Source organism: Chlorocebus sabaeus, chromosome 22, assembly GCF_047675955.1.
Source record: "Chlorocebus sabaeus isolate Y175 chromosome 22, mChlSab1.0.hap1, whole genome shotgun sequence".
In the NCBI taxonomy this organism is placed as follows: Eukaryota; Metazoa; Chordata; class Mammalia; order Primates; family Cercopithecidae; genus Chlorocebus; species Chlorocebus sabaeus.
In genome coordinates, this window is record NC_132925.1 from 93,534,347 (window position 1) to 93,678,525 (window position 144,179).

Sequence of the window (144,179 nt, forward strand, 5' to 3'; positions counted from 1 at the left end):
TGTGTTTCTATGTACTAGCAATGAACGTGTAGACATCCCAATTTAAAACATACAACCTCTCTGCAGTTGTAGAGGGCAGACAAAATTCTAAACCATAAAGGTAATTAAAAAGTCAATTCCAGTAATGTATTAAGCAGAGAACATTCACAAGAATATTGGTCCTACATTTTTGTCTGGTAAAGACTGGCTGAGAAAATTTGCTAATTGTGACCACTTTTTTCTTTTTTGATAAAAAATCATTCTTGCAGTGTATTTTTAACAGAGATTTTCAAGATACTTAGACTTTAGATATAACTATAATTACTATGAAATATCACTTTAAGTATCAAAAAGTCTGATTTGCTAAATTGGTTCTGTTACTTTATAATTTATTGTCCTTGGTAATAAAATTTAAATTGGTTTTTCTGATTTCTGAAGGTATAGACACTTGCAAAGAAAAGGGCATTATGATTTCTTTATTAGCTATAAGATATAAATAAGCAATGCATGTAGATTTCTTATCTTAAAATATTGCTTATGATTGAGTATTGTCATCTTACCTCAAGATGTTTTGTTATGTGAAACAATGACTCCCCTTTTTGTTTAATCTATTAATTTTGGTTGGCTTTTCTGACAATTGTGTCCAGAATCATCCTGATTCAAGTTTACTCCAGATGAAATTAATGATGAATTAATTGAAAAAAGACTTTAAAATTACTGTATTTTGTTATTCTGGAGAAACAAATGAAGGAATTACTTAACACTAAAATAGAGCAATGATTACAAAATAATATGGGAAGAAACGAAATGAAAAGAAGTAGTATATGAAAAAGAACAAATCAAAAGTAGTAAAATCTTAGAAATTAAGATTATTGTCATTAAAATGGAAAATAATGCTCTCCAAACTATATACAAAGAAAATCCATGAATTGGAAATTAATACGGAGAAACTCACCCAGGACATACTCAAAAGAGCAAAGATATTTTATGTGAGAGAACTAATAAGAGACTAGAGAATAGATTGAGAGACTGACATTTGTGTGGTGTTTCAAAAAATGAGAGAGAAGGGTATCAGTGAAAACTAACATCTGAAAAATTAATAGCTAATAATTATTCTAGAATTGGAGAAGGACATGAATGCTCTATTCAACATATGCTTAGACATAGTATTGTGAAATTGTAGCACATCAATGATGTAGAGAATCCCTTGAAAGACGTCATTGAGAAGATTGGCTTTATGCCAGATGACAAGGTATTTAAGGAAAATGATTATCAACATGGAGTTTTACACCTTGCTAAATTGTTATTCAAGAGTGAAGACAAATGAAAGACATCTTAAGACATACAAGGATTAAAGGATTTTACTGTTTACAGGCACTCATTAAAAGAGCTATTTTTAAAATGTTCTTCCACAAGAAGAAAAGTGAACCTAGAAGAAAATCATGGCATACAAGAAATGGTTGTAAGGACAGAAACTGATAAAAATAGATTGATAAATTTAACTGTTGATGGAAAAAAACTTACGTTGTTGTTTAGAAATGTAAACGAAAACCACCTAAACAAAATCCTCTAACCCTCAGGGTAGCAGTGACTAGATAGTAGGGAGGTAATGCTCAATTAGCAAAGTGTGCAAAAATTTATGTTGTGTTGAGAAGAAAAATAGAAATATTGAAAAACTCTAGAATCTGTTAGAAAAATCTGTAATTAAATATGGATGTTCTTTAAAAAAAGAAAAATAAGAGTAATTTGAAAGAGAATTGACTACACGGTATAACTTCCAGGAGGAAAAGCAGACTAAAGACAAAGAAAGAGATTTGAGAAAGGAAAAAGTTGGTTAACAGAAAACAAAATAGATTAGCTAAAGTGAGTCTGATTATATCCGTAATCACAAAAAGGTAAAAAAGTAATGGATTAACATAATTTGTTAAGGACATAGATTTTCAGACACTGCTTATACAAGAACTCCTATAACAAAAGCACATAGGAAGACTGAAAATAAAGGGAGAAGTATTCTAGAAAAAAAATTCACCAAAATCATGCTAAAGAGTAACATCAAATAGAATTTAAGGCTAAAGATTTAATTTGAGAAAGAGAAAAACTACATAACATTAAAGAAACAATCCGCCAAGAAGGTAATTTTCATTTTGTTAATATAATAATAAGAAGAAATATACAATTCACAACATTACAAAATATTAAATACTGACTTTTCACAAATTTTACATATTTTCCAATTTTTACATGAGAAATGAGGTTGCTCCCACGGACATAAGCCTTTATCATATTTTATACTTGAAATTGCTAAGCACATTTCAAATCAAAATTTTTCCTGTCAATAATTTCAAATTTATGATAATCGTGATCAATGAGAAGCTTTATTCAAATAAGTAGGTGACAAACATGAAAGCAAAATGTTTAGAATCATTCAAAAGCTTGCAATAGTTGAAATTATATATGAAGGATCTAATAGTTATCTTTCATTAGAAAATATAATGTTGAAGTATCTTGAAATTTGAAATACAGACAAATATCAAAGGTATCAAACGTTTTACATGTAGAATTTTTAACATGATGCAATGCTACTTCACAAATCATGCATATATTGTTAGAACTGTCACCTTGCAAATGGTCTGGGTGCCACTAAAAGGGCACATCAGCCACAAATGGAGGGAAGTGACCAAAATATGTAACACAGAGACAGGGCGCTGCTGCCAGGAGCTACATCTTCCAGGAGCCCTGACTGAGCCTCCCTGGCCCCCAACTGTACTGGAGACCTGGGCTGTGCTCCAGGTTCCTGGACACCTGGAACATGAACAAACTCCTCCTGCAATTTGGCAGACCCCTTGTTCTGGATTGGCAGCCAAGGACTCAGTAGCTGACTGGTGATGTGGATATCATCCCTGGGCTTAGCACATATCATAGAGCAGCAAAGGCTGAATAAGTCTCTTGTGCCTGCCACCTGGGGTGAGCTTCCTGAGCCAGGGCTGCCCTCTGAGGAACCCCAGATTATGACGCTTATGATAAGGCACTGCCCAGCTGTCCTACGGCTGAAGAAATCAATACGCCACAACATACCCATGGCCTATTCATGGCCTGCCAGCTCAGATGTTATGAAATAGAGAAGACACAGAACTTACAGAAAAGCTGACCATGTGCACATTTGTACTAGAGTTATTAGCAAGTTTGCAAGTAACTGTATCATAAAGACCACACTTTCTGACCACAGTTTATTAAATTAAAAATCATCTTCATACAGATTGCAAAAAGCAAAGGAACATGTGTTTGGAAGCTAGAAATAAGTTTCTGGCCAGGTGTGGTGGCTAATTCCAGCATTTTGGGAGGGCGAGGCAAGCAGATGATTTGAGGTCAGGAGCTCAAGACCAGCCTGGGCAACACAGTGAAACCCCATCTCTACTGAAAATACAAAAATTGGCCAGGTGTGGTGGTGAGTGCCTGTATTTCCAGCTACTCCTGAGGCTGAGGCAGGAGAATCACTTGAACTTGGGAGGCAGAGGTTGCAGTGAGCCAAGATCACACTACTGCACTCCAACCTGGGCGACAGAGTGAGACTCCGTCTCAAAAAAAATAAAATAATAAGTAAATTTCTAAAGGACTTACGAGTTAAAATGAAAGCAGAACAAAAGTTACAAAATATTTAAAACTAAATGAAAATGAAAACATGGATCCATAGTTTGCCATCTACTCTTCTGAAATCTAAGATTCTGAAAACTGAAACTTCTTCTCATAACTCAGTGAGTAGCCTAATCTGAGACTATTCAGTCTTAATTAACTCATCTTTAACAAGAGTGATGAAAAGAAACAAGAAAATGTACAAAGAAGTAATATTAAAACAACAACAAAAGACAGCTAAATAAGACAGAGGGTAGGCATCAGGAGAGAACAGAGGGAGTAACTTTATGCCAATTCATTTGGAAATTTGGATGAAATGAATAACTTTCTAGCAGTTTATACATTTCCAAAATCAACTCATGAGAAATAGAAAAACTGAATAAACTTTTAAAGAAATCAAATTATCTCAGTTTCCTCTCTTTCCCAGCAGATTTCCAGAAAAGGAAATATAAATAACCAATAAACATGAAAATAAGTTCAACTTTCATCATAATCAATAAAATGTAGATTGAACCTGTGTTGGGCTCACATATCCCATACATCTGATTAGTAAAAATTAAAATATGTGATCAAGCCAAATATTGGAGAGAACGTGACAAAAGTTACCATCTCCCACAATGTGGGTAGAAATTTAAATTGTAAACCCATTTGTAAGAAATTTGGTGTATCTAGAAAATGTAGAGATGCCCTGATCAGCGCTTCCATTTTTAGGTATACATCTGGCCTAGAGAAATTTTTATACGTGGGCACAAAGAAACAGCAAGGGGGCTGGGCTCGGTCACTCATGCTTGTAATCCCAGCACTTTGGGAGGCCGAGGTGGGTGGATCAGCGGAGGTCAGAAGTTCAAGACCAGGCTGGCCAATATAGTGAAACCCTGTCTCTACTAAAAATACAAAAATTGGCCAGGCGTGATGGCACACGCCTGTAATCCCAGCTACTTGGGAGGCTGAGGTGGGGAGAATCGCTTGAACCCAAGAGGAGGTTGCAGTGAGCCGAGATCTTGCCATTGTACTCTAGCCTGGGCAACAAGAGTGAAACTTCGTCTCCAAAAAAAAAAAAAGAAGAAGAAGAAAGAAAGACAGAGAGAGAGAGAGAAAAGGAAAGAAAGAAAGAAAGAAAGAAGGAAAGAAAGAAAGAAAGAAAGAAAGAAAGAAAGAAAGAAAGAAAGAAAGAAAGAAAGAAAGAAAGAAAGAAAGAGAAAGAAAGAGAGAAAGAAAGAGAAAGGAAGGAAGGAAGAAAGAAAGAAGAAAGGAGGAAAGGAAGGAAGGAAGGAAAAAAAGAAAGGAAAGGAAGGAAGGAAGGAAGGAAGGAAGGAAGGAAGAAAGAAAGAAAGAAAGAAAGAAAGAAAGAGAGAAAGAAAGAGAAAGGAAGGAAGGAAGAAAGAAAGAAGAAAGGAGGAAAGGAAGGAAGGAAGGAAAAAAGAAAGGAAAGGAAGGAAGGAAGGAAGGAAGGAAGGAAGGAAAGAAAGAAAGAAAGAAAGAAAGAAAGAAAGAAAGAAAGAAAGAAAGAAAGAAAGAAGGAAAGAAAGAAAGAAAGAGAAGAAATAGCAAGGGAGTCAGGGTGTGACTGGAGGAGAGGAAGTGAGGGGGAGTGTGGTGGGACCCAAGGCAGAGCAGGGGGTTGGGAGCCAGGTCATGTAGGGTCTAGCAGGTCATGGGAAAGGCTTTTCCCTTTACTGGGGACCAGCTGGGGAGCTAGTAGAGGGCTCTGGGTAATGGAGGGATGGATGTTTTAACAGAATCTCTGGCTGCTGCACTGAGCATAGCCTGTTACAGGAAGGGCAGAGGAGGGAAGCAAACCCCACCTGCGATGGTGGCTTGGATGAGGACAGTAGCAGTCACGGTGGGGTTAAGTGGTCAGGTCGTAGACGTGGCCCCAGGCCACACTACTGATGCTAAGCACATGGGTGGCACCAGACTCACTGCCACAAACAGCCTAGTTGCAAAGGTTCCAAATTTCCAAACAGCAAACAAGTCATCTCCTCTAGTTTGTACTTATCGGAAACCAGCTTCTCCTTTTCAGGCAAGTACTTCTTTCCTGTTCCTTGTTGGAGAGAGTAGGCCACTGCTATTTCTGTTTCTGTAATTTTGAGTGTTTGGGAACAGTTTCTAAAAGTAAAGGGTGCTTGACCGATCCTAGGCACAGCAAGCATGGAGGTGTCATGCAAGGCAGTAGGAAAGCAGACCCAGAACCAGATCCGCAAAATCCCTAAGGATCCTGAAAAAAAAAAAGCATTTTCAGAAACAAACAATGACATTAAACAAAACAGTAATAATTTGAGTTTGAATCTGGCTCCAGAAAAAAGGGACTATCCTATAATCAGTGCTTCTTCATAAGAGGGAATCTGTTCCCTCCTGTCATTCTGTGAAAGGGAGATTCTCATTTTGCTCTGTCTAGGCACAAAGCCATTGACTCCAAAGGGTTGGTTGGATATCCTGAGTTTGGAAGTTTGTGAAGAAAATAAGAAAATCGGTTGAAAAGACTCAAAGTCCATTCTTTGAAATGTACAGGTTGCCAACAGTTAATTTGAACATACATCTATCAAAGAACAAATATCAAAAGGCAAGCCAGCTAGGTGATTCTGTCATTTATAACCTGAGCCTATTGCTGGCCTTTGAAGATTAGGAACGTTCACCACCCCACCCCATCGGGCTGGTCTGAGCATGGATTGATGAGCAGAGCACCAGATGGATTTCAGTCTGCACCTGTCCCACTGGCAAGAGTGGCATGCTTGTTTAGGGCAACCTGCACAACCATCCATGCCCACCCCTCCTAATCCACATCTTGGTAAAACTTGTAGCTAAGACCAAAGAAAGATCTCTTCGTTTTGGTTCAGTCTGGTTCCTCTTTTTTAATCCTTGTAATATTCATGTTTTTTTGTCATCTGTCGTCCTCTTTTTGCATCCCACACAGGCCATGCTAATCCACCCCGACACAGGCTAGACTTGCCACTTCCTTTTATTAAGGCTGACACACTGACTGCCAAGTGTATCTCTCTTTTGGCAGTTTTACAAAGTTCAGAATTTAAAGTAGGTGATTTTCACAACTCTCTGTGCAATGTTCTAGCTATTTTTCCCTTGTTGGATACTTCACAGATCTACTTCGATATAAGAACTTATGAGCTGTCTTTTTCTTTTGTTATTGTCTCTACAAGATGTCTCCTTCTTCTCCTCTCTTTCCCTTTCTTGTTAAAGCTTTGGACGTTCTAATTTTGAGGTGGCAGTGGGTTTAGGCTTACCTGACTTGTGGTGAATGAAAAAGCTCTTAATAATCATAATGATGGAATTTAAGGCTTGACCATGGATGTTGGGGATTGATAATTTGGTTTGGGATTCCACAAAATGACACTGTAGATGCAAATTTTAAGCTGCCTAACTCCACTGGCCAGGGCTGCATTGCTCTTAATTTTCTATGCAGGTCTTGTATGACTCCGTTTGAATCTACTTTCTCAGTTACTTTTCTCTTTGACCTAGACAAGTTCCATTTTTAAGTCATGACTGCTTGAAGCTAGGAGGCCTGAGATTCTGTCCCTTCTCTGTCAATGAATGAGACACTGGTTCTGGCATGCTATCCCTCAGGACCTTGGTTTCCCCAAAAGTAAAGAGGGAAGATTAGGCTCTATGCCAGCTCTAACAGCCTGCGTAATTGGGGAAGTTGTCTCTTATTATGTGCACTGTGCACTGAGGAAAGAAAAGAAGGGGAGCCATCACCCTGGATGTGTCTTCCTCTGATGTCTCGTTTGCCTGTTTCATTATGACTCTAAGGAAATGGAGTGAAAGATGGATGAGGCTACAGAAATGATGTGTCTCTCTCATCTAAAGGTTTTTTCTTTTTTCTTTTTCTTTTTACCTCTTTCTGTGCCCTCCCTGGCAGTGGTTCTCTAACTTGTCTTTGTTAAAGCAAGGATTGACAAGGCCACCAAGAGAGTTTCTGGTTCAGTAACTCTGGGGTGGGTTGGGGGCCAAGGCTGCACTTCTGATATCATGTGGCTGAGACTGCTGGTCTGGGGATCACACTTTGAGAACCACTGTTCTACGGAACTAGTCTCAAAGCCAGTGACTTCTGAATTCCACAGTCTCAACTTGACCTCTTTCCCCAGCACCTGACTGGCTGGTGTTCCTAGCATAGGAGACCCCATTGAATAAGCACCTCTTTCATCCGTGTGGTCTGGGCAAGAGCATCTGTACACAGACTAAGTGTCTCAGCCTCTAAACCACATTAAGCGGCCCAGGTATAGGCACCGAACTCCAACTGGGCCAACGAGTAGCTTCCATGGTGACCTGGTGTACAGACTAAGAGATTTCAGCCTCTCAGGCTGGTAACCCTCTATGGTAGAAACCCTCGACTGGTAGAAGTAAGACATAAAGAAAGCTTATTCGCAGCCACAGGAAGAGAGAGGCAGAGGTTAAAAGAGAAATTGAGATGAGAGAAGAAGGAGATCCTTGTTGCCCCAGTCTCCCATCTCTGTCAGCTGCCCATTTTTGAGGCCCTGCTGCACCTGTCTTTGTATTCCATGAAGAACCCCTGTACCCTTAAAATAAATTCTTCTGCTGGCTTAACAAAGAAGCTTTCAACTTTTCATGTGCTCAACTCCCTTCATTAGAATACACTGCTGGATGCTGCACCCAGAATTTCTGATTCAGCAGGTCTGGGTTGGGGCCTGAGATTCTGCATTCCTAGCAGGCTGGCAGATAATGGGATGCTGCTGATCAGGGATCTGACTTTGAGAGCCACTGACTGCAGAAGTAGCCTTAACATTTCTGCTTGTATAATAAAAACTAGAGTGTCAACAAAGCCTCCTGCTCCTCTAAGAGTTCATGTAGTAGTTTAATATTTCAACTATTCAGTCCCCACAAGCACCCCTGGGGCAGAGGGGGGCGTTGCAATCCCTGATTTACAGATTAGAAAACCATGGCTGTGAGAGGTTAAGTTACCTGCTGACATCCCTCTCTCAGAGAGGGCAGAGCTGCAATTTGAGCACAGCACTGTATGACTTGGAAGCTCCTGTCCTTAACTTGTGCTCTGTTTCACTTCCCAGTGTGGCCGAACTGGATCTGTGTTGCCATCTGGACATGGCCCATGCTGAGCCCTCTACACTTTTGCTTAGGCTGGTCTGGCCTGGAGTGCTCTGTGCCGTGGGCTCTGCCCAGCCATCCTTCAAAGGCCTGTCAAAGTCTTCCTCCCATGTGGAGCAGCTCCAGATTTCCTACTCTCTCTCCACTTCCTATCAAACCATTTATAACGTCTGCCTCCTTTGAGTGGCCATCACACTTTTTATTTGTCTTGCTGTCTCTTGTCTTGTCTTGGAGTCCTGTGTTTTCCCAGTTGCATGCACTAGACTGTGAGATTCTAGAAAGTGGGGACTGATCTTACTCATGTTTGGATCACCCACTCCCTCCACTCCCAGCACCTGGCTCAGTGCCTCAAACACACCCAGCACTTAGCAGATGCCAGTGAGGTTGACCTGGAAAAAGAGAGTGGTTTGTTCTTTGGTGCAGGCTGTGGCTTAGGGAGATCACCCTGCTAGATGCTTATCAGGAGAGCTCTAGGGCTGTGGGAGGAAGGGGAGGGAGGAGTGGATGTAAGAAAAGAGAGGGGGAGGCCAGGCAGTCTCAAAACCTCAGCCAACTCCACAGGGCACTCTGGGGCTAGGATGGGCCTGCAGAATTATGCAGAGATGAGGCAATGGATGAGGGCTGCCCTTGCCCCTGGAAAGCCTGACTTTGGGCAAGGTGACTCTTTTCAGCTAACATGATTCCCAAAGAAGGTTGAGAGCTTGGAGTATGTGAGCAGAACTCCAAGCACTGGGAGGATGAGCCCTTCAGTGCCAAAGGGGAGTCTAGGGATGCCACATAACGACTGCTGCATCCCTTTAAATGACCATCTTCATCCATTTGCCCCTGGTGCTCCCCTTCTGCTGCCTGTTTTCTGCACCTTATACTCAACCCAGGGATTTAGGATGGCCTCTCTGGTGTGGCAGATTACCCAAAACCCATTTCTCCTCCTTTCTCTGACCATGATTGTACTCAAGACAGCCTCCTTTCCATCTAGGGGTGGCCATGTGACACAGTCCTGGCCAATGAGACCTAAGTGGAAGTCTGCTGAGGATTCCTGGGAAATTTTCCCTTCCTGATATTGTTGTTGCCCCTTCCTCCTCCTAGTTTTTTTCTTCCTGCTTGGAATGCCATCTGGAGCCCATGTGGCAGCCACAGCATGAAAGCCTCATTTCAAAGAGATGGATGCAGCAGCTGGGGTATGTATGTGAGTTAGCAAGGCCATATTCAGTTGAGTTTCTGTGGTTGGGGTTCTGCTTTATATGGGCATGGTGGGGGGAAATGGGGTGCTGTGACACTCTCAGATGCAATATCTAGAATATCCCCCACCTCTGTTGCTATGGCTATTGGGGCATTGTTCCTATATACCTGGTTATCTAGAAGCTGGAACTGTCAGTCTTAGATTATAGGTCTTGGATTTGGGGAGTTGATGAAGAGTTTTGGAGAGTAAGGAAGGGGCACTATAGAGTGGGTGTGGAGAAGGCAAGCCAGCAAGAAATAAGCATAAGAAGAGGGAATGATTAGGTCAAATCACTGCTGTCCAATAATGGTCACTTCCCACCAATTCCCAGTGTCACGCACACACCCAAGTCTTCCATGGGCCTTACTCAGGACTAGCGAGGGGGCATGGGAGAGATTAGGCTCTGAATCTTGCATTCCTTACTGATAAGCTGTGTGAGCTTGGGCAAGGCAGTTAGCCTGTCTGAGTTTTCATTTGAAAAAAGATGCAATGTGGCATACAAATAAGAGCTATGCCATGAAAAACATTGAAAATAAATAGATGAGAAATGGAAGAAAACAAGTGGACACCAGATCCAGGCCACCAGGGGTGTGCTCCAAGGTTCAGAATTGCTGGATGCCTTACAACAACGTGGCTGTCAGCTGTCCAGCAACCAGTGCGAAGAGCAGAACACATCTATGTTCTGATTCTTTTTTATGTTGTTTTTTATTTGTTTGTTTCAAGGCAGAGTCTTGCTCTTGCCAGGCTAGAGTGCAGTGATGTGATCTCAGCTCACTGCAACCTCTGCCTCCCAGGTTCAAACGATTCTCCTGCCTCAGCCTCCCAAGTAGCTGGGACTATAGGCATGCGCCACAATGCCCAGCTAATTTTTGTATGTTTAGTAGAGGCAGGGTTTCACCATGTTGGCCAGGATAGTCTTAATCTCTTGGCCTCGTGATCTGTCTGCCTTGGCCTCCCAAAATGCAAGTGTGAGCTCCGTGCCCTGCCATACGTTCTGATTCTTAGGACTCACAAGATCAGGCAAGGTGGTTCCCCAGTAGATTCATGGCCATTCTTGGTACTGGATTCGAGGAGAAAAATGTCTCAAAGAAAATGGGTTTTCTTTGAGAAGACACAGAAGCGATGAAGCCTGTCCTGAAGTCTTTTACACCTTGAAAAAAGTGCTTAAATAAGCTTGGAGTCCCGCACTGGTGTATTAAAGGCTCTGCAAGTCTCACAGCTTCCAGAGCTTCTGGAGCACAGAAGACCATCTTTGACTTCTTCTTCCTTTTGTCCTGTTTTTCTGTAGTAGCCATTAACTAGTGTGTCCTGGAGAACAGCATGGCAACTACCGGTGCAATGTAATGAGCGTCCTTAGGAAGATCCATGGAGTAAAGACAGCTTCAACGGGCAATTTTATTTTATTTTTTATTTATTTTTTGAGACGGAGTCTCTGTTGCCCAGGCTGGAGTGCAGGGGTGAATCTCCACCTCCTGGGTTCAAGCAATTCTCCTGCCTCAGCCTCCCAAGTAGCTGGGATTACAGGCACCTGCCACCACACCTGGCTAGTTTTTGTATTTCTAATGGAGACGGGATTTCACCGTGTTGACCAGGCTGATCTCAAACTCCTGACCTCAGGTGATCCACCCACCTCAGCCTCCCAGAGTGCTGGGATTACAGGAGTGAGCCACTGAGCCCGGCCTCAACGGGCAATTTTAAAATAGAGCACTCCTCATCAGGGGTCGGTGGTGACAAGCTGAGTCACAGTCCAGTAAGCAGTGTTTCAAGTGGGGAGGGGAAGCCGAGGAGTGTCTCGTTCGTGTCGGCATTCAATCTCTCTTTCTGCACTCAGAGAGCAGTTCCTCGCTAAGGGACGAAGGCCATTCTTAGCACATGAGCTATTCCTTTCTTTCCTGATTACAGGAGTTGAAATTTCCCTTTCATGGTTTCCTGAAAGCAAAAGTAACATCCCTGGACACCTTGCTGGAGAGGCAGTGTGTTACTTGTAAGCAAACACATACTCCCGCAGTAGAAAGGTCACGAGTAAAGGAAAGAAAGGCCCTGTGTGTTGGCCCAGGCTCAACTTGTCCATGAAGCTTTCTGTAGTAGCCCCAATTTCCGCCCCTTCTCTGTTGTTTGCACACTGCCTCAGCCTCCACTTCAGGCAGTCTCTTCACTCTGCCTTATTGCTTACACCAGCATTTCTCAAACTTTAACCTGCCTATAAATCATCTGGGAGTCTTGCTAAAAATGCAGATTCTGATCAGTAGCTCTGGGGAGGGACTTGAGATTCGGCCTTTCTGATAAGCTCCCAGAGGGTGTGCGTGCGGTTAGTCCATGAACTTCACTGTGAGTAAGGAAGCCTTACATCAAACCAGTTAGCACTGCTGTTCATTGCCTCCAATTGTTTCGTGTCCTCTGTGCACACCATAATGCTTAACTCAATGCTGTGTCCATGGACGCTGGTTCTAAGTGTTTGGTGGGCACCATGGAAGCTATCAGAAAATCACAAAAACTAAACTGATTCTTCAGTTTCAGGAATTGGAGCTAGGATCATGGACAATTAGAGAGAAGAAAACCTCTCTGCCCCTCTCGCAGCCCCAGGATGTCTCAGTTTCAATTCCTGTGTTGAAATCCCCTTCTCCTCACCTGTTCTTTCACCTTTTTGTCTTGGCTTCTGTAGAAGGATTGAAACTAACAACCTTTGAGTTTAAGTACTTAAAGTAATTTCCTTCTTGCAGTTTTTGAGTTATCTACATGATTCATCTCCCCCTTTGCTTTTTGAGGGTCTGCAACTCCCTGCCCCAGCAAGCCCCCAAGCCCACTCACTCCTGGGATGCGTCACAGTTGCTTTGTCAGTTCCCTGGGACTCCCCCTTGCTCTGTGATATCAGCCTTCTTTTTGGAATAGAGAAGCCGTGGATGCCTGCCCCATCCACATCGCACTAACCCCTTCTCTGTTGTTTGCACACTGCCTCAACTGGGGCTCCTGTGTGCCATGCTTTCTGCAGAAGAGCCACACAGCCTCAAGGTCATGGAGGCTGTGAACATGGGTGGGACCAAGACGCAGCTCAGAAACGGGTGGGTGCTTATTATTCCATTGCTACTCGCCACCTCATCCAAGGTCACTGAGCAACGTCTAAAGTGTCATAACTGACACATATGAATCAATGGGTGACAGGAGAAAGTGGGGACTATGCTGGGCCAGGGGCAGGGCAAATGGTTGGATAGCCAAATTGCATCTGAAGGAGTAGCTGCCACATGGAGAATCCTACACAGGGGCCAGTGGTGTGTCCTGACCCAGGTTTCTGGTTCCATCTCGTAACAGCTTTATCCACTGGGTGGGGCCTGGAAGAAAAAGTACAGATACCATCGAAATCTGTGTCCAAAATCCAGGTGATCTGTCCTTTTGGGCCACAATGCAGAGTGAGAGTCTAAAGAAACCTGAGGACATCCATCCAAGATGAGGGGAGAGGGCCTTCCACAGCTAGGCAGGATTTCAGGGCCCCCTATTGGGCCAGAGATTTAAGGATGCCAGAGTTTCTTTTCCCTCCACAACAAAGATAGCCTGACAATGTATAAAACTAACATTTGATGGCCTGTTGTTGTAGGGTGTAGAGGGGCTTGAAAGAAAGTACATATGCTTTCTTCTTCATATTATTATTTTTTAAAGTGTGCTGAAAGCAGAGTTGCAATCTGATTGTTTAATCTAGCACAACTTGCTTTGCTAGAAGTAACCTTTTTGAGGGAAACCCGCTATCTGTGGTATGAAATCTAGTTCCTGATCTCATCAAGGTGTGACTTTCAACATGTCTCTATTGGGTTGTCTGTCTTTTTCTTCCAACTTTGCAAGAACTCTATATATTGTAGATATCAATACTTTATTGGTCATCTTAGTTGCAAGTTTTTCTTTTGCAAAAATATTTTTGAATTGGCTTTGCTGTGACCTATTTTGTTCTACAAAAGTTGAACAATTTATATGCTCAAATATGTTTACCTTTTTACATAGCTTCTGGATTTCTGAGTCCACTATTGCTGAAATAGGGAAAGACTATTAGTTCTCGTATGGTCCAGAAGGGTTTTTTTTTTTTTTTTCCCCCAGATAGACTTGGCTTTTCTAGGTATATGAGCATGCAATGTTTTACCAATATTTTTCCTTCTTGTTCTTATTGCATTTGTTAGACCCTCTAAGACATTAAATTTCAATGGTGATAGCAGGAATCTATGTATTAATCTATGTATGTAATTAAGTTCAGGAATTTCTGAACTTAATTGGCTTAGTTTTAATGTTTTACCATTTGAGGTGATTTTTTTGACCATTTTTAATAACAGACTTCATCACAAAAAAATCCTCCTATTTAGAATTATTATTGGGAATAATTGCTGGATTTTATAAAGTAATTTTTCAGTATCTATTAATGTGATCATTTGGAGTTTTATTCTACAGTTTGTTGATAGAATGCATTGAGAGAGTGGACTTCCTAAGCTGAACCACGTTTCCATGTTTGGGTAACATCACTTAACCATAGTGTATATATTTTGATATATTGGTGAATTTCATTCACCAGTGTTTTAACTATTATTTGTGGACTTACATGAGATTGAGAAATAGTTGCCCTTTTTCATTCTATCTCTAAAATAGTCTGGCTTCATAAAATTGAATGGGAAGTTGTCCATCTTTTACCGTGAGCTGGAATAATTTAAATATGATAAAAATTATCTGTTCTTTAAAGGGTAAGTAGAACTTAGCTGTGCAAATAGTTGGTTCTGGTACCCTTTTAAAAAGTATATGTTAGTTTACCTTTTTAATTTTTCTATGTTAATTGTCCTATTTGTATATTCTACTTCTTTTTGGGTTTTGATAATTTACATTTTTCTGGGAGATTGCTCATTTCCTTGAGGTTCCCAGTGTGTCGCCACAGAGTCGTATTTAGAATTCGTCTATGCTTTCCTTATCCTTTCCATTTTTCTGTGTCTCCTCTCTCATCCTGAATATATTGACAGTTTGCAGAAAGAAAATGCTAATGGCTAACAAACATACAAACATTCTCAAGCACAGTAACTACATTAAAAACAAAATATCACTTTAGGCCCATCATATTAAATGTATTTGGAAGATGGAAATGTCTGCATAATAAACTGGCCAGTGAAGTAGGGAGAATTGAGAGGTTTTCTCATACACTGCCTGTGAAAAAGTGAAGTAAATTATCACAATTGTTTCAGAAAATAATCTAGCAGCCTCTCTTTAATTTAAGATACATCCAACCAATCGAGCTCCCGGGAATCTATACCATGGAAATAAAAGTACCATGAGTGGTGTATAAGAATGTTTAAGTGGTGGGGGGAAGCCCCAGAAAGTGATTAATTTAAAATACTTGAAGGGATCAATAAATGTTGGCTCATCCACACCCTAGAATATTATCATGCCACTAAAAAGAAAAAATTAGAACTACACCACCTGATTTGGAAGAATTTCTGCATGGTCTCATAGGATTAAAAGGTAATATGCAAAGAACTGTGTATTACGTATCATAAACAACAGGCAAAAAAGCTCCATGGGTGTGTGTACTAGCTCAGAGAACATGGCCGTTGTGAGACGTGGGGGCACTCGAGTTGGGAGGAGGGCTTTGGAGAGGCTGGTAGGAAGAAACAAAAAACTGTACTAAAAAGAAAAGGATACTCTCACATATGAAGCATAATATGATCCCATAAATGTAAAATTATGCATAAGAATTTGCATTTTTGCATAAAGAAATTAGGGAAAAATGGAGAGTTAAGTATTATGTATTGAATGAAGTGATGTCCATGATTTATAATAAAGTGAAAAATTAGCAAGTTAAAGAGAAATAAGTACCATATGACAATATATCAGTGGAAGAAAACAAAAATAGCTCTGTATGTGTGAATATGTTTGTATTTCTTTTTGTTTAAGCAAGGAAAAAGGGAGAAGGAACGCTAATGCTTCTATACATCTTTTTATATTAAGTTATCCCTTGCGACAACATACATGCATTTTTTTTTCTAATCTGAAAACCATCAAAAAAAGGAAGGTTAGAGGATGAGGAAGCAATACAAAATTAAAAATAGAAGGAGAAGCCAGATGCAGTGGCTCACACCTGTAATCCCAGCACTATGATAGGAAGCTGAGGCAGACTAATCATGAGGTCAGGAGTTCAAGAACAGCCTGGCCAACATGGTAAAAGCCCGTCTCTACTAAAAATACAGAAAATTAGCTGGGCATAGTGGTGGGTGCTCGTAATCTCAGCTACTTGGGAAGCTGAGGCAGAAGAATTGCTTGAACCAGGGAGGCGGAGGTTACAGTGAGCTGGGATGGCACCACTGCACTCCAACCGCAAACGATAGAGTGAGACTCCATCTCAAAATAAATAAATAAATAAATAAATAAATAAATAAATAAATAATAAAATAAAAGTAGAAAGTAAAACTAATCAGAACTTTAAAAAGCATTTTTAATCATAAATGCTTCTGGTCTTTTTTTTCTATAAAAGCTTTTCAAGTCAGATTACATAGCATGGGCCAGCCCCATGGCTAGGGAGCAGCAGTGTGGGTGCCAGGGACAACGTCATCATCAATTGCTGCTCCTGGAAATGAATTACTGAGTCCAAGGTCATGCAAGTCTATGCTCTCCCAGTGATATCAATTTCTATTGGATTTTCATTGTGAGCCAACATTTATAATCTTCAGCCTATGAACCAAATGTCAAATTTAACCATAATCAACACAACTCATACACAATAATTAAAGAAGTAAAAAGAAAAGAAGTACAGGGTGAAACAGTAGTATTTATTTCTGCAACTGATATTTAAGGCCCCTCCTCCACTACTCATTTTATGTTCCCCTTTCTTTTGGCCACCACTTCTCTAGGTGGAGTCTGTTGAGATGGCCCAATCCGTCATTCCTTAGCCATCTGAGGCATTCATAGACCTGTCTGTATAGGACTGTGGCAGTTTCTGTTAATTTCTACTTTTGGGTATACTTGTACAAGGAACAAATAAAATATTCCCCTAGATTTCACCACCCATATTATATATACTCTTTCAGGATCTCTCTCTTTCTCTCCTTCTGCCTCCCTCCATCTCTGTCTCTCTCTCTTTCTCTGTTTGCAACTTCTTTGGTTATGTAAGAAAATGATGGGGCCAGGTGGCATTCTCAGTTTCCAATTAGGGAGAACTTTTTGGGTCCACGTATAGAAGTATTCTCACTTGGTCACAAAAACTTTGGACCAGAAGAGCGTAGAGATGTGAAGGCAGGGTGGAACATGTGTGATGGGTTAGCAGGTGAAGGCATGGGGCACACCAGCCCCTCTGCTCTCCACACCCATCTCTGCCTCATGGCTCCCCAACTCGTGCACTCTGGCTCTGGTTGAAAGCCTAGGTCATCTCAACCTTTCACCATCTTGTCTCAACTAGTAACTTTGCTAAATGTTTATATAATTTTTTGAAAGTCCATTGACTTTTCGGGCACAGTAAGAAAATTAAAAACATTACACCAATGCATCTTTAGTTTTTTTTAATAAGACTTCCTGTAATACCCATAGTTCTTGAATTAGCCACACAGATGTTGCTCTCTTTTTTTCTGTTTTGACTTCTTATGAGTCACAAGAGGTAAAATAGCATATACATTTTTGAAAAGTACCCAATATGAAAATAGTTTATATAGGGATTCAGTGCCATTCAAAAACAAGGCTGAGGTAATATGATGTAGGAAAAATAGATAGTTAAAAGAATCTAATTTTGGCCTCAGCATTGACCTTAGCCATTGCAAGCCAAAAAGCCAGATGCCTGTATCAATTTCATTTTTTAGATTCTTGAACTTCTGTATCATCAGTGGGCATGTGATTGTATAGGACACTATCTTATCAATGTATGTAACACAAGCACAGGTTTTTATTTGTTTGGTTTTTTGTTTGTTTTTGAGACAAGGTCTCACTCCTGTTGCCCAGGCTGGAGAGCAGTGGCATGATCATGGCTCACCGCAGCCTCAACTTCCCAGGCTCAGCTGATCCTCTTACCTCAGCCTCCCAAGTAGCTGGGACTAAAGGCACATGCCATCGTGCCTGGCTAATTCGTTGTAATTTTAGAAGAGACAGCGTTTGCTGTGTTGTCCAGGCTGGTCTCGAACTCCTGGACTCAAGAAATCCCCTGGCCTTGGCCTCCCAAAGTGCTGGGATCCAAATACAAGTAAGCATTCATATGACTTACAGTGAAGAGTCTCCTTACATGCTTTATATGTTGATATTCCATCAACCAATTGAAATGTGAATATACATTGAGAATTGCAAGAGTAAAATGCTGCGAAAACTAATGGCAATATAAGCTGTCAATTTTTGTGTACAAAAAATGAGATTTTCAAGTGATAAGCAGAAAAATAGATTGGCAGTTAAAACAAATAGTAAGAGAAAGTGTGTGCTATTTAGGTGCTACAGAGAGCACATCGTGCCAGGCATGGACCAAGAGATGTTTACAAACATGTAGATAACAATAACAAGTAGAATAGAGAAAAATAATTGATTATAGATATAGATTAAATTACATTATAATTTTAATCTTTGTTGTTTGACCCCGATCTTGGTTCACTGCAAGCTCCGCCTCCTGGTTTCACGTCATTCTCCTGCCTCAGCCTCCCGAGTAGCTGGTACTACAGACACCCGCCACCACACCAGGCTAATTTTTTTTTTTTTTTTTTTTTTTTTGGTATTTTTAGTAGAGACGGGGTTTCACCATGTTAGCCAGGATGGTCTCAATCTCCGGATCTCATCATTCGCCCGCCTAGGCCTCCCAAAGTGCTGGGATTACAGGCGTGAGCCACCGCGTCCTGCTAAATTAAAATAACCTTTAACGATTGTGACTAATTTTTAGTTTATTTAATTCAACTTCAGCTAGTCATCTTTTCAGAAAATTTTCTATTTGAGAATTCTTCCTATCATATGCTGATGAATTAAAAGCAGATTGTCAAGATTTCACCTCAAAATTTTCCAAAAAGACTCCAGACGAACATATAGAAATATCCATGATAAACAATCTTTGATCCAGACGTACAAAGGAACATAAGTTATAAAGAAAAAAAGGAAGTGTTGAGAAAAAGGAGAGCCTCAGAACATATTTTATCTCATGAATCAAACTTTGAAACATGCTACTTCATATGAATATTTTACAAAGACATAAGCCTCGCTTTCAAAGCACTATTGAAAATACAAAGGTTAAAATGTAAATGAAAACTTTGTCACAGTGATTGCTAGAGGGTGCCACCCATCCTCAGAAGTTGAAGGATTTTGTTATCCCAGCACTTTGTGAGGCTGAGGCAGGCCCATCTCTTGAGCCCAGGAGTTTGAGACCAGCCTGGAAAATATGACAAAACCCCTTCTCTACAAAAAATACAAAGATTAGCCAGGTGTGGTGGCGTGCACCTGTAGTCCCAGCCAGTTGGGAGGCTGGGGTGGAAGGATCGCTTGAGCCCAGAAGGTCGAGGCTGCAGCGAAACATGATTACAGTACTGTACTCCAGCCTGGGTGACAAAGTGAGAAGACCCTGTCTCAAGGAAAAAACAAAGAAGATGAAGAATTTTGAGATTTGTCCAGACTATGATTTCTAGCTAGAGATCCTAGAAAACATTTGCCTGCTGTGCATTCCGCTGTACACAGAAGGATTACAGACAACAATACTAAGTGTGCTGGTGTGGTGTCTGATGCCCCTTATATTTAGACATTCAGAGACAACCAGACAGACATCAAACCAAATGATGCAAGTGCCCTTTTACCTTTTTGCTTACAACCAGCAATTCTGCTGCATTATGCAGGGTTGTAGTTACTTTCTGAAAACACAACTGAAAGGTGTGAACAAAACATTGCATGCTCATGATTCCAAAATCACTCATAGCTTCACCATGTGCTTCCTGTTGTCACTGACAACTACAGAATACATACTTTTATATTTTTTAGTATATAAATGTATATACACACACACATATATATATATTTGAGACAGAGTCTTGCTTTTTCACCCAGGTTGGAGTGCAGTGGCACAATCTCAGCTCACTGCAACTTCTGCCTTGTGGGTTCAAGCGATTCTCCTGCCTCAGCCTCCCGAGTAGCTGTGACTACAGGTGTGCACCACCACGCCTGGCTGATTTTTGTATTTTTAGTAGAGATGGGGTTTCATGATGTTGGCCAGGCTCATCTCAAACTCCTGACTTCAGGGGATCGACCCACCCCAGCCTCCCAAAGTACTGAGATTACAGGCATGAACCACCACGCCGGACCTATATATTTATCTTTTTAAGTTCAACAGCATAGTGGGATAATGCTGAATTCTACCATGCTTTGGCTTTACTTGGTTGTGAAGAGGTGTCCGGGTCTTGTACAAAAACAACACAGTGAATGAAGGAAGAAATACTTATTGAATGGAAAATCAGCGAAGGAAAATATTGTATAATTGTCAGTGACAATGGGAAGCACACGGTGAAGCTATGAGTGATTTAGGAATCATGAGCATGCAGTGTTTTGTTCACACATTTCAGTTGTGTTTTCAGAAAGTAACTGCAACATGGCATCATGTAGCAGAATTGCTGGTTGTAAGGGCACTAGCAGCATTTGTTTTTTAGCCAAAGGTAAACTATATGAGATACACAAAATAGTGGACCTGGCTTGATGCACATTCATCCAAAATGTTCCAGTGGCATAGGAAGCATGACGCTTTGGAACAGCCATTTGATCAAAAGAAAGTGTAATCATAAACTTCACAGGTAACAGTACTGGCATTATAGAACTTGCTAACAACCAAGAGTTGCTTGTGGAAAAATAACTCATTTACGGGAACCAGCTGAAGAAGTCATCTTGAGAGTGCAAATATTTCCGACGTGATACTGCTCTCAAGATCCTCCACCTCCAGAAGTGTGTGTGCAGTGGAAGCCAAGATGCAGATGGAACCTGAGATTATTTTTTTAAAAGTATCTAATGCCAATCCATTGCTCCATGGCACGTTATTAGATTCAAGGTTTAATTACAAACTCTTCTCAAGTACTTCTATGGAATCCCATGGAAAAATATTAGAAATTTAAAAATAAAAGTCATGACAATATTCACAAGCCTTTGTCTTAGTTTGGGTTTCCCAGAAGGTGGAGACTGAGATTGAGACAGTAGAGGTGAGGGACAGGGGAGTAAAGCAGGAAAGGAGAAAGGGCCAGAATGAGGATGCACATGGCCCCGACCAGGGGAGCTGCTTGCTAGGCCTCTCAGGACTGCCTCATGAGCTGTGAGATGCTTCTTAGGATTATGCACCTGGGGGGCAAAAGAGATACCTTTCCCCATCAGCTCTGGTCACCCGTTGGTCAAAGCTTTGCCCCACTAGGCATGAGGTCCCCTGCACTTGGAGCTTGCACATGTGTGGGTGCTGAGTGTCAGTGGAGGAGCCCTGAGACAGGGGTGAGAGGCATGGCCCAGGCCCAGGCCAGCTACATCCTGCTGCAGTTGTGCGAGGCTGACTGGAGCCCACAGCACAAGGGCCCAAGAGGACTGGAAGTGTTGCCTGAGAGGTGTCCAAATAGACAGCTTCTGAACATACTCAGAAGACTTCTTTAAGCAGTGCACAAACAATGAAATTGTATTATCATTCATGATGGTATCTTTAATTCCAGGAGTTGAAGAGGAGAGACGCCTTTACCTTAGTTGATTACCCAGAGAGATAAAGAAAGGAAAGCTGAAAATCTCGGTGACATCAGCATGAGCACTCCCTCATACTGGCACAGTAAACACCAAACCCTGCCCTTCTACAGACCTCATTTGGAGGCCACTGACTTGTAGCTTACACTTGCCACGTAGTGACCACAGGAGCATGCTGGAATGCTGACAGTGCAGAGAAGTGGTTGTTTCCTCACCTAGATATCAAACTTTAAAAATCAGAGCAGTCAATTTTAACAATATAGTTGCAATTATGATTACATTTTAAAATACAATTTCAGATTGTTCTTAAATCCTAACATTTTTTTCTATGATGGTGACAGTTTTGGCCTCAGTGTGGCCAGGTACTGATTTTTAGTTAACATTGGACCATTCAACATTTCCCAAAATGTGTAGTTGGTTGGCCTCTAGTTTAGTATAGTTCTAATGATCTGATAATATTCTAGCATCTGTAACGGGCAGTGTTTGCTCTGTGTTTGGTTACTAAGCAGTGAATGGCCAAGTTTGTGTTTATCTCTTTCAATTGTCAGTGTCTGGTACACAGTAAGAAATTGTGTTTATAATTTAATCATACTCTTCTATTCTTATTTTATTTTATTTTATTTTTGCTCTTACTTCTTCATCTAATAAAGTTTTTAAAAGTTATCAAGTTACAGGCCAGTTGAGGTGGCTCATGCCTTGTAGTCCCAGCACTTTAGGAGGCCAAAGCAGGTGGATTACATGAGTCCTAGAGTTTGAGACCAGCCTGGGCAACATGGCAAAACCCTGTCTCTCAAAAAATACAAAAATTAGCCAGACATGGTGGTATGCACCTATAGTCCCAGCTACTTGGGAGTCTGAAGCAGTAGAATTGCTTGAGCCTGGGAGGTTGAGGCTACAGTGAGCCACGATCATGTCACTGCACTCCAGCCTGAGTGACAGAGTGAGACCCCGTCCAAAAAGAAAAAATTATCAAGATGTAATAGTGCATAGTTAAGAAATTAGAAATAGCATTTCCTGCCCCATCCCCTCCCCACCCCTGCCCACTCCTCTGAGGCAACCACTTTCAACTCTGTTGGCTGTTCCTCTGGTGCTGCCCTAAGTGTTAAATAACATGCTTATATTGATTGCTACCTCATAATATATCAATTTTAGACAGAATTTATTGATTTCCTGTTCTTGTAGGTGAGGATTTAGCTTACACTTCCTTCCCCTCCCTACATCCTCTCAATATGGTTTTTTGACAGTTTCTGGTTAAATGACTAGTCAGTGTTCACGTTATTATGACCACATAAGTATTATTCACTGTTGAGCTAATGTTTTATATTCTTGGAGTTAATAGTGGTTTCTTTTGAGTTTTTCCATCTGCTTACTTTTTAAAAATACTGATCACCAATTTCCAAAATGCTCACATTTGATCTGTCATGGGGCCAACAATAATTTTTTAAAATGTTCAAAACCTACAAATTTCATAGCCTTTCTCAAGACCAGACTGGACAGGCTTCTGTGGACATACTGCAGACTCCTTTGCCACTGTCTTGTGTTGAACTCATTTCTAAGATCCTAGGATCTCCTCTTTCTTGGTTACCTCTTCATTTTGCTAAAGCATATATTTTGTCTCTTCCTGAGAATGGGTAAATTGAAAGTAAATTGTAAAATCCTTCTGTGTCTAAAAATGTCCATATTCAAGCCTCACTGTATCTCATACGTTGGCTTTGTAGATATTTCTGGGCTGAACATAACATTTTCTCAAAACTGTGATGCTGTTGCTCCATAGTCTTGTATCAGCCAATGTTGTCATTGAGAATCTGATGTCAAGTCCATTTCTATTCCTTTCTGTTACCTGTTTTTCCCCTTCTTAAAAGCTCTCAATATATTTATCCCTGTTATTCTGAAAGCTCATAATGATGTGCTCAGAAAAGGGTCTGTGTCCATTTATCATGGTGGGTAGTTGGTACCCCCTTCATTTCACAGACCTGTGTACTTACATTCTGGGACTTTTTCTTGAATCACAACAGCAACAAAAACAGCAACAACAACAACTACTACTACTGCTACTACAACTATTACTGCTGCTGCTACGACTACTACTAGGTATTCTACTTTGTGATGACGCCCTTTTTTGCTATTCTTGAACTCCTTAAGTCAAATTTTGCATACAAGCCTGGACAGGAGCATGGCAGCAGCCCCTTGGAGGGTGAAGAAATGCTACATCCCTTTCAGCAACAAAAGAAGTCCTGGGTTATTACTGGACTCCAGGGGACTCAGAGTTTGACTATGAAACACCAGCATACCATGACACTCAGGTTGTTTATTATGAACTGACTGCCATCTGACCTACTTTGCCACAGAGAGACCCAATAACACTACATCATAAAGGGGAAGTGGGATTATATAGGACGTAATCCACATAGGTTCAAAAGGCAGCATGGGCAGGTTGTTCATGCCTATCCCATCCCTAGTCCCAACAACTGCCTTCCTCTCCCTTCACTTGGACCTGTGGCCTCCCAGGAATTTGGCTGCAGTGATCTGTCTGAGGATGAAAACACTCATGCCTGTCTTATAGATAGAGGACTCTGCACTTTGCTTGCACCAGCCTGAGGTAGATTGTGTTAGACTCAGCCCTTCAGGGGTAGCCCTAAAGGACAGGTGGAGAAGACACTTCCCAGATGGCAGAATTTAATGTGTTTATCATAGTGTCCTCTTTGCTTAGAAGAAAAGATTGCCAAGGGTCAGAATCTACACATATTTCTAGGAAGTGTTTATTATACATGGTCAGATGTTAGGGAAGACAGAAGGAGCTAAATGGAAAATTGTTGTCAAGAAGATTTGGAGGAGTATGTCAATGGATTTCTTAGAAGGAGTCCCAAGCCTAAAAATATTCGTATCTCATGTGAATTCTCATCAAAAGGCCCCCTAGGATGGAAGAAACTGATAATAGCACATGCTGGGTCACCTTTCCTTTCGCAGCCAGATGATTTCTCAGAGGCTCATGAACAGCGTAAACAGTGGCACAGGGAAGGAGACCAGGTGTGGACTCTAATGCATGAACTTCCACACATTGAGGCTATCTGCTTTCACTGGACCTCACCTCTTGCCTGAAGTTGGAGACTGATATTTTCTCCAGCTTTATCTTTCACTCCTGTCAGCCGTGTGTTTTATCAAGACATTGAAGGTTTTTGTTACGCATTTCCCAGGTCCTCTCAGCACAATATTAACCATGTGGACCAAAGTGAAGTCGTGTTGGGTGGTGCAATCACGAGGTCCCTGCAGATTACAGGGAAGCAAATCACCTGAAAGTAGCGTCACCCCAGAAAGGATGGCAGCATGTACTCTGCTCTTGACAGCTGGAAACAAACTTCTTCTTCGGGTGCCTCTCTGTACCAAAAGGGAGAAAAATGTATTTTCCTGATCTGAAGTTAGCAAACTCCATTGTGTAGGTGCCTGTGTTTGAAACTAGTTTCACTGGAATGCAGCCATACCCATGCATTCACATGCTGTCTATGGCTGCTTTCTTGCTACAACTTCAGAGTTAAGTAGTTGTGACAGAGACCAGCTGGCTTGAAAGCCTAAAATACTTACTCTCTGGCCCTTTAGGAAAAAGTTTGCCAGCCCCTATTCTAGACTTGTATCTACATGCCAAATACCATGACTGTAATGATTTGCCTTACCAAGGGAACCAAACTTGGAAGACAACACACACAGTGAAAGTCACCATCCGATTTAGTTGCAACATTCCATGGCTATTCCCTAAGACCCATCAATTTATTTTATTTTATTATTTAAAAATATTTTTACAGGCAAAACTGGAGCATTAAAAGGAGGTATGACAGGAATCAACATATCTGTGCCTTTCTTATCTGTGATGAGACACTGATCTGCTATTTTCTTCATAGGATAGAGCATTGTTTTTGATTTTCTGCTTTGTATGGGCAGGGGGCCTTCAGTGGCTTCGACTTGGGTCTTCCTCTATTATAGCCATTCTTTCCTGTCTGAAAGCCATAATGGTGATTCCACTCTTTTTTTTATTTTTTATTTTTTGAGACAGAGTGTTGCTCTGTCACCCAGGCTGGAGTGCAGTGGCACGACCTTGGCTCACTGCAACCTCCGCCTCCCAGGTTCAAGCGATTCTTCTGCCTCAGCCTCCCGGGTAGCTGGGACTACCGGCCTGCGCCATCATGCCTGGATAACTTTTGTATTTATTTATTTGTTTATTTATTTTTTAGTAGAGACGGGGTATCACCATATTGGCCAGGCTGGTCTCGAACTCCTGACCTTATGATCCGCCTGCTTCGGCCTCCCAAAATGTTGAGATTACAGGCGTGAGCCACTGCGCCCGGCCTACTAAGTACGTTCATTCTAACACCGCACTGGAGACTAGTGAAAATCACAAGGTGGGTTCTGGGCCAAATTCTGCCTACAATGATGCAAAGCCACATCAAAACTCTATCACCTAGCATTTTGGGAGGCCAAGCAGGTAGTTTGCTTGAGTCCAGGAGTTTGAGGGCAGCCTGGGCAACATGGCAAAACCCCATCTCTACAAAAAATGCAGAAATTAGCCAGGCATGGTAGCATGTGCCTGTAGTCCCAGCTACTCAAGAGGCTGAGGTGGGAGGATCGCCTGACCCTGGGGAGGCCAAGATCACACCACCGCACTCGATCCTGGGTGACAAAGTGAGACCCTATCTCAAAGGGGCGGGGGAAACACCTCTATCTCCTGGCCCTCATGGGTGCCTACTCTGAGGCTGACAGAGTGATTTCCTGGGTCTTTGGAATTATTGTAACTTAAAATTTGCAATCAATAATACCAAAGGCTGTGGGTGTTTCTTTTTCCCAGTGCGTATTATTCCAGGAAAATTGGTTACAGGTTCATTTAGGAAAGCCTAGGTGTTAGAGTATCATGTGTGACATATTGCAGAGCTCTTTTTTTAAGGTGTGGTTTTCTTCTCATTTAAGAGGCCCTCATTTTATGAAGTGACTCACTTCTGAGGATTTGGCGAGAGGTCACATTTTCTCACTACAACTCAAGACAGATCTGTTTTTTGCCAGACCTGACATTTTCTTGACTTAATTCTTCAGATCTCCATAATGAATAAACATAGTCAGAGGATTCCGGATGTCAGATCACTCCCTGAGCTGTTATCACCATCCTTTTTCTGTTGGCTTTTATAATGGCCACATCTACATTGTTTCTTGCAGGTAAAAATTCCGCACTTAACATACTCCCTACCCACCCGAGGCCAAAGATTGCATTTCAATTACAGCCCCTCCCACTATCATTCCTAATGAGCTTCCCTCTCCAATCTTATCTTTATGACAAGAAAAAGAGTGTCAGTGGCAGACTGACATTATACTTGATGGAAGTATAATGTTCCTGTCTTCCTCTAGGTGATTCCTAGGGATCTCTGGCCTTTCACACTCATCTAGGATGGACCAGCATTTGGACCAGGTTTGTGTTAGACCAATCAACAACTCTTAGGACCTTAACCATTGAGTGCAATATTTTTGATGAGTGTACATGTCAATTAATTCAGCCCAATCCAAATTTCTATTCTGCAATATTTATTAAGCACTCTTAAAAGCCAAACTCAGTTTTTCAATAATGTTCATTGACCACTTTCTGTAATTCTTTATGGAATTTTTTTCCCCTACCCTGATTCTGCATTTTACCCTCTGGGCCAGGTTGAATTCAAATCCTGTTTATTAGGTGAGCAACAATGAAGAACGAACTGTTACCTTTCTCATGCTAAGGGAAAACAGCTTCCTTAGAAAGAGAGGTAGAGATGACAGTGTGCCAGAGGGGATGGAGGAACAGTGTTCCCCAGGTCCTGTGCATCCTCCCAGATATCCCCATTCCCACCAATCCTCAGTCTATCTTATCAATGCCTTAACATTCATACAGGCTTTTTAGCAAATTTGCAAATACAACTCCTATTATAATTAAGACACTTCATGCTCTGAATTAATTTCCAACAGCCTTAACCTGGCAGCTGCAAGTAAAAAGAGACTTTTTTTTTTTTTCCCCCCAATATGGTCTCAGGAAGGCTCTAAGTTTCACTCTAACTTGAAAATGAAAGTTTCAGCATTTGAATGGTCTTGCTTTAAGTTTCTCAGTGCCTTCAGAAGCAGCCATCCAACCTTCTAGTTCTGTTCTTCTTCATCCTCTTTAGATTGGTGGATAGCATCACCTTCCTGCCAACTCCCCACCCTCATCCCACCAGGCTTTATCCTCAATAGGCACATGGTCTGAGGTGATAACTTGACTAGTTGTTTAGCTACTCTATCACATGGGTGCTATTTTCCCCTCTTGGAGTTGGAGGGGAGTCTTACTTCCTGCAAACTAATTTAAACACTCATCACCTCCTTGGAAGGCTGATGTCTGCAACCTGCTTTTTAGTACACATTTCCATATCAGTTAACCTTTTTGATTTATAAACAATCCCAGCTTCAGCCAAGAATAACTTTATGGACAGGGTTTGGATGGCTCACAGAATGGAAGAAAGAAGGACCTTTAGCCCTCAGAGAGGACAGGAGCTCCTCAGAGAGGACAGGAACCTCAGCCCTGGAAGTTCATGTAGCCTTTCTTTTTTTCTTTCTTTCTTTCTTTTCTTTTCTTTTCTTTTCTTTTTTTTTTTTTTTGAGATAGAGTCTTGCTCAGTCCCCAGGCTGGAGTGTAATGGCGCCATCTTGGCTCACTGCAACCTCTGCCTCCTGGGTTCAAGCAATTTTCCTGCCTAAGCCTACTAATTAGCTAGGATTACAGGTACCCACCACCATGCCAGGCTAATTTTTGTATTTTTTAGTAGAGATGGAGGTTCACCATGTTAGTCAGGCTAGTCTTAACTGCTGACCTCAGGTAATCCACCGGCCTTGGTCTCCCAAAGTGCTGCAATTACAGATGTGAGCCACCGCCTCTGGCCCACGTAGCGTTTCTTTTTTCTTTTTCTCTTTTCTTTTTTTTTTTTGAGATGAAGTTTCACTCTTGTTGCCCAGGCTGGAGTGCAATGGTGAGATCTCAACTCACCACAACCTCCGACTCCTGGGTTCAAGCGATTCTCCTGCCTAAGCCTCCCAAGTAGCTGTGATTACAGGCATGCACCACCACACCAGCTAATTTTGTATTTTTAGTAGAGATGGGGTTTATCCATGTTGGTTAGGCTGATCTCAAACTCCTGACCTCAGGTGATCTGCCCGCCTTGGCCTCCCAAAGTGCTGGGAATACAGTCTTGTGCCACTGCACCTGGTCCCATGTAGCCTTTCTTGTTTTTTTTTTTTTTTTTTTTTAGTTATACTTTAAGTTCTAGGATACATGTGCACAACATGCACATCTGTTACATATGTATACATGTGCCATGTTGGTGTGCTGCACCCATTAACTCGTCATTTACATTAGGTATATCTCCTAATGCTATCCCTCCCCTCTTCCCCCTCCCCACAATAGGCCCCGATGTGTGATGTTCCCCTTCCTGTGTCCAAGTGATCTCATTGTTCAATTCCCACCTATGAGTGAGAACATGCGGTGTTCGGTTTTCTGTTCTTGTGATAGTTTGCTGAGAATGATGGTTTCCAGCTGCATCCATGTCCCTACAAAGGACACAAACTCATCCTTTTTTATGGCTGCATAGTATTCCATGGTGTATATGTGCCACATTTTCTTAATCCAGTCTGTCACTGATGGACATTTGGGTTGATTCCAAGTCTTTGCTATTGTGAAAAGTGCTGCAATAAACATACGTGTGCATGTGTCTTTATAGCAACATGATTTATAATCCTTTGGGTGTATACCCAGTAATGGGATGGCTGGGTCAAATGGTATTTCTAGTTCTAGATCCTTGAGGAATCGCCACACTGTTTTCCACAATGGTTGAACTGGTTTACAGTCCCACCAACAGTGTAAAAGTGTTCCTATTTCTCCCATGTAGCCTTTCTTTAAACATAGGATCAATCAGTCCCACCCATCTCTGTGTGTCTTCATTTGAGTTTTCAAATCCAATTGGCCTAGCTTAGGTCAGGCTACCATCAATTCCCTCTTGGATCGAATAAGAGAAGGGGCTGTGGGAGGAGCCTGGTGGTGGCCACTGCAGGGATCAGTGCAAGCCAGGCAAACTCCCCAGCCTGTGTCTATATTAGCATCACTCCCTGCCGCTGATAGGTTTCAAAGTCTTGGCATTTAAGGTTCTTAGTTCTGGCATCAAAGTCCCCTTGCTTCCATAACTCTCTCCCACCTGCCCAATTTATCTGTTCTAAACATTCTTTGTTTGTTCCCAACTCTGCCTTTGCTTAGCCCTCTGCCACGGCTCTCCTCAGGGGTGTCGCTTCCTGTCTTTTAAGACCCAATCTGGTCTCTCCTCCTACAGGAAGTCTTCCCTGAACACTCAATTGACATTTACTAAAAATTTTTTAATGACCAGTTTCTTTTCCTGTGCTGTATGTGGTCTCCTTGTGTCACTCAGAGTCCCAGCAGCAAACAACTGACACACGAACTGGGCAATTTGAGGACACTTTAATAAAGGGGCTATTTACATAGGGACTAGCAGGGTAAAGTGAGAATACCATCCCATGAGGTGAGTAATAGCAGGGATTTATTACCAGCCCAGGGTCTGAAGGGGAAAAGGGTGGGAGGAGGTGCGCTCCATACATGAGATCAATTGGGGTTTGAACAGCATCTGGACTGAACAACATAGGATGAGGAAGATGTCGGCCTCTCCATCCATTCTCACTTGTCCCAGGTCAGAGGAGTTGCTGTTCTGATCGTCAGATTTCAGAACATGGACTGGGCCACATTTACGAGTGGTTGGGGTCTCTGTGTTAAAAGGTCCCACACAAGCACTAGCAAGTCTACTGGTTTCCCCTCCAGGCAGTGGTGGGTTGAACCAGGCTGTGGCTCACAGGCGCAGGTGCTGCTCTCTTGCTTTTCTTTGTTCTCTTATATTCACATGTGTTTTTAGCGTGCCCACTGCTGTGGGCTTGGCCATGGTCTTCCGGAATATAATTTGAATTTTGGTTTAATGGGATGTAGGGGAATAGGTAGACCTTGAGCCACATGCAGCTTTACCAAAGCCCTCCATCCAAAGGAGCTAGGAATTCTCCCAGATAATGACAAGGTGTACCCTGTTTCCTATCTTCTGTTGCTTTCTTCCTGTGGTCACAGCCTTGCACAATTCCTGGGGATACAGACGGCACCCCCCACACATTTTGCAACACAGTTGGACAATATCAGATTTAGGCATTCCTGAGTTTCTTGCTGTAATATCAAACCTCACCTCCCTCTAGCCCTCGGGCACACCCTCTGCTGACTGAAGAACTGTGCAGAGCTAGCTCCTCTCTGCCACCGGCCAACACCCCCTGGTGTTCAGGTTCCCCCACTGCAACTGTCTGGGACGCCGATGCCAGCAAGTGAAGGACTCATCTGAGGTGGGGCTCATCTGACCAGGACCTGGAACTGAGCCAGGGAGAAGGTTGTCCTGTCTGAAGAAATTGAGAGGGCTTCCTCAGTGAAAGAAAGTCTTGACTTCAAGGGGCGGCTCTTCTCATGGGCACTGGACAGCGCCCAGTGGACTAGTTCTTGCTTAGCTAGGAGAGGTTAACCTTGAAGTAGGCAAAATTCAAGTATACAGGATTTTAAAGGCATCATTAGGTATTTTCATATTCAAGCCCATATCTATATCTGTGTTTATATCCATTTCTAAATCTACATCTATATATGTATTTTTTATTGAGACAGGGTTTTGCTCTATCACCCAGGATGTAGTGCAGTAGTGGGATCTCAGCTCACTGCACTCCTAGTCTCAAGTGATCCTCTTGTCTCAGTCTCCCTAGTAGCTGGGACTATAGCCATGCACCCCTACACCCAGCTAATTTTTGTTTATTTTTTTGAGACCTAGATCTTGCCATGTTGCCCAGGCTGCTCTCAGCCTCCTAAAGTGTTGGGCTTACAGGCATGAGCCACCACACCTGGCCTATGTACCTTTAATATCAAAGCCTTTTTAAGTTCTGGGATACATGTGTAGAACGTGCAGGTTTGTTACATAGGTATACACGTGCCATGGTGGTTTGCTGCACCCATTAACCCGTATTAGGTATTTCTCCTAACACTATCCCTCCCCTAGGCCCCCCGCCCCCAACGGGCCCCAGTGTGTGATGTTCCCCTCCCTGTGTCCATATGTTCTCATTGTTCCGCTCCCATTTATCAGTGAGAACATGTAGTGTTTGGTTTTCTGTTCTTGTGTTAGTTTGCTGAGAGTGATGGTTTCCAGCTTCATCCATGTCCCTGCAAAGGATATTAACTCATCCGTTTTTATGACTGCACAGTATTCCATGGTGTATTTATGTGCCACATTTTCTTTATCCAGTCTATGATTGATGGGCATTTGAGTTGATTCCAAGTCTTTGCTGTTGTGAACAGTGCTGCAATAAACATACGTGTGCATGTGTCTTTATAATAGAATGATTTATAATCTTTTGGGTATATACCCAGAAATGGGATTGTTGGGTTAAATAGTATTTCTGGTTCTAGATCCTTGAGGAATCGCCACACTGGCTTCCACAATGGTTCAACTAATTTACACTCCCACCAACAGCGTAAAAGCATTCCTATTTCTCCACATCCTCTCCAGCATCTGTTGTTTTATGACTTTTTAATGATCATCATTCTAACTGGCATGAGATGGTATCTCATTGTTGTTTTGATTTGCATTTCTCTAATGACCAGTGATGATGAGCTTTTCTTTATATGTTTGTTGGCAGCATAAACTTCTTCTTTTGAGAAGTGTCTGTTCGTATCCTTCCCCTACTTTTTGATGGGATTATTTCTTTTTTTCTTGTAAATTATTAAAGTTCCTTGTAGATTCTGGATATTAGCCCTTTGTCAGATGGATAGATTGCAAAAATTTTCTCCCATTCTCTAGGTTGCCTGTTCACTCTAATGATAGTTTCTTTTTCTCTACAAAAGCTCTTTAGTTTAATAGATCCCATTTGTTTATTTTGGCTTTTGTTGCCATTGCTTTTGGTGTTTTAGTCATGAAGGCTTTGCCCATGCCTATGTTCTGAATGGTGTTGCCTAGGTTTTCTTCCAGGGTTTTTATGGTTTTAGCTCTTATATTTATGTCTTTAATCCATCTTGAGTTAATTTTTGTATAAGGTGTAAGGAAGGGGTCCAGTTTTAGTTTTCTGCATATGGCTAGCCAGTTTTCCCAACACCATTTATTAAATAGGGAATACTTTCCCCATTGCTTGTTCTTGTCAGGTTTGTCAAAGATCAGGTGGTTGTAGATGTGTGGCATTACTTCTGAAGCCTCTGTTCTGTTCCATTGGTCTATATATGTGTTTTGGTACCAGTACCATGCTGTTTTGGTTACTGTAGCCTTGTAGTATAGTTTGAATTCAGGTGGCATGATGCCTCCAGCCTCCATCCTTCTTTTTGCTTAGGATTGTGTTGGCTATAGAGGCTCTTTTTTGGTTCCAGATGAAATTCAAAGTAGGTTTTTCTAATTCTGTAAAGAAAGTCAGTGGTAGCTTGATGGGGATAGCATTGAATCTATAAATTACTTTGGGCAGTATGGCCGTTTTCACAATATTGATTCTTCCTATCCATGAGCATGGAATGTTTTTCCGTTTGTGTCCTCTCTTATTTCCTTGAACAGTGGTTTGTAGTTCTCCTTGAAGAGGTCCTTCACATCCCTTGTAAGTTGTATTCCTAGGTATTTTATTCTCTTTGTAGTAATTTTGAATGGGAGTTCACTCATGATTTGGCTCTCTGTTTGTCTATTATTGGTATATAGTCTATTACTGGTGTATAGGAATGCTTGTGATTTTTGCACATTGATTTTATATCCTAAGACTTTGCTTAAATTGCTTATCAGCTTAAGGAGATTTTGGGCTGAGACGATGGGGTCTAAATAGACAATCATGTCATCTGCAAACAGAGACAATTTGACTTTCTCTCTTCCTATTTGAGTATCCTTTATTTCTTTCTCTTGCCTGATTGCCTTGGCCAGAACTTCCAACACTATGTTGAATAGGAGCGGTGAGAGAGGGCATCCTTGTCTTGTGCCAGCTTTCAAAGGGAATGCTTCCAACTTTTGCCTGTTCAATATATTGACTGTAGGTTTGTCATAAATAGCTGTTATTATTTTGGGACATTCCATCAATACCTAGTTTATTGAGAGTTTTTAGCATGAAGGGTGTTGAATTTTATTGAAAGTCTTTTCTGCATCTATCGAGAGAATCATGTGGTTTTTGTCATTGGTTCTGTTTATGTGATGGATTACGTTTAATGATTTGTGTATGTTGAACCAGCCTTGCATCTCAGGGATGAAGCCGACTTGATCATGATGGATAAGCTTTTTGATGTGATACTGGATTCGGTTTGCCAGTATTTTATTGAGGATTCTTGCATCTATATTCATCAGAGATATTGCCTGAAATTTTCTTTTTTTGGTGTGTCTCTGCCAGGTTTTGGTATCAGAATGATGCTGGCTTCATAAAATGAGTTAGGGAGAATTCTCTCTTTTTCTATTGATTGGAATAGTTTCAGAAGGAATGGTGCCAGCTCCTCTTTGTACTTCTGGTAGAATTCGGCTGTGAATCCATCTGGTCCTGGGTTTTTCTTGGTTGGTAGGCTATTAATTACTTCCTCAATTTCAGAACTTGTTATTGGTCTATTCAGGGATTCAACTTCTTCCTGGTTCAGTGTTGGTAGGATGTATGTGCCCAGGAATTTATCCATTTCTTCTAGATTTTCTAGTTTATTTGTGTAGAGGCATTTACTGTATTCTCTAATGGTAGTTTGTATTTCTGTGGGATCAGTGGTCATCTCCCCTTTTTATTGTGTCTATTTGACACAATAAAAGACACAATGTTTATTGTGTCTATTTGATTCTTCTCTCTTTTTTTATTTATTAGTCTGGCTAGTGGTCTATTTTGTTGATCTTTTCAAAAAACCAGTGCCTGGATTCATTGATTTTTTTGAAGTGTTTTTCTTTTCTTTTTTTTAAAAATATTATTATTATACTTTAAGTTCTAGGGTACATGTGCATAACATGCAGGTTTGTTACATATGTATATTGTGCAATGTTGGTGTGCTGCACCATCAACTCGTCAGCACCCATCAACTCGTCATTTACATCAGGTATAACTCCCAGTGCAATCCCTCCCCCCTCCCCCCTCCCCATGATAGGCCCTGGTGTTTGATGTTCACCTTCCCGAGTCGAGGTGATCTCATTGTTCAGTTCCCACCTATGAGTGAGAACATGTGGTGTTTGGTTTTCTGTTCTTGCGATAGTTTGCCGAGAATGACGGTTTCCAGCTGTATCCATGTCCCTACAAAGGACACAAACTCATCCTTTTTTATGGCTGCATAGTATTCCATGGTGTATATGTGCCACATTTTCTTAATCCAGTCTGTCACTGATGGACATTTGGGTTGATTCCAAATCTTTGCTATTGTGAATAGTGCCGCAATAAACATACGTGTGCATGTGTCTTTATAGCAGCATGATTTATAATCCTTTGGGTACATACCCAGTAACGGGATGGCTGGGTCATATGGTACTTCTAGTTCTAGATCCTTGAGGAATCGCCATACTGTTTTCCATAATGGTTGAACTAGTTTACAGCCCCACCAACAGTGTAAAAGTGTTCCTATTTCTCCACATCCTCTCCAGCACCTGTTGTTTCCTGACATTTTAATGATTGCCATTCTAACTGGTGCGAGATGGTATCTCATTGTGGTTTTGATTTGCATTTCTCTGATGGCCAGTGATGATGAGCATTTTTTCATGTGTCTGTTGGCTGTATGAATGTCTTCTTTTGAGAACTGTCTGTTCATATCCTTTGCCCACTTTTTGATGGGGTTGTTTGTTTTTTTTCTTGTAAATTTGTTTGAGTTCTTTGTAGGTTCTGGATATTAGCCCTTTGTCAGATGAGTAGATTGCAAACATTTTCTCCCATTCTGTAGGTTGCCTGTTCACTCTGATGGTAGTTTCTTTTGCTGTGCAGAAGCTCTTTAGTTTAATTAGATCCCATCTGTCAATTTTGGCTTTTGTTGCCATTGCTTCTGGTGTTTTAGACATTTAAGTTTCTAATCCATCTTGAATTAATTTTTGTATAAGGAGTAACGAAAGGATCCAGTTTCAGCTTTCTACTTATGGCTAGCCAATTTTCCCAGCACCATTTATTAAATAGGGAATCCTTTCCCCATTTCTTGTTTCTCTCAGGTTTGTCAAAGATCAGATGGCTGTAGATGTGTGGTATTATTTCTGAGGGCTCTGTTCTGTTCCATTGGTCTATATCTCTGTTTTGGTACCAGTACCATGCTGTTTTGGTTACTGTAGCCTTGTAGTATAGTTTGAAGTCAGGTAGTGTGATGCCTCCAGCTTTGTTCTTTTGACTTAGGATTGTCTTGGCAATGTGGTCTCTTTTTTGGTTCCATATGAACTTTAAAGCAGTTTTTCCAATTCTGTGAAGAAACTCATTGGTAGCTTGATGGGGATGGCATTGAATCTATAAATTACCTTGGGCAGTATGGCCATTTTCACCATATTGATTCTTCCTATCCATGAACATGGAATGTTCTTCCATTTGTTTGTGTCCTCTTTTATTTCACTGAGCAGTGGTTTGTAGTTCTCCTTGAAGAGGTCCTTTACATCCCTTGTAAGTTGGATTCCTAGGTATTTTATTCTCTTTGAAGCAATTGTGAATGGAAGTTCATTCATGATTTGGCTCTTTGTTTGTCTGTTACTGGTGTATAAGAATACTTGTGATTTTTGCACATTAATTTTGTATCCTGAGACTTTGCTGAAGTTTCTTATCAGCTTAAGGAGATTTTGGGCTGAGACAATGGAGTTTTCTAAATATACAATCATGTCATCTGCAAACAGGGACAATTTGACTTCTTCTTTTCCTAAATGAATACCCTTTATTTCTTTCTCTTGCCTGATTGCGCTAGCCAGAACTTCCAACACTATGTCGAATAAGAGTGGTGAGAGAGGGCATCCCTGTCTTGTGCCAGTTTTCAAAGGGAATTTTTCCAGTTTTTGCCCATTCAGTATGATATTGGCTGTGGGTTTGTCATAAATAGCTCTTACTATTTTGAGATACATTCCATCAATACCAAATTTATTGAGCGTTTTTAGCATGAAGGGCTGTTGAATTTCGTCAAAGGCCTTTTCTGCATCTATTGAGATAATCATGTGGTTTTTGTCTTTGGTTCTGTTTATATGCTGGATTACATTTATTGATTTGCATATGTTGAACCAGCCTTGCATCCCAGGGATGAAGCCCACTTGATCATGGTGGATAAGCTTTTTGATGTGCTGCTGAATCCAGTTTGCCAATATTTTATTGAGGATTTTTGCATCAATGTTCACCAGAGATATTGGTCTAAAATTCTCTTTTTTTGTTGTGTCTCTGCCAGGCTTTGGTATCAGGATGATGTTGGCCTCATAAAATGAGTTAGGGAGGATTCCCTCTTTTTCTATTGATTGGAATAGTTTCAGAAGGAATGGTACTAGCTCCTCCTTATACCTCTAGTAGAATTCAGCTGTGAATCCATCTGGTCCTGGACTTTTTTTGGTTGGTAGGCTATTAATTATTGCCTCAATTTCAGAGCCTGCTATTGGTCTATTCAGGAATTCAACTTATTCCTGGTTTAGTCTTGGGAGAGTGTAAGTGTCCAGGAAATTATCCATTTCTTCTGGATTTTCTAGTTTATTTGCGTAGAGGTGTTTATAGTATTCTCTCATGGTACTTTGTATTTCTGTGGGGTCGGTGGTGATATCGCCTTTATCATTTTTTATTGCATCTATTTGATTCTTCTCTCTTTTCTTCTTTATTAATCTTGCTAGCGGTCTATCAATTTTGTTGATCTTTTCAAAAAACCAACTCCTGGATTCACTGATTTTTTGGAGGGTTTTTTGTGTCTCTATCTCCTTCAGTTCTGCTCTGATCTTAGTTATTTCTTGCCTTCTGCTAGCTTTTGAATGTGTTTGCTCTTGCTTCTCTAGTTCTTTTAACTGTGACATTAGAGTGTCAATTTGAGATCTTTCTAGCTTTCTCTTGTGGGCATTTAGTGCTATAAATTTCCCTCTACACACTGCTTTAAATGTGTCCCAGAGATTCTGGTATGTTGTATCTTTGTTCTCATTGGTTTCAAAGAACATCTTTCTTTCTGCCTTCATTTTGTTATGTACCCAGTGGTCATTCAGGAGCAGGTTGTTCAGTTTCCATGTAGTTGAGTGGTCTTGAGTGAGTTTCTTAATCCTGAGTTCTAGTTTGATTGCACTGTGGTCTGAGAGACAGTTTGTTATAATTTCTGTTCTTGTACATTTGCTGAGGAGTGCTTTACTTCCAATTATGTGGTCAATTTTGGAATACGTGTGATGTAGTGCTGAGTAGAATGTATATTCTGTTGATTGGGGTGGAGAGTTCTGTAGATGTCTATTAGGTCTGCTTGCTGCAGAGATGAGTTCAATTCCTGGATATCCTTGTTAACTTTCTGTCTCGTTGATCTGTCTAATGTTGACAGTGGGGTGTTGAAGTCTCCCATTATTATTGTATGGGAGTCTAAGTCTCTTTGTAAGTCTCTAAGGACTTGCTTTATGAATCTGGGTGCTCCTGTATTGGGTGCATATATATTTAGGATAGTTAGCTCTTCCTGTTGAATTGATCCCTTTACCATTATGTAATGGGCTTCTTTGTCTCTTTTGATCTTTGATGGTTTAAAGTCTGTTTTATCAGAGACTAGTATTGCAACCCCTGCTTTCTTTTGTTCTCCATTTGCTTGGTAGATCTTCCTCCATCCCTTTATTTTGAGCCTATGTATGTCTCTGCATGTGAGATGGGTCTCCTGAATACAGCAGACTGATGGGTCTTGACTCTTTATCCAGTTTGCCAGTCTGTGTCTTTTAATTGGAGCATTTAGTCCATTTACATTTAAGGTTAATATTGTTATGTGTGAACTTGATCCTGCCATTATGATATTAACTGGTTATTTTGCTCATTAGTTGATGCAGTTTCTTCCCAGCCTCGATGGTCTTTACATTTTGGCATGTTTTTGCCTGGCTGGTACCGGTTGTTCCTTTCCATGTTTAGTGCTTCCTTCAAGGTCTCTTGTAAGGCAGGCCTGGTAGTGACAAAATCTCTAAGCATTTGCTTATCTGTAAAGGATTTTATTTCTCCTTCACTTATGAAGCTTAGTTTGGCTGGATATGAAATTCTGGGTTTAAAATTCTTTTCTTTAAGAATGTTGAATATTGGCCCCCACTCTCTTCTGGCTTATAGTTTCTGCTGAGAGATCTGCTGTTAGTCTGATGGGCTTCCCTTTGTGGGTAACCCGACCTTTCTCTCTGGCTGCCCTTAAGATTTTTTCCTTCATTTCAACTTTGGTGAATCTGGCAATTATGTGTCTTGGAGTTGCTCTTCTCGAGGAGTATCTTTGTGGTGTTCTCTGTATTTCCTGGATTTGAATGTTGGTCTGCCCTACGAGGTTGGGGAAGTTCTCCTGGATGATATCCTGAAGAGTGTTTTCCCACTTGGTTCCATTTTCCCCCTCACTTTCAGGCACCCCAATCAGACGTAGATTTGGTCTTTTTACATAATCCCATACTTCTTGCAGGCTTTGTTCATTTCTTTTTCTTCTGTTTTCTTTAGATTTCTCTGCTTGCTTCATTTCATTCATTTGATCCTCAATTGCTGATACTCTTTCTTCCAGTTGATCGAGTCGGTTACTGAAGCTTGTGCATTTGTCACGTATTTCTCGTGTCATGGTTTTCATCTCTGTCAGTTCGCTTATGGCCTTCTCTGCATTAATTATTCTAGTTATCAATTCTTCCACTCTTTTTTCAAGATTTTTAGTTTCTTTGCTCTGGGTATGTAATTCCTCCTTTAGCTCTGAGAAGTTTGATGGACTGAAGCCTTCTTCTCTCATCTCGTCAAAGTCATTCTCTGTCAAGCTTTGATCCGTTGCTGGCAATGAGCTGTGTTCCTTTGCAGGGGGCGATGCACTCTTATTTTTTGAATTTCCAGCTTTTCTGCCCTGCTTTTTCCCCATCTTTGTGGTTTTATCTGCCTCTGGTCTTTGATGATGGTGATGTACTGATGGGGTTTTGGTGTGGGTGTCCTTCCTGTTTGTTAGTTTTCCTTCTAACAGTCAGGACCCTCAGCTGTAGGTCTGTTGGAGATTGCTTGAGGTCCACTCCAGACCCTGTTTGCCTGGGTATCAGCAGCAGAGGCTGCAGAAGATAGAATATTTCTGAACAGCGAGTGTACCTGTCTGATTCTTGCTTTGGAAGCTTCCTCTCAGGGGTGTACTCCACCGTGTGAGGTGTGGGGTGTCAGTCTGTCCCTAGTAGGGGATGTCTCCCAGTTAGGCTACTCAGGGGTCAGGGACCCACTTGAGCAGGCAGTCTGTCCATTCTCAGATCTCAGCCTCCGTGTTGGGAGATCCACTGCTCTCCTCAAGGCTGTCAGACAGAGTCGTTTGCATCTGCACAGGTTTCAGCTGCTTTTTGTTGTTTTTGTTGTTGTTGTTTAGCTGTGCCCTGTCCCCAGAGGTGGAGGGTACAGAGACAGACAGGACTCCTTGAGCTGCTGTGAGCTCCACCCAGTTCGAGCTTCCCAGCTGCTTTGTTTACCTACTTAAGCCTCAGCAATGGCGGGTGCCCCACCCCTAGTCTGGCTACTGCCTTGCCGGTAGATCGCAGACTGCTGTGCTAGCAATGAGGGAGGCTCTGTGGGCGTGGGACCCTCCTGGCCAGGTGTGGGATATAATCTCCTGGTGTGCCCGTTTGCTAAGATCCTTGGTAAAGTGCAGTATTGGGGGTGGGAGTTACCCGATTTTCCAGGTGTTATGTGTCTTAGCTCCCCTGGCTAGGAAATGGGATTCCCTTCCCCCTTGTGCTTCCCAGGTGAGGCAATGCCTCACCCTGCTTCAGCTCTTGCTGGATGGGCTGCAGCAGCTGACCAGCACCAATTGTCCCGCACTCCCTAGTGAGATGAACCCAGTACCTCAGTTGAAAATGCAGAAATCACCTGTCTTCTGTGTCGCTCGCGCTGGGAGTTGGAGACTGGAGCTGTTCCTATTTGGCCATCTTGCTCTGCCCCCCAAAACTTCTCAACTTCTTAACCTTGAAGTGTTTCTCATGTCTCTTTGTCCATTTAAGACCTGCGGTTCTGTCCTGTTAATTTATGTAGGCCTATGTGGACCTCAGAGAGCTGAAACTTGAGGGCTTGGATTTGACAGCACTATACTGAACTGACAGAATTCATGGGATGTAAACTTTACTTTTGTGCCTCACTATCTCTTTAAACCGAATTAGAGGCTGAAGTTCGTCTATACTTGAATTCCTGAATGAAAATTCTGGCAGTCCCATGGCTTTCGTCATTATGCTTAGGCACAAAAAAGTCCCAGGATCATTTGAGGTCACAAAAGGACAATTTCAATTCAAAAATTAAAAAGTTGATCCCCATATAATAATCAAAACTCCATTTGATTTGACACTTAAATCTTCCCTGCTTTCCCAGCTCACCCAGCTGGCTGAGGAATAACCACTTGTGGGAGAGAGGAGCAGGGCAAAACCCTGTCTATCTTTCTCTCTGTCCTGCATTTTGACCCCTCCCCAGCTTGCTAAGCATGGATTCTCACCCTCTCACTGTGTGGGAGCTGGGAAGGGAAAAAGTGTTGGTGTTAGGAAAGCTTTTGTTTGACTGGTCCTGCCATAAGATGATGTCGCCCTTTCTGGCGCTGGTGGATGTTTACAAGTTAATCATTTCTCTCATGGGCTGCTTCGGTAGAGTCATTGGCGTCATTCCTCGAAATATTCAAGATAACTCCTGTGAGTTTTTAAAAAATGCGTTTTCTGACTGGGCGCGGTGGCTCATGCCTGTAATCCCAGCACTTTGGGAGGCCGAGGTGGGCGGATCACGAGGTCAGGAGATCAAGACCATCCTGGCTAACACTGTGAAATCCCATCTCTACTAAAAGATACCAAAAATTAGCCGGGCATGGTGGCGGGTGCCTGTAGTCCCAGCTACTCTGGAGGTTGAGGTGGGAGAATGGCAATGAGCCCGGGAGGCGGAGCTTGTAGTGAGGCGAGATTGTGCCACTGCACTCCAGCCTGGGTGGCAGAGCCAGACTTTGTCTAAACAAAAAAGGAAAAGCATTTTCCCTGGCTGTCAACCTCCCATCATCCCGTCGTTTTGGCAGGCCACTGCATACACATATGCTGTTGGGGTCCATTGGGCAGGACTGGAAATCCTCCAGTCAGCTCTCTGATATCTGGCCCATGAGAAGAATTCCACATTCTTGGCCAAAATCATCTCTAGAAGTACAGATCCCTCCCAAAGTAATGGCAGTTCTCCTCCACCCCACCCCTGGTGCAACTGGTTGGCCTCTTCCTTGTCTCCAGATTTCCTGGGTGTGAGTCAGATGCTCATGCATGGTGCTTCTTTAACTCTGGTGACTCCTACTGAGCTCTCAGGTGGTGCCACTGGCATCACTCTCACCAGGCTTAAGGTGAGAAGAAGGCACCCCTGAATACCAGTAGCCCTCTACAAAGAACCTTTCAAATACCTCCTTAATTTCATCAATCAATCCAATCCCTTTGTCCCCCTTATAAGCGAGTCTCAAGAGTTGTGAAATCTGTTTTTACAATTCCTTTGGAAATTACCTTATAGTCTACTTTGGGATACAGCATCTAAGGAATACTACTGCCTCAATAAAAACTTCCAATATGACATCTTGGTGCATACTGTTAGTGTTTTGCATTAGGGAGAAGCATTTGACTAATACACAATTGAACCCTATTTCGTTTGCTTTGTATTGCATCCAGACTCAAGGAAAAACTAACCTGGGGACTTAAGTGGCTTGACCACTTCACACCCCAGGTTCTCCCCCTGACAACCCGTTCTTTCTCCTCCTCTCCTCCTCATGGCTGAGGACAGCCAAGTCCTGTGGATTATCAGGAGTCAGGAAACTTCTTCTGTAAAGGACAAAACAGTAAATATTTTAGGATTTGTGGGCTATACAGTCTCTGTTGCAACTATTCAACTCTCATAGTAGTGCAAAAGCAGCCACAGACAATGCATAAAAAAATGAGCCTGGCTGTGTTCCAGTGACACTCTATTTACAAACAGGCAGTGGGCCAGGTTTGTCCTGCAGGTCCTTGTCCAGGCCCTGGATTAGGTCAGAGACTAGCAAAAGAAGAATGGTGACCCTAACTACACTGGGGATTTACCTGGGAAGAAGTGGACAAAAACCTCAGTAAAGTTTTTTTTTTACAGTCCATGGGCTACAAAGGACCAGAAACTGCTTTGTTCAGGAGGTGTGAAGCCTTTAGAATTTTAGCTCTGGAATCTGGAGAACATCTCAGGAACTCAAGCTGGAAAGGACCATCTTCTGAAACAGCATATTATGCTGAACAAAAGGAGGAGGAGTAAAGCAACCAGGGAAGAAAACAGAGAGGCACAATAAAGGGCATCGGTCATTGCCCAATGTCACGCTAGGCATCACCACAGCAGGCATCTGTGGGCCACTTTTGTGCCATGGTGCCTTCCAACAAACTGATCCACCTGCCTGGATGCTACTCTCACTCCCACCCTCTGCTTCATGAAAAAAACTGTTCTAACACTAGTTCAAATGCGTAGTAAATGCTTTATCTCTCAAGCCTTAACCAAACATGCCCAGCTGTCTTCCAACATCCAGCATCTACATCTTGTTGCCCCAGGAATGTTCTCCAAAGCTGGGAAGGCCTCCTGCCCTAGCAAGGCCAGCAGGAAGGGCTGGGGATTAACATTCCCCAGGAGCAATCCTCGGCCAATGACTGGCGGGAGTGGATTGTAAATACCCCAACTCCCTCACCCCTCAAATCAGGAGAAGTGTGTTGTGCTGTCTCGCAGAGTTTCCAAGTGGCTTTAACTCCAGTCACCCCCTGTGAAAAATGGCTGGATAATGTACCCTTGTTCGCATCTTCTCCTCCCTCCCTATTTTACTTCCTCACTTTCCTACTGGAGTTTCCTGCACTTTGTCAATAAACTTTTTTCCCTCAAATCCTTGCTCAGGGTCTGTGCCTGGAGGAACCCCATCTAAGCAGAAAGACAACTTCTCTGTGCACCTTTCTTCAATGTCTCCCTCCTACTATCTGCAGCAGTGTCCTTCAGACACCCCTCACGTTTCATTACAGCCACAGGAATCAGGTCGGTCTCTTCCACTGAACGGTGAGTGAGTGTTCTAGAAATGGATCTCGTTCATAGTGCATCACCAGCACTTTCTCTATTGTTGTGCAGTGTTCAGGGCATGTGTTTGAGGGCTACGGGATGCTGGATGCACAGGTAGAGGAGGGGTCAAGAGGCAGATTTGAAGGGGTTAGTGCTGCACCACTACCACATGTGGCCCTTGAAATTTAAATCCTAAGTAATTTAAATTGAATAAAATTTAAAAATTCAGTGCCTTAGCCACCTAAGCCACATTTCAATGCTCAAGTGCTCAATAGTTGCATGTGGCAGGTGGCGATCATATTGGACAGTGCAGATACAGAACATTTCTCTCAGTGTATTTCTATCATTCTTGAACAGAGCTGGGCTGGGGAACAAAGCAGCACACATCAATTCATGATTTGGTTAGGTGAAGTTTAAGTGAATCAAAAAGCTCTGAAAAGCTTTCAAGGGTAAGAGGAGTATGGTGTGAACAAGCAACTCTATCCTGCCCTTGTGGTTACCTAAGGGCAGATGCAACTTCATAACACGAGAGACAATTGATGTATAGTTCAGTTTTTAAATGATTGTTTTATTTACATTTTGGCTGAACCACAAAAAAGAGAAATACTTCAAAGTGTCCTAGTCAAATTGAGATTCGTGTTGTGTGGTTTAGAGTGTTCCAGAGTTCACATCCTGTGTCGGCCATGCAGAGCTCTCAGATAGGCATAACAGTGACAAAAGGCCAGGCCACTCACCAGAGGGTGAGGATGGATGGAATGATGGCCAAGAGAATGCACTCCCTTTCTCCAAGCATTGGATTGGGAAGTAGAAAATGTCTTCTGGTCTTTGCGTGGAACTCTCATCTGGGTTGAATATAAGCATTGGTAATTCCTTTATAAGGCACAGTCATGAACTCTGGCAGTGGAGGACAACAGCAGTATTCAATTCAGTCTGATGGTGAGCCCCCTGTGGGCAGCATCCAAGTTGAGACTAAATTGGACATCCCCAGGGAGCTCACCATCAGACTGAATTGGACACCTGTGGGTGTGCCCTCGTTTGTTTTCTCAGAACTTAGCTAAGAACATGGTGGATGCTCAGCAAATGTTTGCTGAATGGTAAATGACCAAATGAATGAACAAGACCTGAGTACCCCTTAGTGAACAGTGGGAACCATGCCCGGCCTCACGACCAGTGGAGGTAATGCTGTGGGCTTGTCCACCACTCCTCTTCTCCTTTCTGTTATCTATTTTGTAAACTTAGAGCCTCCAGCTCCTAACATTTTAGCAAGATTAGAGTCTACTTGGGCCACAGAGGGGCCTTAGAGATGATTTAATTCAACTATTTTTATTATATGGATGAGGAAATCAGGGCTAAAGAGGCCAAATAATTTGTGCCAGGTCACAGGATTAATTCATGGCAGGAGGCTTCTAATCTCCTTATGGCTGGTAGGACGGATGCCTACTTCTGAACATCTGCATAACGGCCTAGTCTTTTATTTTTTATATCATTCTAAGGTTGTATTTATTTTTTGAATGAGTAATATGTTCCCATGATTGAAAATCCAGAAGGCACAAAAAGTCATGCTTCTTTTCCTGTTCTCCAGCCACCCCATATTGGTACTGGTTTCTTTTGTATCCTTAGAGAGAAGGTCTATACATCTACGTACAAAGTAAAACATGTGTGTCTGTTGTTTTTTTTTTTTTTAAGCATATGATACACTCTGCTTTGCCCTTTGTTTTTTTTTTTTTTTTTTTTTTTGGTTGTTGTTGTTTGTTTGTTTGTTTGTTTTGATGACGTCTCGCTCTTGTCACTCAGGCTGAAATGCAGTGGTGCCGTCTCGGCTCATTGCAACCTCGCCTCCTGGGTTCAAGTGATTCTCCTGCCTCAGCCTCCAGAATAGCTGCGATTACAGGTACCCGCCACCACACCTGGCTAATTTTTGTACTTTAGTAAAGACAGGGTTTTGCCGTGTTGGCCAGGATGGTCTCTATCTCCTCATCTCGTGATCCGCTCGCCTGGGCCACCCAAAGTGCTGGGATTCCAGGCATGAGCCACCGTGCCCAGGCTTGCCCTTTGATTTTTACACTCAACCATGTATCACTCCTAGTGCTTTAATTCATCCCTCATGCTGTCTCTTGGTCAAATTCTCCTGAGTGCTCCTGGAACCTCTCTTACCAGCTGCTGATCTTTCCTTGCCTCCAAACTTGCACTCACCTCCTAACTTCCCTCCTGCATGGTTCTGGGGCCTCCACTCCATGCTCTATGTGTTACCAGACGTATCTTCTGACATTGTTTTTCTCCCCTGCTCTAAACCCTTCCATAGCTCTCCTTGTGTGAAATTTATGGCCCACCCTACCCTGTCCATGCCACCCTCCTGTCCACAAATGTGCATGCCCTCCTTTCTCACCTTTGGATGGGGCATTCTCTTGGGTTAAGGTGGCTTCTCCCAAATCCTCTCCCTTTCTAAATCCTGCCTTTCTTTCAGATAACTGCTCAAAAGCTACTTCCTCCATGAAATCTTCCTCCCCTCAGGTTCAAGCAAGCAGTAGTTTTTCCCTTCCTGGTCCAGGCCTAGCATTGAGTGTCTACCTCTTTGCACCAGAGTTGTTTGTTTCCAGCTTATACCCCCTACTAGACTGAAGGTTTCATAGGGACAGGGATTGTGCTTGTCATACACATTTTTGCATCTTTCACTTAACCTGAAGCAGTGTTTGTGCATCCTGTCCAGATCACCTAACAGATAGGTGAAGGGTGAAGAGGAAGAGCAGGAAGAGCTATTGGACAGACAGCTGGCAAGGCTCACATTGCACAGTCATATGATCTCTACTGAGAGGCACAAGTTAATCAGAAGCTTAGAACTTACTTCCCCCAGAAGCCACAACTAGGGAGAACCAAAGGAAATGGGGACCTGGGCCACTCCTACTTTTTTGGGGGGGGATACTTTTACATCATAAGTTGCATGTTTTCCTCCTTAGGATGTAGCTCGCACAAAGTCTTACTCATCTTTGTATCTATCATAGCTTCTAGGGCAGGGTATTAAATACAGGCTCTCAAGGAAAGCTCAACTGAATAAAAAACGATGGAGTAGAAAGTCCCACTAAACTAATTGGTTTACGATGAACTGACATATATATGCTGCCCTGGGTGGTGATTTTTCTTGGCAGAGCCTAGATCACAAGGGTATTTTACATTTCCTTCTGACGCCTAAAATCTGCAATTTCAAGGATGACTCTGGAACATCCAGACATTTTAGCTAGGGCAGTTGTTCTAAAAGTGTGGTTCCAGGACCAGCATCATCAGCATCACCTGAAAACTTGCTAGTGATGCTAGGCACATTCTTGTGTCTCATTCTAGATCCGCTGAATCAGAAAGTCTGGGGTGGGGCCCAGCTATCCACGTTTTCACACACCTTCCAGGTGCTTCTGACGACAAGTTTGAGAGCCACTGAGCTACAGGTGTCAAGAGTCTCTGCAGGCCCAACACCTCCCCGCTCCATACCCAGGCTACTTCATATTTACGGGAGGCCCCTGGCCTCCTCAGCAATGCAAGATTGGCATTAAGAGGACAGTGCACACTTCTCAGGGCTCTGTGAGTCATCCATGGGAAATTTTGCCATTCAGTGTGAACAGGAAATCAACAAACTTTTAAGAATATTTAGAACAGGAATGGCATGCCGTTATGTTGCTTAAGATTATTTATTCACACTAAAAAAACAAGCCTTTCATTAAGCAGGGAAAGAACTAGGCACACTAGAAAATAAAATAGTTAACTTATTGTATTGTGTGAAAATGTTTTATTTATATCAATAGCTGGCTGAAGTTAATGTATAAAATATAAAAACTTTTTCGTTTTTGTAGCGGCATATAGTAACTATTTAACAGTCAGGTGCATTAAAATGTAGGTAACTCTTCAGAGAAGCAAAGCTCTGCTTTTTAGGGTTGATGATGAGTACACCGCCCAACCCCTGGCCTGTGATAATGACCTCAGGGTACATGCATCTACTGCTACTGCTGTGTGTATATTTCAGTGTCTTCAAGAGCTTCGGTGCTGCACCGGAAGTTTGAAGGACTGTTCAAGAGGTGAGTGTGGAAGGCTTAATGTGTTTGCTTCATCTGCTTGGTCCTTCCTCTTTAGGCAATTTTCTGCATCTGACCTAAAACACAATAGAGAGTTCCGGCTCTGCTGTGGACGGAGAGACAGAGCTGGTTCTTTCCAGCTTCTCACTAGGAAGGAATGGGATGTATCTGCCCAGGTGCATGAGCACGTGCCTGTGGAAGAAGTGGCGCAGGTACTTCCGGAACCTCTCTCCAACAAAGGCGTAGATCACTGGGTTCACGCAGCAGTGGGAGTAGGCAATCACCTCTGTCACCAGCACGACCAGGTCCACATGCTTGCTCCGTTCACAGTCAAGTCCAAATAAGATGGATTGATAGGTAGAGATAAGGATAGCCACATTGTAGGGTGTCCAGAAAATGAAAAACACAGCCATGATGACAAAAATGAGCCGGATGGCCTTGTACTTTTTTTTACTGGGGCACCTCAGCAGCGTTTTGATGATTCCTGTGTAGCAGATGGCCATAACGAGCAGAGGGAGAGCAAGACACAAGATGGTCATTCTCAGAGTGTGGAAATGCCTCCAGCTATATACTGTATCCTGTGGGTAAATAGCACTGCAAAGAGTCTCTGGAAACAACTCTTCAGTCCCATAGAAAATAAATTCAGGAAGAGCTGCTAGCACTGCCAGGCCCCAGGTGACGATGCTAGTGATGACACCAAAAGTGACAGTCCTGGCTCGAAGGGCAAACACAGCATGGACAATGGCCAGGTACCTGTCAATCGTCAGGAGGATTATGAAAAAGATCTCGCTGTACAAGCCTGTGTGATAAAACCCCGAGAGGACCTTACACATGCCATGGCTGAAGACCCAGTTATGCTCCCTGACATAGTGGATCCAGAACGGAAGGGTGAAGAGGAAGAGCAGGTCCGAAATGGCCAGGTTGAGCAGGTAGATGTTGGTCATAATTCGGAGCCTCCTGTATTTTATGAGGATCATCACCACCACCACGTTGCCCAAGAGGCCCACAGTGAACACCAGGGAATACAGCGGGGGCACGAACTGGGCTATCAGTGCTCCCACATCGGCTTTTTCACAGAGCAGGCCCATGTCATCATCGTACGATGTGGGACCAAAGGTCTCAACTGTATCTAGTGAGGTTGTCATTTCACTTCTCCCTGTGATAGAAGAAGAAAAATACAGTCCCACAATTAAGCATAATCACCCTTTGTAAAACACAGCAGTTGATTTATTCATGTACTCAACAAAGATGCCACATGTGATAGCAGCCTAGGGATTCTTTAACATGAATTTCAAAAGGTATATCAGAGGTACCAGGAGAGGGGTTCAGGAAGGAAAGAGCTGAAGCTTTCAAAGTCAGCATGATCCGAGATGGGAAAAGAAACAAATGTTGTGGGATGGTGGTGATGAATGGGGATACTGATTTCTGAAAGTATTTGAAGGAAGAAATACAAAACAGGAAAAAACAGACTGGATAATGATAACAATATAATAATCATTATTATTACTACTGTCTCTTACGGTGTTTTGCATTTTATGTTTTACAGTTTATATATACTTTCAAAATCCTTATCCATTTAAAAGCAAAATATGTATAATAATAATAACAATGATGATTACAATTACAAGTAACTGTGCTTCTCTGGGGCCCCATAATGATGTGCCATTCATTAAAGTTAATGGGGAAATTGAACCCTTGAAGAAATTTAGTAATTTGTTCAAAATCCTCTAACAAGTAAATATAAAATTTGGGCTAGATCTTTAGTCTCTATCTATGTCCATTTCTCCTGTCACTAAATTCAAATGTAGTGATTTTTAAATTTAACTTTTGGAAAATTTGCTACAGACTTGAGGAACAACTGGTTTGTGTGCTCTTAACAGCATTCTTATTCCAAATGGCATAATCCAATCCATAGCAGCTGTGAAAAAAATACACCTTTTGTCTGTTACACCTGTACAAATACAGTAATTAACTATTACAATAATTACAATTATAAGCAGTATTAGTTTAGGTTACTTTCCTTTTCCTGCTCCTAGTGATGCTGAGTTAGGCTGGTAATGTGCCAAAAGCAAACCTCTGGGAGCTTCTCCATCACAAAGGGGTAAGCAGGAGGGGTCAGTCAATGAGATTTCTTATTGGACTCGATATTTCTTAGGCCAGGAGCCCTAAGGCCAATGCCTGCTTTTCTTGAGATTACAGACTTCGGTGGAGAAGGAGGAAAATAGAAAACAGATAAGGCAGGAGTCGTGGAAGGACAGTTAAGCCTTGCACTAGTTCCTCAAAGGGCATCCAACTGACTTTCTTCTTTCTAGGAGGAAGGGACAAGGGTGAAGATGTGAATATACAGGCTGATGAACGTTTCTCGAGGTAAATCAGAAACGCTTAATAACTGGGGCCAATGCGAGGAATTGCTTTTGCTTCTTAATAGAATAATTGATCAAATACTGAGGCCCCACATGTTGGGGTTCTGTGTGGTCAAAGTCAGTGAGAATAGAGATGGAAATGAAGCCAGTCTTAGCACCTCTCAGCTGGATGCCTTGGACAAGCCCTTAACGCAGAGCCTCCTTTTCTTATATCCAAATTGATGACCATTGGGTCACTAGGGGTTGTTATGAGGATAAATGAGAGTGTATGTGAGTTCACATTTGAAACCAGAAAAAGCTGTAAAACTGGTAGGAACCAGGAATGAAAGAAGGACAATTAGAAGCTATTTCAAATGAAATTAGGAAAAATAGGGTCCCTTGGGTGGAACTTGCTGATCTCTTTTCATGGGTCTGTCCAGGTACATCTCCCACTGATCAACGGCATGCTCCAGGCTTTTGAGGAGGAAAATGGACTTGAGGAACAAATAGTTTGTGTGTGCTCCTATCAGCATTCTTACTCCTAATAGCATAATCCAATCCATAGCAGCTGAGAAAAAAAAGACACATTTTGTCAGTTACACATGTACAATCACAGAGAGTGTCCTACACTTCAGCATCTAAAGCAAGAAAGGAACAGAACTGTTTATTCTGGAGAACAAAGGTATAGTAGCCTGTACTCACCATTAATTATTTGTATTTATTTTCCTTTTCTCCAAGAGTGATTTAAAAACAGGTCAAACTTTAAAAAAATTACTTAAGTTTTGCTCAATTTGAGGGTAGTATCTTTAATTCATATGTTATTTCTATAAAATCAACATGCTCAAGATGATAAACCATAGAACCTTTTGGTTTGGGTTTCAGGGCTGCCTGTGAGCCTTTAGCACTAAAGTTCAAAGCTCAAGAAAGCATACAGGTCCTCCAGAGTCAGCAACCAAGTCCTTGATTACTAGCTGCATGGGATCAGAGAGAGAAAATCTCATATGGGCAGGGGACTTTGGCTCATGCCTGTGTAATCCCAGTACTTTGGGAGGCCCAGGTGGGAGGTTCACCTGAGCCCAGGAATTCAAGACCAGCCTGGAAAATGTAGTGAGACCTCGTCTCTACAAAAAATAAAAATAAAAAATTAGCCAGGCATGGTGGCATATACCTGTGGTCCCAACTACTTGGGGTCTGAGGTCGGAGAATCACTTGAGCTTAGGAGGTTGAGGCTGCAGTGAACTGTGATCACACCACCATACTCCAGCCTGGGTGACAGAATGAGACTCTGTCTCAAAAATTAAAAAATTAAAAACCTGATATGGTTTTCATCTGTCTACCCATTCTCAATCAAGATGAATGTTTAGGTATAAAATACTCAAGAGGTTTGAACTAGGCTTTCAAAATGGCCTTTCGCATTTTGGAAAATGATGGGGTAATAGTACATAAGTAAAAATAACAAAAAAGAAGAGCACAAAAACAAAAGTAAAAAACACCCAATCTCCTCATGCAGCATTTCCCACTGCTAACATTTCTCTGTGGAGATACGGATGCCTATGTGCAAGATTTAAGAAAGTGAGGTCAACTAAAATTACTCACAATACAACTCAGCAGTAAAATGTGCAATAATTCTTTAGTCTCCAAACTATTTTGGTCTCTGTTATCAGCTTCTCATCTACTGGGTAGCAGGAAAAAGGATTCACACATTTTAGTCCAAAGTGGTTTAAACTTCTCTTGATTCATTCATTTGAACAATGATTTTAGATTTTACTCATCCTCTTTATGCTGTCAGCTTATAATTTCAGTTTCTTCTCTCAGTGGTCCTTTCTAAGACGGTGGCAGAGATCTGGAGGAAAGGCCAGTACAACTTGAGACACGGGGCAGAGTGGGAAGGGGGTGTTTCTGTCTCCTCTTGGTCCTTGATTTACATGACTGGTGTCTGCTGAGTGGGGGTGATGTGGTCCCAACCCTGAGCCTTTTTCTGGAACCTGCTGTGGTGGTTTGTAGCTAATAGACTCATGAGGTATTCATTCTTAGTCTTCCTTGGTCTGCAATGGAGAGCCCTCTCTGTTACCACTACGTCTCCACCAGGGCCCCGGCCCAGGCTATGTAGCTTTTCCTGCACTGGTAGGCACTGAGGCAAGGCTGCTGCTCCTTGACTCCTGCCCATGCCATGAACAAACTGAGGAACTCTCAAGAGTACAAACTAGATCTTTTTTTTCTGCCTGACCACCAACTTAACAGCACTGGCATCCCATCTGGTAAGGAAGTGCCCTGCAGGGAGACATTCTTTGGGGGTCCCCATCTTAGCAGAGAGTGCTCCATGCCCCCTAGCTCTGATGGGGAAGGTAGGGACTCACAGATGTGACTGCTTCCTGTCATAACCACTGTGTCTCTTCTCACATTCCCTGGGGTCAGAGGAGAGGAGCCTCCTCCTCTCCATTCTTGTCTGACAAATTTTGAAACAGTATGTGTTGAATAACTGTCCTCTCTCCTTCGGGCTTGAAATATCACCTTTGTCATATATTCTTTAATGTTCCTGATTCTGATTTTGTACTTTATATTCTATTGATATTTTATTTCTGTGCTAGGGACACTCTTCTTACTGTAGATTTATAAGATGATTTATATACATGATATTATTATGCAACTCCCTTTCATTATATATTTCCAAATGTCTTACATATTAGAGCCATTTGTTTCATTAAACTTCAGGATCATCTAGTCAATCACCTATAAAAACTCAAGTTTGGGTGGAATTGTGTTACATTTGTAAATAAATTTAGGAAGAATTGATAACTTTACAATATCAAGGTTTTATACCTGGGAACGTGATTTTGTTCTACTTTGAAGGTTATTTAAAGATTATTTCAACATGAAAAAAGAGGATAATAAAGAACAAAAGCTAAATGAACATAGAAAGTAGGAGGGAGAGAAAGAGAATGAGACAGAGAATCTTATGTGGTTAAACTGGATAAAATTGAATGAATTTATTACAAAGATTTTAAAATGGGCTTTCAATATCAAAGTACACTGATGAAAAACTAGAATTTGGTCTTCTTTCTGTTAAAAACCACAAAGTTGTCTTTATCAAGATCTTTGATTACTTATGAAAATAGAGTTATTTGTGTTACAAGAACTAAGATTTTTCATTTTTGTTTTCTTAACTATTGCCCAAGACCATTGGAACCCACCTCTTGCATCTGCATAACCTTTGACTGCATGGAGTCATAACCTTTGACTGCATAACCTTTGACTGCATAACCTTTGACTGCATGGAGTCATAACCTTTGACTGCATAACCTTTGACTGCATAACCTTTGACTGCATGGAGTCATAACCTTTGACTGCATGGAGTCAAAGGAGATCATTTTGGAGCTTTAAGTTTTGACTGCCCTGCTGGATTTCGAATTTGCATGGGGGCTGTAACCCCATTGTTTTGGCCAATTTCTCCCATTTAGAATGGCTGTATTTACCCAATGCCTATACCCTCATTGTATTGAGGAAGTAACTAACTTGCTTTTGATTTTACAAGCTCATAGGCAAAAGGGACTTGCCTTATCTCAGATGAGATGTTGGATCATGGACTTTCGAGTTAATGCTGAAATGAGTTAAGACTTTGGGCAACTGTTGGGAAGGTATGATTGGTTTTGAAATGTGAGGACATGAGATTTGGGAGGGGTCAGGGTAGAATGATATGGTTTGGCTGTGTTCCCACCCAAATCTCATCTTGAACTGCAATCCCCATATGTCATGGGAGACACGCGGTGGGAGGTGATTGAATTATAGGGGTGGGTCTTTCCTGCACTGTTCTCAGGATAGTGAATGAGTCTCATGGGATCTGATGGCTTTAAAAAGGGGAGTTTCCTTGCACAAACTTTTCTTCTCTTGTCTGCCGCCATGAGACGTGCCTCTCAAGTTCCCCCATGATTGTCAGGCCTCCCCAGCCACATGGAACTGGAAGTCCAATAAAACTCTTTCTTTTGTAAATTGCCCAGTCCCAGGTATGTCTTTATCAGCAGCATGAAAATGGACTAATACAACTATGTAACTTTCTGTGTTTGCCTTTTAAATCTTTTACTTGTCACTTTGGCTAAATGGATACCTAAGTGTTGTTTCAGAGTGAACTGTGATCCTAGTTAATCAAGTGCTTTAAATCTTTCGCATTTTTGACAACCTTCCTAAATCAATTCTACAGTCTTTTTGACCTTAAGCTAACTTTGGAATTTTGCAGAGAGCCTCTGGAAAATCCTCAAAGGAATTTATTCTCTCCTTATATTATAAAAAGAGAGATGTTAGACTAATTATTTAACATATTACATTGTATGGGAAGCACTGCCAAATAAAAAATAATGTTAAATCTTCTTTATGTTATATTTGTATAGATACATGTTATTAATATGTTTCAGAAATTATATGAAATTCCTACCCATCAGATATGTCCTGGTATAATTTTATCAGCCATGTGTTGTATATCAGCCATATGTTGTATATATTTCATCAGCCAAAATGTTGTATATCACAGAAATAACCAAATTTCTTCTTTAACTGCATTATAGTAAATTCTCAGGGGCATTTTAAACCATTGTTCATCCACAGCAGTTATTGTTTTACTCTGGTGCTTTCCTGAAAGCTTTTGCAAATACCTTATGGTACAAAATGACATGAAATTCATAGAAATACTCTGACACTTATAGGTTTCTGACAGTTTTGAACTAGGGTTGTTTTCAGCCTTACAGTCCTGCAAGCTAAAGTTGAATTACCTAAAATAAACTCCAGAGAAATCACCACAACAGCTTGTATATGAACATCTTTTGTGCATGTTGCTGCATGGCTGCTCAGAAAGTTCCCTGGACCACCAATGACACCACCACAGACATTCAAACTGCAAGCCAAGAAAATCTATTAAAGTGAAACAGTCATATTTTTTAAAATGCTGTTTCTATGTCATTGAGTCAGGAATTATAGCCCTAAATCTTAGAGATCTAAGAGATGAGATCCTACTATTCTACCAGATCAGAGAAGCACAATTGATTGACTAAATCTTAGCTCTTTTAAGTAGGTTGGTTTGGTTGGTTTTGGGGTATTTTTCAGACTCTTGGTATTATCCTCCTATTAGTCATATTGATAATATCCCTTATGCAATGTAGTCTCACAAGGGTCTTAAGTGCTTGTCAGCAGCCACTAACTCAACAGTTGATCTCCGTGAAGACTGAAAACCAAAACCATATGAACAAGAGTCATCAAAATAACCTACTGAGATTCTAGTTTGTGACCCATAAATGTCTGCAGAAAGGAAAACAACATGTAGTAACCAAGGGTAATAGCCAGTCACATTCTCAGTTCAAGTGAGAGAATGATCAAAAGTGGGGAACTGGTAAAGAAAAATAAAAATGAAGGCCACAGTTTAGATACATCCCAAGACCCAGTGCTAATCATATTCTTGAAAAACACAATCCCAAATACCATAATGTTGAAATCCCAAAATATCAAAATCACAATCCTAAAAGATTAAAATTCCTAATGTTGAAATCCTGAAAGCTGAATTCTGGGGAAGGATTAGTGCATTTCTGGTTGTACACACTGTAGTTGCATAATGTTAGTTGCATTGTGTTAAGAGGAACTATTACTTGCTATTATCTTTATTTGAAAATTAAGTATGGTTTAAGGAGATGTGTATGCACATCAACTTGACAAAGGGTGGATTTGTGGACTTAATTTTAGATGTCAACATGACTGGGTAAAGGAATAACTAGAAACTTGGTGAAGCATTGTATTGAGTGTGTCTGTGAAAGTGTTTCCAGAGATTACTGTGTGAGTCTGAGTGGATTAGGTGGGAAAGATCTGCTTTCAGTGTTGACAGGCACCATCCAATCAGCTGGAGGCCTGAAGTGAACAATTACAGAAGGCGAATTGGTCTGTCTTTGAGAGCTGGAACAGACTGTTCTTCTGTTGCTTTAGACATGAGAAATCCAGGCTCACCGGCCTTTGAACTATACAACTACCCACCTTCCCCAACTCAGCGGCTTTCAGCCTAGGACTGAGAGTTACAACAGTGGCTTCTCTGTTTCTGAGGCCTACAGACTTACACTGAGCCACACTACCAGTATTCCAGGGTCTCCAGCTTGCAGATGGTTTGTTGTGGGACTTCTTAGCCACCATAATTGGGAGCCAATTATCCTAATAAATCCCATCTCCTATATCTACATACATATCCTATTGGTTCTGTCTCTGGAGAACCCAGACTAATATAGATTTGGTATTGAGGAAGCTGAGTATCATCCTTCTTACTGGAATGATATGCCATTGTGGTTTTAAATACTAATACATGCTAAGGACTCTCAAATTGATGTCTTAAGCCCTGACCCAAACTCCTACTCAAAATTTCATCTTAAATGTCTAATGAGCATCACAATATTCCATTACTCTTCCTTTATTCTCAATGGAAGAAATTGGTGAACGTTTTTCCCAGGGGGAAAAAAAAAAAAAAAAAAAAAAGCCTGTGACAAGCTAAGTGTATGAGGTTACTTTAATGGTGAAAGATAAAAATTTTTAAGTTAATTATTATTGATGCTACAAAAGCACCAATCCTTAATTGCAACAGCCAAGCAATAAGCGGACTTTTAAATGGACAGCATATACTTAGGCAATGTGTAGACCACAACGACTCTCCAAATACAAGTGCAGCAAGTGCTTTGAAGAACCTAGAAGAGAAAACACAGGGGAAAAATGCAAGAAATTTCCCTTTCCCTTGCCAAGTTACTCAATTGTGTATCACTTCTGTCCCTTCACACCTAGTGCCAATTCACTATGCTATGTATTTAATCTTTGCGTCATTTTCAGTAGTGGAGGTATAAACTGTGTAAAGACATTTAGAGAGTTCTATTATGTTTTATGCGTTTTTTTTTTTTTTTTTTTTTTCAAATTTGACTCCTGAAAGTGCATTACTATTATAACTTTGTGTGTAAGCATTGTGTGTGTGCACACAAATGTCAAGACCTCCTTCATAAATAAACAGATGTCCTTTTTGTGCCTCTGTGTTTGTGAAAGATACAATTTCTCGAGGTCTTGGCTCTTTGGGCAACTGGCAAATGTGGTGGTGACCCATCATAGTTGTTGACTGATCTCATTCAAAGACTGAGGATGTCCATCACAGTATTTCAGATGACCACAGTTTATAAAGCTGGGTGCACACAATTACCAACTATAGTGATATGCATTTATATATTGTGATTTTTGACCTATGTATTTATGAGTAAATTCATCTGCTCATAACTGTTAAACCCTTATGACTGTTGTTAGTATGCCTGAGTGTTTATGCTTGCAAAAATATATATGATATTATTCCCTTTTATGAAGTGTTTTGTTGTGTTTTAATAAGTTTTTCAAGATAAATCCTCCTTTAGGAATATAAATAAATGTCTTTTAAATTATTGTTTTCAGAGTTATATTTTCGGGATTTTAATATTTTGGGATTGTGGTTTTTGGATTTAAAATTTTAGTCTTTCTAGATTTCAACATTTGGAATTATGGCATTCAGGATTGTGTCTTTCAGGATTATAGCCCAAACTCCTCAAGGCCAACCACCCATGGCCACATAGCCAAGACTGAAGGCATCCTGATTTCCCTGAAAAGCCAACTGTAATAATAAATGAAACACAAAATATAAAGTTTATGTCATTGTCAGCATGATTCAGTGAAATTAAACCAATCTGCTATAGACAAATCAGCTTAATCAGCTTTAAAAGTTCTTGTTTCAACACCATTGTTAATGTACAAGCAAATCACAAAAAAAGGTCAAAATACTGAAAGATCTCTACAAGGAAAACTACAAAACACTGATGAAAGAAATCTTAGATGACCCAAAAAATGGAAACACATCCCTTGCTCATGAATGGATAGAATCAATATTGTGAAAATAACCATACTGCAAAAAGCAACCTACAAATTCAATGCAATTTCCATCACAATAGCACTTTTATTCTTCACAGAATTAGAAAAAAATCCTAAAACTCACATGGAACCAAAAGAGCCCACATAGCCAAAGCAAGACAGCAAAAAGAACAAATCTGGAGGCACCACATTACCCAACTTCAAACTGTACTGTTAATATAAGGCCATAGCCATCCAAACAGCATGGTACTGGTATAAAAACAGGCATATAGACCAGTGGAACAGAATAGAGAACCCAGAAATAAACCCAAATACTTAAGGCCAACTGACCTTCAACAAAGCAAACAAAAACATAAAGTGGGGAAAGGACACCCTATTCAACAAATGGTGCTGGGATAATTGGCTAGCCACGTGTAGAAGAATGAAACTGGATCCTCATCTCTCACTGTAGACAAAAATCAACCCAAGACGGATCAAAGACTTAAATCTAAGACCCAAAACCATAAAAATTTTAGAAGATAACCTCAAAATAACTGTTCTAGACATTGGCTTAGGCAAAGAGTTCTTGACCAAGAACCCAAAAGCAAATACAACAAAAACAGAGATAAATAGATGGAACTCAATTAAACTAAAAAGCTTCTGCACAGCAAAAGAAATAATCAGCAGAGTAAACAGACAACCAATAGAGTGGAAGAAAATCTTTGCAATCTATACATCCGATAAAGGTCTAATATCCAGAATCTACAAGGAATTCAAACAAATCGTCAAGAAAAAACCAAACAATCCCATCAAAAAGTGGGCTAAGGACATGAATAGACAATTCTCAAAAGAAGATATACAAATAGCCAACGAACATACGCAAAAATGCTCAACAGCACTAATTATCAGGGAAATGCAAATCAAAACCACAATGTGATACTGCCTAGTCTTGCAAGAATGGCTATAATAATTTAAAAAAAAAATAGATGTTGGCGTGGTTGTGGTGAAGAGAACACTTTATGCTGTTGATGGGAATGTAAACTAGTGCAACCCCTATAGAAAACAGTGTGGTGATTCCTTGAATAATTAAAAGTTGATCTATCATTTGATCCAGCAATCCTACTCCTGGGTATCTACCCAGAGGAAAATAAGTCACTATATGAGAAAGATACTTGCACACATGTTTATAGCAACACCATGGTATACTACTCAGCCATGAAAAGGAATGAAATAATGCCAATCTGCAGCAACCTGGGTGGAATTAGAGATCCTCAGTTAAGTAACTCAGGAATGGAAAACCAAACATTGTACATTGTCACTCTTAAGTGAGAGTTAGGCTATGAGGAAGCAAAGGCATAAGAAAGACACAATGAACTTGGGGGACTCAGGGGGAAGAGTGGGAGGGGAGTGAGGGATAAAAGACTACACTTTGAGTACAGTGTACACACTGCTCAGGTGATAGGTGCACCAAAATCTCAGAAATCACCCCTAAAGAAATTATCTGTGTAACCAAACACCACCTGTTCCCCTAAAACCTATTGATTTTTTTTTTTTTTTTTTTTTTTTACAAAAAAGAACTTTGAACCCAGAGGGGAAAAGTACTTCCTCCTTTATGCTTTATAAACTATGCTGTAAGTGCTCTAAGTGGGAATCCCTACACTTTCAGATCTATGTCTCCTCGCTCTCAAACTGTTCTTTTGTGTGCACAATAAACGTCTGCAACTTGAAATTTTGATCTGATTTTATTTTTGACAAATGTAAAATTTCCTTTACTCTCCCCTTTCTCAATTTCTTCTCCTCCTCAGAGGGGAGATTGTTGTTGAGCCCTCTTGTGTTTGTTTATGTATTTATACACATAATTATAAGTGGCTTTTTGGTACATAAATCAGGACCTCACATGGCACCCATTTCATTGCTGGATAATTCTATTCAGGGTGTTCTTGAGTGGTGGTTGAATTTATATACATAATTATAAGTGGCTTTTTGGTGCATAAATCAGGACATAAATCTGAGTAAGAAATATCAAGTTTTCTGTGACTTTTTAAACTTTACATTGGAAATCTTTCTATATCAATACTTGTAGAACTGTCTCATTCTTTGGTACATAAATCAGAGTAAGAAATATCAAGTTTTCTGAGAGTTTTTAAACCTTACATCTTGGAAATCCTTCTATATCAACACTTGTAGAACTGCCTCATTCTTTCTAATCATGAGATGGTATTCCACTGTGTGGAATTTAAACAGTTTTCTATGAACACAATTTAGATTACCCACAACGGGCATCAACACAAAATTTACCATTATAACAAACCTGCACATTTACTCTCGAACCTAAAATAAAAGTAGAACAAATATACTACCCCAAAATCCTGTAATTCTAGTTTCCCTTGAGGTTAACACGTGATGGGGTTAATAAAGAAACTTCCTGCGTGTAAACTTCGTTAAATTTAATCTTAATTTAATCTAAATTAATAAAAGTGTTGTATGCAGATAGTGGAAAGGATCATTTCACAGCATCCGAAAGTGGTCGAAATATGTCCAGGGCTCATTTAATGCAAACATTCACCAACTGAAATGCAGTCAAGAGGAAGCCTTACCCAGTAAAGATGAGTTGAAGAAGCTGTGGGTATCCATCCTGGAAAAAAGCCACTCTAGGGAGGGGAGAGAGTAGGATACTGGCTGGGCAGATGAGAATCAGAATTATGTGTGACTCACAGCAAAGCCTCCCAGAACCAGCAAGAAGTAGTTCAAAGATGCAAATTCAACCACCACTCAAGAACACCTTGAGTAGAATTATCCAGCGATGAAATGGGTGCCACGTGAGGTCTTGAGTGAGCTGCGACTGGAGGAATTCATGAGGCTCAGTGACTTCCTATCAGGGACAGGGTAGGAGGGATTCTCCCAGAAGGAGGCAGGTTGGCTAGAGCAGCGTTTCTCAGCCCTGGCTGCATGTGGGAGTCACAGATGAGCTCTTGAAAATCCCCAGCTTACACCTCTGAACAGTTAAATCAGAGTCTCTGGAGATGGGACCTGGCTCTCAGTGGTTCTTAATGCTCTCCTGGTGATTCCCTTGTGCAGCCAAGGCTGACAGCTCCTGCACTATATGACATGAAGTCCCTCCTAAATTTGAACTTTTTTTTTTTTTTTAAATCCCTGAGTCATATAACCCTCCAACCTACTTTAAGTGTGGTGAAAAGAAAAGGGGAAACTTAGGGGTAGAATAAAGAATATCCTCAGTTGCAAGTTCTTTAGAAGCTAACACCATGAATGGCAAACACAAGAGCCAATTTAATGGTAGTCTATATTGCTATGTTATCCAGAACAAATGAAATCTACCACCTGACTTTCCATCCACCTCTCCACCAGCTATCCCTTCATGTTTTCATCCAATTACCCATCTAGATATTCAACTTGCTTCCCATCTATGCAATTAAGTTGATCCCCTCCCAACCCCTCCCGCTTCCTTCCCTTCCTTTGCTTCTTTTCTCAAAAAACCTAGAGTATCCAGAAAAGTTAGTTATCTGTGCAGTAGTCCGATAGAACTTTTCTGTATTAGTGGAAATGTTCTGTATCTGTGCTGTCCGATAAGAGAGACACTTGGCTGGGCACTGTGGCTCATGCTTACAATCCCAGCATCTTGGGAGGCCAAGGTGGGTGGATCATTTAAGGTCAGGAGTTCAAGACCAGCTTGGCCAACATGGTGAAACCTTGTCTCTACTTCAAAAAAAAAAAAAAAAAAAAATTAGCTAGGCATTAGGGGTGCACCCCTGTAATCCCAGCTACTTGGGAGGCTGAGGCAGGAGAATCTCTCGAGCCAGGAAGTCCAGTTTGCTGTGAACCAAGATCGTGCCACTGCATTCCAGTCTGGGAGACAGAGTGAGACCTTGTCTCAAAAAAAGAAAAAAAAAAAAAGACAGACACTAGCCTCATGGCTATTGAGCACTTGAAATGTGGCTAGTGCAATTGAGAAACTGAACTTTTTATTTTATTTAATTTAAATAGCCACATGTAGCAAGTAGTGGACAGTACAGGCCTAGTGTCCAGCATGATGCCTGACAAATGAAAGCTGCTTAATAAACTCTTCTTCAGTGTATGAAAGGATGGAGTAGAATAATTTTTACTCAGCTTTGTACTGTCCGGACTACACATCTGAAATATTATGTTCTGTTCCAGGCACCAAATTTTAAGAGGGTTAGTATCAACCTAGAATATAGAAGGAGGTAGGATGATAAGAGTCCCAAAACATTAGCCACAGTTGGCAGAACTTGGAATGTTTTGTATGAAAAATAATAGTCTTTGCATGAAATCAACCTAAATGCCCATCAATGACAGGTTGGATAAAGAAAATGTGGTACATATACACATGGAATACTATGCAGCCATAAAAACAAAACAGATAATGTCTTTTGCAGGAACATGGATGGAGCTGGAAGCTATTATCCTTAGCAAACTAATGCAGGGACAAAAAATCAAATACCACATGTTCTCACTTATAAGTGGGAGCTAAATGATGAGAACTCACGAACACAAAGAAGGGAACAACAGATACCAGGGTCTGCTTGACAGTGGGGGGAGGGAGAGGAGCAGAAAAACAACTATTGACTACTAGGCTTAATACCTGGTTGATGAAATAATCTGTACAACGAACCCCCATGGCACGAGTTTACCTATACAACAAACCTTCACATGTACCCCCAAACCTAAAATAAAAGTTAAAAAAGGAAAATCATCATATTTGGATTCATTTTAGTTTTGTTTTTCTTTTTTGTATGCCTTTGGTCTGGATCAAAGTTTTGTGTTTTTTTGTTGTTGTTGTTGTTTTTTAATTAAAGGGTTGGATTAGGCAATGTTTTAGGCCCACATAAGATAGAAAAGTCTATGATATGATAGTTTTTCCTGTAGAAGAGGAAGTAGACTCTCATAGAGCAGAAATTTGATGACCTTGGAGGAAACTAGATTCACCCACACACGGGGACGAACTTTCTGAGAACAGTGCAGGAACAGAATGAGGGAACCAGTGAGCTTCTTCCCTGGAAATACACAAGAAGAGCCTCTCAAAGTTCAAATCGTGAATGAGTGCAGTCTTCTCTTTCCAGCCACAAACATTTCCCAGCATCGGTATTTTAGGGCAGCACATGGATTTCCAAAGTTTCCAATCATTAGTACTAGTTACTGGTTCAAAGTTACACCTCATGCTTGTTTCTTTCAGAATTGTGTCTGGGTGCGGTCAGTTCATCTTAAGTGACAGAGTTTCACCCAACAGTCAAATGATTTTGGAATCTTTTTACCAATCTCCTTGATCAAATATTAGACTTGTTCATTACATTTTAGTAACAGGTGTTTCAAATGTGGCCGATTTTTCGTTTCCAATACAGGCTGATATGTTATTTAGTTGAAGGAGTTGGTCGTGAAGAATATATTTTCATAGGGAAAGTATGCGTATACATTCCAAATAAAATGGTTGTGAGGTATTCCGCATGACCAGAATGTTCAGCTTTCTGGGACCCAGTGCTTCCACCTCCAACTGTGCTATGGAGAGAGAGCCTTTCCAGGTACCATGTATATTATAATTGATAGCACACTTGTCTATCATTTTGTATTCTCATACCTTCTTTATCTTTCACCTAGTTCCATGTGGCTAAACATTACTTAAAAATGTAATTAGTAATGACTCCAACATATTGTATAGATAATCATGGTTATTTAATCATTGCCTTTTTGTTGTGTGATTAAGTTGTTCACAATTTGCTCTGCTATAGATAATACTGCAAAAAACATATTTGTGTGCATTTTAAAATTATTTCCTTAAGGTATATTACACAAATCACAATGTCTACATTGAATTCTATTTCGAAGTCTCTTGATGCATTTTGTCAAATTGCTTCCAGAAAGTGTGTAAATCATTTTGTATATGATTTTGCATATCATTCTGTATTCTGATATCTTAATTTCTTTATCTTTCACCTAGTTCCATGTGGCTAAAAATTACGTGAAAATGTAATTTGTAATGATTCCAACATATTGTATAGATAATCATGGTTATTTAATCAACCTTTTCGTTGTGTGATTAAGTTGTTCACAGTTTGCTCTGCTATAAATAATACTGCAATAAACGTATTTGTGTGCATTTTAAAATTATTTCCTTAAGGTATATTACACAAATCACAATTTCTACACTGAATTATATTTCGAAGTCTCTTGACGCATTTTCTTAAATTGCTTCCAGAAAGTGTGTAACAATATATATACTCTTTGCACTAGTAGGTGATGGTGCCCATTTCAGCAAGCATCCATCAATATAGAGAAGATCTAAAAGAAAGAAAAAATTACTTGGCCAATTAGATGGGCAAAAGGGATGCCATTATTGTCGTAATTAACATTTATTTCATTACTGATTTTTTTTAAACTACAAGTATTAGTCATTCATATTTCCTTTTCTGTGAATTATCTCTTTCTGCCCTTCACCCAATTTATTCTGCTGTACAGATCTGCTTTTTTCTTATTAAGTCATAAACAGGGCTCACCTTTCTTCTCCCAGAAGAGCTAACTCAGCCTGCCTGGTTCAATGTAATCATCACCACTTTCTGGAAACACCTGCACTTCAAAAATATACTTCAACTTATACCACATCCATGTGGAAGACCCCATATTCCCACTACTCTCACTTGAAGTACTTGTCAAAGTTAGCACTCATCCTCTGTCAATCCAGGCATTTCCAGAAGAATTGGTAAGGCTTTCTAGCTCTACCCACTAACACAGACAACCTCATTCACCCAGAAGAAAAGACATCAAATCAATCAACTGACTCATCTAGTAGCTTGACTCAGTGTGGATTTTCAATGAAAACTTCAAATAAATACATATATTTCCACACATACATACTTAATGCACACACACATATGTGTTATAATCAGCCCTCTGTATCCATGGGTTCCACATTTGTGTATTCAACCAATCACGGATCAAAAATATCTGGGAAAAAACTCCACAAAGTTGCAAAAACCAAGCCTTGAATTTGCCACGCAGCAAGTGCTATGTCGACTCCACATGAATGAAGTGCTGTGTACACATTGTATTAGGTATTACAAGTAATCTAGGTATGATTTAAAGGGTACTGGAGGATATTCATAGGTTATCAGCAAATACTACATCATTTTATAAAAGGAACTTGAGCATCAATGGAATTTGGTATCTGCAACGGTCCTGGAACAAATCCCTCACAGATACCAAGGGAGGGCTGTATATATATAAAAATGTATGTATACATATACACATATATAAATTATATTTTCACTGACTATTTCTTACAAGTCAATATAAAGAAACACAAGCTATTAAGTGTAAGCTCTTTGGAGTAGTCCTATGCAAAATAGTTGAGAATTTGTGAAAGTATAGGAGGGTAACATGGGCACAGATGTTGACTAAAGAGGTATAAAGGGCCAAGTTTGGGTGAGTGCTACACGCAAACGTACCATGGTGTAAATGGGAGACAGAAAGGGGAAATTAGAAAAAACAAGAAGAAAATGGAGATATGTGGCCTTATCTTCTGCCACTCTGGCCCTATACTACCTCTAAATTGCTGTGTACCTTCTTTCTCCTCCCCTCTAAATCCAAGAGCACTGCCGGAAGTTATTACTTCCACCTGCCTGGACCCCTCCTTGTTCCACCTCCCTTTTCCTGGAAAAGTGACACCTACCTGAAAATCTCTTCTAAGTAAAAACTTCTGTTGTATTTCAGTAAGTTCTTGCCCAGATAAGCACAAGAAGACCAGTGGCACCTGCTAATTTAGTGAAGTCCTTGATATGCCCAGTGATAGCTTAGATGTCATCATTCCTGAAACAGAGATACCATCAGATCACAGACATTAGTAAAGTAGTAAACAATGTAAGTATATAACTTCCTGTTTTAAACAGACTAGCTTCTCAGTTTTGCAGATTTTCAGAAAGATACTTACTTTGGTGCAGTTCTTCTTTTTCATGATTGACACCGCATACTAACCACTCGCCTGAGAAATCCTTGCAATGAGTGCTGCTTTAGGGGCTCTTCACCCCATTGGCATTGCTCATTTTTGGTGGTGGGGGGTTGTTATAAATTTTTTTTTTTTAAGACAGTATTTTACTCTGTCACCCAGGCTGGAGTGCAGTGGCATGATCTCAGCTCACTGCAACCTCCACCTCCTGGGTTCATGGGATTTTCCTGCCTCAGCCTCTGGAATAATTGGTATTAGAGGCACGTGCCATCATGCCTGGCTAATTTTTGCATTTTTAGTAGAGACAGGGTTTCACCATATTAGTCAGGCTGGTCTCAAACTTCTGACCTCAAGTGATCTGCCTGTCTCGGCCTCCTAAAATGCTGGGATTTCTAATTCTTGAATAAGCATTGATTTGACCCATCAGGAGACAGGATGAAGAATGAAATAAGAATTTCCCGGCAAAGGAATAAACTACTTATTCTGCAGGGTCCTGTAGATACTCGGATAGGGCAAAATGTGGCTGCAAAGGTTTAGACAAGTCTAAAAGACTTGAGTCTGAGTTTCAGTTGTGGCACACACAGTTGCATAACCTGGAGGTAGTAATTTAAACTCACTGTACCTCAGCTTCCTCATCTCTTAAGTCATAGCATTGCCATGAAACTAGCTAAGATAAGTATGTGAAAAGTCTGCAGAATATACAGGGCTAAGCAAATGTAAAGCATGGGTAGAATGTCACTGTGACATAAGTGTCACAGGGCAGAGCCATGTGCCTACTGTATGCACTGATGTGTCCCTTGGGACCTAGCATGGTACTGGGCACAGACCATGTATTCACCCAATATTTGTGGGAAAAACTCTGACTAAGCATGATGTGAAGAAAGAATAGGGAGAGAATTTGAGAGAGAGAGAGAGAGAGAAGAAAGGGAGTAAGGGGCTCAGTTTCCACCTCAATCAGAGTGTTGGTGATCAGAGACAACAGAGACCTGATAAAATATCAAGAATGCTCAAATATAGTTAAAGCATAACCAATGAAACATTTCACTATTTAATCCACAGCATATTCAATATAGCATATTCAAATTGGCTAAAACAAAATTTTGGAGTGGTGGTAAGAGCCCAGACTTTGCTGCTGGACACTTGAGTACAAAACCTACCTTTACCACTTAATAGGGATATCACCTTGGGCAAGCTACATAACCTCTGTGTGCCTCAGCGTGCGCTACTGCAAAATAATGTAGCAATGCCTAGCTTGTAGGATCTGTGTGAGGAGTAAATAAATTAGGACTAAGTGGAGACCAGTGCGTGACATGTGGACAATGTCATGAAAATATTTATCATGGTTGTCATGACAGATCCTCTCAGTGAGAAAGAGGCATTCACCCAGGGTGGCTCTGAAATATAGCATAATATCTCTGATTCAACATGTGGGATGTCAAATGCAAGTTCTATGGGGTTTAGAAAACAGGACCATGTGGGTTGAAGGGACTGGGAACGGCTTCGTGGAAGAGAAAGGGCCTGAGGGATGAATAGAATTTGGCCATGTGGAAGGGGTAGGGAGAGTTTCCAGGAAAAAGGAAGTAGAGCTACCAAAACCAAGAGGTGAGGTGAGCTTGGTCCCTGTGCAGGGGTAGGCAGGAATGAAATTAGGGAACAGATATGCTTGCGTCCTAAGACCAGGAGCCAAGAGCCAGGGAGAGTAACATATATACACACATACACATTTTAAAATGTGTAAAACATTATATACGTCTGTTAGGGTGACACACATTCAGAAGCTCCAGCCCTGCAGAGCATTCAGAGCCACCCACAGGTCTCTGGCAGAGGGTGGAATTTTGCGGGCCCATTATGGTGCATCTGGCTTCCACTCCTTTCACTTTATCTGAGGAGTTTTATCCCTAGATCACGTGACATGCCAACAGGTGGCTGATGACATCTGAAGACAGGAAAGCTGTGGGCCTGGCAGAGGTAGTGGGCATGGAGCAAAGAGTGGAGGGAGAAATGATTGCTGGTTTTGGCTAGATTATAAAGAGTTGAGGAGTTCACAGTAGATTCCATGGAAATGTGGGAGCTATTAAAGGATTTTGAGTGATAGTACCAGTACTACCTGATTTGAGATCAGTGCTTGAGGGTTTTCAGAATATTCCACATAAATTTTCTGGGTGGAAATCCCACAATGACCTTTAAAGTTAACAGGGAGATTGTCATCCCAGAGCCGCCTCCATTGGGTGCCATTCACAGTGTAATCAATGCAAACTGCTCCCCCTGAGACTATGCAGTAGACCAGAAGGAGGAGCAATACAGGTAATCACCTAACTTGTGGATAAGGGAATTGAAGTCAAGTGACCTGTCCAAGGTCACACGTGACTAAATGATGGAGCAGGAATTCCAACTCCAGCCTCCTTAATTAGCACTCTGTGTTCTCACCAGTGGTGAAATAGAAGGTACCCGGGATTTAGCACCAAACAGACCGGGTTCACTTCACCCATTTACGGCTCATACAGATGAGTCATTTAGCCTTCCTAAGCCCTAATTTCACCATCTACAGTGGAAATTTTGGCTGAGATAAAACACATGGTAGGAGCTTGATAAATAATCACAATTACCAAATGACATCTCTGCAGAGTTAAAACTATAACAAAGCATTCTTCATCTGAAATCAACAAATTTTAGTATTTCCTAGAAGGTTACAAAGATTTAAAAAGCATTTGGAAATTTCTGTAAAGAAGCTACATGCAAAAGATTTTTAACAGCTAATTCATAAGAGATTGTAAAAGTTCATTCACTTCCATTTCTAGACCTTGGAGAAAAACAAAGAGGACAGGGGACAGAATTTTTTTCTGACATTTTGCAATACGGCAGATTCTTATAAGAATCTCTATGATTTCCCTCATTAGTTTTTCAGTTAACAACGTATTGAAGAGTCATTTGCTTGCACCCATTTTAAGTGTACAGGTCAACAAATTCAACAATTGCATACCTCTCTGAATCACCATCATAATCAAATATACGACATCTTCACACCTCAAAAAGTACCTTATGCCCCATTTCAGTCAATGACTCCCTTATCCCCTGTCCCAGGCAACCGCTGATCTGCGTTATGTTGCTCCAGCTTAGTTTTGCTTGTTCTAGAATATCGTATATAAATGGCATCATGCCATATCTACTCCTTTGTGTGTAGCTTTTTTCTCAGCATAATGAGTTTGAGATTCACTTGTGTCATTCCATGTACCAGTGATTGTAGGGTCCCCCAGGTCCCCCCACTTTTTTCTCTGTCTCACCTGAGAAACAGAGAGTACCTTGACTACCCTGTGACTTGGCCAGCTTTGTGTTGTCTTCTGTGGCTTGAACTCAGGCTGGGGACTTGAAGACTTCCAGGCACTAATAAAGGTATTCAGGTTATTGCTAAAGCACTAAAAGAAGTGATCCCCAGCCCTGGGCCAAATCTGTAAACCCTCATATAAACTCCATACCCTGATCCCTTCGTGGCGGACATAGCTAGGTAGAACATCTCTTTTTCTCACTGTCTGTCATGAGAACTGCTGCAACACTTTGTGAAGTTTCCCTAGCAAATACACTGTACTCAACATTAAGAAACCAGCCCAATAAAAAAGATCTGAATAGACATTCCATCAAAAAAAAAAAAAGTATAGATGGCAAATAAGCACATAAGATTGTCAACATTGTTAGTCATTAGGAAAATGCAAATTAAAATTGCAATGAGATACAACTACATACTTACTAGAATATCTTTTTTTAAAAATTGACAATATCAAGTGCTGACAAGAATACAGAACACTAAAACTAGTGTTTTCATACATAGCCAGTGGGAATGCAAAAACAGTATAGCCACTCTGAAAATAAGGCAGTTTCTTATAAAATGCACTACAATTCAAAGCAGCTCATTATGTGTTTAAAGAACTAAAAGTGTCAGTCTGTCAGAACATTGGAGCAACTTTCAAGTAAAGCAGTTTGGTTCTCAGGAATATGTAATTGAAATAGAGAAAAGATCTGGAACTATGTGTTTAACCAACTAGGAAACGTAAGCAGATCTTGGTTTCTTTCAAATGTGTAGAAATTATTCTCTCAATCTTGAAGGTGGTAAGAAGATCAAAATCAGGCACCTGGATTATGAAAAACAGTATTCTGGTTACTGTAGCTTCATACCAAATGATCTTAAAATGTAACAGCTTATATTGTAACCCAAACAGCATGGTGTTGGTATTAAAACAGACACATAAACCAATGGAATGAAATAGGAGCCCGGAAATACATTCACGCACTTACAGCCAACTTATTTTCAACAAAGGTGCCAAAAACATACATTGAGGAAAGGACACCCTCTTCAATACGTGCTTCTGGGAAAACTGAATAGCCACATGCAGAATGAAAGTGGACCCCTATCTGTCACAAAAACCTACTCATAATGGATTAAAAATTTAAACATAAAACCTAAAACTATAAAACTACTAGATGAAAGCATAGGGAAAATGTTTCAAGACGTTAATCTAGGCAAAGCTCTTGTGGCTAACACTTCAAAAGCACAGGCAACAAAAACAAAAATAGACAAATGGGACGGTATTAAATGAAAAAGCTTCTGCATAGTGAAGGAAACAACCAACGGAGTGAAGAGACAATCTATAGAATGGGAGACAATCTATAGAATGGTTTGCATATAGAAAGGCTACAGTGAATGGTGAGGATCGAGTTGACCAGGTTCACTCACCAGGTGGAGGGCTCGCTCCCATGCATAGACCCCATTCCCACATCCCACTCCTTTTCTCCTGAAGGGAGCTCAAAGTGTCTACACCTGGCTTCTCTCCACCCCTTTACTGGTGAATGGTTACTGTAGCTTCATATCAAATGATCTTAAAATGTAACAGCTTATATTGTAACCCAAACAGCATGGTGTTGGTATTAAAACAGACACATTCACCAAAGAACTAATATCCAGAATATGTACCATTCACCAAAGAACTAATATCCAGAATATGTACAAGGACCTCAAGCAACTCAACAAAACAACTGGAGATCTATCAAAAAGCTAAATATGGAACAAAGGTACCTCCAGCAATCCCATTATTGGGTATTTTTACAAAGGAAAGGAAATCAGTATATCAAAGGGATACTGCACCACCGTGTTTATTGCAGCACTGTTCACCCTAGTTAAGATATGGAATCAACCTAAGTGTTCATCAATGGATTAATAGATAAAGAAAATGTGGTCTATATGCACAATGAAACATTATTCAGCCATAAATGAATGAAATCATGTTATTTGCAGCAACATGGATGGAACTGGAGGTCATTATGTTAAGTGAAATAAGCCAGGCATAGAAAGACAAATTCACAAGAGGTAATTTGAATTGACTGAGAGGCAGCTGCCTCCTTTCTCTCCTCAGGTCTCCCCTTAGAGCTGCCTGCAGAACAACTTTCCAGGATCCCTGGCCTCACACCCACTCCCCTCTTCCTCCCCTGATGAAGAATCTTCAACCATGTGCTATTGTGTCTTAGCTAAAGTCCAGACTCTTGGGACTGAGGTTTTGAACTCTTCTGAGCCTGCTGCCTCCCTTCCCACTAGGGTCCCACTGTGTGCTGCCTCTCTCCAATGCTGCTGGGAAACTCTGGGCATCCTTGGGACCCCAGTGTGAGGGAGCTTGACAACCAGCAGTCCCAAGAGGGCCAGCAGAACCAGTGGAGAAGCATTAGAGGAACTGGAAGCCTCTGGTCTGCAAAAGAGAAGATAAGAAGTCCTCTAGTTGGTTTTTGTTATTATAGAGGTGACATTTCCTGTGGGCAGTTTGACACAGTCCAGGGTGGAGAGGTTACAGGGAGGCAAACTTCTATCCAATGCAACAACAACAGTGTCAGCAGGACTTCCTGGAAGGTGAGCCGTCCTGGGAGCCTGTCTATGGGGCTGGTGGAGCAGAGTCCATGTGGCTTTCTACCTGCCATGCACCACCATGGTGAGGGCAGCTCTCAGCAGCTGGTGTCTTCCCTTTTCTTTCTGCTGCTCTGAGTTCAACTATCATGAGGGGCACAAGGTCAGAGATAACGAAGTCTATGCGTTTTCAAGTCTTTCCATGAGGTCACATTTTTGCTGGTGCTGTTTTAGTCATAAAAGCCACGAGCTGCATGGAGTTCCCAAGGAGGCAGTTCCCCTTGGTACCACCTATTTACTCTGTAGTCAGAGCCACAGGCACACAGGCTCAAGCCACTCCCCAAGTCAGTCAGTATTGCAAACCATACATCATAGTATACTTAATATATAAATGTTATAGATTAAATATTCCACATCAAACAAAGTAACATTTGACATCAAATGAAAAGGGATAGGAAAAAGAGTTAACAAACCAGTTCAGGGAGAGCAACATGAACAAAAATAATGTTCTGGAATGCCCCAGGTGCCAGTCAACATCAGCATCTTTCAAGAAAGAGTATTTGACATGCGTAGAGCCTTCGGCGGCAGATGCCATATGCTTATCACAAATGACAGCAAGACAGCATCTGTTAAGTCGGCTATTTTGAGCTGCTGAAGTCCTGCTCTTTTATGGCCAGTCCTCTGGTGAGGGCTCATAGTGGAAGAGTATGTTTGGTTATGCCCTTATTTGCTTGAATGCAGTGTTTTGATAAGGCAAAAACATCTGGTCCTCACTGCCTTTTGAAATGTAGAATGGTCTTTTTCCAAGATGGAGTTACTTATGTCAAGGGCGCTCTATACACTGACCTGCAGTCAAGATTCAGTTTCTCCACAAAGGTATCTCTTTCTGCTTAGAAAGAATGGGCTCCAATCCCAGTGAGTTATTACCAATGTGAAAGTTTCAACTCCCTGGTCTGTAAATGATCATGACAGTACCTGCAGGGATGTGAGAACTGGGTGAGCTAGCCTATGAGAAGCACTTCACCTGCTCCTGGCTTGTAGGAATTGCTCCTCCAATGCTAACCATGATATCATGTGTTGTTATGTCTTAATGTAGCAGGCCTTGGTACTCACCTTCCCTTCCACACTCCTGTGGCATTTATTGCCTACTTAGTCTTCTGGTGCTCAGTATCCTCTGGAGAGAAAGAAGCCCTTCCCTCTCCCCTGCCCCCTTTATTGTCTGGGGTCTGAGCAAGTGAAGACATGGGGGGTGGAGGAGGGACGGAAAAAAGAAACCTGTTAATTAAACCACAGAACTGGACAAATGTATCTACTGAGCCACAGGCAGCCCTCTTTCAAGAGGAAGAGGAGCAGAGCTGGGCTAAGGCTTCCCAGCTATTCTTTCCAAAAATGCCCGATTTAAAAGCCACTCCACCTCCAGTAAAGGGGTGGAGAGAAGCCAGGTGTAGACCCTTTGAGCTCCCTTCAGGAGAAAAGGAGTGGGATGTGGGAATGAGGGCTATGCATGGGAGCGAGCCCTCCACCTGGTGAGTGAACCTGGTCAACTCGATCCTCACCACTCACTGTAGCCTTAGAACTCCCCAGAAGTGATTTACACAACCAAAGACATTCATTTCTTCATAAAACAAGCTAAATGCTGGTAATGGTGGTGAAAGGAAAGCCATAATAAAGGGATCTTAACAAGTGGTGGTTCTACGGCAGAAAACACAAATTTGGGATAAATTATCGACAGGAACACGGAATTCAGCAGTGACTCAGAGCTTCATGGGAGGGACTCTACTGTGTGTTCCACATACAAACAAGGGAAACCAGGGGGCATTTTGTGGGGTGCTCCAGTTAGGGCAATAAGTGGTCATCAATTGCAAGGCTAAGCTTTATAGAATGTTAAAACGAGGCTTAATTAATGTGAGGATAAGCACAACCACATAAATTCTTGATAGAAATACAGCTCCAGATAAAATCTGGAGCCCGAGTGGACTCTGAAAGGGTATGTGGTCACTCTGGGAGATCTCGGATCTGATGCTTCACAGATGTCAAGGATCCTCCCCTGGGCTTTCTTGGGTGTCAAGAGCCCTCAGACCTTTCAGGTTGAAGCTTCTCATGAACTACCCATTGATTAAACCAATGAGTCTATCCCAAAGCATTTCATGTCTCTTAGGATAAAAGTATATACACTGTTAGAAAACACTCCTGGAGACTCACAGTGCATTAAAGGCCCCTGAGAAGTCCTGTAGTGATGAATCTGTTTAAAACATTCCTAATCCAGCATTTCTCAAACCTATTTTTAACTTAGAAAAAAAACCACTTTTCAAATAACAAGTGTTAGCATCTCTCAAGGTCAGGATGCCTCAGGAGCACTCTGAGCAGTGCCGGCCTGATGCATGCACAGGCACTACAAGGGCATACTGCCCCCTGTCCATTGTCTCATCTTGACGGGGTATCCATTGCAGCCCAGGAGGTGGCAGGACGCTCTTGCAACCCTGCTACCTTACCCCTGTGTTGCCGATGGGGAAGCTGAGACTCAATGAGGGACTTGGCAAAAGCCACAGAGAGTGAAGGGCAGAGCTGGTTCCACCCCAGAGCTTGGACAGGGCTAGGCTAGCCACGTGGTGCTCTGTATGGTACTGCCGTCTGAAGAACAGTTGCCTGTTGCCCTTCAGCCAAATGTGAGGATGGCATCAAACCTGAAGGAAACCAGAACCCAAAGTGCTTTCTCCAAGGTCCAGAATGGCTTGTTCTGTCCTGGCTTTTCCTACCATGGGAAATAAATTTTTGGTGCTTCTTTTGGGGCTCTTAGTTCACAGGACAAACAGAGGTGTGTGGGAAAACCCAACCAAACACGAATTTCTTCCAATCTCCCAGATTTTCACTGCCACATTACACTGAAGCAGACACATTTCTGGGTGGGGTGGGGGGGATAAAAAAAAAAAAAAAGCCAAAACAACAACAACACACGCAGAAGATAGCTGAGGAGTATGGGAACATGGGAGGGGAAAAACAAAGAACCTCAGAAATAGGAAAGGGCCAGAAAGTTTTTGCAGGAGAGCATAGGTCAAGCCACAACCTTGAGCGTGTGAACGGAAACTATTGCCAGAGCAGCAGGGAGAAGTGCAAAGCTTCCTTCAATGCACCCACCTTCCTTCCTGGGCACCAGGGCCAGAAATGTGGGGCTCCAGCCAGACTTGTGTTCTAGTGAAGTTAGTGGAAAGACTTTTGTGACCAGCAGGGCCCCTCTCTGGCATGTTGGCGGTCCTGTGTATTTCTGTGTTCCCTCCACTGACAGCACGCCACCTTCCTGTGAAACCTTTACAAAAAGGACTATGGGCCGGGTGCGGTGGCTCACGCCGGTAATCCCAGCACTTTGGGAGGCCGAGACATGTGGATCACGAGGTCAGGAGATCCAGACCAGCCTGGTCAACATGGTGAAACCCCGTCTCTACTAAAAATACAAAAATTAGCCAGGCATGGTGGTGCACGCCTGTAATCCCAGCTACTCGGGAGACTGAGGCAGGAGAATTGCTTGAACCCGGGAAGCAGAGGTTGCAGTGAGCTGAGATGGCGCCGCTGCACTCCAGCCTGGGCAACAGAGCGAGACTCCATGTCAAAAAAAAAAAAAAAAAGGATTATCCCCCGATAGATAGCCTATTCTACAAAAGAGACAGGAGTGAGAATGTGGAAGCTGTGCTATTGGGGGAGGTGGTGGGCTTCCTGTAATTTCAAGATAACAGGCAAACGGAGTCTAGCATTGACCTGGGCCTTGATATTTACCATCAGTGCAACATCACATCCAGAATGGCACCAAGGATGGGTCAAACCACCGGTGCAGCCATGAACATGCCCCTCCCACTGCAGAAAGCCTAAGACCCCTCTGCAGGCTCTGAAATCAAGATTGTGCTTCCAATGACTGAGCATACGGGGATATTGAGGCAGGCCCAATCCCGAGAGATGCACTGACATTAGCTTAAGGACCCCCAAGTGGCTATGCCAAACCTTCCTTAGGCTGCAGAGCAGTCTAGGATGCGTCTGCTCCCCCTTGGCTCCCCTGCTACCTCACTGGGGTTCTGCCGGCTCTCCCAGACCTTCCTGCTCCCACCCACTTTTCCTCCCAGGTGCTTTTCCAACAAAATCTTTCCCTGTGTAAAACCTGCTTGGTGGCTACTTTTGGAGATCTGGACAGACATAACCTGCATGTTCAAATTAGCTTCAGAATATTCCTCAGATCCCTTCAGGGCATTCTCGTGAGGGATTGTGTTGTTGCTGTTGTTCCTCTAACCATTCTGTGTGTTTCATTTTGCTCGTTTACCTTTTTTTATAAGGATATCAAAAATCTAGTATCAAACTCAGTCAATAAATATGATGATGAAGAAAAAAATTGAACAATGATTTAGAAATGATTCAGAAAATACACTTCTTTTTCCAGGATGTGGAAAATACTTCCTAATTAAATGCAAAAACAATGCACTTCCAATAAACAGAAACAAATTCATATAATGTTCCCCAAGTAGAAGATGTGAAGTCCTTATTTCCGTGGTACCTCACACTGTCACATGGGCCCCTGGAAATGTAAGAGAGAAGTTGGGGCAAGCAAAGAGATGGGATAGATCAATAGACAAGAGAAACGAGATAAGAGGGGTGGATGAATAATGGATATTTTTTAAAAACCACTTTGTTGAGGTATAATATACAAAAAGCTGTGCATATTTAATCTATACAACTTGATGAGTTTGGAGAGAAATATATCCCCTTGAAACCCTCATCATAATCTATACCATAAACATATCTATCACTGCAAAAGTTTCCTGTCCTATTTTTATTGTGAGTATTACTTTAACACGAGATCTACCCTCTTGGCACCTTTTTAAGTATATGACGCAGTATTGTTAGCTAGAGGCACCATGGTGTTCAGTACATCTCTAGGACTTACTCATCTTGTATAACTGAAACTTTGTGCTCGGTGACTAATAGAGATAGATAGATAATAGATATTGAAGCTAATTCCTCCTTTTCCTACAAGTAACAACCAGAAATGTCTCTTATTGTGGGAAGATGTAATCTCTGCTTTGTTCACGCCTGAGTAATAAAGTGTTTTGTAGGCTTCTATAAACTGCAGTGGCGATCAGGACTCTCAGAAGGTCATGTGGGGAGGGGTGCACGGTCCATTTTCATATGGAGTGCTGTTTTGCATCCCATCCACAAGATTCATCTGGGCACTTTTAAAACTTATCAAAATCTGGGCCGGGCACAGTGGGTTACGCCTGTAATCCCAGCCCTTTGGGAGGCCAAGTAGGGCAGATCACGAGGTCAAGAGATCAAGACTATCCTGGCCGACATGCTGAAACCCCATCTCTACTAAAAATACAAAAATTAGCTGGGCTTGGTGGTGCGTGCCTGTAATCCCAGCTACTCGAGAGGGTGAGGCAGGAGAATCAGTTGAACCCAGGAGGCAGAGGTTGCAGTGAGCCGAGATAGCGCCACTGCACTCCAGCCTGGGTGAGAGAGGGAGATTCCGTCAAAACAAACAAAAAAACAAAAAACTTATCAAAACCTGTTTTGAGCAGTGCAAATCCTGAATGAATAAAAACATGTGCCTAGGTCCCTGCCCTGGAAAAGATCAGAGGGCCAATGTGGAGGGGGGAGGAAAAGTGCCTCAGTCCTTAACACCAGACAACATTAATGGACCCAGGCTCATGAACTAGGACAGTGATCAGGAGGACAGGGCAAGGAGGTAGATGAACGGGCTGCATTTACATCATCAGAGGGGCTGGGCACTCTGCTAAGGGCTTGAGGTACCCTGTCTCGTTCAAACCATTCAGTGACCCTGGGAGATGACAGCGTTTCTTTTTACCAGTTCACAGAGGAGGCACTGAGGTGAGTTTGTTAAGCAACAGGCCCAAGATCACACAAGCAAAATATGGTGAGGCTTGTCCTGGAATTCAGCTCTATCAGATTAGTACCCAGCCCTAACCACTCTGCCTGCTGCCTTCCTGGAGGCATGAGGGGTTACATAGGACCAGGTGGCCTGAGGGGTGGGTGGTGGAGTATTTCTGTTCACTCCAGGCTTTCCATTCCGCTCCAGAGGCCCATGCCCAAGATTCAGGAGTTTAATTTTATGTCAGAACACCTCTGCTTTAATGCTACACTTCTCTTTAATAAAGAAAATCTGAAGAAAACTTGCATATAGTGACTTCATTACAGAAAAGAATGAGTCCTCCTTCTAGAAGGAGAGTGTCACGGATATTGGTGGGGTTCTGCTGGACCCTGTGGAGTCCTTCTTACCCTTCCTATGCACCGCTTTCTGTTTCCATGTTCTTTGCTTCCAGCTGCTTGCACCTATGATTCTATCAAGACCTGCCCTCTGACTACTGAAGTGGTTTAGTCCACAAAGCCAAAAGGAATCTCTCCAACTTCCTTGTTTTGTGTCAGAATACACTCTGAGGCATAACCTAATGCTCCTGAGTCCAGGGTCCACCCATGGCATAAGGGCTACCCTAAGGGCTGTGCCTGGGACCACGCTCTTGCTTGGCCTCCTCCCTCTCTGTCCCGCTTCTCTGACTCCTATGCTGTTTTTTTTCTGACCACATTTTCTTAATAAATTACTTGCACATGAATCTTCATCTCAGCATCTAGGCTCATGATCTAAGACAAGGAGTTTACCATGTATGGGTTCTGTTGTTGTTTTAAACAACTTATTGTGATAAAATGTATGTATAATAAATTGCATCAATTTAATGTTTATGATTTGAGGAATCTTGACAGCTGTACATATCTGTTAAATAGCTTCCATAATCAAGATTCAAAATATTTCTCTCACCTCCTCCCACCAGAGATTCTTTGTGTCCCTCTGCAGTCCATCCTGCCCTCCACCGCCAACTCCAGACAATCACGACTTTCCAGTCCTTAAGCTCATTCCTTTGCAACCCACTGCCTGAATATTTAAAGCAATTTATATCATCAATGCTGTACATTTTAGGTTTTTGTATGTCAGCATCCCACTTCAAGGTACCAGTTTCTATATTTGTTAAGAAAATTACATAAAAAACAAACTCTGAAATGTACAATGGACTTAAACACTTAGGGGTGTATTCCTTGATTATGTAAAGCTAATCAGGATTGGTAAACATTAATACAGGCTCCTAAGCACCTTTCATATTGTGATTCTGATATCACGAGAGTTAGCATCTGAGATCACAACATACACAACTGCACCACCCAAAAGGAAGGAGACAGTATGAAAGAATGTTCATGAAAGGGCTTTATGGGCTGGCCTGGAAATCACTCATATCACTTCTATCTATATTCCATTGTCTGGAACTCAGTGATATGACCACACACACATGCAAGAGAGACTGGAAATATAGTCTACCTATGTGCCCACAAACTATCAAAGCTCTCACAAATGCATATAGCTAGCTGAGCAGGAAAGGAAAAGCTAGAAAGAGGAAGAAGAAAGAGACATTGACACATAGCATTACCATCTTTGATAACAGCAAGCACAACAACAAAATAACAAACACACGATAAGAATATACATAACAAATGTAACACAAGAGAAAGAACAGATGAAAAGAATAACTATCATCTGATGAGCAGGCACATGCCAAGTGTTTTATCATCATCACATGTAGCCTCACAACTCTGTAGGTGTCCAGTTTACAGACGAGGATTAAGGCAACACAAGATTATATGACCCACCATGTTTGTACAGTTACCAAGTGGCAGAGAATAGATTTGTACACAGGTATTTTTAATTCCTAAGCCTGTGCTGTTAACATTGGGCAGAACAAATCAACTGTAGGGTTTTGTTTTTTTGGTTTTTTTTGGCCTTCCGTGAGAGCCTTGAATATCACCAGCAGATTTCAAAATAAGTCTGAGTACCAAAAAGGTGAAGATTGTGTCATATTATCAAAAGATTACACAAGGATTAGAGAAGATGGTTTTCACAATTTAGACCTCAGGGCAGATGGCCAGGAAGACACCTGCACCACAGATACAAAGGTGGGATCAAATTCAGCACTAGAAGATAAAGAAAGTTACTACATCCTCCGCATTCAAAGAAGGGTGACTCAGAGAAAATTCTTATGAGATGAAGGGTGAAGAGGCAAATTTTAAAATTAGAGAGAAAAAATTTTCTCTTTTTTCTCTCTAACAACAGGGATAGAGAGAGTGGGAGGGGGTGTGGGTACAATGTGAGATCTAAGAAGAAAGACCAGGATGTCCCCAGTGAGATTGGAAAGGCTATATGGGACTGTGAGGAAGGAAAAAAAGACCAGAAACTGGACAGTAGGTGAGAAAGAGTTTGGGAAGGAAAGACAGAAATGTTAAACAGGGATTTTCAGGAAGGCTTGCTGTATATTGTGGGATGTTACTTTCCTGTTTGTCAGGGTTTGGTCATAAAAATCTTCTCTAGGTATGTTGACCAGGAAGGGGCTTCATATAAAATTTAGATACCTTCACAACAAATAAACTTTTTCAAGTACCTATGGAACATTCACGGATATAAACCATATCCAGGGTTTTAGTTTTTTCATTGAAATTATGCCAAGTATGTTCTCAAGCCAAAATGGAACCAACTAAAATTTAATAACAGAAAGATAACAGGAAAATCTCTAAACACTTGAAAATCTAAAAACACTTTTAAGTAATTTATGGGTCAAAGAGGAAATCTCAAAGGAAATTTCAAAATATATAGAACTAAATGAAAACAAATATATCAAGATATGTGGGCTGCAGCTAAAGCAGTTCTGAGAGGAAAATATGCAGCACTAAATGCTTCCATTAGAAAAGAGCAGTCTCAAATCAATAATCCAAGTTCTTTCCTTGAGAAACCAGAAAATGCAGAGCAAAATTAGCTCAAAATAAGTAGAAAGGAGAAAAAAATAAAGAAAAAATATAAATAAAATTGAAAACAGAAAAACAGTAGACAAAAATCAAAGAAACTTCCATCACAAGGGATGCAAGAGAAAAAAAGTCAAGGAAACAAAAAGCTGGTTTTTAAAAAATATCAAGAAAAGTGATAAACCTCTAGCAAGACATACAAGAGAAAAAGAGAAGACGTAAGTCACCAATATCAGAAATAAAACAGGGGATATTACTACAGATTCTTCAGCCATTAAAAGGAATAATAATAGAATACTATGAACAACTTTATTATAAATTCAACCATTCAGAAAAACTAGTTCGTTGAATATTGACATAGATAAAATATCTGTGACAGAATGATTTAACAAAATGTTTTAGCTGGGTGCACTGGCTCAGGCCTGTAATCCCAGCACTTTGAGAGGTTGAGGCAGGTGGATTACTTGAGGTCAGGAGTTTGAGAACAGCCTGGCCAACATGGCAAAACCCTGTCTCTACTAAAAATACACACACAAAAAAAATAGCCAGGCATGGTGGCACACACCTGTAGTCCCAGCTACTCAGGAGGCTGAGGCATGAGAATCACTTAAACCTGGGCAGCAGAGGTTGCAGTGAGCCAAGATCATGCCACTGCACTCCAGCGTGGGCAAAAGAGCAAGACTCCATCTCAATTAAAAATATATTTACATATATTTACACATATTTACATATATTTCACCCATTCATGATAAACACTCAGCAAACTAAACATAGAAAGACAATTCCTCAACTTGATAAACAGCATTTACAAAGAGTCTAGAGATAACATTATACTTGATGGTGAAAGAATGAATGTTTTCCTCTAAGATCAAGAACAAAGCAAAGACATCTACTCTCACCACTCCTATTCAACTGGAAGTTTAAGCCAGTTAAGTTTAAGACAAGAAAAATAAATAAAAGGAATACAGATTGGAAAGGAGGAAATAAAACTGTCCCTATTATTTAAGAAAGACATAGCAGTCTACACAGAAAATCCCAAGGTCAGCAAGATTATAGGAACAAAACCAGCAAACAAAACTCAATCACATTTTCATGTACTAAGAAATATGTGGAAGCCAAAATGAAAAATTTTTGTGCCATTTTCAGTTGCTCCAAAAAGCTTTTAGATTATACTTAGGTATAACTCTAGCAAAGTATATACATGACTTGTATGCTGAAAACTACAAAATGCTGATAAAATAAATCAAAGAAGGCCTAAATAAATATATAGAGATATACCATGTCCATAGATTGGAAGACTCGATGTAGTAAGAGCGTCAATTCTCCCTGAATTAATCCAAGGTTTAAGGTAATTTATATTATCAAAATTCCAGTGAAATTTCTATAGCCATTTGTAAGCTTATTATTCTTAAGTTTATATGGAAAGTCACAGGACCCAGAATAGCTAAAATAATTTTGAAAAACAATAATAAAGTGAGAAGAATCACTTACCTGATTTCATGACTTCTTATATAGCTACCATAATCCAGATAGAGTGATATTGGCAGAGGGATAGGCATACTGATCAAAGAACAAATAGAGAACTCAGAACTAGACTCACAAATATGCTTAACTGGTTTTTGACAAAGGTGCAAAGCCATTAAAGGGAAGGATAGTCTTCAAAAAATTGTGCTTGAGGAACTGTACATTCATAGATAAACCAAAAAACAAAATGACCCTCAGCCTAAACCTCACATCTTATACAAAAAGTAATTCAAAATGCAAACAACATATCTAACAAAATATTTGTGTTTAGAATATAAAGCATTCTCAAAACTCAAAAGCAAAAATTCCGATTAGAAAATGGTCAAAGATATGCACAGACACATCACCGAAGAGGATATACAGATAACCACTAGGCACATACAGAGACGTTCAATATTATTAGTCTTTAGGGAAATGCAAATTAAAACTACCATGAGATGTTACTACATACCTATCAGAACGGCTGAAATAAAAAATAGTAAAACAAACACTGGCAAGGATGCAGAGAAAATGAATCACTCATACTTTGCAGTTGGAAACATAAAAAATACAGCCATTATGAAAAAGAGTATGGCACCTTCTTACAAAACTAAATTCGTGCTTATAATATAACCTGGCAATTGTAGCTGAGTATTCCCGAGTAGCTGGAATTACAGCCATGTGCCACCACGCCATGGACAATTTATCTAAAAAATGTTCAAAGATTTAAAGATTGAAATGGTAAGATGCCTAAAGCGTTAATGCCTAAATCTTAAGTTTTTGCATGTGCACATATCCATGTAACCACCAGTCAAGACATTACTAGAACCCCAGAATGTTCTGCAGTGCTTCTTCCCAGTCAGTACCCACCTCCATAGGGGTCAATGATCAGTTTTGACCATTATTGAATTCATTATAAATGAGGTTATGTAGCATGTAGTAGCAATAGTTTGGTCTTTTATATTACTATATGTAGTATTCTCTCATATGACTAATTTATCCATTTTATTATTGATAAGAATTTTGGGCTTTCAGTTTGAGACCACTATGAATAAAGTTCCTAACAACATTCTTGAACACATCTTTTGGGTTTATATGCACTTCTTTTGGGTATTTACCTGGAAGTAGACTTGCTGGGTCACAGGGAAAGTACATGTGTAGCTTTACATGCAGTCAAACAGTTTTGCAAGTGGCTGTACCAATTTATACTTGCACCAGAACCGTGCGAGGGTTCTCGTTGTCTCATAACCTGGTTAACAATTGGTATTGTCTATTGTCAGGGTTTGTTTTTTGTAGTGGTTGGCTTTTTTTTTTTTTTTTTTTTTGACAGAGTCTTGCTCTGGCGCCAGGCTGGAGTGCAGTGGCGCGATCTCGGCTCACTGTAACCTCCGTCTCCCAGGCTCAAGTAATTCTACTGCCTCAGTCTCCCGAGTAGCTGGGATTACAGGTGTGTGCCACCATTCCTGGCTAATTTTTGTATTTTTAGTAGAGACAGGGTTTTACCATGTTGGCCAGGATAGTCTCAAACTCCTCACCTCAGGTAATCCACCCACCTCGGCCTCCCATAATGCTGGGATTACAGGCGTGTGCCACCATGCCCAGCTAATTTTTGTGTTTTTATTAGAGATAAGATTTCACCATGTTGGTGTTGGCCAGGCTGGTCTCGAACTCCTGGCCTCAGGTAATCTGCCTGCCTCAGCCTCCCGAAGTGCTGGGATTACAGGCGTGAGCCACCGCACCTGGCCCAGGGTTTGTTTTTTTGTTGATGTTGTTTTGCGTTTTTTTCATTTTAGCCATTCTGGTGGTTATGTACTGCTGTCTCATTGGTTTGTCTCATTAAAACCACTGCATTTCTCAAATGATTAGTGATGCAGAGCACCTTTTCACATACATGTTAGTTATTTGGACATCCTCATCTATGAAGTGCCTAATCAAGTCTTTTGCCTATTAGAAAAAAAATAGGCCATTGGTCTTTTTCTTATTAACTGACAGGAGTATTTAATTTATTTTGTATATGCACTCCTTTATTTGAAAAAGGACTCCCTGAGCTGTCTCTGGCTGTGGGCACTCATGCTGCTTTCTACCCAGCTCCTGGCACCCCCGATCACACCTGATGGAGATTCTATTTACCGACACCTCTGGGCTTATGTTTCTGAACCTGCTCATGTCATCCACTGTCCTCTAGTACCTCTATCCATGTCCCATACCTGCACCAGCACACTGTCCCTGGCCAAGTTTCAGGCAAGCCATGGGATCTAAAATGTCTCTCTCCCTTCTTTCTCAGGAGCCAAAAGACTTCTTGCTTCCTGAAACTGAGGCAGGCTGAAAAGGGAAAACAGATTTATACAAGTGACATATGATAATGTCACTCTGAATAAAAGATGTCAAACTGTGCTTATCAATAGTCACACATGCATACATGCACACACACCTGCACACATGCACACAACATGCGTGCACACACATGAGCGTCAAGTTTAATCGGCAAGTCCTTACAGTGACCACCTTTTATATCTATGCATCTCAGTGCTGGGTACTGTGGAAAACAAATGAAAAAGGATTGGGCATGGGCCCAGCAGCTGAAAAGTTTACAATTTAGTTGGAGAGAAAAGATGTAATACAGATGACATGACACAAAATGCTGTGTATTAGACAGTATGTAAGCCCAGACTCAAAAGAGGTTTTATTTGTTTGTTTGTCTGTTTTCAAGACAGAGTCTTGCTCTGTCACCCAGGCTGGAGTGCAGTGGCGTGATCTCAGCTCGCTGCAACCTCCACATCCTGGCCTCAAGCAGTTCTCCTCCCTCTGCTGGGATTACAGGGGCCCACCACCACACCGGACTAATTTTGTCTTTTTAGTATAGAAACAGGGTTTCACCACATTGGCCATGCTGGTCTCAAACTCCTGACCTCATGATCCGCCCGCCTCAGCCTCTGAAAGTGTTAGGATTACAGGCGTGAGCCACCGCGCTTGGCCTCAAAAGAGTTTTAAAACTTGGCATGCAAGACTGTAAGTGTTAACTTGGGCTGGACGTGGACAGGGAGTTTTTAGAGCACTTCCTTAATACACTCTCTCCTTCCCCTTTTTAGCATGGAGGGTTTCTTGACAGTTTTCTTGCACATAGGAGACACTCAACAGATGTTTACCAGTTTGATTGAGGCATAGGATGAGGAAATAAATAGCCACATAGCTCCCATCAGCTGAACACTTACCAAGTGCCAGACACATATTGAATTTTATTTAATTCTTGCAACAATCCTGAGAAAGAAATATTACTCTCACTGTTTTAAAGGTGGGGAAGCTGAGGTTCCAACAAGCAGTAAAGAAAAATGCCCAAGGTGGCATGGCTGGCATCTGAGGGCTGTGCCAGGTCTGGTGTGCTGGAGGACTTGCTGCCTGTGGCAAGATGCTGCCATTGCCTGTTGCTTGAACAAGGTGAGGAGCACAGCATGCCTGGCCATGCGTGATGTCTGAGGTTAGAGCCCAGGACCTAGGGCACCAGATCTGTGGGGCGGGGCCCTGAAAGAGTAAGGGACTCTGGAGGTTTTTCTCCTGAGTTCTTTACCAGCCTGGCAGTACCCTTCAAGAAGAAACCTAGGGCTTCCTGTTTGGTGGCTTCAGAGGCAAGGCAGCAGCAAGAGGGTGACAAATTAAATAAGAGAAAGTAATGCAACCAGGCTGCCTGTCAGCCCCTCTAACTTCTCCAGATTATCATACTGGACCCATCACTTGCCCAGTCTAGCTAGAAGTTCATCTATCCCCATGAAACTCCCATCTCCCCACCTCCACCATGGCCATCCAGGAATGCCCTAGGTGTACCACAGTCTGTGGCTGCTGTGTTGATATGGATTGGTGGTGTGGCATGATACACGGTCCTGCTTCCTCTGACTCACTGCTCTGAAACAGGAATTCAGACATGGGCCCTTCGACATGGAAAGCATCACAACTTACTGTCCTAGAGAGTGGGACAGCCTGGAGCCCTGCCTATCTGACCTTCAGGGCTCCTACCCAGGCCTCAGGGGAAATCTTTCAGGGAAAATGCCAGTTTGTGTGGAGGAAGCCTGTAGGAAATTGTGTGGACAGTAGTGGCAAGAGAGGGGCTAGGGAGGGACTAGGGGGCATATGGGAGGAGGAAAGGCAGGCAGAGCTAAGGGCAGGGTGGTGGTCAGTCAGGGGCCCTGACACACTCCTTCATGGACCCACCCCCTTCTTTGTCTTCAGTGGTCTTGGGTAGGTCTGGTTTGCAAGGGGCAAAAGAACACAAGATGATCCTTTGGAAGAAGTGAATGTGCATTTCAATGACTGGAAACCTGCCAGGGGTGCTTGGAGGAGAGCAAGCTCAAAAATAAAGGCTTAAGCAAAACAAAATAGCCCTACTCCAACCCACCCCCCAAAATAACCCACAGAGGGAAAAGGAAGATAGGAATAAGACTAAAAGTCTAGAAAAGGGAAGTGCAAATTGGGTTCAAGATGCTTCAACTGAAGGCAGAGCCGTGTGGTTTGAACTGTTTGTGTGTCTTGAACCATAGCCCAGCCGAGAAGGCTGATGGGCAAGGCCAGGACCTCTCTTTGTGAAGCAGGACTGGGCTGCAGGGGGCATGTGAGGAGTGCATCTTGCATCTGCAGGAATACCCCTACAACTAGGGAATCAGGCCCCGGTTACTAGTGGGAAGAGTAGATATTCAAGTAAAAGCTATTTCTGCTGAAACCAAAGATTTTATATAAACTCAGATACAATATTTGTCGCTGTGGTCAGATCCATCTGTCCTTGAAGACTTAAGATGAAAAAATGCAAACATCTTCCCTGTACATTCATGGCCTATAGGTACTTTGCAGTGGTGTGCTGGTAAGTGTTTAACAACCAGCTTACTGGGGGAAAAATCAAAACAGGCATAACACGCCTGATATAATAGCATCAATTTCCAATTTCCTTGGTGTAAAAACTCTCTGTGGTCAAGTTCAAGCTGTGAACTTAATATCACTAAGGCGAAGGTGGGTAGTCTGAGTCTAACAGAGTTTAGGTAACCACAATAACAGCGTTTGTTGAGTTTACATTATTTGTCAAACTCTTTATGTGCCTCATTTTATTTTATTATTTCAATAGTTATTGGGGAACAGGTGGTGTTTGGTTACATGGATAAGTTCTTTAGGTGTGATTTCTGAGATTTTGGTACCCCATCACCTGAGTAGTATACACTGCACCCAGTGTGTATTCTTTAATCCCTTGTCTCTTTCCCACCCTTCTGTCTAAGTCCCCAGAGTTCATTATGTCATTTCGATGTCTTTATATCTTCATAGCATAGCTCCCACTTATAGGTGAGACCGTAGGATGTTTGGTTTTCCACCCCTGAGTTACTTCACTTGGAATAATGGTCTCCAACTCCATCCAGGTTGCTGGGCATGCCATTATTTTGTTCCTTTTTGTGGCTGAGTAGAATTCCATGGTGTATGTATACTAGATTTTCTTTATCTACTCATTAGTTGACAGACATTTACTTTGGTTCCTTATTTTTGCAGTTGTGAATTGTGCTGTTGTAAAGATGCATGTGCAGGTGGCTTTTTCATTATAATGACTTCCTTTCCTCTGGGTAGATACCCAGTAGTGGGATTGCTGAATCAAATGGTAGTTCTACTTTTGGTTCTTTAAGGAATCTCCATACCGTTTTCTATAGCAGTTGTACTAGTTTACATGCCCACCAGCAGCGTAAAAGTGTCCCTTTTCACCACATCCCTGCCAACATCTATTATTATTATCTATTATTTTTTGATTTTTTAATTATGGCCATTCTTGCAGGAGTAAGGTGGTATTGCATTGTGGTTTTGATTTGCATCTCCCTGATAATTAGTGATGTTGAGCATTCTTTCATATGTTTGTTGTCCACTCACGTACCTTCTTTTGAGAATTGTCTGTTCATGTCCTTAGCTCACTTTTTGATGGGATTATTTGGTCTTTTCTTGCTGATTTGAGTTCCTTGTAAATTCTGGATATTCACCATTTTGTCATATGCATAGTTTGCAAAGATTTTCTCCCACTCTGTGGGTTGTCTGTTCACTCTGCTGATTATTTTCTTTTGCTATGCAGAAGCCTTCTAGTTTAATTAAGTCCCACCTATTTATCTTTGTTTTTGTTGCATTTGTTTTTGGGTTCTTGGACATGAACCCTTTGCTTAGGTCAATGTCTAGGAGAGTTCTTCTGATGTTATCTTCTAGACTTTTTATGGTTTCAGGTCTTAGATTTAATTAAGTCTTTTATCCATCTTGAGATGATTTTTGTCTAAGGTGAGAGATGAGGATTCAGTTTCATTCTTCTACATGTGGTTTGACATTATCCCAGCACCATCTGTTGAAAAGGGTGTCCTTTCCCCACTTTATGTTTTTGTTTGCTTTGTCAAAGATCAGTTGGTTGTAAATATTTGGTTTTATTTCTGGGTTCTCTATTCTATTCCGTTGGTCTATGTGCCTATTTTTATACCAGTACCATGCTGTTTTGGTAACTATAGCCTCGTAGTATAGTTTGAAGTTGGGTAATGTGATGCCTCCAGATTTCTTCTTTTTGTTTAGTCTTGCTTTGGTTATGTGGGCTCTTTTTTGGCTCCATATGAATTGTATGAATTGTATGAATCCATATGGATTGTTTTTTTCTAGTTCTGTGAAGAATGATGATGACATTTTGATGAGAATTGCATTGAATTTATAGATTGCTTTAGGCAGTATGGTCATTTTCATAATATTGATTCTACCTGTCGATGAGCATGGAATGTGTTTCTATTTGTGTCATCTATGATTTCTTTCAGCAGTGTTTGGTAGTTTTCCCCATACAGATCTTTCACCTCTTTGGTTAGGTATATTCCTAAGTATTTTATAATATTATTTTTTGCAGCTGTTATAAAAGGGGTTGAGGTTTTGATTTGATTCTCAGCTTGGTTGCTGTTGGTGTATAGCAGTGCTACTGATTTTTGTACATTGATTTTGTATCCCAAAACTTTACTGAATTCATTTATCAGATCTAGGAGCTTTTTGGATGAGTCTTTAGAGTTTTCTGGGTACATGATCATATCATGGGCAAACAGTGACAGTTTGACTTCTTTATTACCAATTCGGATGCCCTTTATTTCTTTCCCTTGTCTGATTGCTCTGGCTAGAGCTTTCAGTAATATGTCAAATAGAAGTGTGAAAGTGGGCATCCTTGTCTTGTTCCAGTTCTCAGAGGAAATGCTTTCAACTTTTCCCTTTTCAGTATAATGTTAGCTGTGGGTTTGTCATAGATGGCTTTGATTACCTTATGGTATGTCCCTTCTATGCTGATTTTGCTAAGGGTTTTAATCATAAATGCATGCTGGATTTTGTCAAATACTTTTTCTGCATCCATTGAGATGATTCTATGATTTTTGTTTTTAATTCTCTTTATGTGATATATAACATTTATTGACTTACATATGTTAAATCAGCCTTGCCTCGCTGGTATGAAACCTACTTGATTATGGTGCATTACCTTTTTGATATGCTGTAGAATTCGGTTACCTAGTGTTTTGTTGAGGATTTTTGCATCCGCATTCATGAGGGATATTGATCAGTAGTTTTCTTTGTTCATTATGTCATTTCCTGATTTTGCTATTAGGGTAATACTGGCTTCATAGAATGATTTAGGGAGGATTCCCTCTTTCTCTATCTTTTGGAATAGTTTCAGTAGGATTGGTGCCAATTCTTCTTTGAATGCCTGATAGAATTCAAGCTGTCAATCCATCTAGTCCTGGACTTTTTTTTGTTGTTGTTGGCAATTTTTAAAATTACCATTTCAGTCTTGCTGCTTGTTATTGGTCTGTTCAGAGTTTCTATTTCTTCCTGGTTTAACCTAGGAGGGTGGTATATTTCTAGGAATTTATCCATCTCCTCTAGGTTTTCTAGTTTGTACACATAAGGTTGCTCATAGTGGCCTTGAATAATCTTTTGTATTTCTGTGGCATCGTTTGTAATATCTCCCATTTCATTTCTAATTGAGCTTATTTCGAACTTCTCTCTTCTTTTCTTGGTTAATGTTGCTAATGGTCTACCAATTTTGTTTATCTTTTCAAAGAACCAACTTTTTGTTTCATTTAGCTTTTGTATTTTTTTGTTTCAATTTTATTTAGTTCTGCTCTGATCTTTATTATTTCTTTCCTTCTGCTTGGTTCAGGTTTGGTTTGTTCTTGTTTCTCTGGTTCCTTGAGGTGTGACCTATTTGTGCTCTTTCAGACTTTTTGATGTAGGGGGTTAATGCTATGAACTTTCCTCTTAGCACCACTTTTGCTGTATCCCAGAGATTTTGATCAGTTGTGTCACTATTGTCATTCAGTTCAAAGAATTGCTAAATTTCCCTCATGATTTTATTGTTAACCCAAGGATCATATGGGAGAAGATTATTTAATTTCCATGTATTTGTATAGTTTCAGCAGTTCCTTTTAACTTTTAGAGTTAATTTCCAGTTGTATTCCACTGTGGTCTGACAGAGTACTTAATACAATTTCAATTTTCTTAAATTTATTGAAACTTGTTTTGCGGCCTATCATATAGTCCATCTTGGAGAATGTTCCATGAGCTGATGAAAGGAATGTATACTCTGTAGTTGTTGGATAGAATGTTCTGTAAACATCTGTTAGGTCCATTTGTTCTAGGGTATAGTTTAAGTCTATTGTTTCTTTGTTGACTTTCTGTCTTGATGACCTATTTAGTACTGTCAGAAGAGTACTGACTTCCCCTATGACTATTGTGTTGCCATCAATCTCATTTCTCAGGTCTAGTAGTAATTGTCTTATAAATTTGGGAGCTCCAGTGTTAGATGCATATATATTTAGGATTGTGATATTTTCCTGTTGGACTAATACTTTTATCATTACATAATGTTCCTCTTTGTCTTTTTTAACTGTTGTTGGTTTTAAGTCTGTTTTGACTAATATAAGAATAACTACTCCTGCTTGCTTTTGGTTTCTATTTGCATGGAATATCTTCCCTCTCCCTCACTTTACCTTAAGTTTATGAGACTCCTTATATGTTAGGTGAGTCTCTTGAAGACAGCAGATACTTTGTTGGTGGATTTTTATCTATCTGCCATTCTGTTTCTTTTAAGTGAAGCATCTAGGCCATTTACACTCAATGTTAGTATTGAGATGTGAGATACTGTTCTATTCATCATGCTAGTTGTTGCCTGAATAACTTTTTTTCATTGTATTATTGTTTTATAGGTCCTGTGAGATTTTTGCTTTAAGTAGGTTCTATTTTGGTATATTTTGAGGTTTTATTTCACAATTTAGGATTTCTTTTAGCAGTTCTTGTAGTGCTGGCTTGGTAGTGGTGAATTCTCTCAGCATTAGTTTACCTGAAAAATACTTTATCTTCCTTTATTAATGAAGCTTAGTTGGACTGGATCCAAAACTCTTGGGTGATAATTATTTTAAGGGGGCAAAAGATAGGACCCCAATATCTTCTAACTTGCAGGGTTTCTGCTGAGAATTCTGCTGTTAATCTGATAGGTTTTCCTTGTAGATTACCTATAAAGGAAAAGCTGAGGCTGTTGCCTCACAGCTCTTAAGAATCTTTCCTTCATCTTGACTTTAGATAACTTGATGACTATGTGCCTAGATGATGATCTTTTTGTGATGAATTTTCCAGGTGTTCTTTGAGCTTCTTGTATTTGGACTTCTAGATCACTATCAAGACTGGAGAAATTTTCCTCGATTATTCCTTCAGATACGTTTTCTAAACTTTTAGATTCTTCTTCTTCCTCAGGCACACCAATTATTCTTCCAGAGACACAGGTGCCTTCACAGCTCACCCAATGTGTGCAGTGTGTATATGGCACAAGGTTCTTGCTCATTCACTTGGCACCCCAACCTGGGGGGCATTTCATGTCAACACATAAAGTTGCATAGTATTCCAGGGGGACTTAATCAGTCCCTTACATTGCAGTGAACATCCTTGTAATCTGTATCTTCTGCCATATCTGTAAATATTTGTAAGATAAATGCATAAAAGTGAAATTGCTGGAACAAAACATGCATACGCTTCAAATTCTGATAGCTATTGCCAAACAGCCCTCCATGGAGTGGGACCCAATTTACCTTCCCATCAGCAATAGGCAGGCATGACTTTTCCTCCACAGCTTCACCAACTCAGTGCTGGAACTAGATCTGAAGTCAGGTGTCTGACTCCCAGATTCTGGCTATTCCTATGAAGTGAAGCTGCAGGTTGGGTCTCAGAAGTAGCCATCTATTGGGGCAGCCTAGTGAGCCTGCTCCCTACGGCCCATAACCAACCAAAAAATGGTTACTGAACATCTACAAGCTGAAATGTGCTGGGATGTGCTGGGTTGTTCTGTGGCACCGTTCATTCATCTCTGGCCCTCTTGGTCCTCTGGTAGACTCCAACTCATTTCTCTAGCCCCAGGGTAAACATCTCCGCAAAGTGTTTTCGATGCCAGCTAACTTCCTTTGTGTCTCTCTTGAACCCCACACAGACTTCTATCCCACTAGACCGTGATCCTCTAGACAGGGTGTCTCACACTGTCGTGTGCAAATAAATCTCTTGGGAATCTGATAAAAATGCAGACTCCCACCCAGTAAGCCTGTGGTGGGGCCTGAGAGTCTGCATTTTTGGTAAGTTCTCAGGTCTTGCCATCACTTTGAACACCAGGGTCCAGTACTGATTCTCAAACTCTAGCATAAACAAGAAGCACCTGGAGGACTTGTTAAAACACAGATTCCTGGGTCTAACCTTCAATGGGGCCTGAGAACCTTCATTTCCAACAAGCTCCCAGGTGACGCAGTTGCTGCTGGTTCACATACTTCACCTTGCATAACACTACCTCCAGGCCCTACCTAATTCAATTTTTAGGACTCTTAACCACTCCATGCTTGACAGAGAGAATACATGCTTAATAGGTGTGTGATGGATGAGGTGTAAGGGAACAAATACCAGCATGAGCACTCAGACTGGATATAAGTGACAGGAACATACCTGTGACTGTCTGCAGCTTAGGTTTGGAGTACAAAGGATCATTATTAGTTCTTCATTCCTGCCTACCCACCTTCCAGGTTCAAACCACAATGAGCCACTGCCCCATTCTTGCGAGTACTTAGATTACAGACCTACCAGGTTCTAGCTGTCAGCCCTTGCCACCAGCCTTTTCAGGTTCAATGGCCATGCTCTCGGGCTCTCTGTCAGCAGGAACCACCCCAGAAACTTGTGTGTTTGGGGACAGGGAGGGACATTGGGAGGGGATACTGTGCTCTTGGTTCATTCATACACTCTCAAATCCTGCCCCCCAGTGTCTGCTTTCTGCTAAGCACTTCCCTGTGCCAGAAGACCTGAAGGAAGGGGCTTCCCTATATCATCCACATTGCCCTGCAGCATATATTACCCTCTGCTTGCCCAGGGAGGAAAGGTGGAGGGGCTGTCTCCTGGTCTCCCCAGAGGATCTGCCTCACAAGTGGCTGTTTTCTCACAGAACATCAGGGCTCCTTATTTCTATAAATTGGAAAAAAGGAGAAGCAGCCCTTTTCTCTGTTAGATGTCCTCATACCTCGGTGTGACACCAGCAGCCATATCCCTAAGCAGAACTGGTCTGAACATGTCACAGCAGAAAGACAGAAGGAATCTGGGTCCCAGATGAAGCTGCTAAATTAAATAACTCAGATAGGAATAATGCAATAGAGCAGGAAAAACTGACAAGATAAGAGAAAATCACTAGAGTAATGTCCTTGAGTGAGTGAGAGAGGTTGGGATCCTGCACAAGTGGAAGGGATGGGTTTAGACAGGAACATGGAGAATCCAGTCATGTAACAGGTGGGAGGCAGAGGAGATATGTCCAGGAAAAAAGTGACAGGTAGCAGGGGAGGTGGGAGGTGGGGGCTTGTAGAAAGTTTCTTCTGATGGCTTTCATTTTCTCAGTGAAATAGGAAACAAGATCATCAGCTAAGAATGAGGATAACAGGTGGTGTTGGAGGTTTAAGGAAAAGGCAAAAGGTGCGAAATAATGTCTAAAAGAGGGGAATGCAGTTGATGGGCATTAAGGATGCTTTGGATACAGCTATCATCATTTAGAGTCACCCTAGTCACCGTGGTTGTGTGATTTTCTCCGGCTGTATTCAACTTCACAGATGCAAGTGGGGAGCTGGATCTAACCAGGACCAGACTTTTGCCAAGTGGGCATGATAAGATCAGAAAAATGCAAAGGAATTGAGGGTGTGCTTAAGGGAGAGACTGTAATGAGGGCTCATGGGTTTTTAAGGTGATGGGAAGTGAGGGCATGAGGAGACTGAAGGTCAGTGGAAAATTAAAATATCAATGGATTGGAGGTCCCACTGGGGTCAAAGAACTGTTAGAGTTGAGGTGTTGGAGTCAATGAGTAGTAAATGTAGGAGGTGGTGGTCAGAGGCTGGATGCTGGCAGCAGGGAGTATGAAGAGCTACAGATATGAGTGATAGTAAGATTCAGGAGCTATGATCATGGGCATGGGTGACCAAGGTGTGGGGAAGACAAGACTACTAGAGGGATGAAGTTCAAGGGACTACTTGGCTTCGGAACTAGAGGAAATTTGTGCATTGTGGTAGAAGGTAAAATATGGACTCAAGCTCCCCCAAGCCTAGTACGCACAGCCTTTTACAATGTGACTTTGTAGCTCTTCCAAAAAAGTAGTTTCTATTTCCTGACTCCTTGAATACGGCTTGGCTTTGTGACTTACTTGCAAAAGCAGCATCATGTGATTTCTGACGTTATGCTTTAAAATGCTTCACAGCTTTTATTTTGTACTCTTGTAACTGGCCTGAGATAGACGTGAGATGTCATGTCTATCTAGCCAATTGGAGGATGAGCAGCCACATAAAGGTGAATTGACAGTTGACTGCTGGCCCTAACCCCAGATGTGGGAGTGAGAGCACCTTGGACCATTCATCTAACTCACAGAATCATGGGAAAAAATGTCACTGTGATTTCAAGCCCCTGAGTTCTGAGGCTGTATGTTAGGCTGTAAAGACAAATAGAAACATGTGAATAGTGAAATCATCAAGAATTATGACAAGAGAATGTTAAAGAGTAATTTCAAACCAGAGCTAATATCTAGATTTGTGAGAAAATAATGATTTCTTTTCTTTTTCTTTTTAAAGCTATTTTGAGTCCATTGCTTTGTTATTTGCTGTCAAAAGTACCCAATTTATACAATGAGGTTTCAACACAGGTCTCCCCCTACCCCACCCAAGAAGCTTAAAAACCTCAGAGGTGTGACATCAGTCTTTCTTTGATGACTTCCTGCCATGGAGGATGGGAAGTCTTCAGGGAAGAGGTGGCCTCTTGGATGATCCATGGTGAGGGATCTCACACAGATGTGCCCAATGCCCTCTTTCGCTTTGGGACATGATGAAGCACAGTGGGATAGATGAGCAGGACAGAGAGAAGGGACAGAGGGGGCGAAGAACTCTGGGCCCCTTTCCCCTTGGTTTGTCATGTTGGAGTTTGTAGAATGGGAGGTGAGAGAGTGCCTGGGAGAGGCCAGCGGCCAGGCAGGCAAAAATGGCGGAGATGCAGGAGGAAAAATGACCACCTTGATAGAAGTATGGAGTGAGGAGGGGAGGTGGAAAGAGAGGCTGGGGAAAGACAAGACAGGAGGAGTGGGGTACAGGGGTCAGGGTGGGGGAAATGAGGTGATGCTGAGGGACCTGCGGTGCTACTGCCTAAGACCCTCTTACATCTCCCAAAACCACTTTTGCCCATTTGTGAGACACTAACCAATCTGACTTTGGTGTTCTGGAAATAGCCTGGGATCAGAAGCAACCTCTTTTGTCATGCAGACAGTGTGCCCCAGAATTAGGCAACAGGGACATCTCTGTGATCACGGCACCACCAAATTAACCTATTCATGTAGCCACTGAACCTAAAAGGTTTGCGTCAGTGACCACCAGGGTCCATGCAGTTGAGATGCCTGGGCCCTGCCCTGTCTTGGTTAAATCAGAGCATAAGATTTCTGGAATGTTGAGTTTGCATCAGGAAAGGAGAACCAGAAACAGGTCTGGGTCAAAACTGGATGCCATGGATGACGTGTGCAGGTCACGAAAGGCAAATACGTGAGAAGGAACCAGCAGGCCAAGTCATGGGGCTGACACAGGAGGGGGTATCAAATTAAGGAATCAGAGCCTTAGACAAACTCAAGGTTAGAATCTTCAGGTGTGCACCTTATTGATACTTCTCTGTTTCCACCACATCGAGAGGCTACAGTCACTGCCTAAATGCTTATTCCCATGTGCTTGCTGGTGGAGAAGAATCTCCTGGGTATGAGGTTCAGTGACAAAAGCAATGGAAGACAATGTGTATTGTATTCACTCACCTGTGTAAAAAAAAGTGTGTGTGTGTGTGTGTGTTCTATGTTCAAAGTGACATGAGAATCTGATACTGTTGTTCCTTTTGGGAAGAGAAATGGGGGAAATAAGGGGCCAGGGGTAGGCAAACTTAACTCTTCACCTTATATTTTGTGTACTTAAAAATATAAACAAATTACATTTCAGAGAATTCCTGTAGACCAGTGATTCTCAAAACTTACTAGAAATGCAAATCTAGGTCAGGCATGGTGGGATCACAGGTCACACATGTAATCCCAGCACTTTGGGAGGCTGGGGCAAGAGGGTCACTTTGAGACCAACCTAGGCAACATGACAAGACACCCATTTCTACTATACACACACACACACACATATATATATATATATATATTTTTTTAATTAGCCAGGTGTGGTGGCATGCACCTGTGGTCCCAGCTACTCAGGAGACTGAAGTGGGAGGATCACTTGAGCCCAGAAGGTTGAGGCTGCAGTGAGCCATGATCATGCTACTGCACTCCAGCCTGAGTGACAGAGCAAGACATTTTCTTAAAAAAAAGAAAAAAGTAAATTCTCAGGCCCCAATCCAGACTTACTGACCGTAATCTCCAGAGACAAGTCCAGAAATCTGTTTTAACAAGCCCTCTGTGCATTCTGATGGATATTCAAACTTGAGAACCATTGCTTTAGGCCAGGGATTCTACTTCTCAGATTTTTTTACCTATTAAAATTCCAATGCCCAGGCTGCACCCTAGATCAAGCACATCAGAATATCTGGGGGTGGGCCTAGGAGTCAATTGTCCTTCAAGCTTCACATGTGACTCTAACACAGCAGAAGAAACACTGGTTTCACCTACCTTCTTCTAATTCTGGGATCCACCTCTTCCCAGCCTCAAATCTTGCTCAGCCTGTAGAAGTGATAACCTGGAGATTTTTTTTCTTGGAGTTCTTCCACAATGGCTTCTGGCTTCTCAGTTCCCCACCATCGCTGATTTGGAGAGAGTGTGTGGTGAGAAGACAAGGCCCAGCAGTTGAATATGAGGTTGAACCTGATTACAGCCAGGGTCTATGGGCTCTGCAGGTGTTAAAGGGAGAGTCATCCCACGAGAACTACGTGAAAAATGCACAGGCTTCAGTAACTGACTCGATCAACTGGAAGAAAGGGTATCAGTGATTGAAAATCAAATGAATGAAATGAGTGAGAAGAGAAGTTTAGAGAAAAAAGAGTAAAAGGAAATGAACAAAGCCTCCAAGAAATATGGGACTCTGTGAAAAGACCAAATCTATGTCTGATTGTGTACCTGAAGTGACAGAGAGAATGGAACCAAGTCGGAAAACACTCTGCAGGATATTATCCAGGAGAACTTCCCCAACCTAGCAAGGCAGGCCAACATTCAAATTCAGGAAATACAGAGAACACCACAAAGATACTTCTCAAGAAGAGCAACTCCAAGACACATAATAATCAGATTCACCAAAGTTGAAATGAAGGAAAATATGTTAAGGGCAGCCAGAGAGAAAAGTAGGGTTACCCACAAAGGGAAGCCCATCATACTAACAGAGGATCTCTCAGCAGAAACTCTAGAAGCCAGACGAGAGTGGGGGCCAATATTCAACATTCTTAAAGAAAAGAATTTTCAACCCAGAATTTCATATCCAGACAAACTAAGTTTCATAAGTGAAGGAGAAATAAAATCCTTTACAGACAAGCAAATGCTGAGAGATTTTGTCGCCACCAGGCCTGCCCTACAAGAGCGCCTGTAGGAAACACTAAACATGGAAAGGAACAACTGGTAGCAGCCACAGCAAAAACATGCCAAAATGTAAAGACTATTGATGCTAGGAAGAAACTGCATCAACTAACAAGCAAAATAAACAGCTAACATCATAAGGACAGGATCAAGTTCACACATAACAATACTAACCTTAAATGTAAATTGGCTAAATGCTCCAATTAAAAGACACAGACTGGCAAATTGGATAAAGAGTCAAGACCCATCAGTGTGCTGTGTTCAGGAGACCCATCTCACATGCAGAGACACACACAAGCTCAAAATAAAGGGATGGAAGAAGATCTACCAAGCAAATGGAAAACAAAAAAAGGCACGGGTTGCAATCCTAGTCTCTGATAAAACAGACTTTAAACCATCAAAGATCAAAAGAGACACAGAAAGTCATTACATAATGGTAAAGGGATCAATTCAACAAGAAGAGCTAACTATCCTAAATATATATGCACCCAATACAAGAGCACTCAAATTCACAAAGCAAGTCCTTAGACACTTAGAAAGAGACTTAGACTCACACACAGTAATAATGGGAGACTTTAACACTCCACTGTCAACATTAGACAGATCAATGAGACAGAAAGTTTACAAGGATATCCAAGAATTGAACTCAACTCTGCACCAAGCAGACCTAATAGACATCTACAGAACTCTCTACCCCAAATCAACAGAATATACATTCTTCTCAGCACCACATCGCACTTATTCCAAAATGGACCATATAGTTGGAAGTAAAGCACTTCTCAGCAAGGGTAAAAGAACAGAAATTATAACAAACTGTCTCTCAGACCACAGTGCAATCAAACTAGAGCTCAGGATTAAGAAAATCACTCAAGACCACTCAACTACATGGAAACTGAACAACCTGCTCCTGAATGACTACTGGGTACATAACGAAATGAAGGCAGAAAGAAAGATGTTCTTTGAAACCAATGAGAACAAAGATACAACATACCAGAATCTCTGGGACACATTTAAAGCAGTGTGCAGAGGGAAATTTATAGCACTAAATGCCCACAAGAGAAAGCAGGAAAGATCTAAAACTGACACCCTAACATTACAATTAAAAGAACTAGAGAAGCAAGAGCAAACACATTCAAAAGCTAGCAGAAGGCAAGAAATAACTAAGATCAGAGCAGAACTGAAGGAGACAGAGACACAAAAAATCCTTCAAAAAATCAGTGAATCCAGGAGCTGGCTTTTCGAAAAGATCAGCAAAATTGATAGACCGCTAGTAAGATTAATAAAGAAGAAAAGAGAGAAGAATCAAACACATGCAAAAAAAATTGATAAAGGAGATATCACCACCGACCCCACAGAAATACAAACTACCATCAGAGAATTCTATAAACACCTCTATGCAAATAAACTAGAAAACCTAGAAGAAATGGATAAATTCCCGGACACATACACTCTCCCAAGACTAAACCAGGAAGAATTTGAATCCCTGAATAGACCAATAACAGACTCTGAAATTGAGGCACTAATTAATAGCCTACCAACTAAAAAAAGTCCAGGACCAGATGGATTCACAGCTGAATTCTACTAGAGGTACAAGGAGGAGCTAGTACGATTCCTTCTGGAACTATTCCAAACAATAGAAAAAGAGGGAATCCTCCCTAATTCATTTTATGAGGCTAACATCATCCCTATACCAAAGCCTGGCAGAGACACAACAACAACAAAAAAGAGAATTTTAGACCAATATCCCTGATGAACATCGATGCAAAAATCCTCAATAAAATACTGGCAAACCGAATCCAGCAGCACATCAAAAAGCTCATCCACCATGATCAAGTGGGCTTCATCCCTGGGATGCAAGGCTGGTTCAACATATGCAAATCAATAAAACATAATCCATCATATAAACAGAATCAAGGACAAAAACCACATGATTATCTCAACAGATGCAGAAAAGGCCTTTGACAAAATTCAATACCGCTTCATGCTAAAAACTCTCAAATTCGGTATTGATGGAATGTATCTCAAAATAATAAGAGCTATTTATGACAAACCCACAGCCAATATCATACTGAATGGGCAAACACTGGAAGCATTCCCCTTGAAAACTGGCACAAGACAGGGATGCCCTCTCTCACCACTCCTATTCAACATAGTGTTGGAAGTTCAGGCCAGCACAATCAGGCAAGCGAAAGAAATAAAGGGTATCCAATTAGGAAAAGAGGAAGTCAAATTGTCCTTGTTTGCAGATGACATGACTGTATATTTAGAAAACTCCATCATCTCAGCCTAAAATCTCCTTAAGCTGATAACTTCAGCAAAGTCTTGGGAAACAAAATCATTGTGCAAAAATCACAAGCATTCTTATACATCAATAACAGACAAACAGAGCGCCAAATCATGAATGAACTTCCATTCACAATACTTCAAAGAGAATAAAATACCTAGGAATCCAACTTACAAGTGATGTGAAGGACCTCTTCTAGAAGAACTACGATTCCTCAAGGATCTAGAACTAGATGTGCCATATGACCCAGCCATCCCATTACTGGGTATATACCCAAAGGATTATAAATCATGCTGCTATAAAGACACATGCACACGTATGTTTATTGCAGCACTATTCACAATAGCAAAGACTTGGAATCAACCCAAATGTCCATCAGTGACAGACTGGATTAAGAAAATGTGGCACATATGCACCATGGAATACTATGCAGCCATAAAAAAGAATGAGTTTGTGTCCTTTGTAGGGACATGGATGCAGCTGGAAACCGTCATTCTCAGCAAACTATCCCAAGAACAGAAAACAAAACACCACATGTTCTCACTCATAGGTGGGAACTGAACAATGAGATCACTTGGACTCGAGAAGGGGAACATCACACACCGGGGCTTATCATGGGGAGAGGGGAGGGGGGAGGGATTGCATTGGGAGTTATACTGGATGTAAATGACAAGTTGATGGGTGCTGATGAGTTGATGGGTGCAGCACGCCAACATGGCACAGGTATACATATGTAACAAACCTGCACGTTATCCACATGTACCCTAGAACTTAAAGTATAATTAAAAAAAAAAAAAAAAGGAAGAACTACAAACCAGTGCTCAATGAAATAAAAGAGGACACAAACAAATGGAAGAACATACCATGCTCATGGATAGGAGGAATCAATATCGTGAAAATGGCCATACTACCCAAGGTAATTTACAGATTCAATGCCATCCCCATTATGCTACCAATGACTTTCTTCACAGAATTGGAAAAACCTACTTTAAAGTTCATACAGAACCAAAAAAGAGCCCACATTGCCAAGACAATCCTAAGTCAAAAGAACAAAGCTGGAGGCATCACGCTACCTGACTTCAAACTATGCTACAAGGCTACAGTAACCAAAACAGCATGGTACTGGTACCAAAACAGAGATATAGACCAATGGAACAGAACAGAGCCCTCAGAAATAACACCACACATCTACAACCATCTGGTCTTTGACAAACCTGACAAAAACAAGAAATGGGGAAAGGATTCCCCATTTAATAAATGGTTCTGGGGAAACTGGCTAGCCATATGTAGAAAGCGGAAACTGAATCCCTTCCTTACACCTTATACAAAAATTAATTCGAGATGGATTAGAGACTTAAATCTTAGACCTAAAACCATAAAAACCCTAGAAGAAAACCTAGGCAATATCATTCAGGACATAGGTATGGGCAGGGACTTCATGTCTAAAACACCAAAAGCAATGGCAACAAAAGCCAAAATTGACAAATAGGATCTAATTAAACTGAAGAGCTTTTGCACAGCAAAAGAAACTACCATCAGAGTGAACAGGCAACCTACAGAATGGGAGAAAATTTTTGCAATCTACTCATCTGACAAAGGGCTAATATCCAGAACCTACAAAGAACTCAAACAAATTTACAAGAAAAAAACAAACAATCCCATCAAAAAGTGGGCAAAGGATATGAACAGACACTTCTCAAAAGAAGACATTTATGCAGCCACCAGACACATGAAAAAATGCTCATCATCACTGGCCATCAGAGAAATGCACATCAAAACCACAATGAGATACCATCTCACACCAGTTAGAATGGCAATCATTAAAAAGTCAGGAAACAACAGGTACTGGAGAGGATGTGGAGAAATAGGAACACTTTTACACTGTTGGTGGGGCTGTAAACTAGTTCAACCATTGTGGAAGACTGTGGTGATTCCTCAAGGATCTAGAACTAGAAGTACCATTTGACCCAGCCATCCCATTACTGGGTACATATCCAAAGGATTATAAACCATGCTGCTATAAAGACACATGCACACATATGTTTATTGCGGCACTATTCACAATAGCAATGACTTGGAATCAACCCAAATGTCCATCAATGACAGACAGAATTAAGAAAATGTGGCACATATACACCATGGAATACTATGCAGCCATAAAAAAGGATGAGTTCATGTCCTTTTTAGGGACATGGATGCCCTGGAAACTATCATTCTCAGCAACCTATTGTAAGAACAGAAAACCAAACGCCGCATGTTCTCACTCATAGGTGGGAATTGAACAATGAGAACATTTGGACACAGGAAGGGGAACATCACACACCAGTGCCTGTTGTGGGGTGGGGGTAGGGGGGAGGGATAGGATTAGGAGATATACCTAATGTAAATGACGAGTTAATGGGTGCAGCACAAAAACATGGCACATGTATACATATGTAACAAACCTGCACGTTGTGCACGTGTACCCTAGAACTTAAAATATAATAAATAAATAAAAAATAAAAAATGAAAATAAAGAGTCATCCACAGCCACCACTGGCAGGGTCCCCTGCATCTCTTCCCCCAGCATTGGTGCCAAGGCTGGGGTGGAAGGCTGTCCCAGGACAGGGTTTGGTCTAGTGCTGGGCTTCCACTGCAACCTCTCTGGGGCAAAGGAAGCTGCCCACATCTCCCGCTTCTCTCCAAGAAAGAGGAACATTGATGTGGATCAAGGACAATATGGCAACCTTGAGAGAACACTAAAGTTTTTAAGGAGAGGAGTCAAAGGGATTTTAAGAGAAATGGACGGGGCAAGATCATCCCTCTTTCCTGGTTTCTCCCTTGTCTCTCTGTGCTCCCCACATTGTACACATCTGCTGTGGTGAGATGGGTGTGTGCACTAAGGGGTTTGCAAGGCCATAGGAGATCTAGGTGCGGGTGTGGGAGGGGAGACAGAGCAGGCAACTGAGCAGCCTCTTGTTTAGGCCTTGAGATAAAGAGAGAAAGAAGTCTTCCTAGCTCACAGCTGGTCCAGCCTAATCTTCTGAAGAAAGATCACATGGGACTCTGAGCCAAAAGCATTGAGAAAATCTAGATCCATGTCCCCCAAATTTAAGCTGGATCCATGCCACCTAAATTTAAGCATGCATCAGAATCATATTGCAGTCTTTGTCAAAACCTGGATTGCTCGGCCTCATCCCCAGGATTTCTGAGTCAGTATGTCCGGCATGGGACCCCAGAATTTGCATGGTTAGCAACATCACAGGGAATATGGATGCTGCTGGTCCAGGGACCTCACTTTGAGAACCACTGCTCTAAAGGACTTCCTCACTCCTTCTCACCCTTGATGCACCCTTCCTTAGCCCAGGGTATTTCCCAGGCCACTACAAAAGCTGTTCCTCATTGTGGTAACTTGGTTAATTGTTTGTGATCCTTCCTAAGCTATAAGCTCTCAAAGAATGGATCCAGCCTCTTTCTTCACCACGATATCCCAAGCACCCAATACAATGTCTGGCACATTGTGAGTACTGAATAAATATTTGTTCAATGAACAAGCAGATTTGCCTGGTACATCCCTTCTGTGGCATGAAACCTACAGCAGTGCTGGAAGGCTGGTTGAGGATGAGGTACTGACCATGTCCCTCACTTTAGATAGGATCAAGGACAAGGCAGGCCTCACAAGCCTCTGTTCTTTTTGGAAACTGATCCACCAGCAAAGTGCTGCAAATAGCCAGGCCCATGCAGATCCCCATTTACTTCTTCGGGGTGAAGCTGAGTGATGATCAGACATCAAGCTTAGGCCATCTTGTCTGAATTCTTTATTTTACAGATAAGGAAACTGAACCATGAAGGGACAAGCGATCTTTTCAAAGCACATTCACACTGATGGTTTCTGAAACAGTGCTTCATAGCAATGCAGTGAGGAAGGTTAGGGGTGTCCCCACATTCCAGAAGACACAAGGGCAGTGGCAGAGTAGGTGTTGGCAGTTGTGAGAAGAGTCACAGTACTCATCATTTGTCAGACATTTTTCACTGTGCCAGGCACTCTGACATTTTTCAAGTACAAGGTGACCTCATGCTTCTCCTCTGAGGTAAGCATTTAGTACTCTCATTTAGCAGAGTAGAAACTGAGACTTAGAAAGGTGAGTGATCTGCCCATGTCACAGGTGGAGAGCTGGGATTTGAACTTGGCCCATGTTTGACCATCGCTTAAAGCAGGAATGGGGCATCAGAAAGGGAAGATCAAAACATAACCAACAGACCTATATTCCCTCCATGCTGGAGGTTCCTGAGGCAAAGCCACTCTCTGAGGTTTGGTGGGGAGGGACGTGGGGAACACAGAGCAGAGGGACAGTGAGCTCCCAGAGGCTGAGGGGCATGGGGTGTCAAAGAGAAGCTGCTGCCTCTGTGTACACCCATGTCAGTTGGTTTTGAGGAACAGGACTCAGGATTGCAGTTTAAATCCTTCCATTCACAATCTTTAAGGAAGAAGAAAAAAAAAGTCTGCCGCTGACTGCAAGAGCTCTATGCCCTGCCCCCATCCCACATATACACATCCCACACTTCGATTGCTCCAAACATTCTGGGAACATCTCACTGCCACCCACCTCACCCAACTCAGTTTCACCTGCCCCCAATTCCCTTAAGGCTGAGCTCCCAGGGCCAAGACTCAAGAGCCTCAGAGTGAGCAGAGAAAACCCTCGCAGTTAACTTGGCCTTCAGGAAGTGGCCACTGGTGGGCGTTGTGGCCATTCATGAGCACCCAACCGCACAAAAAGAAGAACTTTGTCCCCCTTCTTGTCATTTTGAAAGACTGTGAAACTGGAGTCAATTCTCCATCATCACACAGGAAGCTGAGCACTTCCCACTCGGTCAGGACCTTGAATTCATAAAAACTCGGAAAGCCCCAGAAACAAAGACTTCACGGACAAAGTCCCTTGGAACCAGAGTAAGTGGCACTTGTTTTCCTGTCTTATCTGTTACTATGGAGGGCAGTCTTGTTCAAAGACATGCATGCAGCTAGGGGCTCCTCAAAGGTGAGGGGAGTTCTTTGAGGGCCGGGCAAATGGCTAAGTAGCCCGTGGATGCATCTCCAAGGCAATTAATACTGTAGCAATACTGAGAATGATGGATTTATAAAGCTGGGTGCTCAGATGAAATATAGGCTTTTTTTTGCTAAAAAGGAAGCTTACTTGAAGGATTGGCTGTTGGTTACTGATTAAGAAAGTCAGTCAGTACTAAGGGACAAAAGGTGTTTTCTGTGGAAACCTATCCAACAAGAAATTGCTTGGGCGGGCGCAGTGGCTCACGCCTGTAATCCCAGCACTTTGGAGGCCGAGGCGGGAGGATCACAAGGTCAAGCGTTGAATCCGGGAGGTGGAGATTGCAGCAAGCTGAGACTGTGCCACTGCACTCCAGCCTGGCGACAGAGCAAGAGTCTGTCTAAAGAAAAAAAAAATTACTTGCCAAATCCCTCCATGTAAAGGAAAACCAAACACGGTGTATGAAGAAATTAAAGCAAGAGGGAAATATTAGTTAGAAAAATCTTGGCAGATGCAAGGATGATTTGATACTGAACCTATCTCTTAAGAAGACTAGAACCAAGGATCTCAAAATCGGCACTGCTGTCTTTGGAGGAAGTAGGCTTTCACTCACCCAAAGGCAAGGAGCTGGCCAGGTGATCTTGGGGGGCATCTGTTCTGCTCTACTAACAAAGACACAGGTCAGGATTTTGTTCTGAAGATAGAGGGACATGGTGGCTCCTTACAGGTATCTACTTCATAGGTGGTCTTGGTGGGTCCCAGATTTCAAAGAAGAGATGGAAACTCCCAGAAGTTTGCATAGCCTACCACCAGGCTATGTGCCACTCACTGATCCTTTAGTTCCCGCACCGAGCAGTGGGACAGTGCTGGCTGGACTGTTCAGAATGTGGGGCCTGGGCAGTGATGTGCTGGTAAATGTTCAACAACTGACTCTTTTGAAGAAAAGATCCCTGCTTTATAACATTTGTTGATTTTCACGGTATAAACGCTCCCACTGTGGTCAGTTTCAAGCTACCAACATGCTGAATGTGGAGTGGGGAAGAGATGCCCGCGATTGGCATTTATGAACCAGTACAAGCCAGCCAGCACACCATCGACCTGGGTGTCTTTCACCAATTGCTCTATATCTGCTCAGAGACTTCACCAACTCCCAGGCTGGAGGACACTGGCAGTGGAGGGTCCAGGATCCAGGGCTATAGCTGACCACTGTGCAGTGGCCTTGAGGCAGACTTCTGCAATAGAATACAGCAGGGCTAGCAGGTTAGATGGCAACATGGTCCTTTGCTTTCTCTTGTGGGGCCGCACCCCAGATCACCTCCCTTTAGGAACAGCATGCCTTGGAGTGGTTGCCTGGTGCTTAACAAGTTGGGGAAATAACAAATGGGTTGGAGGTAGGGGGAGTACGGAGGTGACTCGGTTTAAAATGCCACCTGACAATGTTGACCCAACTTGCCTTCAACTTTGCCAAACCTTCCCAGAAACTGGACTCATGGGGTCAGCCTCACACTAGCTGCTCTTCATGCTTTCCAAGCTGTTTGCTTATGTCCACTGTTAACCTGCCAGCCCACGGAAAAGTGCCGACTACCAAACTGAACTGTCTGCCCTCATCAGCAATAACTGTGGTCACAGAAATTAGAAACTGCCAACACAGCTTTGTTAGTGACCGGTAGCCTGACTCTCTCCAGAAAGAAGGCTGATTGGATCTCTCTGGAGATGGAGGAGTGGGCCAGGGGATGGGTTTAATGAAAAATTAAAGCTCCTCACTTCCCACCCTAATAGAGTATCTCCCCTTCCAGCCAGGGTGACCTATACCCTCCATGTGCCTTCATCTCCTTTACAATGGCGATTGAAAACATGTGAATTGTGTAAGCAGGAAACATTCCTTAAGGACAGTAGAAGGAAGAACACCAGAGACCCAGGTTTAAGATAGAAATTATAAAGTAGGTGCCACTTACTGTACTGATCGGTATTTGAGTCAAATCAATTTAGATTGGTGGCAATAGATTGACAATTTCAAATATCATTCACATGGAAGGGACCATCATTGTCCACCGTTACCAAGAAAAATCACTTTCTAGATTAACTACAAAGAGATTTGGCAGGGGGGATGGGGGACAGGGTATACCAGCCAGCCAGGGACATCCTGGACATTGGTGCCTGGGATGCACTGGTAGTGACAGGCCTCAGGGTAGGGCTTCTGCAGGGAAGAAGGTCTCTCAGGGAAGGTCCCCAAGAAAAGTGCCCTGGCCTGGCCCTTGCCAGGTGGTGGTGGTGGGGATGATGGTGGCACTTTTCTCATACATTACTTCACAGTAGCCCTACAAGATAAGAGTTGCTTTCCCACATTACAGATGAGAAATGAAGCTCAGAGAGGTAAAATAATTTATCCAAGGTCACAAAGCTCGTAGGTTACACCAAAGCCAATACTCCATTTGGGGAGGCATCTTTAATAAGCAATTGGAAAGGATTCAAAAAGTGTGCCAAAAAAGCAGGGACTGGGAGAAGTCCTACAAAGGCAACCTACGGAGTGATTCTTTTTTGTTTCATTTTTGTTTGCTTTAAGGCATCCCTGGGTAAAAATATCTAAGAGCTTATCTCAGCAGAATTCAGCTAGTCACTGTGTAACATCACCTCATAGCTCCAGATCATTCTGAACTCTTCCTCTCCTGACGCCCAGTTTTCTCTTTTTCTGACCAGGTTATCTCCCTCCTCTCTTCCTGCATTTTTCTCTCCTTTCAGAAGGTCTGCAGAGTGACCTTAGACCTAGTGCCACCTAAGCGCTGTGCAATGTGGGTCAGGCTCAGCCCACTCTGGTGCCCTCAGTTTCCTCATCTCCAAAATAATGGGGTTGACCCACTAGGATTTCACTATGGCAACACCACTGGTGTTTGGGATAGAATTCTCTGCACTGTCGGACATCCTTGGCCCTGCCTACCAAATGACAGTAGCGTCCCCCAGTTTTGGTGACAACAGCAACAAATGCCCACACATTTCCAAGTGCCTCAAGGGTACTAGGTCACTCCTGGCTGAGAATCTTTTTAGACCAAAAGCCATGAAGATCTGTTTGTATCTTACTCTGAGCCAGGACCATTTTTTTCTCAGAGTCCTTTTTTCTTTCACAGAGTCCACAGTGCAAAGTCACCACTCAGTGACAGTGACAGGAAAGCGTAGTGGTGTCAGGGCTGGGCGTAAGAGTGATGCACACCTGGGTTTGAGCTCCAGCTCTGTTCTCACAAGAGGTGTGTCCTTGAATATGTTTCCTAACCACTCTGAACCTCTGTTTCATCACCTCTTAAATGAGAACAATAATGGGACCCCTCCAGGGCTCTTTAACCCTAAGTCCAATGCCTAACCCATGGGGGTGCTTAGGAAGTGTTGATTATGAATAGTGTGGTAAGGTCTCCTTCTGGCTTTCCACCCAATGAACTTATCTCTTACAAAACTCTTTGCCGAAATGATTGAATCAATGATTTGTACATTCATTTGCTTATTGCTTCCACTCTCTGTTAGACTGCAGTTTCCTAGAAGGCAGAGAGGACCTAGGTTTCTCTAACACTCCATTTTCTCCCCAAGGTATGGTACACAGAAGGCACTCAATAAACATGTATTGAGTGGCTGAAGAAATGTCCCCACTCCCTTGTCTTTACTGTCCAGTGCCCACTGCCTTTAATAGCAGAGTAAAGACAATTTTTTTTTTTTTAACCTATAGGAGAAGCCGGGATGGAGACTCCAGACACCACAGAGAACTATGACATGATCACAGAGTTTGACTATGGGGATGCAACTCCATGCCACAAGGTGAATGAGAGGGCCATTTTGGCCCAACTGCTGCCCCCTCTGTACTCCTTGGTATTTGTCATTGGCGTGGTTGGAAACCTCCTGGTGGTCTTGGTCCTTGTGCAATACAAGAGGCTCAAAAACATGACCAACATCTACCTTCTGAACCTGGCCATTTCTGACCTGCTCTTCCTGTTCACACTGCCCTTCTTGATCTACTACAAGTCGACAGATGACTGGATTTTCGGTGATGCCATGTGTAAGATCCTCTCTGGGTTTTATTACACAGGCTTGTACAGCGAGATCTTTTTCATCATCCTGCTGACGATTGACAGGTACCTGGCCATCGTCCATGCCGTGTTTGCCTTGAGGGCACGGACCGTCACTTTTGGTGTCATCACCAGCATCATCATTTGGGCCCTGGCCATCTTGGCTTCCTCGCCACTCATGTACTTTTCCAAGACCCAGTGGAACATCGCTCGCCACAGCTGCAACCTTCACTTTCCTTACGAAAGCTTTCAACAGTGGAAGCTGTTTCAGGCTCTGAAACTGAACCTCTTTGGGCTGGTGTTGCCTTTGTTGGTCATGATTGTCTGCTACACAGGGATCATAAAGATTCTGCTCAGACGACCAAATGAGAAGAAATCCAAAGCTGTCCGTCTGATTTTTGTCATCATGATCATCTTCTTTCTCTTTTGGACCCCGTACAATTTGACTGAACTTATTTCTGTTTTCCAAGAATTCTTGTTCACTCATCTTTGTGAGCAGAACAGACAATTGGACGTGGCTATGGAAGTGACGGAGGTGATCGCTAACATGCACTGCTGTGTCAACCCAGTGATTTACGCCTTCGCCGGTGAGAGGTTCCGGAAGTACCTACGGCAGTTGTTCCACAGGCGTGTGGCCGTGCACCTGGTTAAATGGCTCCCCTTCCTCTCCGGGGACAGGCTGGAGAGGGTCAGCTCCACGTCTCCCTCCACAGGGGAGCATGAACTCTCTGCTGGACTCTGACTCAGACTACAGGAGGCCAACCCAGAAACAGCAGGAGTGACCTGCCAGGCACATTGAGCCAGCAGCCTGGCTCTCCCAGCCAGGTTCTGACACTTGGCACAGCATGGAGTCACAGCCACTTGGGATAGAGAGGGAAAGTAATGGTGGCCTGGGGCTTCTGGGGCTTCAGTCTCTTCCATGAACTTCCCTGGTAGAAAGGAGATGAATGAGCAAAACCGAATATTCCAGAGACTGGGACTAAGCGTACCAGAGAAGGGCTTGGACTCAAGCAAGATTTCAGATTTGTGACCATTAGCATTTGTCAACAAAGTCACCCATTTCCCACTATTGCTTGCACAAACCAATTAAACCTAGTAGTGGTGAATGTGGGCTCCATTCAAAGTGAGCTCGTGAGCCATGGGAGACACTGATGCATGAGGAATTTCTGTTCTGCCATCACCCCCCTACCCTCCCACTGCCAAAGATCTTGGAAATAGTGATTTCCACAGTGACTCCACTCTGAGCCCCACAGCCAATCAGTAGCCAGAATCTGCCTCCCCTCCACTCCTACTGCAGGATTTGGGCCCTTGGAATCCTGGGGAACAAAGAACTAATGATGAAATAATTGAGACCTAATGAGAAATAGAAATGGGGAACTACTGTTGGCAGTGGAACTAAGAAATCCCTTAGGAAAAATTTTTATATCCACTAAAATTAAACAATTCAGGGAGTGGGCTAAGCACAGGCCATATGAATAACATGATGTGCTTCTTAAAATAGCCATAAAGAAGAGGGACTTATCATTTCCATTTACCCTTCTTTTCTGACTATTTTTCTGAATCTCCCTTCTCTTCAAGTTGGGTCATATGTTGGTAGATTCTAACGGCTTTATTGCAGCAATTAGTAACAGGCAAAAGGAACCAGAGTTGGTTTCCCTTCTGTTTGTTCTTCATCTAAGCCTTCTGGTTTTATGGGTCAGAGTTCTGACTGCCACCTTGGACTTGTCAGCAAAAAAAATGACCTGCTGTGTAAGCTGACAGTATTTGTAGCTGATGGGGGTTGGGCGGAAAGTGTCTACTAGGAAGATGCCTGCCCTTGCAGGAGGGTGGGGTGAGATTCTGTGCTGATGTAGGAGTCCGAGAGGGCCCTCAACTCAAAGGAGCTTATTTATCCAAAATGTTCTGGATGCGTCATCTCTAACCAAGGACTCCCTATTTATCATGCCTTTGTTCTTTTTACCCTCAGATGTATATTTCTTTAAAAATCATTTTCCTAATAACAAAACTTATTTCTAAAACAGCTTAAAAATACAAAGAAAAAATCCCAAACACTGACATTACCTACACTTCCACCACCCAAAGACAAAATTGCCCACTGTGCACTTTTGGGTGTATTTTCTTTTAGTTTGTTTTTTGTTCAGTGCATATTTATGATAATAACAAAGATGGACTTCAATTGTACCCACTGCTCTGTTGTTGGTTTTAATTAGCAGCAAGTTGTGATCACTTTCCCAGGTCAATAAATCATTTCAAAGCATGGTTTTTGGTGCCTGCACTGAAGTCTATGGCAGGGATGCACCCTAATTTACTCCACCCATTTCCCCGCTATTGCTTGCACAAATCAATTCAACACAGCAGTGATGACTGTGGGCTCCATTCAAAGCAAGCTCTTGAGCCATGAGAGACACTGATGCATGAGGAATGTCTGTTCTTGCAGGGTGCTCAGCTCAGTGAGCCAGACAGACGCAGGGATGCCAACAGGGCCCAGGCAGCATGGCAGGGGGTTGGGGGGGACTATAGAGCTCAGGGTGCCAAGGCAGTAAAAAGGAAGAAGGAATCATCAGTCAGAAGGCACCCTAAGCTGATGGGTGTCCCACCTTACAACACAGTAACACCATTGGACTGACTTTCCTCCTTTGTGGACACTAGAGCTGCACTCTTACCAAACCGCCCACCCCCTTTAGTGGGAATTATGTTCACATGTGGTTTCTGTACAAAGAAGCTGGTGTCATGATGGTCTTGAAAACTTTTGTCTGGGATAGAGGAACTCATGCTACCTGAGCTTACACCCTCACACAGAAAATATAGACAAATACAGGCTATGGAGTCCAGGTGGATGTCAGCTTTCCAGTTGTAAACCCACCAGCTCTCTTAGTGTGTAGAAAGGAGGCTTAACTGAATTAAGACATATTTGTCTACTGCTTTAGTAAAATAAAAGTGCATCAGAAAACATTTAGTCCACAGTGAAATCATAATGTGGAATATTTCACAAGATCCTCCAGTTCCATTTTGAAGCAATACTTGTTTTACTCTTATTACAAAGGGAATTTCTAGTTGTAGAAAACTGGAAATAACTAAAAAACACAAAGGAGAAAAATGAAAGCAACTGCAATTCTCCTCCCCAAATATAACCTCCCTTATACTACTGTTTTAGTACATTTCCTTCTAGTACTGTTTTCTAAATGCACACACATACATAGACAATCACACTTAATATTTTGTGTGCCTGTAACCTCGTTAATGTTTGACACATAGTAAGCACTAAGTAAATGCTGGCTAAGTGAAGCTCAATTTCTGAGCTCCAATTTCCTCATCTATAAAGTGAAGAGGAGCCCGGTATCTACCTCATGCTGTTCTGAGGATTAAATAACATAAAGTTAGGGAAATTGGGCAGTATTCCTCCAACATTATCCAATAAGACTCCTGCCAGCACCTTTCCTTGGTCACTCAAGACATTCCAGCTCCTCCTGACTGCCTCCCCCACCCCTCCCATGCCCTGGTCCTGTGCTAATGGGGTGCAACCCCAGACTCATCGCTCTTGTTGTCCCCATTGCTTTTTCGATTTCATCTTTACAGAAAGACTGCCAGAAGAGCACAAAGAACTCCCTTCTCTCCTATCCAGACTCACCAGTTGTCAGCATTTTCCCATGTTTGCGTTAAATTCATCATTCTCTAGATGATAGATTAGATACATACACGCATACGTATCTAGGTCTAGATGCTAGATATAGATAAATAGACACACAATGCTATTTTTTTTCTCCACAATCATTTGAGAGCAAGTTGCAAATAAAATGCCTCATTATCATCATTACCCTCAGAATGTTTTTACTACCAACAAGGATATTCTCCCACATAACCGAAACAGGAAACTGGTACGGACACAATATCACCATATTATCTGTACCCCTGTTTCCAGTTTTGCCCACTTTTCCAATAATGTCCTCTATAATCCCAGGGTCCAGAAACGCTTGTTTTACTCAGTTGTCTGTCCTCTAGTCTCCTTCAAGAGCAGTTTCTCAGGCTTTTCTTGTCTTTCAAGACTTCAGCATTTAAGAGCAACACTACAGTTACCTGATAGACAATGATTCCTCAATTTGACTGACTGATGTTTCCTTAGTTCCAGGTTATGAAACTAGGGCAGAAATCTCACAGAATGGTTGCTGTGTTCTCAGTGCATAATATCAGAACACACCTGATGCCAATCTTCCCCACAACTGGTGATGTTAAACTTGATCAGTTTCTTAAGAAGGTGTCTACCAGTTTTCGCCACTGTAAAGCATTTTGTACTTATTACTTAATAAGTGAGAATTATTAGTTCACTTCCTTCTGAAAAGTGAGAGCTTCTCTTCTCCTCCTCTTATTTATTATTTGTATCAGCAGGATCTCATGAGGTTCTTTTTAATTCAGTGGAATATAGTTTAATGTTGTCTTTATTTTGATGCACAAATTGCCCCAAATTTATCTAATGGGAGCTGGATCCTGTGTCCTTTTGTTCTGTCTCCATTGTACTTTGAGCAATCCCTCCCTCTTTGGCAAAGAGGTTCCACATCTGTCTTGTATTTTCCCTGGCCCGGTTAAGGGAGGAGACCACCCCTCATATCGTCTTATGCCCAATTTCTGCCTCCAAAGAAAGAAGAAGTAAAAACTAAAAGGCAGAAATGAAATCCACAGGCAGACAGCCCGGCGCCACACCCCGGGCCTGGTAGTTAAAGATCGACCCCTGACCTAACTGGTTGTTATCTATAGATTACAGACATCGTATAGAAATGCACTGTGAAAATCCCTATCTTGTTTTGTTCCAATCTAATTACTGGTGCGTGCAGTCCCCAGTCACGTACCCCCTGCTTGCTCAATCAATCACGACCCTCTCACATGCACCCCCTTAGAGTTGTGAGCCCTTAAAAGGGACAGGAATTGCTCACTCGAGGGGCTCGGCTCTTGAGTCAGAAGTCTTGCTGATGCACCCGGCCGGATAAACCCCTTCCTTCTTTATTTCGGTGTCTGAGGAGTTTTATCTGAGGCTTGTCCTGCTACATGGTCACAGAAAGACACATCTCCAAGCAGACTGTCTTTCTGTAGTGGAAACTAACATTTAGAAACCAAGATTTGAGAGCTAGATTGCTCATTGTTAGTGGAGTACTATTGTTTTTGGGTCTTCTCCATGGGCAGAGCTAGGAAAAATATGTATGTATGCATAAATACAGTAACACACACATACACACACAAGCATATCTATCTATCTAACCTATCACATGTAAAGTCATGCGTTCACACCAGTACCTTCAATGATGATCTTACATAGCTTGTTCTTTCTAGTTTTCTACTTTTTTTTTTTTTTTTTTGAGACAGAGTCTCACTCTGTTGCCCAGGCAGAAGTGCAATGGTGCCATCTCAGTTCACTACAACCTCCGCCTCCCGGGTCAAGCAATTCTCCTGCCTCAGCCTCCCATGTAGCTGGGATTACAGGCACCTGCCACCATGCCTGGCTAATTTTTGTAGTTTTAATAGAGACGGGGTTTCACCATCTTGGCCAGGTCGGTTTTGAACACCTGACCTCATGATCCACCCACCTTGGTCTCCCAAAGTGCTGGGATTATAGGCATGAGCCACCATGCCCGGCCTCTTCTACCTTTTCATTGTTGAAACTGGCTTCTCTTGCAATAAGAAACCTGGTTCTCATTGCTGTCAATGTATTCCTTTTTACATAATCCTTTAGTGAGTAATCACAGTTCTTCTGAATAGGCCAGCCTAATGCCTTACTGCTGCCAATGATGACAGACTCTACACCAGTTGAGTACCCCTCAGCCCTTTGGCTCAGGCTCCAGCATGTGAACTGCTGTACACAGTCTTGGCACCAGGGTGAGGATGAGACCTTTTACCTTCTTAAATTTTTCATTTCTTCCTTTTAAGAAAATCCACATATCCCCGATCTGCTTCCCACCTCAACATCATAGGCACACTTTAAAGATTTTATTGACCTTTTCAAAGAAACAGCTTTTGTTTCATTGATTTCTTTTCTAGTCTTTCTATTTCTTTTCTTCTGCTTACTTTGGGTTCATTTGATTTTGTTTTATTTTGGTTTTGTCTAGTTTATTAAAGTAGAAGCAGCTATGATCATTTATTTAAACCTTTCTCCTTCTCCAGTATCGCACCTAGAGCTATAAATGTTCCTCTAAGGACTGCTTTTGCTGCATTCAACAAATTTTCATATATTATCTTTTTATCTCATTCAGTTCAAAAGAATTTTTAATATCCTTTTATATTTATTTGCCTATAAGTTATTTAAAAGTTTGTCTGCTTCCAAAGATTTGTGGATTTTTCAGATATATTTGTTATTAATTTCTAATGTAATTCTGCTGTGACTTACATGATTTGAATAATTCTAAATGTACGGAGGTTCCTTTTATGGCTCAGAGAATGAGCTATATTAGTAAATGCTCTGTGTGTATGTAGTCTAGATTGGTTAATGTTCCATGAGCACTTGAAAAGATTATGTGTCTTGCATTATAATGTTTAATAAATGTCAATTGGGTCAAGTTGGCCAATAGTGTTGCTCGTATGTTTTATTCAATACTAATTTTTTGCCTCATTGTTATATCAGCTAGCTCAATAGAACAATAAACTGCCTTGTTAAAATATTTAATTATGATTATGGATTTGTTTGCATCTTCCTTTATTTCTGTCAGTTTTTTCTTCATATTTGTCCTAACTCTATTATATGAAAGACATATAAGACTGTTCTGTCTTCTCATTGACTCCTTTGTCATTAAGAAATATATCCCTTTATCCCTGGTAATAGTTCTTGTCTAGAAGTTTATTTTTTCTGATATTACTACCATTCTAACTTTTTAATGCTTATTCTTAGCATGGTACAGTTGTTCATCCTTTAATGATGGGGATATATTCTGAGAAATGCACTCTTAGATGATTTTGTCATTGTGTGAACATTATAGCGTATACTTACACAAACCTAGGTGGTATACCCTACTACACACTTATGCTACATGGCATAGCCTATTGCTCCCAGGCTACAACCTTGTATAGCATGTTACTATGCTGAATACTGTAGCCAATTGTAAGACCATGGTAAGTATCTGTGTATCTAAACATAGAAAAGGTACATCTAAAACACAGTATAAAAGATTTTTAAAAGGTACACCTGCATAGGATACTTACCATGAATGGAGGTTGCAGGACTGGAAGCTGCTCTGGGTGAGTTACTGAGTGAATGGTGAGTGAATGTGAAGGCCTAGGACATTATTGTACATTACTGTAGACTTTATAAACTGTACACTTAGGCTACACTAAATTTATAAAAAACAATTTCTCCAGTGATAAATTAACCTTAGCTTACTACAACTTTACTTATAAACTTATTAATTTTAAACTTTTTGACTCTTTTGTAATAACACTTAGCTTAAAACATGCATTGTAGTTATACAAAAATGTTTTTTCTTTATATTCTTATTCTATAAGATTTTTTCTATTTTAAAAAAAATTTAACATTTTTATTTTTTAAACTTTTTTGTCAAAAACCAAGACAAAAACACATACTTTAGTCTAGACCTACACAGGATCAGGATCAGCATTATCACTGTCTTCCATCTCCACATCTTTTCCCACTGGAAGGCCTTCAGGGGCAATCACAGGCATGGAGCTGAAATCGCCTAGGATAACGATACCTTCATCTGGACTTCCTCCTGAAGGACCTGCCTGAGGCTGTTTTACAGTTAACTTTCTTTTTATAAGTAGAAGAAGTGCATCTTAAAATAACAATAAAAAGTTCAGTATACTGAATACATAAGCTAATAACATAGTCATTTATTATGATCAAGTATTATGTATTGTATATAATTGTATGTGCTCTATTTTTATATGGCTGAAGTGCAGTAAGTCTGTTTACACCAGCATCACCACAAACACTGGAGTAATGAGCTGCGCTACGATGTTACAACAGCTCTGATGTCACCAGGCAATAGGAATTTTTCAATTCCATTATAATCTCCTGGGACAACCTTGGGATAATCAATCCATCACTGACCGGAAGGTCGTTATGCAGAACATGACTGTATATCTTTTTCAGCACTTTTATTTTTAAATATACGCTGTTTTTGTTTTTTAATTTAAAGGGAATCTCTCATAGAAAGCATGGGGCTTAATCTTCTTTCTTATCCAGTCTGACAACCCCTTTCACTTGAATTATTTAGTCTATTTACATTTTATGTAATAATTGATATTATTGAGTTTAAGTCTACTATGGTACACTTTGTTTCCTATTTGTCCTATTTGTATTTTGTTTTCTCTATCTCTTTTTTTATTTTTTGATTACTTGAAAAATGTTTAATACTCATTTCAGTCCCTCTATTGACTCTTTAAGCTATACCTCTTTATATTATTGTTTTAGTGATTTTCTGTAGGGATTTCAGTATGCATCCTTCATATATCACAGACTATTTAGGATTAAAATTGTGCCACTTCATATAAAATGTAAGAAACTCCTCTCATTCTCTCTATTGTTATCATGTATTTTACATTTACATATATAGAAAACCTCATAATACAATGATATTATTTTTATTTTAAACAAATTCATTTTTTAAAAATATCAAGACAAAAAATATAATCTTTTATATTTATCCAAGTTTCTATCTGGTGTCAATTTGCCTTAGCCTGAATAACTTCTTTTACTATATCTTGAGCATGGGTCTGTTGGCAAAGAATCTGGTAGTTTTCACTTATTTGAAAATGTCTTTATTTTACCCTCATTTTTGAAAGGTATTTTTCCAGAAAGAGCATTCTGAATTGGCAATATTTTTTCTCAGTCCTTTAAATAAATCATTCTACTGTTATCTGTACATCATTATCTCTGATAAAAAGTTAGCAATTACTTGTATCATTGTTACCTCCTGTGAAACATGTTATTTTTTCCTCTGGCTGCCTTTAATATTGTCCCTATCCCCCCCCATTTTTTTTTTAGCATTTTTTCTTTATTTGTGTCTATTATGCTTGGTGTTTATGAAACATTGAATTTTAGGTTGATTTTCCCCCAATTTGAGAAATTTGGGGTCATGATTTCTTCAAATACATTTTTTCCCTGCTCAATTCTCTCTTTCTCTTCACCTTCATATATACCAGTTTTACAGTGGGCCCCCCTTAACTGCCGTTTTGCTTTCTGCAGTTTCAGTTATCCCTGGTCAACCACGGTCTAAGAATATTAAATTGAAAATTCCAGAAATAAGGAATTCATACATTTTAAATTATGCACCATTCTGAGTAGTATGATGAAATCTTACACTATATTGCTTCATCCTGCCTGCACATGAATCACCCCTTTTCCCCACATACCTACACTTTATTTGTTACCTGCCCCTTAGTCATTTAGCTGTCTCAGTTATCAGGTTGACGCTTGTGGTATTGCAGTACATCTGTTCAAAGGACCCTTTTTTAACTTAGTAATGGCCCTAAGAGTAGTAATGCTGGCAATCTGGATATGTCAAAGAGGAACTTGAAAGTGCTTCCTTAAATGAAAAAGTGACCTTGGTGTTCCTTGACTCGTATTTGGCACTATTAGCAGTTTCAAGCATCCACTGAGAATTTCAGAACTTATCACCCATGGATAAGGGTACTTTACCTTTATTAGACTGCTTAATTTTGTTTCAAAACTCCTTTTAAAACTCATTTTTTACAGCAATTTATATTCATTTCTTGACCTTTCTTCTATTGTCTCTACTATGTTGTTAAGACCCAAGACTCTCCAATTTATTTCAGATTCTGTAATCAACAGTTCTAGAATTTCCATTTGGTTATTTTATATAGTTTCCATTTCTCTACTGAAATTCCACATCTGTTCATTCATTATGACCATTTAATTCTTTAAGTCCTTGATTATAATAGTTGATTTAAAGTCCCTAATTGCTAATTACAACTTCCCAGTCATCTTGGAGTCTGTTACCTTGGACTTTTTTTTAGAATTATGGCTATAATTGTTTTTATATCAATTACTTTTTATTGCATGTCAAGCATTACGGGTGACATGTTGTATGGAGTCTGGACTATTATCTTCCTTTAAAAAGTGCTGAGTGTCATTTTGTCAAACTTGTAAAATCATTAGTACTTCCTTTTGGTCCCATCAGACTTAGTTTTATGTTTTGTTAGGATGTGTCTATTTCAGGTTTGGCTTTAGTTTTAGGGCTTGCCTTTGCTTGCCTTTACTCTAGGGCTATGGTCTTCAACGACTACTACATCACCTGGGAACTTACTAAAAATACAGATTTTCAGGCCCTATTTCAGAGTTACTGAATCAGAAATTCCAGGGATGAGACCCAGCAATCCATATTTTAACAAGGGTTTCAGGCAACCCTGGTACATGCTAATGTTAGAAAACCACTGCTGTAGATTCTTGGGTTCCAAGATAGCTGAATAGGAACAGCTCCAGGCTACAGCTCCCAGTGTGAGCAACACAGAAGATGGGTGATTTCTGCATTTCCAATTGAGGTACTGGGTTCATCTCACTGGGGCATGTCAGACAGTGGGTGCAGGACAGTGGATACAGCCCAATGAGCGAGAGCTGAAGCAGGGCGAGGCATCGCCTCACCCAGGAAGTACAAGGAATAAGGGAATTCCCTTTCCTAGCCAAGGGAAACCATGACACACAGCACCTGGAAAATTGAGTCACTCCCACCATAATACTGCGCTTTTCCAAGGGTCTTAGCAAACAGCACACCAGATTTTATCCTGCATCTGGCTCAGAGGGTCCCACACCCATAGGGCCTACCTCATTGCAAGCACAGCAGTCTGAGATCTAACTGCAAGATGACAGCAAGTCTGGGGGAGGGGTGCCCACCATTCCTGAGGCTTGAGGAGGTAAACAAAGAGGCCAGGAAGCTTGAACTGGTTGAAGCCCACCACAGCCCAAGGAGGCCTGCCTGCCCCTGTAGACTCCACCTCTGGGGACAGGGCATAGCCAAACAAAAAGCAGCAGAAACCTCTGCAGATTTAAATGTCCCTGTCTGACAGCTTTGAAGAGAGGTAGTGGTTCTCTCAGCGTGGAGTTTGAGATCTGAGAATGGACAGACTGCCTCAAGTGGGTCCCTGACCCCTGAGTAGCCTAACTGGGAGGCACCCCCACTAGGAGCAGACTGACACCTCACATGGCCAGGTACCCCTCTGAGACGAGGCTTCCAGAGGAACAATTGGGCAGCAACATTTGCTGTTCAGCAATATTCACTCTTCTGCAGCCTCCGCTGCTGATACCCAGGCAAACAGGGTCTGGAGTGAACCTCCAGCAGACTCCAACAGACCTGCAGCTGAGGGTCCTGACTATTAGAAGGAAAACTAACAAACAGAAAGGACATCCACACCAAAACCCCATCTGTACATCACCATCATCAAAGACCAAAGGTAGATAAAACCACAAAGATGGGGAAAAAAACAGAACAGAAAAGCTGAAAATTCTAAAAATCAGAGTGCCTGTCTCCCTCCAAAGGAACACAGCTCCTCGCCAGCAACAGAACAAAGCTGGAAGGACAATGACTTTGATGAGTTGAGAGAAGAAGGTGTCAGAAGATCAAATTTCTCCGAGCTAAAGGAAGAAGTTAGAACCCATTGCAAAGAAGCTAAACACCTCCAAAACAGATTAGATGAATGGCTAACTAGAATAACCAATGTAGAGAAGTCCTTAAATGACCTGATAGAGTTGAAAAACATGGCACAAGAACCGTGTGACAAATGCACAAGCTTCAGTAACCAATTCGATCAACTGGAAGAAAGGGTATCAGTAATTGAAGATCAAATGAATGAAATGAAATGAGAAGAGAAGTTTAGAGAAAAAAGAGTAAAAAGAAATGAACAAAGCCTCCAAGAAATATGGGACTCTGTGAAAAGATCAAATATATATCTGATTGGTGCACCTGTAAGTAACGGGGAGAATGGAACCAGGTTGGAAAACACTCTGCAGGTTATCATCCAGGAGAACTTCCCCAACCTAGCAAGGCAGGCCAACATTCAAATTCAGGAAATACAGAGAACACCACAAAGATACTCCTCAAGAAGAGCAACTCCAAGACATATAATTGTCAGATTCACCAAAGTTGAAATGAAGGAAAAGATGTTAAGGGCAGCCAGAGAGAAAGGTAGGGTTACCCACAAAAGGAAAACCATCAGACTAACAGCAGATCTCTCAGCAGAAACTCTACAAGCCAGAAGAGAATCAATATTCAACATTCTTAAAGAATATTCTTTAAGGGGGCCAATATTCAACATTCTTAAAGAAAAGAATTTTAAACCCAGAATTTCAAATCCAGCCAAACTAAGTTTCATAAGTGAAGAGAAATAAAATCCTTTACAGACAAGCAAATGCTAAGAGATTTTGTCACCACCAGGCCTGCCCTACAAGAGTGCCTGAAGGACACACTAAACATGGAAATAAACAACCAGTACAAGTCACTGCAAAAATATGCCAAAATGTAAAGACCATTGATGCTAGGAAGAAACTGCATCAACTAGCAAGCAAAATAAACAGCTAACATCATAATGACAGGATCAAGTTCACACATAACAATATTAACCTTAAATGTAAAGGGGCTAAATGCTCCAATTAAAAGACACAGACTGGCAAATTGGATAAAGAGTCAACACCCATCAGTGTGCTGTGTTCAGGAGACCCATCTCACATGCAGAGACACACATAAGCTCAAAATAAAGGGATGGAAGAAGATCTACCAAGCAAATGGAAAACAAAAAAAGGCACGGGTTGCAATCCTAGTCTCTGATAAAACAGACTTTAAACCATCAAAGATCAAAAGAGACACAGAAAGTCATTACATAATGGTAAAGGGATCAATTCAACAAGAAGAGCTAACTATCCTAAATATATATGCACCCAATACAGGAGCACCCAGATTCATAAAGCAAGTCCTTAGACACTTAGAAAGAGACTTAGACTCCCACACAATAATAATGGGAGACTTTAAAACTCCACTGTCAACATTAGACAGACCAATGAGACAGAAAGTTTACAAGGATATCCAGGAATTGAACTCAGCTCTGCACCAAGTGGACCTAATAGACATCTATAGAACTCCCCACCCCAAATCAACAGAATATACATTCTTCTCAGCACCACATCGCACTTATTCCAAAACTGACCACATAGTTGGAAGTAAAACACTCCTCGGCAAGTGTAAAAGAACAGAAATTATAACAAACTGTCTCTCAGGCCACAGTGCAATCAAACTAGAACTCAGGATTAAGAAAATCACTCAAGACCACTCAACTACATGGAAACTGAACAACCTGCTCCTGAATGACTACTGGGTACACAACGAAATGAAGGCAGAAAGAAAGATGTTCTTTGAAACCAATGAGAACAAAGATACAACATACCAGAATCTCTGGGACACATTTAAAGCAGTGTGCAGAGGGAAATTTATAGCACTAAATGCCCACAAGAGAAAGCAGGAAAGATCTAAAACTGACACCCTAACATCACAATTAAAAGAACTAGAGAAGCAAGAGCAAACACATTCAAAAGCTAGCAGAAGGCAAGAAATAACTAAGATCAGAGCAGAACTGAAGGAGATAGAGACACAAAAAAACCCTTTAAAAAAATCAATGAATCCTGGTTTTTTGAAAAGATCAACAAAACTGATAGACCACTAGCAAGATTAATAAAGAAGAAAAGAGAGAAGAATCAAAGAGATACAATAAAAAATGATAGAGGGGATATCACCACCAATCCCACAGAAATACAAACTACCAACAGAGAATACTATAAACACCTCTATGCAAATAAACTAGAAAACCTAGAAGAAATTGATAAATTCCTGGACACATACAGTCTCCCAAGACTAAACCAAGAAGAAGTTGAATCCCTGAATAGACCAATAACAGACTCGGAAATTGAGGCACTAATTAATAGTCTACCAACCAAAAAAAGTCCACAACCAGATGGATTCACAGCTGAATTCTACTAGAGGTACAAGGAGGAGCTGGTACCATTCCTTCTGAAACTATTCCAATCAATAGAAAAAGAGGGAATCCTCCCTGACTCATTTTATGAGGCCAACATCATCCTGATACCAAAGCCTGGCAGAGACACAACAAAAAAAGAGAATTTTAGGCCAATATCCCCGATGAACATTGATGCAAAAATCCTCAATAACATACTGGCAAACTGGATTCAGCAGCACATCAAAAAGCTTATCCACCATGATCAAGTGGGCTTCATCCCCATGATGCAAGGTTGGTTCAACATATGCAAATCAATAAACATAATCCATCATATAAACATAACCAAAGACAAAAGCCACATGATTATCTCAATAGATGCAGAAAAGACCTTTGACAAAATTCAACAGTCCTTCATGCTAAAATCTCTCAATAAATTCGGTATTGATGGAACGTAACTCAAAATAATAAGAGCTAGTTATGACAGACCCACAGCCAATATCATACTGAATGGGCAAACACTGGAAGCATTCCCCTTGAAAACTGGCACAAGACAGGGTTGCCCTCTCTCACCACTCCTATTCAACATAGTGTTGGAAGTTCTGGCCAGGGTAATCAGGCAGGAGAAAGAAATAAAGGGTATTCAATTAGGAAAAGAGGAAGTCAAATTGCCCTTGTTTGCAGATGACATGATTGTATATTTAGAAAACCCCATTGTGTCCATCCAAAATCTCCTTAAACTGATAAGCAACTTCAGCAAAGTCTCAGGATACAAAATCAATGTGCAAAAATCACAAGCATTCTTATACACCAATAACAGACAAACAAAGAGCCAAATCATGAGTGAACTCCCATTCACAATTGCTTCAAAGAGAATAAAATACCTAGGAATCCAACTTAGAAGGGATGTGAAGGACCTCTTCAAGGAGAACTACAAACCACTGCTCAGTGAAATAAAAGAGGACACAAACAAATGGAAGAACATTCCATGCTCATGGATAGGAAGAATCAATATGGTGAAAATGGCCATACTGCCCAAGGTAATTTATAGATTCAATGCCATCCCCATTAAGCTACCAATGACTTTCTTCACAGAATTGGAAAAAACTGCTTTAAAGTTCAAATGGAACCAAAAAAGAGCCCGCGTTGCTAAGACAATCCTAAGCCAAAAGAACAAAGCTGGAGGCATCACGCTACCTGACTTCAAACTATACAACAAGGCCACAGTAAGCAAAACAGCATGGTAGTGGTACCAAAACAGAGATATAGACCAATGGAACAGAACAGAGGCCTCAGAAATAATACTACACATCTACAGCCATTTGATCTTTGACAAACCTGACAAAAACAAGAAATGGGGAAAGGATTCCCTATTTAATAAATGGTTCTGGGGAAACTGGCTAGCCATATGTAGAAAGTTGAAACTGGATCCCTTCCTTACACCTTATACAAAAATTAATTCAAGATGGATTAGAAACTTAAATGTTAGACCTAAAACCATAAAAATCCTAAAAGAAAACCTAGGTAATACCATCCAGGACATAGGCATGGGCAGGGACTTCATGTCTAAAACACCAAAAGCAATGGCAACAAAAGCCAAAATTGACAAATGGGATCTCATTAAACTAAAGAGCTTCTGCACAGCAAAAGAAACTACCATCAGAGTGAACAGGCAACCTACAGAATGGGAGAAAATTTTTACAATCTACTCATCTGACAAAGGGCTAATACCCAGAACCTACAAAGAACTCAAACAAATTTACAAGAAAAAAACAAACAACACCATCAAAAAGTGGGCAAAGGATATGAACAGACACTTCTCAAAAGAAGACATTTATGCAGCCAACAGACACATGAAAAAATGCTCATCATCACTCGCCATCAGAGAAATGCAAATCAAAACCACAATGAGATGCCATCTCATACCAGTTAGAATGGTGATCATTAAAAAGTCAGGAAACGACAGGTGCTGGAGAGGATGTGGAGAAATAGGAACACTTTTACACTGTTGGTGGGACTGTAAACTAGTTCAACCATTATGGAAGACAGTGTGGTGATTCCTCAAGGATCTAGAACTAGAAATACCATTTGACCTAGCCATCCCATTACTGAGTATATACCCAAAGGATTATAAATCATGCTGCTATAAAGACACATGCACATGTATGTTTATTGCAGCACTATTCACAATAGCAAAGACTTGGAACCAACCCAAATGTCCATCAATGATGGACTGGATTAAGAAAACGTGGCAAATATACACCATGGAATACTATGCAGCCATAAAAAAGGATGAGTTTGTGTCCTTTGTAGGGACATGGATACAGCTGGAAACCATCATTCTCAGCAAACTATCGCAAGAACAGAAAGCCAAACACCACATGTTCTCACTTATAAGTGGGAATTGAACAATGAGATCACTTGGACACAGGAAGGGGAACATCACACACCAGGGCTTGTTGTGGGGTGGTGGCAGGGGGAAGGGATAGCATTAGGAGATATACCTAATGTAAATGATGAGTTAATGGGTGCAGCACATCAACATGCACAGGTATACATATGTAACAAACTTGCATGTTGTGCACGTGTACCCTAGAACTTAAAGTATAATAATAATAATAATAATAATAATAATAATAATAAAAGAAAACCACTGCTGTAGGGCATAGCCTTTGCTCACAAGAGGTGGCAGAGTCGTCTGCCCTGGCTGGGGATCATCTCTCAGCATTGTGCAAATCCTGGTATCCCATTTTTCAGCTCTCAGCTCTTCAGCAGCCACACTCTTATGCCTCAAGGAGTCTCACTTTCCTCTAGTGCAATCCTTCCTTCAGCCAAGAACCCAACAGAAAATCCCTGTGGAGACTTCTGAGCCTCTTCTCTATAGAGCTGCCTTCTCTCCAGTCCTCTGCCCTGAAAACTGTGGGTGCTTCAGCAGCCCAGGTCTAATCTCTGCCTCCTCAGCTCAGTGAACCCTCTGCTCTGCCTGGGCTCCATCTCCCTGCACTATCACAGGAAACTGTTCCTTTTCTGAAGGGTAAGAGCCCTCTATTTCCTGTTGCCCAATGCCTGAAAATAGTTGACTCATGCTTTGTCCAGTTTCATAGTTGCTTACAGTGGAAAGGCAAATTTGGCACCAGTTACTCTGTCATGACAAAAGCAGAAGTCCTATTCTAAGATTTTTTAATGTATGTCATTTTCTTTTTAATGTGTCCTAAAATATAAGTATTGTTTTGTATGTGGTATTTTTAATTTAGGTAAATATATACATTTCTTACATAGTACCTGGCTTGCCAGATCATCTATGTTGCTATTTAGAATATTCAATCCATTTATTTCACCTGCTTCACAGTTCAACCATTGTGGAAGACAGATAGAGTATATCTTCCACGTTCTACTTACTGACTCTCCTAGGCATGGGAACCAAGACTGCCACCAGCTCTCCACTCTGGCAAATAAAATTACAGCATTCTTGTACAGAGTTGGACTGGAAATGCTAGATCACAGGGAGCTGTAAATAAGTTCAATCTACGTAGCCACTAACTGTGCACAAAGGTTCCTCTCCCCACATCTTTACCAACACTTGGCATTATGCTGCTCTCTAATCTTTGCTAGTTGAACAAGTAACGTGACTCTCATAGTTGCTTCATTTTGTTTTTCTCTGATTACTGATGGGTTTGAACATCTTTTTATAAGCTTTTGAGTTTCTCCTATAAATTACCTGTTCATGTCTTTGACCATTTTTTATTGGGTTTACTGCTTTTCCTTGTTGATTAGCAAGAGTTATTTACATACTCTGGATTTTAATTTTTTATTACTTTAAGATATTGCAAATAACTTTCATCATTGTCTTATATATATATTACTTTGTTTATGGTAACCTTCATTAAATAGAAATAGTTAATTTTGATGTAATAAAACTTAGATTTAAATTCATTAAATTTTGTCTTTTGGCTTATACTAGCTGAACGTAGTTTAAAGGCTCCTTTCTCACCCTTAAGAACAATTGTTTTTCTATTTTGTCCTATATTTTCTTCTATTACCGTAATAGTATTTCACTTCTTATTTAGGTCTTTATTCTGGTGTGTAACTATGGCAAGTTACTTCACTTCTCAGAGACTCATTGTCTCCATCATTGAATGGAGGTAATAGCAGCATCTCACCTAATGGGGTTGTCATGAGGATGAAATGTCTTAATGCATGTAAAGTGCTTAGAAGACTGCCTGGCACAGAGTGCCATATAAGTGATTGCTATTATAATTAAAATAAATATATTTAAGTATAATGTTTAAGTAACAATGCAGTATGTGCAAATATAGCAAAAATCAAAAAAGTAATTCTAATAACTAAAGCTCGAGAAACATGAACCAGAAGAAATACATTTTGATTTTTCCAGAATGGAAGGACTCGGCATCAAGTCAATAACAAATCCTGATGTCGGCTGATTTTACATTTCCTTCTCTTCACATTCATTTCTGCCCTTAAGTAGCTACGTAAAATGATACACTAACCCCATTGATAAGTAACATCTTTTACCATGAAATTCTTGGGGAAATTTTTGAAAAAAGAAAATTGATTTTTAAGTCCACAGCTGTTGCTCTGTGCAGACCTATTCAGTACAGTAAAATCCTAATGCTGTGTAAGAATCTGGGCTTGACAGGGTTATTCTTTTCTGAAGTTGCCCAATATTTATTTCTGGTCCTTTCATTTCCCATTCTCACTTTCTGTGGTAGGAGCTGAGAAAGAGTGAGAAGACTGAAACTTGGGTGGCATGAAAGGAATACGGGTAGTGACTAAGAAGAGCCTCAGGCTTGTGTTCTGACCCCACTCCCGGGTGCTGCAACGCCTGGAAGCAGGCAGGGTGCTATCCAGGATGCTCCTGATCCCCTCCTATGCCTCCATAACTGGAGGCCTTGCCCATCTGCACTTCCTTACCTAGAGTTTCCATCCAGTTTTAGCCCTGCTCCACCCACCTGGAGCATCTCAGTGTCCCACTCTCATGAGTGAGTGGGATTGCTTGCCCTGTGCCAAGACTTGGAGATGACTTAAGGCACAGGGAACCTGCAAGCCAGGAACTGTGATGTTCTGAAGCTGCCAGCAGACCTTTTGGACACAACTAAATTATAGAAACCTCTAAGTGTGTTCCTCCAAGAGAACAAGAGGAAATAGAGTTCTGGGAGCCAAGCACTGGAAGGAGAAAAGGAGAATTTTTCTGTGAATTTTACTTATCCATTGACTTGTTTATTCATCCATTCAAATGTCACTCATCCACCCACTTTTTCACTCATCCCTTCATTTGGTACAAGCCCCTTGAATCAGACATCAGCGGCATGAAGGCCACTTGAAGAAGAACCATGCACTGAAGCTTTCCCTGTGCCATGGTGGGCAGGAGCCACCAGAGGAGTTGCTGGAATAAGGTCATGGCATTCTCTAGACTGTCAGGGACTCGCTGTTTGGCCCTGGACACACACCAGTGAATTTGTTTGAGCTTCTGCTGTCTCTTCTAGAGAATATCTGCTGTGTCTAACTTTACCCAGCTTTCAAGAATCTCCTCTTGACCAACAAAGGTTGGTTATGGCTTTTGTTTGAAAGTGTTGAACAAAAACATATGTGTTGGCTTTTAATTTAGCAAATATAAAATTCATTTGTAGAATAATCAAATGAGACAGTCTAAGTAAGTTTCAAAAAAAAAAGTATTGTAATGGGGGAGAATTTTGCTTGTATGCTGACATACATTATACAGTCTGAACTATAAAGATTCTGTACCAAAAATTTTAAAGTGTAATAAACTAAAGATTAAGAGAAAGATGCCAAAGTATCAACTCTCCTAACATATAAGGCAATTTTGCGAATCAATAAGAGAACTAATAATATTCCAATTATTTATTTGCTTATTTATCTATTTACTTATTTGAGACAGAGTCTCACTCCATCGCCCAAGTTGGTGTGCAGTGGCATGATCTTGGCTCTCTGCAGCCTCTGCCTCCCGGGTTCACGTGATTCTCGTGTCTCAGCCTCCCAAGTAGCTGGGATTACAGGTGCGTGCCACCACACCCAGCTAATTTTTGTATTTTTAGTAGAGATGTGGTTTCGCCATGTTGGCCAGGCTGGTCTTGAACTCCTAACCTCAGGTAATCCACCTGCTTTTGTCTCCCACCTTGCTGGGATTACAGGCCAATTATTTATTTAAATAAACAAAAATACAAAAAGTCATGGAATAAATGCAATACCCATTAATACTAATCATACTAGTAATAAAGCAAAATGCCAATTACAATGCAATATTTCTTTTGCCTGTTAAAAATAGGAAATTTTATTTTATTAATGGAAATACCCAATGCAGTTAAGAATGTGGCAAAATAGTCACTGTCATGTATTTTTGATTGGAATATAAATTAGTGCATTATTACTGAAAAGTAATTTGATAATAGTTATCAAGATTGTTTAAGAAGTTCATTTGGTAATACTGCTTCTAGAAATCCATTTTTTTTTTTTATTATACTTTAAGTTCTAGGGTACATGTGCATAGCTTGTAGGTTTGTTACATATGTATACTTGTGCCATATTGGTGTGCTGCACCCATCAACTCGTCAGCACCAATCAATTCGTCATTTACATCAGGTATAACTCCCAATGCAATCCCTCCCCCCTCCCCCCTCCCCATGATAGGCCCCTGTGTGTGATGTTCCCCTTCCCGAGTCCAAGTGATCTCATTGTTCAGTTCCCACCTATGAGTGAGAACATGCGGTGATTGGTTTTCTGTTCTTGGGGTAGTTTGCTGAGAATGATGGTTTCCAGCTGCATCCATGTCCCTACAAAGGACACAAACTCATCCATTTTTATGGCTGCATAGTATTCCATGGTGCATATGTGCCACATTTTCTTAATCCAGTCTGTCACTGATGGACATTTGGGTTGATTCCAAGTCTTTGCTATTGTGAATAGTGCCGCAATAAACATACGTGTGCATGTGTCTTTATAGCAGCATGATTTATAATCCTTTGGGTATATACGTACCCAGAAATCCATTTTAAGGAATATTGACAGATAATAGCAAAATGGAATACAGCTGGAAAATTCAATGACTGGAGGAAGATTAAATTTGATATTGGTAAATTTGGGATATGATTCAGATATAAATAATTTTTGAAAGAATTTTTATTGACATGAGAATATACTCATAACATTGTCAAATTTAAAAACAGAAATATAGAATTCTTCTGGTCCACATTTTATAATATATGCGAAGAGCACAAAGACAGGAAAGAAATATATCCAAATCCACATGGGACTGTGTGTATCAGAAGCAATATGAGACAAGGCCATGGTTCTCAAACTGTAGGGACCACAGTGAGTTCACAGGGGTGCCATGGAATATTTCCAATTTTCAGGGGATATACATTGATAGCTGACCCTTCTTGGACACCTTGGGAATTATTCGATTGAGGAAGTTCACAGTTTGAACATTAGATTGCAGTATATTCCTTTCACAGTTGTCATATCTTTCCAACGCTGGGTTTTCAATGATTGCTTTGAGATAAAGTGGTGTGGGACAGAAAATGAGGGCAACAGCATCCAACTCGATTCCAACGTTGGAGAAGTTGGGCCTTGTCCAACAGGCACATATCCCATTGGCACTGCTTATTTAAGAAGAAAATCAAGTATTATTTTTTCTTTCAATGTATTTGTATTTTCTTTTCAAACAGCTATTACAAACATACCTACATCATTTGGAGCTAACCACTTAATTAATGGAACTTTTTGGTATTTCTTTTGGCCCAGTTGCACTAAGAAGAGAGTACTGAGAAATTAAGGGCATCACACACTGAGAAAGTTTGGGGACCCCTGAGCTGAGGGATTTATTTAGGAGTGAGATTATATGCAAGGTGGGAGCTGGCAGGGAAGTTCCTCTGTGCTGTCCCCTCTGCCGGCAGTGTTGAGTGGAAGTCTCTTCAGGTCAGCCACTACAGCAGTCAGGAAGGAACGCCAGCTGAAGATGTGAGCAAGGATCAGATGGCACCTGTAAGGACAGGCCAGATCCCACACGGACAACTACCCGCCTTGAGGACAAACAGGAGGCTCCTCTGTCTCTCGCAGCATCCAGCCATTACCTCACTAGGAATCTGCAGAGGAAGCTGTTGCTTTCACCTTGGAGGTTCACATGCGCCTGGCCCAGGACTTGTACTTCCAGAGGGGAGCATGGGAGCTGGAGTCCAGTGGGTCCAGGTACTGTCCTACCCCAAGGTGAGCCCGCAGATAAGACTACAGTGTGCACAAGCCAACACAGGGCCCCGGAACCAACTGGCACATTCGCAGCGTTGCATTACAGCTGTTGCTCCATTCTCTTGTGAATCTCAGGTTAGGTATATAGATCCCCTGGCCTGTGCTAACCTGGAACCCTACTGACTAATGTAGTTCCAGTTTAGACTGACATTGTATAAAGTCATTGCAAATTAGTGATGTTAATTTTCTTCTGTACGCTTTCAGTGCTATCTAACTGAAAAAAAATACATATATTTTTTAGAGCAGGGTGGTCTCACTCTGTCATCCAGGCTGGAGTGCAGTGGTGACCACAGTTCACTGCGGTCTTGAACTCCTGGACCCAAGAGTTCCTCCTCAGTAGCTGGGACCACATGCCCATGCCACCACACCCAGCTAATACTTTATTTTTATCCTTTGTAGAGACAAGATCTCGCTTTGCTTCCCAGGCTGTTCTTGAACTCCTGGTCTCAAGGGATCCTCCTGCCTTGGCCTCCCAAAGTGCTGGGATTACAGGCGTGAGCCACCGGGCCAGCCTATCCAACGTTTAAAATGACCACATCATAAGAAAAACTATTCTTTGTGAAAAGAAAGAAAGGAAGGGGAAAGGGAATGAAAGAGAAGAAGTCTAATTGGGGAAAGTTGGGGAAAGAGAGTGAGAAGGAGACAGAGAAAAGAAAAAGATGAGCAGGTGCTTCTTAGAAGAACACAGTGGGATGAGCATTCCAGGGTGAGGGTGTAGCGTGAATGAAGACCAGAAGCATGACTCTCTCTGGGACCTGCCCAAAGTTTAGTATGACTTCCGTCATGTGCAGGGGAGCAGGGGTGAGAGGGGGAGCATGGGGCAGTGAGTGGGCTGACTGAGACATAGGGCCAGAGTGGGAGGTCGTGATGAGACACTGAGCTTGAGTCTCCTCTTCATGAGGTGACTCCCAATCCACACTCTGAGCACAGGGTTTAAAAAACAGGTATTTGTAAGCCGGGAGTCCCTGTGTAAGCACTTTAACATCTCTCTGAGCCTCACTTTTCATAGTAATAGAAAGGGGTAGTTTAAATAATGGTAATTATAATTATATTGCCAAGTAGTGACAGTTGCTCAAAACCCTCTTGTCCCCATATAACTCAGTGCCCTTTCTCCTCCAAATCCCCCATGGCTCGCCACTCTCCCAGATCCCAGGCCTCTGCTGCTTCCCATTTGTAACAATGTGAATAAAGTTATGTGGGTTCCACAGAGCTACAAACAGGCATCTAATAACTACTTATTAAAAACATCTATTGGCCAGGCACTGTGGCTCATGCCTATAATCCCAGCATTTTGAGAGCCCAAGAGTTTGAGAAGAGCTTGGGCAACATGGCAAAACCCTGTCTCCACAAAAAATAGAAGAATGAGTTAGGCATGGTGGTGCACACCTGTAGTCCCAGCTACTCAGGAGGCTGAGATGGGAGGATTGCTTGAGCCCTGGAAGTCAAGGCTGCAGTGCACCATGATTACACCACTGCACTCCAGCGTGGGTGACAGAGTTAGATCCTGCCTCCAAAAAAAAAAAAAACCATCTGCTCCAAAGTGGCCCCCCAGTTTTATTTGCACTTCTTACAAGATTTCCTCGAAAGGAAGATCAGATATATTTATCTGAAACAGTGTCACACTCTAGTGATTTCTTTGCAGTACTCTCATGTACAAGACACCTTCAGGAAGCTGACACGTTGTGGCCATTCACACTTGACTTCCATTGCCTGTCAAGACAACTATTTTGCTCCTCAGCATTTGCTTAATTCTATACTTGGTTCTTGAGAGGGAGAAAAAAAGGGGGTAAGTCGCCGCTATAATTTAAATTTTGTATATGCGTCTTTGCAAAATTGCAGAAGTTCAAGCTGCTTTATACTCTATTTGTCAAAACTTGATTTTCTTTATCATTAAAAGGAAGCAAGGCTGGTGGGGGAGTTGTCTGAAAGTAAATGTGATAGACATTACTAAATGTGACCACAGAAAGGCTTCAAGGATGTTGCCCACAGCTGTGTTCCTGAGGAGGGAGAACTAGAAACTCCCTAGAGATACAGCATTCATTTATAGCAGTGAATAAAATAGACTGTTTCTTCCTGCTTTTTGTTTCTTTTTTGCATCTTTTATATATATTGGGGGTAAAAAGAGAGAAAAACAAGAAGCAAACAAAATAAAACAAAAACCCAGGAGACTGGTTAAATTGATTTAGTGATATGCTAGAGCCAGCTTGTAGCAATTCATAAGAACCAACGGTGTGACTTCTTCCCAACTCCATATGTTGTGTCATGTAGTAGCTTTAAATTGAATACTTTTGGAATATTTACACAGGGAAATTGGCAAATACTACAAATCCGGGCTTTTCTTAAAGAGATGATTGTCAAACATTTACCAAGACCCCACCAATTACAATATGTTCATAGAATGAAATATTAAGCTGTTATCATATAAACTTATAGAAAAACATTTCATAATATAACTATGTGTATGCAAAAAAAATGACCTTGGACCCTCACCTCACACCGTGCACAAAAATTAACTCAAAACAAATCATAGACTTAAATGTAAGAGTTGAAACAATTAAACTTTTAGAAGTAAACATGGAAGTAAATCTTTAGGACTTTGGGCCAGACAGATTTCTTTTAAAAATGTGATTCATTGGGGGGGCGGAGCAAGATGGCCGAATAGGAACAGCTCCAGTCTCCAACTCCCAGCGCCAGCGACACAGAAGACCGGTGATTTCTGCATTTTCAACTGAGGTACTGGGTTCATCTCACTAGGGAGTGCCGGACAATCGGTGCTGGTCAGCCGCTGCAGCCTGACCAGCGAGAGCTGAAGCAGGGCAAGGCATCGCCTCACCTGGGAAGCGCAAGGGGAAAGGGAATCCCTTTTCCTAGCCAGGGGAACTGAGACACACAACCCCTGGAAAATCGGGTAACTCCCAACCCAATACTGCGCTTTAAGCAAACAGGCACAGCAGGAGATTATATCCCACACCTGGCCAGGAGAGTCCCACGGCCACGGAGCCTCCCTCATTGCTAGCACAGCAGTCTGCGATCTAACTGCAAGGCAGCAGCGAGGCTGGGGGAGGGGCGCCCGCCATTGCTGAGGCTTAAGTAGGTAAACAAAGCAGCTGGGAAGCTCGAACTGGGTGGAGCTCACAGCAGCTCAAGGAAACCTGCCTGTCTCTGTAGACTCCACCTCTGGGGACAGGGCACAGATAAACAACAACAAAAGCAGCAGAAACCTCTGCAGATGCAAACAACTCTGTCTGACAGCTTTGAAGAGAGCAGTGGATCTCCCAACATGGAGGTTGAGATCTGAGAAGGGACAGACTGCCTGCTCAAGTGGGTCCCTGACCCCTGAGTAGCCTAACTGAGAGACATCCCCCACTAGGGGCAGTCTGACACTCCACACCTCACAGGGTGGAGTACACCCCTGAGAGGAAGCCTCCAAAGCAAGAATCAGACAGGTACACTCGCTGTTCAGCAATATTCTATCTTCTGCAGCCTCTGCTGCTGACACCCAGGCAAACAGGGTCTGGAGTGGACCTCAAGCAATCTCCAACAGACCTACAGCTGAGGGTCCTGACTGTTAGAAGGAAAACTATCAAACAGGAAGGACACCTACACCAAAACCCCATCAGTACGTCACCATCATCATCAAAGACCAGAGGCAGATAAAACCACAAAGATGGGGGGAAAAGCAGGGCAGAAAAGCTGGAAATTCAAAAAATAAGAGCGCATCTCCCCTGGCAAAGGAGCGCAGCTCATTGCCAGCAATGGATCAAAGCTTGACGGAGAATGACTTTGACGAGATGAGAGAAGAAGGCTTCAGTCCATCAAACTTCTCAGAGCTAAAGGAGGAATTATGTACCCAGCATAAAGAAACTAAAAATCTTGAAAAAAACGTGGAAGAATTGATGGCTAGAGTAATTAAGGCAGAGAAGGTCATAAACGAAATGAAAGAGATGAAAACCATGACACGAGAAATACGTGACAAATGCACAAGCTTCAGTAACCGGCTCGACCAACTGGAAGAAAGAGTATCAGCGATTGAGGATCAAATGAACGAAATGAAGCGAGAAGAGAAACCAAAAGAAAAAAGAAGAAAAAGAAATGAACAAAGCCTGCAAGAAGTATGGGATTATGTAAAAAGACCAAATCTACGTCTGATTGGGGTGCCTGGAAGTGAGGGGGAAAATGGAACCAAGTTGAAAAACACTCTTCAGGATATCATCCAGGAGAACTTCCCCAACCTAGTAGGGCAGGCCAACATTCAAATCCAGGAAATACAGAGACATTCCTAGGTATTTTATGCTTCAAAGAGAATAAAATACCTAGGAATCCAACTTACAAGGGATGTAAAGGACCTCTTCAAGGAGAACTACAAACCACTGCTCAGTGAAATAAAAGAGGACACAAACAGATGGAAGAACATTCCATGCTCATGGATAGGAAGAATCAATATCGTGAAAATGGCCCTACTGCCCAAGGTTATTTATAGATTCAATGCCATCCCCATCAAGCTACCAATGAGTTTCTTCACAGAACTGGAAAAAACTGCTTTAAAGTTCATATGGAACCAAAACAGAGCCTGCATTGCCAAGACAATCCTAAGTCAAAAGAACAAAGTTGGAGGCGTCACGCTACCTGACTCCAAACTATGCTACAAGGCTACAGTAACCAAAACAGCATGGTACTGGTACCAAAACAGAGATATAGACCAATGGAATAGAACAGAGCCCTCAGAAATAATACCACACATCTACAGCCATCTGATCTTTGACAAACCTGAGAGAAACAAGAAATGGGGAAAGGATTCCCTATTTAATAAATGGTGCTGGGAAAATTGGCTAGCCATAAGTAGAAAGCTGAAACTGGATCCTTTCCTTACTCCTTATATGAAAATTAATTCAAGATGGATTAGAGACTTAAATGTTAGACCTAATACCATAAAAACCCTAGAAGAAAACCTAGGTAGTACCATTCAGGACATAGGCATGGGCAAAGACTTCATGTCTAAAACACCAAAAGCAATGGCAACAAGAGCCAAAATTGACAAATGGGATCTCATTAAACTAAAGAGCTTCTGCACAGCAAAAGAAACTACCATCAGAGTGAACAGGCAACCTACAGAATGGGAGAAAATTTTTGCAATCTACTCATCTGCCAAAGGGCTAATTTCCAGAACCTACAAAGAACTCAAACAAATTTACAAGAAAAAAACAAACAACACCATCAAAAAGTGGGCAAAGGATATGAACAGACATTTCTCAAAAGAAGACATTCATATAGCCAACAGACACATGAAAAAATGCTCATCATCACTGGCCATCAGAGAAATGCAAATCAAAACCACAATGAGATACCATCTCACACCAGTTAGAATGGCGATCATTAAAAAGTCAGGAAATAACAGGTGCTGGAGAGCATGTGGAGAAATAGGAACACTTTTACACTGTTGGTGGGATTGTAAACTAGTTCAACCATTATGGAAAACAGTACGGCGATTCCTCAAGGATCTAGAACTAGATGTACCATAGGACCCAGCCATCCCATTACTGGGTATATACCCAAAGGATTATAAATCATGCTGCTATAAAGACACATGCACACATATGTTTATTGCGGCACTATTCACAATAGCAAAGACTTGGAATCAACCCAAATGTCCATCAGTGACAGACTGGATTAAGAAAATGTGGCACATATACACCATGGAATACTATGCAGCCATAAAAAAGGATGAGTTTGTGTCCTTTGTAGGGACATGGATGCAGCTGGAAACCATCATTCTCAGCAAACTATCCCAAGAACAGAAAACCAAACACCACATGTTCTCACTCATAGGTGGGAACTGAACAATGAGATCACTTGGACTCGGGAAGGGGAACATCACACACAGGGGCCTATCATGGGGAGGGGGGAGGGGGGAGGGGTTGCATTGGGAGTTATACCTGATGTAAATGACGAGTTGATGGGTGCTGACGAGTTGATGGGTGCAGCACACCAACATGGCACAAGTATACATATGTAACAAACCTGCATGTTATGCACATGTACCCTAGAACTTAAAGTATAATAATAACAATAATAAAAAGAAAATGCTACTTATAATGACAAAAAAAAGAAAACCCAAAGAGAGAAAATATTTGCAAATAACATATCTGATAAGAGACTTGTATCTAGAACACATACAATCATACAAATCACAAACAAGCCAATTTAATGATGAAGAAAGGGTCTGAATACATATTTTCTCAAAAAAGATGTATAAGTAAAAAGATGCTTAACATCAGCCAGCAGGACAATGCAAATCAAAACCACAATGAAATATGACTTCACACCCCCTAGGACGGCTATAATCAAAAAGACTGATAATAACAAGTGTTGGAAAGGATGCAGAAGAACTGGAACACTCGTGTGCTGCTGTTGGTAATGTAAAATGGTGCAGCAACTTTGGAAAACATTCTGGCAGTTCCTCAAAAGGTTAAACATAGAGTTAACATATGATCTAGCAATTCTACTCTTAGCTACTTACCCAAGAGAAATGAAAATCTGTCCACACAAAAAAAATGTACACTAATCATTACAACAGACTTATTCATAATGGACAAAAAGGAGAAGCAACTTAAATATCCATCAATTGATGTATGGATACATAAAATACAGTATAGCTATACAAGGGAATATTATTTGGCAATTAAAAAATGAAAGAAGTAATGATGCATGCTGTAACATGCAGAACCTGAAAATAGTATGCTAAGTGAAAGGAGCCAGTCACAAAAGACCACAGGTATTTAATTCCACTTACGCTAAATGTCCAGAGTAGGCCAATCTACGAGGACAAAAAGTAAATTGGTGGTTGCCTAGGGTTTGGGTGGCAGTGGAGGGTGATTGCTGGGAAAGGGGGCTGACTGTTAATATGCACAGGGCTTCTCTTTGGGGTGATAAGAATCTTCTAAAATTGATTGGAGTGATGGTCGCATAACTCTGTAAATATGCTAAAAACGACTGAATTTTACTCTTTAAGTGGGTGAATTATATGGTATGTGAATTATATATCAATAAAGATGTTATTTTAAGGAAAAGATGGGGCACAAACTTGTACATGCTGAGGACATCTGGAGGGCTTCCTAGAAGGGCGATCTCTAAATTGAGTTGTAAGAATGAAGAAGAACGTGGCAGTAAATGGGGTGGAACGAAGAACATGCTAGGCAGAGGGATCAACAGACAAAAAGACTTGGAAGTGAGAGAGAGTTTGACTCATTTAAGGAACTAAAAGTAGACCAGAAAGGCAGGAGCACAGAGCAAGGTGGGGTGAGCAGAGAGAGGGAGGAGACCAGGAGTGTTCAGCAGGACCCAGACCACAAGAAGCCTTGCAAGCCACACTGAAGGTTTGGGCCCAACTGAATCAGCAAATGAGTCAGACTTGGGAAAGACATGATCAGATTTGAATTTTAGAAGAATCATTCTGGCTGCAGAAAGGACTAAGAGAAGCTAAGACAGGAGATGTGGACTCTTTTTACCAGAAGGAGGTTGAGGTCCTGAAGGGATGAAGCGGTGATGACCCAACATAGAGAAGTGGCAGTAAGGACAGAGCCATGTGGACAGTATTCAGGAGCAGGAATCTGCAGGACTATGAAGCGGTGGGTGTGGCAGGGAGTCCCAGGTGCCTGTTTCTGGCCACTTCACTGGGGGCGCCACCATCTACTGAGCCAGCTCCGGGGTAGGAGCGTGATGATGGACTGGGTTCTGGATGTATCAGTTTCAGGTGCCTGTGAGATGCTCGGGGCACCTAAAGATGTGTGCTCCCAGAAGATCTTCTAGATGCCAGCATTTAGTAACCAAAAGATTTCAAACAAAATCCAGATTTCTGGCTTTTCTGGAGAATGAGACTATCTGGCCACTCTGGTTTGCATTACTTTCAGTCCCTGGCCAGACCCCTGGCCCAGGGAAAATGTGATGAGCTGGAAGAGAAAGGGCCAGAAGCCAAGGCAGAATCAAACTTTTAGAGACAAAAAAAGACAAGACAGTAAAGGAACAGTCAGAGAAATGGGAGGAAAACTAAGAGAGGGATGTTTTCTAGGAGGTAAAAGCAAAAACAATAGAGCATTTCAGGACACAAGTGGTGCTCTTAGTGTCTGGTGCAGCTGAGCAGTTGAGCAGCTACGACAAGGCCTCTAGACCTCCCAGAAGGTTTAACGAGTGACTGTGGAGTGATGAGCTTCGGTGGAATGGGGAGGCCAGACATCAGATTTGAGTACTTTGAGGAGCAAATTGGAGTTGAGAATGTGCATTTGGCTTCACAAAGTTTAGTTGTGAAGAGAGGGGAGCAACAGGGCAGCAGCTGGAGGGATCAAGGGAAGGATTGTGCTCAATGGGGAAGATGTGAGTTATGGAGAGGGAGAGAGAGAAGATAGGCACAGCTGATGGAGCAAAGTCATTGTGGAGGGGAGCCGGGGTGGATGGGATTCACCTTTACCATGTGTCAGTGAGAACAAACCCAGGAGGGCTGAGAGTGCAGATGAAGTGGGAGGATTTCTGGCAAGAAGCTAAGAGTGTTTTATCCTGACACCTTCTATTTTCTTGGTAAAATAGGTGACAAGGTCATTTGCTGATAGTGGGGGCAGGAAGAGGGTCAGAGAATTTTAGTGAGTGAGGGAGTCTGAAATACATGTAGCACAGAAAGGGGAAACTCAGAAGTATTGCTGGGTAGGGCTGTGAACCCCCCAAGCCTGGAGGCGGGGGTCTTTGGGGACCTCCACTCTCCTAGGCTGCACGAAGCAGCCCCAAGAGCCCAAGGAGTCACCCGAAACAGGTGAATCAAGACTTCAGTTCTCCAGGTCCCTCCTCGGCAAAAAAACACCAGGACAATCTTCCTCCTTTCTCCCGTGGGAACATTTTAAGCATGAGCTGTGCCAGAAGTCAGAGTGCATTTGAATCCACACACTCCAATGAGGGGCTTCGGCAGAGCTGTAGAGACAACTCCTCTCTTTAAATTGTGCTTATGTTTACACTGAAAAAGGAGAAAAGGCAGAAGGAGATCTTTCTTTAAATCTCACTATAAAACCAATGTAATTAAACATGAGTTATGAGTGAACATCTACACAGCACCTCATATTATAAGAGTGTTCATATTGACTGGCAATCATGAGTTATGGAGCAGTCTTTCCCATTTCACCTCACAGCAGCAAAGTAACGTATCCAAAGGTACACCAGGAAGGTAAAACTACATCCAGAACTCTGAGCCCACCTTGTGATGAAGGAAAGGGCAGTGGAGGGTGCTGCCAACACTGGAGCCGCTTTTCTTAACCTTGAATTCAAAGTCCAGCTCCACTTTTCCCAGCTCGTGACTTTGGGCATCTACTTCACCTCCTCTCAGCCCTAGTTTCCTCTTTGGAAAGTGGGTATGGGCCACAGCATTGACCATAGAGGATGCAGAGCTTCAGGGAGGGTTCACAGGGAGAGTGCACAGGGTGCCCAGCCTGCAGAAAGCAGTCGACACAGGCGAACCTAATTATGACAGTGGAAAAAGGAACTGGGTAGTTTCAGAAGACCTAGTCTTGATCCAGCTTCACTACCAGCTCTGTAACCTGAGCAGGTCATCTTCCCTCTCTGGGCTCAGTTTATCCATTGACAACATGAAGTCATTGGACTAAGTGGCCCCTATAGCTCTTTCCAGCACTGACATGTCTGAGTCCCTGGGCCAAGGTTTAGGAAGCTATAGATGGGGGAACAGCCTTCGGAGGTGTCCTCAGTCTTTGTGGGCTGAATAAAGAGGTTCAGGTACAGTCAGCCAAGCCTGAAGTAGCCACTGCCTGACCTGGTCAATTAGGAGATATATATATATCTTTATATATACAGATATATAGATATAAAATCTCTGCCTCATTCACTTGACTAGTTTAGGATATATTTTGAAGCTCAATCAATACTTTTTTAAAACCACCCTAAAACTTAGTGGTTTAAAATAACAAAGCCATTCGTTATGATTCTATGGATTGACTGAGTGGTTCTTCTTTGTATGTCTTGGCTGGTGCTGCAGGGCTGGAAGGTACAGATTGGCCCCCCTCACAGAGCTGGTCAGATGGTTCTGTGTCTACCAGGAGCTCTGCTGAGGCTGTTGGTCAGGGCCTCAGCGCTCCACCACCTGGCCTCTCTAAACTGGGCTTCTCACAGTAGAGCACTGGGGTCCAGAGGGAGCAACCAAGAATGAATGTACCCGGAGGAAGCAAACAGAATCTGCCAGGCCTTAAGACCTGGGCTCGGATGTCCCAGCATATCACTTCCACATTTGGTCAAAGCAGGTACAGGGCAAATCCAGACATGAGGGGAGGGTACATACACTCCACCCCTTGATGCATACAGGAAAGGACAGCGGACCTGATGGTGACCACATTTGGAGATTATCTACCACTGGGTACAAATATATATATATTTTTAAGTTTCATCAGTTAATAGTTCCAGAAGAATGGTGCCCAGTACCTCCCACCTGAGGCCTCCTTTTCAAATAACAGAACACTGAGGGCTTGAAAAGCTTTTGTCCTTCTTCCAAACATAAGCTAGGAGAGAATGGAAGGGGCTACTCTGGCCACCACTGCTCTGTTCTAAAGACCTCACATGGTCAGTGTTGAAGCCTTGACTGGTGCAGCCCCAGAGACAATTGCCTGCTGATGAGGCGAGACCCTCACTACTCTGGCTCCCTCCAAATCACTGTCAAGGTGCCACCCACCAGCCTCCACCTGGAGCTCCTTCGGCTCACACATGCTCCAAGCCTGGAGCTCCATCGTTCCCAGGGCATGGCCCCACGCCATAGTTGCTGGGCCAGGAGGCTGCTGGTCTTGGCTGTGCTATTCCATAATCTCCCTGCATACACACAACAAAGCCCAGGCTCTAGCATTTAGCTCAGACTACCTTTGCCCTGGTGAATTTACCTTTGCTCTTGGTCCTTTAGTCCTTTCCTCTCACCGTAAGCCACCCTGCCAGATTTGCTCGACTCAATATCTTCAGTCCCTCCCCTAACAAGGTGTTTGGCTCCTGATGTTAAATGGTTTCCCTTCCACTAAAGTTCTGTGTGCTGAGCGCTCCCAGGACAAGCAGCTTTCATCAGGCCACACACTGCCCTTGTGTGCTGCACCCTCCCTGAGAGTAATGAGATCCTCCTTGCTGCCATACGCTATACGCTTGCAGAACAAAAAGGGGGACACTCAAGGAAAGTTGCTCCAGGGGATTATCCTGCTGGAAGCCTTCAATTAATTAGGCCAAAAATTAATATATAAAGTAAACACCGTTAAAATGATAGTGAAATAAAACTACATGCTCGTCAGCAATTATTAATATTGGCAGAATAGATTTAAGTTGATCTTCCACAGAGAATGACTTTTAAAGGAAACAAAAAACCCAGTATTGGTTCAGTTGCTCCATTCACAAAGTTGGCTACATCCTCACCTTGAGTTTATGTTCCAGCCCAAGCAGAATCTAACCCTAAGCCTTTTCTTTGTAAGTTTCAAATTTGATATAACTTCAAATTTTATGCAGATGTTTCAGGAATAGTTCAAAGAACTCTGTCCAAAGATCATCTTATCCAGATGCACTAATGTTAATATTTCACCCCCATTCGTGTTATTCTCCTCCCCTCACTTCTCTTCATATCTAATTTATATATTATTTTCCTGAACTGCTTGAGAGTAAGTTACAGATACCATGCCCTTAAAAACTTCCCCAAAATGCCCCATGTGTATTTTCTAAAAGTAAGGACATCTTCTTACATAGCCACAGAACAAGGATCAAAATCAGGAAATTTAACATTCATCTCATGCTGTTGTCTGGTCCATATTTCATGTCCACATTTTGCCAATTGCCCTTAAATAGTCTCTGGTGAGCTGTCTTCCCATAACCCAGATCCAATCTGGGATCAAGCTTTGTATCAGTCACCTTTCATCTAGAAGGGCCCTCAGGCTTTCTGAGTCTAGCTCACTCTTAGGTAGGCACCACGGGGCTCAGAGTCCTTCACTTTTCTCCATCCGCACCTGCTGCCTGCCCCAGTTAGAGCCTATCCACCTTCTTGGTCCCCTAATCCTCCCTGGAGCATGTAGTTCTCCTTCATGCTGAACATGGAGTGAGGGTTCTCTGTGTTGTTTTCTTGTGACTCCTTTTCAGTTAGGAAAATGTGATTCTAGTAACTCCATGCTTGTTCCCTTTTCACATTAACCATAGTTCCCTTTTTACGGTAATCACATTTTGGTGTAAAAACAAAGTCATGGTAAAGGAAACTTCCTGAAAAGGAAGGAGAACATAATCCTCCTCT

General features: G+C 41.6%; 2 protein-coding genes across 3 annotated transcripts; one reads left to right on the forward strand and one right to left on the reverse strand.

Annotated features, from left to right (window-relative positions):
* Positions 1 to 47,375: 47,375 nt before the first annotated feature.
* CCR3 (C-C motif chemokine receptor 3) lies at positions 47,376 to 97,814 on the reverse strand. Of its 2 annotated transcripts, XM_007983944.3 has the most exons (3): positions 97,419 to 97,814; positions 65,731 to 65,867; positions 47,377 to 48,979 (listed from the first exon to the last, which is right to left on the reverse strand). In XM_007983944.3, the coding sequence occupies exon 3, from the start codon at positions 48,966 to 48,968 to the stop codon at positions 47,901 to 47,903; it is 1,068 nt and encodes a 355-aa protein (XP_007982135.1). In that variant the 5' UTR covers positions 48,969 to 48,979; positions 65,731 to 65,867; positions 97,419 to 97,814; the 3' UTR covers positions 47,377 to 47,900. The 2 variants fall into 2 exon arrangements, with proteins under 2 accessions (XP_072866386.1, XP_007982135.1); XM_073010285.1 differs by lacking the exons at positions 65,731 to 65,867; positions 97,419 to 97,814 and adding an exon at positions 49,649 to 56,595 and having other exon boundaries at positions 47,376 to 48,979.
* A 7,559-nt stretch (positions 97,815 to 105,373) lies between these two features.
* CCR1 (C-C motif chemokine receptor 1) lies at positions 105,374 to 111,922 on the forward strand. Its single transcript, XM_007983943.3, has 2 exons — positions 105,374 to 105,523; positions 109,327 to 111,922. Exon 2 carries the CDS (start codon positions 109,338 to 109,340, stop codon positions 110,403 to 110,405), a length of 1,068 nt encoding a protein of 355 aa, XP_007982134.1. The 5' UTR covers positions 105,374 to 105,523; positions 109,327 to 109,337; the 3' UTR covers positions 110,406 to 111,922.
* The last annotated feature ends 32,257 nt before the right edge of the window (positions 111,923 to 144,179 follow it).

What these genes read in the sequence shown, in the direction of transcription:
- CCR1 (XM_007983943.3), top strand. Translation starts at nt 109,338, where the DNA reads ATGGAGACTCCAGACACCACAGAGAACTATGACATGATCACAGAGTTT.
- CCR3 (XM_073010285.1), bottom strand. Translation starts at nt 49,736, where the DNA reads ATGGATTGGATTATGCCATTTGGAATAAGAATGCTGTTAAGAGCACAC. An exon ending in CTGTAGCAAATTTTCCAAAA is followed by an intron (nt 48,980 to 49,648) that starts GTTAAATTTAAA and finishes CTTCTATCACAG; the next exon opens with GGAGAAGTGAAATGACAACC.